Source organism: Bufo bufo, chromosome 5 (genome assembly GCF_905171765.1).
Source record: "Bufo bufo chromosome 5, aBufBuf1.1, whole genome shotgun sequence".
Lineage (NCBI taxonomy): Eukaryota > Metazoa > Chordata > Amphibia > Anura > Bufonidae > Bufo > Bufo bufo.
The window spans coordinates 310,797,022-310,941,200 of record NC_053393.1 but is presented as its reverse complement, the minus strand read 5'-3'; the positions used below and the strand labels follow the sequence as shown (position 1 = coordinate 310,941,200).

Genomic DNA, 144,179 nt, shown 5'->3' with positions numbered 1-144,179 from the left:
ATCTTGTGTAGGATGCCTTTGTGGTGCATGTGGTCCTTGGCCGACATCCTCCATTGTATGCATTTTCTGCTGGGGATTGCCGCTATCAACGGACCACATGGGGAGGAATTGCTCCCCCGGTTATAAACACACTACAGTGTTTGGGGTTTTTAAGCATTTCCTCCCATTTAGGCCACTTTATTTTAGTAATTTTTCTTTATATGTATGGAATGTGCCATTGCGTAATCCTTGTAACATTCTAGTGCCCCTGGTAGCCTGTGTCACATGGCCTGTTATAGGTGGGGCTTGCAGCCCTATCCCTTCTCCCACTGCATGAGTTATTTCACTATGGAGGTATGTGGGAGCTTGGCTGTGAGTTAGATCTTAGCACCATTCAGACAGTGTGCAGATAGGTAGTCTAGTGGTAGGACCCATACCACACTGAGATACCTTGATGGTGGTGCAAAAGGGCTCCGTTGTGTTCCTGGCTGGAATACATTGGCTAAAGTCTTAGTTTTTAACATCAGCCTGAGGGATTAGCCATTATTGTCAGTTACATATCATTGTGGTGCACCTTTTGCAGTGATTTATGCCGTTAGTATGGGCAGCATAAAGTTGGCCACAAGTTCCCTTTAAAGAATTTGTGGTTTTGTTTAGAAAACATGTAAATATTCATGTAAAATAAAAAAAAGAAGGGATACTCACTCTCACCATTCCCCTCCCACTCCTGTTCTAATGTTTACCGTGTCCCAGTTGTTCTCTGTTTTCTGCTTTTGACATGTAGGAAATGTCTGAAGATGCCTGCTCAGCCAATGACTGCACCCAGTGATTGACTGAGCAGGTGCATTTATGTGTTGAGATATAACCAGGAAGTAGAGACCAGCAGAGACCTGATAAATATTGGAAACCAAGGTGGTGGGGAATTGGTGACTATGCTTTTTTAAATGTTTTTATCCCAACTTGACAATTTTCTAGAGAATTTTTCCTAATTAAACAAACCCTTTAAAGGGAACCTGTCACCATGTTTTTACATATTAAACTAAAGGTACAAACCGGATTCCAAAAAAGTTGGGACACTAAACAAATTGTGAATAAAAACTGAATGCAATGATGTGGAGATGGCAAATGTCAATATTTTATTTGTAATAGAACGTAGATGACAGATCAAACGTTTAATCCGAGTAAATGTATCATTTTAAAGGAAAAATACGTTTATTCCAATTTTCACGGTGTCAACAAATCCCAAAAAAGTTGGAACAAGTAGCAATAAGAAAGATAAAAAGTAGCAATAAGAGGCTGGAAAAAGTAAATTTGAGCATAACGAAGAGCTGGAAGACCAATTAACACTAATTAGGTCAATTGGCAACATGATTGGGTATAAAAAGAGCTTCTCAGAGTGGCAGTGTCTCTCAGAAGCCAAGATGGGTAGAGGATCACCAATTCCCACAATGTTGCGCAGAAAGATAGTGGAGCAATATCAGAAAGGTGTTACCCAGCGAAAAATCATCATCAACTGTGCATAACATCATCCGAAGATTCAGAGAATCTGGAACAATCTCTGTGCGTAAGGGTCAAGGCCGTAAAACCATACTGGATGCCCGTGATCTCCGGGCCCTTAAACGACACTGCACCACAAACAGGAATGCTACTGTAAAGGAAATCACAGAATGGGCTCAGGAATACTTCCAGAAACCATTGTCAGTGAACACAATCCACCGTGCCATCCGCCGTTGCCAGCTGAAACTCTACAGTGCAAAGAAGAAGCCATTTCTAAGCAAGATCCACAAGCTCAGGCGTTTTCACTGGGCCAGGGATCATTTAAAATGGAGTGTGGCAAAATGGAAGACTGTTCTGTGGTCAGACGAGTCACGATTCGAAGTTCTTTTTGGAAATCTGGGACGCCATGTCATCCGGACCAAAGAGGACAAGGACAACCCAAGTTGTTATCAACGCTCAGTTCAGAAGCCTGCATCTCTGATGGTATGGGGTTGCATGAGTGCGTGTGGCATGGGCAGCTTGCATGTCTGAAAAGGCACCATCAATGCAGAAAAATATATTCAGGTTCTAGAACAACATATGCTCCCATCCAGACGTCATCTCTTTCAGGGAAGACCCTGCATTTTTCAACAAGATAATGCCAGACCACATTCTGCATCAATCACAACATCATGGCTGCGTAGGAGAAGGATCCGGGTACTGAAATGGCCAGTCTGCAGTCCAGATCTTTCACCTATAGAGAACATTTGGCGCATCATAAAGAGGAAGGTGCAACAAAGAAGGCCCAAGACGATTGAACAGTTATAGGCCTGTATTAGACAAGAATGAGAGAGCATTCCTATTTCTAAACTTGAGAAACTGGTCTCCTCGGTCCCCAGACGTCTGTTGAGTGTTGTAAGAAGAAGGGGAGATGCCACACAGTGGTGAAAATGGCCTTGTGCCAACTTTTTGGGGATTTGTTGACACCATGAAATTCTGATTCAACATATTTTTCCCTTAAAATGGTACATTTTCTCAGTTTAAACTTTTGTTCCGTGATTTATGTTCTATTCTGAATAAAATATTAGAAGTTGGCACCTCCACATCATTGCATTCAATTTTTATTCACGATTTGTATAGTGTCCCAACTTTTTTGGAATCCGGTTTGTACCTTGAATCTTGTCTACCATGAGAGTTTCAAGCGATCCATCCACAACCTTCTCTGGACCCCCATATCCTAATATATCACCCCCTAAAGCTTTCCCGCTGTTATACTAATTAGCATAATTAATTCCTTACTCTCACACCATCAGCGCCTATTTTCCTCCCCCTAGACTTTGATTGACAGCCAATATTCTGCATCTTCGCTCGAAATTGCGTCTGAAATCGCACGCATGCGCAATTGCCCTTGCCCAGCAGATAGAGGGAAATATAGGAAATAAAGGAAAGTCATGCGGACACATTACTGGGTATCAGGACCACGGGTAAATCGCTTTGAGATAGGGCAAACTTACTTATTAGTTGAGGAAGTGGCTCCTTATTCTTATCTGCGGAAGGAATTAGGGACTGAGCATTACGCAGGGCACTACGTAGCTCACGTGGTTGAATTCCAATCCCGGCGTAACCTCGTTTTCAATGTTAAGAATAATGCGCATGCGCGAGATTACATCGATATGGGGTGTTTATAAGGCGGAGCTGAGGAGCTTGACTCCGGGAAGATATGACTCTTCTCGGCTGAGAGACGCAAGCTATGACTCTTTTATGCACATTTGCATAGATGGCGGGAAGTGAAGAATAGATAGTTAAATTGGCAGCAGATTTAATTCTAATTGTGATTTATGACTGGGGAAACACAATAAAGATTTAGAAAGGATAAGTTTAATAGCTAAATTGAAGATGACAGGCTACCTTTAACCTCTTCAGGACACATGACGTACCGGTACGGCATGTTGTCCTGGTACTTAAGGACACATGACGTACCGGTACATCATGTATAGTTCCGATCACTGCCACCCGGCGGGCGGTGATCGGAACCTGGTGCCTGCTCAAATCATTGAGCAGGCACCTTGGCTAGATGCACCGGGGGGTCCTGTGACCCCCCATGTCGGCGATCGCAGAAAACTGCAGGTCAATTCAGACCTGCGGGTTTTCTGCGTTTCCGGGTTATTAAGGGTCTCTGGTGACCCAATAACCCGAAACAGGATGGTGATCGGTGGTGTGATTTTACCCCACCAATCACCATCCTGCGATCCTGAGTGGTGATGGTGACATCACCTCTCAGGATCGCCTCTGATTGGTAGGAGGGCGGGCCGGCGGGAGATTCAAATGATAGCAGCGCTCCTCTCCTCCTCCTTTTGTGTCCGGAGCCCGAGGAGAGAGGAGCGCTGCCTGCACGTGTGGATCACAACTCCATCTGTGCCCCAGCAACCCCATCTTTATCAGCAGGTAATTAGGGAAAGTATAGGGAAAGGTTGGGCTAGGCAGGGAAATTAAAGGGAAAGTTAGTGGTGAAAACAAGTTTTCTTGCACCACCCTAAGTAGGGTGTCTGGGGTCCACAGTACAGCTGTGTGACCCTAGACCCCCCAGGGGTGCTGCTGCATCCCCCTGCCCCCCCCCCAACTTTTTTGGGGCGCAGGCAGTTTTTTTTTTTTTTGTGCGTATGCTGAATGTGGCCGGCACTCTAAGCGTCCGGCCACTGTTAGCGCATCGCACACCCCATCGCTGATTAACTTCCGATGGTTGATCAGCGGCTTTGAATTTTTTTTTAACTTTTTTTTCAAATTTTTTCCCTTTTTTTTAGTTAGTCTTTTTTTTTTTTTAGTCTTAGGGTGAGTTCGTGAACACCCGTGCCTCACACACACGCACACCAAACAAAGATTTACACGCACGCACATACACACGCAGACACACACTCCCCTATGGCCCGCAGGACGTTCTCGTATGGCCCGCAGGACGTTCTCGGCCGAGGAGGCATACGCCCAGCTTGCCTCCGACTCCGAGAGTCCCAGTGAGGACGAGGATGACCCCACTTTCCTGTTGTCATCCGCGTCCTCCTCATCATCTAGCGATGATGATGATCCCCCAGGGCGGCGGAGACGCCGCCAGGCAGAGCAAGGGGACCGCCATGTTAGGGACCCTGTGGACCACACTAGTACAAGCAGCTCTGGGGCTGGTACTAGTTTTCCGGCCCACCAGTTAAATCCACCGGAGCCCCCTGCCGGTGAACTTGTCTGGTGTACCCCAGAGCGATTTGAGCCCGTGATTCCTGATTTTGTAGGCCAACCAGGAATCCAGATTTCCACAGTAGGCTTCACTGAATATGACTTTTTTAGTCATTTTTTCAGTGACCAACTGGTAAATCTAATGGTGGAGCAGACGAACCTGTACGCCCAACAGTTCGTTGCTCAACACCCGGGCTCCTTTTTGGCTAGGCCTGGTGGCTGGACGCCGGTCAGTGCAGCCGAGATGAGAACATTTTGGGGCCTTGTGCTGCATATGGGCCTAGTCAAGAAACCTAGTGTCAGGCATTACTGGAGTGGGGACGTCCTCTACCAGACCCCACTTTACAGTACGGCCATGACACGCTCCCGGTTTAAGGCCATCCGGAAATGCCTGCATTATTCAGATAATGCAGCATGTCGTCCCCCCCGAGGTGATCCTGCCTATGACCATCTGTATAAGATACGGCCGGTCATCGATCACTTTGGGACCAAATTTGTACAGGCCTATGTACCTGGAAGGGAGGTCGCGGTTGATGAGTCTCTCATTGCATTCAAGGAGAGACTCATTTTCCGCCAGTATGTTCCCTCAAAGCGGGCGAGGTATGGCGTGAAGCTGTACAAACTTTGTGAGAGTACCTCAGGGTACACTTACAAGTTTCATGTGTACGAGGGGCGAGATTCCCGTATTCAACCCCCAGAATGTCCCCCCACTCTGGGTGTTAGCGGGAAACTTGCGTGGGACCTTTTGCACCCACTGCTAGATAAGGGTTACCACCTTTACGTGGCTAACTTTTATACTAGTATCCCCTTGTTCCAGTCCCTCACCGCCAGATCCACATCCGCTTGTGGGACCGTGTGGAAAAATCAACGCGGCCTCCCTGCCCACCCCCTCCAGGTACCTATCCCCAGGGGTGAGACCCGTGCCCTTACCACTGGAAACCTGTTGCTGGTCAGATATAAGGACAAGAGGGATGTCCTTGTACTGTCCACAATTCATGGTAACGGCATCACCCCTGTCCCTGTGCGAGGTACCGCGGCAATGGTCCTCTAGCCCGATTGTATCGTCGACTACAATCGGTATATGGGAGGAGTTGATCTCTATGATCAAGTCCTCAAGCCATATAATACCAAGCGCAAAACCCGGGCATGGTACAAAAAAGTGTCGGTCTACTTGGTGCAGGTTGCCATGTACAACTCTTTTGTGCTGTCCTGGAGCGCTGGCAACACAGGGACATTCCTTCAGTTCTATGAGGCAGTCCTCAAGGCCCTGATGTTTTCGGACCGGGAAAGAGCAGGCCGGAGTACCTCGGGAACTGGAGGCGCCCGGATCGTCCCTGGCCAACACTTTCCAGGTGTGGTCTCCCATAATGGAAGGAAGGGACGAACCCAAAAAAGGTGCAGAGTGTGTCACAGGAGGGGGATACAGAAGGACACCACTACTCAATGTGACACGTGCCCCGATGATCCAGGCCTCTGCATTATTGGTTGCTTCAGGGAGTACCACACTTCCATGGAGTACTAAATTTATATCCCAATTTAGCCACTGACATCGGATAAAAAAACTGGTTCTCAGACTTGAGACACCCAAAAAAATTGTAAAAACTAAAATGATTTAACAAAAGTATACAAATTAGATATCGCCGCATCCATAAGAATCTCCTCTATAAAAATACCCCATGACCCAACCCCCAAGATTAACACGGTCCAAAAAAAAAAAAAAAAAGGTGCAAAAAAATAATTTTTTTGTCACCTTACATAACAAAAAGTTTAATAGCAAGCGATCAAAAAGTCATATAGCCCCCAAAATAGTGCCAAAAAACCATCCTCTCATCCCGCAAAAAATGAGCCCCGACATAAGATAATCGGCTAAAAAAAATTTTTGTATCAAAAAGGATAATATAGTCTAAAACCTAAATAATTGTAAAAAAATGTAGACTTATTAGGTATCGCCGCATCCGTAAGAATCTCCCCTATAAAAATACCCCATGACCTAACCCCCCAGATTAACACGGTCCAAAAAAAAAAAAACAGTGCCAAAACAGCTATTATTGGCACTTTTCCATTTCAATCCGTTTTTTCCGGTAACAAAGCAAGGGTTAACAACCAAACAAAACTTAATATTTATTACCCTGATACTGCAGTTTACAGAAACGCCACAGTTGTGGTCGTAAACTACTGTATCACTAAAAGGCAGGGCGCAAAAGGAAAGGATCGACATGGTTTCTGGAAGGCCGATTTTGATGGCCTTTTTTATTGACACCATGTCCCTTTTGAAGCCACCCTAGAGTAAAAACTCCGTAAAAGTGACCTCATCTAAGAAACTACACCCCTCAAGGTATTCAAAACCGATTTTACAAACTATATTAACCCTTTAGGTGTTCCTCAACAGTTAATGGCAAATGGAGATGAAATTTCAGTATTTAAATTTTTGGTAACCTTGCCTCACAAAAATGTAATATCGAGCAACCAAAAATCATATGTACCCTAAAAATAGTCCCAACAAAACCGCCACCTTATCCCGTAGTTTCCTAAATGGGGTCACTTTTAGGGAGTTTCTACTCCAGGGGTGCCTCAGGGGGGTTGAAACAGGACACGGTGTTAATAAACCGGTCCATAAAAGTCAGCCCTCCAAAAACCACACGGCGCTCCTTTCCCTCTACGCCCCGCCGTGTGGCCATACAGTAGTGTACGACCACATATGGGTTTCATCCCCATTTGCCAATAACTCTTGTGCAACACCTAAAGGGTTAACGACGTTTGTAAAATCAGTTTTGAATACCTTGAGGGATGTAGTTTCTTAGATGGGGTCACTTTTAGGAAGTTTCTACTCTAGGGGTGCATCAGGAGGCTTCAAATGGGACATGGTGTATATAATCCAGTCCAGCAAAATCTGCCTTCCAAAAACCATATGGCGCACCTTTCCCTCTACGCCCTACTGTGTGGCCGTACAGTAGTGTACGACCACATATGGGGTGTTTCTGTAAACGGCAGAGTCAGGGCAATAAAGATACAGTCTTGTTTGGCTATTAACCCTTGCTTTGCTAGTGGAAAAAATGGGTTAAAATTGAAAATTTGGCAAAAAAATTAAATTCTCAAATTTCATCCCCATTTGCCAATAACTCTTGTGCAACACCTAAAGGGTTAACAAAGTTTGTAAAATCAGTTTTGAATACCTTGAGGGGTGTAGTTTCTAGAATGGGGTCATATTTGGGTGGTTTCTATTATGTAAGCCTCGTAAAGTGATTTGCTTCTACACTTCTAAGCCTTGTAACATCCCCAAAAAAAATAAAATATCATTCCCAAAATGATCCAAACATGAAGTAGACATATGGGGAATGTAAAGTAAAAACTATTTTTGGAGGTATTACTATGTATTATAGAAGTAGAGAAATTGAAACTTGGAAATTTGCAATTTTTTTACAATTTTGGGTAAATTTGGTATTTTTTTATAAATAAAAAAGATTTTTTTTTAACTTCATTTTACCAGTGTCATGAAGCACAATATGTGATGGAAAAAACTCTCAGAATGGCTTTTAAAGTTATCACCACTTAAAGTGACACTGGTCAGATTTGCAAAAAATGGCCTGGACCTTAAGGTGAAATAAGGCTGTGTCCTAAAAGGGTTAAGGCTATATATAAACTCTATTTCCTGTTATACCTGGCAAATCAATTGTTGGACAGATATTGATGTAAATCCTGCAATCCATAGTATTAAAGGTGGTTCTCATAAGATTAGGGGTTTATAAACTGGTCTGACCAGTCTTCTATATCTCAGATACTCTTTTGTTATTGATCTCTTTTCAAATGGACCTTGGAAAACAATTTTCTTTATGGGTAGTGTCAGCCTTTAATATAATATATGCTACACATTTATAATAATATTTTGTATTACTTGTAAAAATTACTTGGAATACTTATGGTTTTGGATTGTCACTATTTTTTTACCCCTTGAAGCATCGTTTACAGTTCAGTGTTTGGTCAGTGATTTCTATTGGTGATTGTGCGCCAAAAACACAGAACAGGAGCAAAGCTTTCCCTCATACCTTATGTTTGTGGAGGCTCCATTCCTGGTTTTGACTAACAATCACTGATGGAAATCACTGACCAAAACAATGATGTGTGAGCAAGGCCTGATGAAGATGGGAAATTCACATAGTTTTTCTGCTAAAAACACAAAGTTCTATACTGTAGAGATCCATCCAGACACTGGTATTGCTACATCACTACTCTTGGTAGAATTTATGTATGGCTGGTACTATAAAATAAGAATTATGGGGGGCAGTATCATACTGGCATTGAGGCTATTTTCACACAGGTTTTTTCATTTTTTCCTCACTTTTTTTTATCACATTTTTGCCATATTTCTGTTATAGGGCTGCTCCTGATGTTAGCTGAAGGTCAGTGGAAAAGGAAAAACAGGACACACAAGCATTTCATTTTTGTTCATCAGGTGACATTTTTTATCTTTTTGCTTCTTTGCAGCTTTTGGAATTTTTCCAGCACCTAGGGAAAAAAACACCATGAAGAAAACATTAGTGTTAAGACACATTAAGGGTCATTTTTCAACCTCCTACACCACTGTAGGATGAACGGAATTTATGATGAGGGCAGCCCATATGCCTAGATTGAATTCTATTCTAGCCCCCTTTGAGCCGTCAATTATGTCAGTGAAGTGGCATAAATAATAGTAAATGTATTGATCCCCAGTGGCGAGGACAGCATAGAAACGTGACTTGCACCCAAACTTATATACAGTGGCATTCAAAAAGCTGCAAACCAGGTATCTGCGACTTTTTATGCCAGTTTCTGGCATAGGGGTCATAATAAATTATTTTGTGTACAAAAAAATCCTGAATAAAAGCCACAAAACTGGAAGATGGCGATTAAAGGGGTTTTCCAAGACATTATAACTGATGACCTATCCTCAGGGACAGAAAGACGACACCAAAGCCAAGTACATGAGTATACGTGGGCATTGTGGAGAAACACAGGTTCTTCTGCAAAACAGACCAAGAGGGAAAAAAAGCTACATTAAAAATACAAGTGTGAGCAGCTAAGGATAGCACAAAATATTTGGAGGGCTTGGATCTGATATAAATGAACCGCCTTGTTAATCCAGATCTGCTTATTTATAGATATGTACAAAACTCACACTTGTACGGTCCTGGCAAATTTTCAAGAATGGTTTCAGTCAAATCCTGAACCAAATCCGTATCCTGTTAAAAGCTTACAAGGTGCACTAAAAGTGATTAAGGGGCTTATAGAATTAAGGAACAAGGTCCTGGTGCCCATATATAATTACTCACAATTTCCTTCTTATTTATAGCTATATTACTTCGCTATGCTTTATTGCAGGGTTATTCTCATCTCAAAAAGTGATGTATATTGTTACCCCACTGATCCCGAGAAGAAGCAGCAGCACCTTTTTTAGGCTCTGCCTATCCCTTCATTGTTTTTCCAAGCTGCCTGTCAAGGGAACTTCAGCAAGACCCAATTCAAGTGGGCAGGGCTGTAGCCGTCTGCACGGCCAGGAATGCTGCTGCGCCGGTTCACTGACCTCAAAACTTACCTGCTGCTAAGGTCTGCAGTGTCACTAAACAAATGTATCCTGTAGTTCAAAGGCCAATAGAGCTTGTTGAGAGGTGATGTTACTCCTTACTGGCCCAGATTTCAATTGTTTTAACTACAAACGTGTCACGAGGGTGTCAAGAGCCACGCCTAACTCCGTTATACCCGGGGTCAGGAAGTCGCAGCGGGTGGCTGCGCGCTCGATGTACAAAGACAGTGCTGTTTCATAATGGTAGCTTTCTGGGTTTGCCTTACAACCCTTTTGGCTCACTCAGGGATCCGTAGCTTCTCCTCCTCAGCTGTTTCTTGTCCAGCAATCCCAACCTCCTTATATTCCCATCTCCCACTTCTCTGGTTGCCAGATATAGAGCTTCCTGCCTGGACTTCTATACTGACCCACTGGAGCTGTGTAGTTGTGTTCCCTGGTTGTTGTTCCAGAAAATTACCCTCCGGATCCCTGTTGGGCCTTGGTGGTCTGTTGTTGTCGCCCACCTAGGATTATATGTTTGTCTGTATTGTCTGTCCTCTCCTTGGTGTTTTCCTCTTAGTGTCAGTGGTGCGGACTAGTGATCCCACCGCCCCGTTCACTACTCAGGGCTCATCCTAGGGAAAGCCAGGGTTTAGGCACGTGATCGGCGTACGGGTGAGGAACCCGTCTAGGGACGTCAGGGCAGTCAGGTGCCAGTCGCAAGGTGAGTCAGGGGTCACCACCTTTCCCTCTCCCTTGGACAGGGCCTTCCCATTTCCCTCCCTTTGCGTGACGCCGGTCATTACATTATATCTGGCCCTTATTTTGAGTAGGTAAAAAAACAAAAACTTTTTCTTTCTACCTACTTAGAATCCAGTATGGATCCAATTGCTGCTTTGTCAAAGCAATTTCAAGGCCTGTCTTTGGAGGTGGCAGGATTGAAGGCGTCGGTCCTCCAGCAACAGCAGCAATTGCAACAGACCGCAAGCCCAGCGGTTGCTACAGGTAACCAGGTTGTTGCGGAACCCAAGGTTGCTCTTCCTGACAGATTTTCTGGGGGAAGGGACAAATTTGGGACGTTCCGTGAGGCCTGTAAATGATATTTTAAACTGCGCCCTTACTCCTCTGGTAATGAAGAACAGCGGGTGGGGGTTGTTATTTCCCTGCTGCAGGGGGACCCGCAATCCTGGGCGTTCTCTTTACCCACTGATTCCCAGGCTCTCCGGTCAGTGGATGAATTTTTTGGGGCCTTGGGTCTCATATATGATGACCCTGACCGAGTTGCACTGGCTGAATCAAAATTACGGAGACTCCTACAGGGAGAGCGGCCAGTAGAGGAGTATTGCGCAGAGTTCCGTAGGTGGGCTACGGATACCCAGTGGAACGACCCGGCTCTCGGGAGTCAGTTCTGCTCCGGGTTATCCGAAAGGATTAAGGATGCGCTTGTGCTGTATGAGACTCCCTTTTCCCTTGATGCGGTGATGTCCCTTTCTATCAAAATAGATAGACGTCTTAGGGACAGATTGAAAAATCCGGAGCAATTGGTAACCCCTCCCAAGCAGCAGTTAGTCTGTATGGACTTAGACGAGCCTATGCAGCTAGGAGGAACTACTCGTCAGGTCCGTCCTCCTGAGGCTCGCCGTAGGCGTGGGGTTTGTTTTTTCTGTGGGGAGAGGGGTCATTTTATTAATGTCTGTCCTTCCTTCCTCAAAAACAAAAGACCGTCGGAAAACTACTAACCCCAGGCTGTGTGGAGGATGTCAGCCGGGGGGTATACGTTTCCTCCATACGAACATCGCAATTTCTGTTGCCTGCGGTTGTTGTTTTTGACGTTAAGACGGAGACTATTTCTTTTTTTCTAGACAGTGGAGCAGGAGTAAATTTGATAGATGCCCATTTTGCCTACACTATGGGTTTGTCTCTCTGTACGCTACAGAGACCTATTCCCATATTCGCTATTGATTCTGCTCCTCTGTCTCAGAGAAACCTCACTCACATTGTCCATAACTTACACCTTCGGGTAGGGGACCACCATAACGAGTTGCTTTCATGTTATGTTCTGGAGGGGCTTCCCACTCCGGTGGTGTTGGGTCTTCCCTGGTTGGTAGCGCACAATCCAGTGGTGGATTGGCAGGCCAGGGAGATATTGGAGTGGAATGAGCAGTGCAGAGAAAATTGCTTAAATAGCAATTGCTTAGTCGCCTCCATAGCTACCCTACCCACATTTGTGTCGGACTTTGAGGACGTCTTTTCTGAAAAGGGTTGTCAGAAGTTACCACCTCACCGTCCTTATGATTGCCCGGTTAACCTGATTCCCGGTGCAAAATTACCCAAGACCAGGTTATATAATCTTTCGTGTCCAGTGAGACAAGCCATGAAAGATTATATCTCTGAGAGCTTGGCTAAGGGACACATCAGACCCTCTTCTTCACCCGTGGCTGCATGGTTTTTCTTCGTTAAAAAGAAAGATGGGGGCCTGCGTCCTTGCCTAGATTTTCGCGAATTAAACCAGATAACCATCCGAGACCCATACCCTCTTCCTCTCATTCCTGACCTGTTTAATCAGATTGCGGGTGCTAGGTGGTTCTCCAAACTTGATCTTAGGGGGGCCTACTATCTGATTCGTATCAAGGAAGGGGATGAGTGGAAGACAGCTTTTAACACCCCTGAGGGGCATTATGAAAATCTAGTCATGCCTTTCGGTCTGACCAATGCTCCTGCTGTCTTCCAACATTTCGTTAATGACATTTTTAGTCATCTTATCGGCAGGTTTGTGGTGATATACCTAGATGATATTTTAATTTATTCGTCGGATCTGAAAACACATGAGGTGCATGTCAGACAGGTACTGCAGGTCCTACGGACGAATAAATTATATGCTAAAATTGAAAAGTGTGTTTTCGCCGTTCAGGAAATACAGTTCCTAGGGTATTTATTATCCCACTGGAGCTGTGTAGTTGTGTTCCCTGGTTGTTGTTCCAGAACATTACCTTTCGAATCCCTGTTGGGCCTTGGTGGTCTGTTGTTGTCGCCCACCTGGGATTATATGTTTGTCTGTATTGTCTGTCCTCTCCTTGGTGTTTTCCTCTTAGTGTCAGTGGTGCGGACTAGTGATTCCACCGCCCTGTTCACTACTCAGGGCTCATCCTAGGGAAAGCCAGGGTTTAGGCACGTGATCGGCGTACGGGTGAGGAACCCGTCTAGGGACGTCAGGGCAGTCAGGTGCCAGTCGCAAGGTGAGTCAGGGGTCACCACCTTTCCCTCTCCCTTGGACAGGGCCTTCCTATTTCCCTCCCTTTGCGTGACGCCGGTCATTACAAAACGCTAATGACATGAACTGCAATATCTCAATAGAAATCCACGTCACATCCATGACAAATCTCCATCTCTTTTTCCAATGGAAATTTGTAGTTATTTTTTCCATGTGGATTTGAATAGGACCTGTCACAGTTTTTTCTAAAACGAATACAGTGATCCCTCAGGATACAATATTTTCAACATACAATAGTTTTTTCTGACCCATCGTAAGGTGAAACTAGACTCAACATACAATGTCTCAGACTGCGATCCAACCAATCAAAGCCAATTCTCTGGTAAAGTAGTTGTATTAGTTGCTAATTAGCAGCTATTCCTGACTGTTATATGTAAGGACTTGTTTTATCTGTCTTAATTATCTGCTTATTTTTCTTAAATCTTCATTTTCTCTTATCTTTGATGACATTTTGGGGCTTTGGAACCAATTACTCAACTTACAATGGTTTCAACATACAATAGTTGTCCTGGAACCAATTAATATTGTATCTTGAAGGACCACTGTACCTTCATCTGTAGTCCTCCTCCAGCAGATGCCATTGTGCTGTTTTTTTTCTGTAGCGCCGCAATTCCCTCCACTCTGTTCTGGTGGCTAAAATATGAAAGAGTAGCAAAGGTACAAGGAGAAGGAGACTTCAGCTCTCCTCAGCGGTCGTGTTCTTCTTCCTGTCTATAATGCTGTCCAATTGCTGCCGACAGCTTCCCAGAACAGAGCGGGATGCATAGCGGCGCAACAGAGGGGCTAATCTGAAAAATAAATAAGTAAGTAAAATGGTATCTGCTGGAGCTGAACTAGTATAGATGAAAGAATTAGATTTTGAAAAAAAATCCTGTGACAGAATCCTCATGGCAAATACACATCTGATTTTTCCTGATGTCTATTTTTTTTATTGTTTTTATTAACATTCTGAAATTGTATAACATTAACAAATAATAGTCAAGAATATGGTATAGCACAGCATGTGAACAAGTGCAGAACTGAAGCATGATGTAATCAGCATTCAAGATGCAATAACACAGTCAGCAACTGAGAAGCAAGACAATACAGCTCCGTGTAACTCCCTGAAGATTCACGAGACATGCATGATCAGTGCATGATAATATCATTCTGAACACATACTAAGTTTCACTCACCGTCCTGACCCCCATTAGGTCACCCTCAACATCCTGGGTGATGTGTAAAATATCTACGTCCGGAGTGGACAGGATAAGAAAAAGGAGTCTAGGAAGAGATGGGTATCCCAATCATGATGAAGTGAAATAAAATGGTAGAACTATCCATCAGGACTGGTGAACCCATAGAAACAGGACTCTGGGGGCCAGGAATGCATGGCCATTCAGGTAAATATCTAACTCTGTAACCTATGAAATAATTAAACAGTGACCCATCTAGTGCCTCCTTCCTGACTCCTAAGAAAGTGATCTTAGAGGGCTCAGATAACCCTGCCGACCCATCAAGTATCATAGCGCCCATTAGCAGTAGACACAACATTAATGCATGCACCCCCACTTTTGCTAGGCAGAAGAAAAATAGGAACAAAGGATTAAAAATATCAGAACTTGTAGGCGAAAAATCAAGAAACAGAGATTGGAGGATCATTTGGTTAAAGGGGTATTCCCATCACAGACAATGGGGGCATATCGCCTCTATCGTCCCTCTGGGACCTGCACCTACGAGAACGGAGCAGGGAGAGTTGTGGCTGGAAGAGCCCGGGTTTCCCGGGGTCGGGCCACCACCAAGCGCTGCTCCTCACTGCTCCCATACAAGTGAATGGGAGCGCACCGTGCATGCGCGCCCCCCGCTCCCATTCATTTCTATTGGGCCAATGGAAATAGCCGAGCCAGTGCTCGGCTATTTTCGGCGGCCCCATAGAAATAAATGGAGGGAGGCTGTGCATGCGCAGTGCACCCTCCACTACTTTCCCCGCTCCGTTCTCAGTGTAGGTGCGGGTCCCAGAGGTGGGATCCGCACCTATCAGACAATGGGGTCATATCCTGGTGATATGCCCCCATTGTCTGTGATGGCAAAACCCCTTTAAAGAAAAACATGAATGCAGCATAGGTCTCATGCACACAACCGTGTGCTTGCCGTGCCGGTCCTGCGGACTGCAAAATGCGATCCGGAATGCACGGGCACCAATCGTGTGCCCACTGTCTGCAGACGTGGACCCATTCACTTGAATGGAGTCCGTGATCTGCATCCGACGGTCCTCACTGCAAAAAAAGTAGTGCATGCACTACTTTTTTGTGGTGCGGAGGCACGGCCAGAAACTCATAGAAGCTGCTGTGAGCTGCAGATCAGTACCTCCGTTCTGCACCAGACCTTCTGGATTGTGGACCTATTCGGTACGGTGTGCACATGGCTGGTGCCTGTATATTTCAGACCCGCTGTTTGCAGACCGCAATATGGGCACAGACCTGCTACTGTCGTGTGGTTGAGGGCTTAGAGTGTCTCTCTTTGGAGAGCCAGACAATATAATTACCCCACAATATGAAGAAGGACCTAACCTTTCTTTACTTATGATGGGACTCGTCTATCCAATCCATTTTCACAATAAAAAATAGCTTAAAAATAGGTTAAATGAAGGAGTGAATGGTTGTTCCAGAAAAGTAGCTTTCTTTGCCGGAGAAACCATAGGCAATAATGTAAGGTCCTTTTTTTGGTATTTTATGCTGTGTTTTACCTATACAGCCCATAATCTCCCAAACAGAATCCACAGGAGTGTTTAAGTGTCAGATAATAAATTTGTGTAGTTCAATCCAGAATCGTTGTATATACGGGCAATTCCAAGTGCAATGATATAGGTTTTCCTCAGAGATTCTGCATTTAAAACAGGCAGAAATGGGGAAAAATATTCCCATTCTATATCCCCGGATAAGAGTAACACATGCCCTGTAAGTCAATTTCAGAAGCATCTCTACATAACTAGAGGTCGGGAGGAAGTGGAGGGATTTTTCTATGGATCAGGGCATCAAGGAGCACGTTAGGATCATCTAAGTACCTTTTAGTATTGTGGGACATGTCATAATAGGAGTGTGAAGGAATTTATAAGTACGTGTAATAGCAGCTCTGTGGGAACTGGGTTTTACTATAAGAAATTTGATTTGGAAAGTCCATTCCTGGGGTGTTACATGGCACAGTACTTCTCTCACATCTCGCTAGATTAGAGGTAGTGAAGTAAGGGAAAATTAATTCCAGGGAATTTATCTTGTAGCTCTGAGAGCGATAAAGGGTGTTTTTGAGAGAAATTACGCAATCACGCAAGGTGTGATGGAAGTCATACTTTTCGTTCTCCGGTCTCAAAATACCTGGTGTTAGGCTTACATAGAAATTACTGGGCCCCATAGCATGAATATAAATTGGGCCCCCATTCCCCATTTATAGCCCCTCCCACGATCTGTTCCTGGCCAGTATATTCAGCAGCGCACTGATATGTGAGGTAAAAATTACATATACTTTATATATTAACACACTGCATCTATTATACTATAATATTATACATTGCTGGGTATACTATATACCTGTGTCCCCTGCATCTATTGCACTGTATAATAAATGCAGTTTGTCAATGTGTATATACACTACTCACAAAAAGTCATATTTGGTTTTTGGGTGAAATTTATGGAAAATTTAAAAATTCATGCTACAGTGATATTATATAATGGAAGTAGGTCATTTAAGTAGAAGCATGCAATGGTGATTTCCTCATCTCAAAAAACTTATTGAAACAAAGGTCAACAACAGTGGTGGATATACCCCCATAAAAATGTTAATGTCTCAATAACTTGTCATATGGCCTTGAGCATCAATTACAGCTTGATGACGACGTCTCATGCTGTTCACAAGTCGACTTATTGTCTGCTGAGGCATGGCATCCCACTCTTCTTGAAGGGTGACCCTTGGGTCATTGAGTTTCCGGAGTACAGAGTTACGAGCCTCTAGACGGCGACTCAGCTGATCACACAGGTTTTCAATGGGATTCAGGTCTGGAGAAAGTGCAGGCCACTCCATTTCAGGTACCCCAGTCTGTATCAGCCGTTCCCTAATGATGCAACCTCGATGAGCTGGCGCATTGTCGTCCATGAAGATGAAATTAGGCCTGTGTTGTTCATGCAGAGGCACAGTGTAGGGCAGTTCTGTACTGACTAGATACACCTACCCACACTAACACCATCAAAGGCTCGTCTGGTGACAACAGTGGCTGAAGCATAGTGCTCTCCTTGACGTCTCCCACATCGTTGACGGGCATCATTTCTGCTCAGCGTGAATCAACTTCCATCAGTGAATAGCAATAAGGCCCACTGCTCTCTCGTCCAGTGTGGATGCTCCCTGGCCCATAGAAGACGATGACGCCTGTGGTCAGGTACCCTTGCAGGTCATCTAACACGCAGGCCATGCTGATGTAAACAGTTTTGAATGGTCTGACATGACACTTGGGGACCTACCACCTCCCTTAAATGTCTTGGAGTTGTGTGGCATTCATCATCTGGTTCCACAGGGTATTGTTCACAATGAAGCGGTTATCAGTGTGGGATATGGCCAAAGGACGTCCACTTCTGTGCCTTTCTGTGACTCTTCCAGTCTCTCTGTTGCAACCTGCTGATAACTCTCTGTGACACTCTAAGCTCAGTGGCCACTTCCATCTGAAAACATCCTGTTCGAAGCCTCACAATGGCAAGGTACTGTTGATCAATTGTTAGGTGTCGTCTTGGTCTCATGATGTCAAAATTTTAACAGCATGATGAGGAGGGACTGTTTATATACCAATTCAAATTTATTAGGCGATTCATGGATCAAATACCTGTTGTGAATTTTGCTGTTAAGCTCCTTGTTAGAAAACAGCAAGTTTTGCAAAAAGTACTTAAACATTGAACAGTTGGACATGTGCATTCAAAAGTTTACAAAAGGTCACATTAAAGGGGTTCGTCTCACCTCCCTATTTGCAGGCTCCCTTGCGGCTCTCGGTTCCCTGCTTGCTGGGAGCATGCTCAGCCGAATACTAGTTCGGCTCGAGCATGGCTATGCTCGGCATATGGCGGAACTCAGCCGAGTACTGCATGTGCTCGAGTCTCCTCCCCGCACGTTTCCCGGCTGCTAAGCAGCCAATAAACGTGCAGGGAGGTACTGGCACGTGCTGTAATGCCGTAGCCATGTTGGCTACTGGCATTACAGTGATTGGCTAGCCGGAATGTGTCATCTGGTGCTATAAAGCACCCAATGACTCATGTTAAGCTCAGTCTTAGTCAGGGAAAGCTGCGCATAGGAAGGGACAGACAGTGTAGGGAGTGATTTTGGACTATTTTTGTTAGAAAAACTTTCCAGAGACCCAATAGTCCTTTTAAGGGGTATTCCAGCTATCTCTCTTTTAAGGACTATTGTGTGTGACAGCAGCAATATATATTTTTAGGGCATCCTGCGCTAAATAGCGTCTAATAGGCCGCTGCGGACAGATAAATAATCCTCGCCACATCTCCTGTGTAAAGGGTGCGACTGCGCATCCCTAAAATATGAGTGACATCCAGTTAACTTTTTCCGTATACGGTGTCCGCAGCGGACAGTTAACCTCCTCAGGACCGCCGTACGCAGGATTGCATCTTTGCGGCGGCCCTGCTCTTCGCGGCGATCGTTCGCTGGCAGGCTGGAGATGTGTTTTTTTTAACCCCTAACAGGTATATTAGACGCTGTTTTGATAACAGCGTCTAATATACCTGCTACCTGGTCCTCTGGTGGTCCCCTTTGTTTGGATCGACCACCAGAGGACACAGGTAGCTCAGTAAATATGTTGCACCAAGCACCACTACACTACACCCCCCCCCCTGTCACTTATTAACCCCTTATTCACCCTTGATCACCCCTGATCACCCCATATAGACTCCCTGATCACCCCCCTGTCATTGATCAACCCCCTGTAAAGCTCCATTCAGATGTCCGCATGATTTTTACGGATCCACTGATAGATGGATCGGATCCGCAAAACGCATACGGGCGTCTGAATGAAGCCTTACAGGGGCGTGATCTATGACTGTGGTGATCACCCCATATAGACTCCCTGATCACCCCCCTGTCATTGATCAACCCCCTGTAAAGCTCCATTCAGATGTCCGCATGATTTTTACGGATCCACTGATAAATGGATCGGATCCGCAAAACGCATACGGGCGTCTGAATGAAGCCTTACAGGGGCGTGATCAATGACTGTGGTGATCACCCCATATAGACTCCCTGATCACCCCCCTGTCATTGATTACACCCCTGTCATTGATCAACCCCCTGTAAAGCTCCATTCAGATGTCCGCATGATTTTTACGGATCCACTGATAAATGGATCGGATCCGCAAAACGCATACGACGTCTGAATGAAGCCTTACAGGGGCGTGATCAATGACTGTGGTTATCACCCCATATAGACTCCCTGATCACCCCCCTGTCATTGATTACACCCCTGTCATTGATCAACCCCCTGTAAAGCTCCATTCAGATGTCCGCATGATTTTTACGGATCCACTGATAGATGGATCGGATCCGCAAAACACATACAGGCGTCTCCCTGGAGCCTTCCAGGGGGGGTGATCACCCCATATAGACTCCCTGATCATCCCCCTGTCATTGATCACCCCCCCCTGTCATGCTGCATTCAGATGTCCGTATGATTTTTACGGATCCACGGATACATGGATCGGATCCGCAAAACACATACGGACATCTGAATGGAGCCTTACAGGGGGGTGATCAATGACAGGGGGGTGATCACCCCATAAAGACTCTCTGATCACCCCCCTGTCATTGATCACTCCTCTGTAAGGCTCCATTCAGACATTTTTTTGGCCCAAGTTAGCGGAAATTATTTATTTTTTTCTTACAAAGTCTCATATTCCACTAACTTGTGTCAAAAAATAAAATCTCACATGAACTCACCATACCCCTCACGGAATCCAAATGCGTAAAATTTTTTAGACATTTATATTCCAGACTTCTTCTCACGCTTTAGGGCCCCTAGAATGCCAGGGCAGTATAAATACCCCACATGTGACCCCATTTCGGAAAGAAGACACCCGCAGGTATTCCGTGAGAGGCATATTGAGTCCATGAAAGATTGAAATTTTTGTCCCAGGTTAGCGGAAAGGGAGACTGTGAGAAAAAAAAATAAAATATCAATTTCTGCTAACTTGTGCCAAAAAAATAAAAATTTCTATGAACTCGTCATGCCCCTCATTGAATACCTTGGGGTGTCTTCTTTCCAAAATGGGGTCACATGTGGGGTATTTATACTGCCCTGGCATTCTAGGGGTCCTAAAGCGTGAGAAGAAGTCTGGGATCCAAATGTCTAAAAATGCCCTCATAAAATGAATGTGGGCCCCTTTGCGCATCTAGGCTGCAAAAAAGTGTCACACATGTGGTATCGCCGTACTCAGGAGAAGTTGGGGAATGTGTTTTGGGGTGTCATTTTACATATACCCATGCTGGGTGAGATAAATATCTTGGTCAAATGCCAACTTTTTATAAAAAAATGGGAAAAGTTGTCTTTTGCCGAGATATTTCTTTCACCCAGCATGAGTATATGTAAAAAGACACCCCAAAACACATTGCCCAACTTCTCCCGAGTACGGCGATACCACATGTGTGACACTTTTTTGCAGCCTAGGTGGGCAAAGGGGCCCACATTCCAAAGAGCACCTTTAGGATTTCACAGGTCATTTACCTACTTACCACACATTAGGGCCCCTGGAAAATGCCAGGGCAGTATAACTACCCCACAAGTGACCCCATTTTGGAAAGAAGACACCCCAAGGTATTCCGTGAGGGGCATGGTGAGTTCCTAGAATTTTTTATTTTTTGTCACAAGTTAGTGGAAAATGATGATTTTTTTTTTTTCATACAAAGTCTCATATTCCACTAACTTGTGACAAAAAATAAAAACTTCCATGAACTCACTATGCCCATCAGCGAATACCTTGGGGTCTCTTCTTTCCAAAATGGGGTCACTTGTGGGGTAGTTATACTGCCCTGGCATTCTAGGGGCCCAAATGTGTGGTAAGGAGTTTGAAATCAAATTCTGTAAAAAATTACCTGTGAAATCCTAAAGGTGCTCTTTGGAATATGGGCCCCTTTGCCCACCTAGGCTGCAAAAAAATGTCACACATCTGGTATCTCCGTACTCAGGAGAAGGTGGGGAATGTGTTTTGGGGTGTCATTTTACATATACCCATGCTGGGTGAGAGAAATATCTTGGCAAAAGACAACTTTTCCCATTTTTTTATACAAAGTTGGCATTTGACCAAGATATTTATCTCACCCAGCATGGGTATATGTAAAAAGACACCCCAAAACACATTCCTCAACTTCTCCTGAGTACAGAGATACCAGATGTGTGACACTTTTTTGCAGCCTAGGTGGGCAAAGGGGCCCATATTCCAAAGAGCACCTTTCGGATTTCACTGGTCATTTTTTACAGAATTTGATTTCAAACTCCTTACCACACATTTGGGCCCCTAGAATGCCAGGGCAGTATAACTACCCCACAAGTGACCCCATTTTGGAAAGAAGAGACCCCAAGGTATTTCGTGATGGGCATAGTGAGTTTATAGAACTTTTTATTTTTTGTCACAAGTTAGTGGAATATGAGACTTTGTAAGAAAAAAAATAAAAATAAAATAAAAAATCATCATTTTCCGCTAACTTGTGACAAAAAATAAAAAGTTCTATGAACTCACTATGCCCATCAGCGAATACCTTAGGGTGTGTACTTTCCGAAATGGGGTCATTTGTGGGGTGTTTGTACTGTCTGGCTATTGTAGAACCTCAGGAAACATGACAGGTGCTCAGAAAGTCAGAGCTGCTTCAAAAAGCGGAAATTCACATTTTTGTACCATAGTTTGTAAACGCTATAACTTTTACCCAAACCATTATTTTTTTTACCCAAACATTTTTTTTTTTATCAAAGACATGTAGAACAATAAATTTAGAGCAAAATTTCTATATGGATCTTGTTTTTTTTGCAAAATTTTACAACTGAAAGTGAAAAATGTCATTTTTTTGCAAAAAAATCGTTAAATTTCGATTAATAACAAAAAAAGTAAAAATGTCAGCAGCAATGAAATACCACCAAATGAAAGCTCTATTAGTGAGAAGAAAAGGAGGTAAAATTCATTTGGGTGGTAAGTTGCATGACCGAGCAATAAACGGTGAAAGTAGGGTAGGTCAGAAGTGTAAAAAGTGGCCTGGTCTTTCAGGGTGTTTAAGTACTGGGGGCTGAGGTGGTTAAATTAGCTGTGCCACATATCCTGTGTAAAGTGTGCGCTTAAAAAAAAATATCAGTGACATCTAGTGTACTTTTTCCGTAGACTGTGTTCGCTGCGGACAGTTAAATTAGCTGCTCTGCTCCACATATCCTGTGAAGAGTGTGAGCGTAAACAAAATATCAGTGACATCCAGTGTGGTCACGTAACTAGTTAGCACGGAGGAGTCTCGTTCGTTATTGGAATTAACCAGACAAATCGCTCCACCCACTAAGAACGGCCATGCACCACCACCCACAGAATTGAGAAAGAGCTATCAATCTGTCAATCCTTTCCGTGTCTGGGCCGGGTGAGGATTCCCGTGTGGAGTCAAATTAAGCCGCAGGCTCCACTCCTGGTGGTGCCCTTCCGTCAATTAGTTTAAGTTTCAGCTTTGCAACCATACTCCCCCCGGAACCCAAAGACTTCAAATTATCACAAGCTAGCACAAACCATCCCAGTGTGCCACACCTACCCAACGCGCCATATTATAAATTTAGGTACTGATGTCTGATATACACAATGGATATAAATTCTAGCTAGCCTCCTTTCCAGGTGTCCCGTTCATGTACTGTGTGGATTTTTAATAGCTTTTAACACCTTTTTGTGATATATATTAAAGATTACTTTTTAACTGAGATTGTATGATTTATTATGTTTTGGGCATACACATTCTTTGATAGGTGATTTATTTGGATTCATGTGGCCCTTATAGGTTTGGTAGTAGGTTATTGATTCAGCGTAGTGGTATAGTTGCGGCCCATGTAGGAGTAGGAGGGCCTTTTAACATAAGGGATTCACATTTAAAACTGACACAATTTCCATACTTCAGACAGTAAAAACATTTTGTCTTGGATTAGACATCAGGAGGAGGTAATCAGCAAATGCAGCGGCTCCCAGTAAAAGTGGTGTGCTGAAAGTAATGTAATAATTGATGAATAGATAAATTAAACAACAGGGCAGTCCTCTCTCTCCTCTGTTGAGCCAGTATAGGTTAAAGGGGTATTCCAGCTATCTCCATAGCCCCCATAGAAATTACTGGGTGCTCTGTTCATTTCAGGGGGTATGGGTCACCAATTCTCGTGATCAGTTGGGGTCCCAGCGGTAGGACCTTTGTGTGACACAAGGGGAGCAGGTTAGCGGCGCAGCCTACTATTGGCTGCACCCCCCCCATGTTGATGGATGTTGTGATCTGCACACTGGGGTGATGCAGTGACAGCAGTGCATGGATCCGGAAGGACAAAGGCATTGGGGATCAGGTAAGTATTCTCTGTATGAGTGGCCCGGGCATTGTGGGTGAGTTTTTCAGGTTTGGATAACCCCTTTAAGGCTTGCCACATTCCATATTAAGAACTTTACAGAGGGAAGAGTTTTGACATTGGGAAGATTATTGTGTAATTGATCTTACATCAGCATTTATAGAAGAAACCTTTATAGAGATGGATGCCATCACTGCTGACCTCCTGCCCCAGCGAGTTAGGGGGTTATTCGGCCGAAGATTAGGATGTGGAGGCTAGAGCATCAGGCAGGAGACTCCGGAAGAAGAGAACTGCAGGTGTAGTACAAGTATGTCCAAGGGCACATGATATAGAAATGTTGCATGGTGATGTCTATTTTTGGCTGTGTAAACAAGTACTTTGTTATACAGTCTTGTCGCCGGGCACTCATCCTGTCTAAAGGTGTATTAACACGGCCCAAGAATCAGGCAGATTATCGGGAACAACCGTTCCTGCGAACAGTGGTTCCCGACAATCTGGCCATGTAAATGTGCTGCCAATCACCTGATGAACAAGTGAAACGCTCGTTCATCTGGTGATCCTGTCGTTCATGCAGGCACCACTTATGATGGCTTCTGGATTGTGCTGTCTAAACAGCGATCTGCTACTCAGAAGCCATGTTTCTGTATGAGGACGAGGGATCATAGAGATCAGCGAATTTCTGCTTATGAAATTCGTTCACACTTCGTTTGTTGGTAAAAGGTGAATTGCATTATGGTTTCTGTTACCACGGACCATAACGCAATTCTATGACGGAATGCATAACAGAATGCCTGTAGAGGCATTCCATCATAATAGAAGTCTATGGGCTGCTAAACGGATCCGTCCCATTTCCGTTATGCAGGGGAGCCTCCCCTGCATAATGGAACAGATCTGTTTTGCAGCCCATAGACTTCTATTATGATGGAATAAATAATGGAATGCCTCTAAAGGCATTCCGTCATAGAATTGCGTTATGGTCCGTGGTAACGGAATATGTGGTAAACTGTATGTAAAAGTCTTGGAAGGGGTGCATATCTCACCCAGGTTCTTCAACTGGGTGATGTAAGTAAAATCCAGAAAAGCTAAAGTGGTCTAACGGATCCGGAAAAAAGAGCTTTCCGTTTGTATATGGCTTGCCGGATTCTAACGTTAGTGTGAAAGTACCCTTATTTTGTTTGGTTTATGTTTTGTGGTGCTGGAACTTCACCGTACCTAGTGAATTATAACTGGGTTTGCCTGAAAATTGCCGGAGTGTCATAAAATAAAGCATCAATTTGGGCTTTAATCCGGTTGTCTGCGAAGGAATCTGTCACCGACACCCTGCTTCAGAGAGCAATCCCTTACACAACAAATGTGAACGAATTTCAAAATATGAAAATCGCTCATCTCTAATCATAATAGTAACCGCTCATCCTCATACTGTGAAGGAGATTTCTGCATGTAAATGCGCAGTCTCCTTCACTGAACGAGCAGCTGACTGTTGGAAAGGAACGCTTCCTTCTCGACAATCATCCGCTCAGTCGGCCCATGTAAATCCAGCTTAATACTACCTTTAGGACCCCTTCACATGGGCCAATGATCCAGAACAATGTTCATATACCCATGCCACTGTGCTCATTCATCAGGCGATTCCACTTTTTATGTGAAACATCGTTTGTTGGGAGCACATTGCCCTGCGTAGGCAGGTATGTGCGGTCAAGAAATGAAAACTATACAAAAACACAATTAAAATGGGGATTCCAGTAGCTAAAAAGTTACCCACAGTCATCCACTGGCTAAGTGATAATTGATCTGTGGGGATTCGACCACTGGGACCCCCACCACCCAGAGATGGGCAGGCCGTTGGCCTGTAACCCCTATTCCATATGGAGGTTAATTTTCTGTCAGGTTAGTACAGTGGCAGAGAGACAGTATGTGAGAGTACTGACAGCGAAGAACAGGAGGACTGCCTCGCCAGTAATAAAGCCTCATATTCTGGGTCTAATCCGCATTTATTTCTATAGAGCCACAAATAATGTGGATAGCACATGGATGTCATGGGCGTGCTGTCCACATAATAGGCAGTACTATGAGGTAAATGCGGCAGGTATACAGCCGATATCCAGACTCTGAGCTCTGAAAACTACATACAAAGTATTTTATCTAATAGGTCGGCACTGCAGATAAACCTCGTGGCGCTCGCGTCCTAAGATCGGCATCCCATGTAATAGTAGCAATGAAGGGGCGGCACTCACTTCCAGATGTTCTCAATAATTGTGTTTATTGTCACATATATGACTGACGCGTTTCAACACTCGGTGTCTTTGTCAAACTGTTTGACAAAGACACCACGAGTGTTGAAACGCGTCACAGGCATATATGTGACAATAAACACAATTATTGAGAACATCTGGAAGTGAGTGCCGCCCCTTCATTGCTACTACTGAGAACTACATACAGTCATTTGCATATAGCGATTGTGGGCAAGGGGCTTTATGCCCCTCTGCTGAAGTGCCACACTACCATCTTCTGTGAACCTGGCACCCACAAATGCCATTTTATATTGTTCATGAGGCTCCCTATTCACACCAATGCCGTATATATCAAGACCACAGAGCATACAGAGATCAGAATAGCAGTCAGAGCTGTGCCCCCGGGCAGACTGTTCTGCTATGGTCTTCTCCAAGAATGTCGCCATTCAGAGGCAGTACACCGCTGTGCAGTTGCCGCCGGTCAGAGGCAGTGCGGTTGTTGTACGCTGGTCAGAGGCAGTGCGGTCGCTGGGCGCCGCCGGTCAGAGGCAGTGCGGTCGCTGGGCGCCGCCGGTCAGAGGCAGTGCGGTCGCTGGGCGCCGCCGGTCAGAGGCAGTGCGGTCGCTGGGCGCCGCCGGTCAGAGGCAGTGCGGTCGCTGGGGCAGTGCGGTCGCTGGACGCCGCCGGTCAGAGGCAGTGCGGTCGCTGGACGCCACCGGTCAGAGGCAGTGCGGTCGCTGGACGCCGCCGGTCAGAGGCAGTGCGGTCGCTGGACGCCGCCGGTCAGAGGCAGTGCGGTCGTTGTACGCCGCCGGTCAGAGGCAGTGCGGTCGCTGGACGCCGCCGGTCAGAGGCAGTGCGGTCGCTGGACGCCGCCGGTCAGAGGCAGTGCGGTCGCTGGGGCAGTGCGGTCGCTGGACGCCGCCGGTCAGAGGCAGTGCGGTCGCTGGACGCCGTCGGTCAGAGGCAGTGCGGTCGCTGGACGCCGCCGGTCAGAGGCAGTGCGGTCGCTGGACGCCGCCGGTCAGAGGCAGTGCGGTCGCTGGACGCCGCCGGTCAGAGGCAGTGCGGTCGCTGGACGCCGCCGGTCAGAGGCAGTGCGGTCGCTGGACGCCGCCGGTCAGAGGCAGTGCGGTCGCTGGACGCCGCCGGTCAGAGGCAGTGCGGTCGCTGGACGCCGCCGGTCAGAGGCAGTGCGGTCGCTGGACGCCGCCGGTCAGAGGCAGTGCGGTCGCTGGACGCCGCCGGTCAGAGGCAGTGCGGTCGCTGGACGCCGCCGGTCAGAGGCAGTGCGGTCGCTGGACGCCGCCGGTCAGAAGCAGTGCGGTCGCTGTACGCCGCCGGTCAGAGGCAGTGCGGTCGTTGTACGCCGCCGGTCAGAGGCAGTGCTGTTGTTGTACGCCGCCGGTCAGAGGCAGTGCGGTCGCTGTACGCTGCCGGTCAGAGGCAGTGCGGTCGTTGTACGCTGCCGGTCAGAGGCAGTGCGGTTGTTGTACGCTGCCGGTCAGAGGCAGTGCGGTTGTTGTACGCTGCCGGTCAGAGGCAGTGCGGTTGTTGTACGCCGCCGGTCAGAGGCAGTGCGGTTGTTGTACGCCGCCGGTCAGAGGCAGTGCGGCTCTTGCCTGAGGTAAATGTCGCTCTGGTAACTGGAGGCGTTCTCGTGTCTCCCTACCGCCTGTTTCTACTCCCCACAAGAATCACCGCCCTGTCCTCATTCTGTGAGGGTCAGAGCTCCCAGCCAGCCACATGATCTGGAGGAAAGCGGAGGAGGGAGGGTCCACTGTGGTTAGAGAGGAGGGGCGGCCATAGACACGTCAGGAGGGCTCCGAGAAAGTGAAAGGAAGCGGCTACACGGGGATAGGAGCAGTGCACTTCCCCTGGACTGGCGGTGCTAAGTGCCCATAGAGCTCCCCATAACGGCGGGGATGTGTCCCTGGTGTGCAGCCTACACTGTGAGTATCCTGGGGTGGGGGGCACACTTGCCACTGGCAGCCGTCACTGCCACATAATGGGGAGGTGTGGGCTCTAGGACCGACTGCTCCCTGTGCTTATCTACAGCGTACATAGGTAGAGCAAGGTGCACAGGTGTCACCAGCCCTGACACTGGGAAGACTGATGTCTGTGTATGTGGTGCCTATGTGACTCCATACATCCACTCTGTCTGTGTATATACTGTATGTAGTGCCTATGTGACTCCATACATCCACTCTGTCCGTGTATATACTGTATGTAGTGCCTATGTGACTCCATACATCCACTCTGTCTGTGTATATACTGTATGTGGTACCTATGTGACTCCATACATCCACTCTGTCTGTGTATATACTGTATGTAGTGCCTATGTGACTCCATACATCCACTCTGTCTGTGTATATACTGTATGTGGTACCTATGTGACTCCATACATCCACTCTGTGTATATACTGTATGTAGTGCCTATGTGACTCCATACATCCACTCTGTCTGTGTATATACTGTATGTGGTGCCTATGTGACTCCATACATACACTCTGTGTATATACTGTATGTAGTGCCTATGTGACTCCATACATCCACTCTGTCTGTGTATATACTGTATGTGGTGCCTATGTGACTCCATACATCCACTCTAATGTCTGTGTATATACTGTATGTGGTGCCTATGTGACTCCATACATCCACTCTGTCTGTGTATATACTGTATGTAGTGCCTATGTGACTCCATACATCCACTCTGTCTGTGTATATACTGTATGTAGTGCCTATGTGACTCCATACATCCACTCTGTCTGTGTATATACTGTATGTAGTGCCTATGTGACTCCATACATCCACTCTAATGTCTGTGTATATACTGTATGTGGTGCCTATGTGACTCCATACATCCACTCTGATATCTGTGTATGTACTGTATGTGGTGCCTATATCACTCACTGTATGTACCCCAAAAATAGGCAGATTATCCCAAAAAACAATAAGCCCCCACACAGCTCCTTCGAGAAAAGAAAAACTGTGAAAATGCAACATGTAGCCTTTAAACCAGGCATGCTCAACCTGCAGCCCTCCAGCTGTTGTAAAACTACAACTCCCACAATGCCCTGCTGTAGGCTGATGGCTGTAGGCTGTTCAGGCATGCTGGGAGTTGTAGTTTTGCAACAGCTGGAGGGCCGCAGGTTGAGCATGCCTGCTTTAAACCATCAAAATCTGCGCTGTAAAGCCAAAAGTGGTCTGTCCCTTCTGAACCCTGCTGCGTACCCAAACAGCAGTTTACATACACATTTAAGGCATTTCAGTGCCCAATAGAACCCGCCAATTTTTAAAGGGTGTGATGTGTTTTAGATGGCACTAGCTGAGCACAGCATATTGGGCATTTAAATTGAAATTTTCATTTTGCACAGCCCCCTGATCATTAATTTCCGCACAACACCTGTGATGTCAAAATGCTCAGTCCACCCTTAATGAATAACTTGAGGGTGTAGTTTCCAAAAAGGGGTCATTCCCACTGTATAGGTACATCTGCATATGTGATGTAGTAGTCGAAAACCATTCCAGCAAAATCCATGCTCCAAAACTCAAATAGCGCTCCTTCCCTTCTGAGCGCTACGTGGGCACAACATATTGGGCACTGAAATGCCATATATGTGGAAAAATTGCAATATTCACTTTGCACCCTCTGCTGTGAATTAATTTTTGTTAACCCCTGTAGGGTCAAAATGCTTACTTACACCCCTTGGTAAATTGTGAGGGCTGTGGTTTCTGGTTGTGTTTGTTAAATCAACATTTTACTGTTATTATTCTATGAAACACCTATGGGGTCAAGGCACTAATTAAACCATTCAATAAATTCCTTGAGTGGTTTATTTTCCAAAATGAGTCAACTTTTTGGGGATTTTCTCTCTAGGGGTACCTCAGGGTCTCTCCAGATGTGGCATAATGCCAGAACACCATTCCAGCAAAATCTGCCCTCCAAAAGCTATAAGGCGCTCCTTCCTTTCTGAGCCTTGCCTTATGTCCATACAGCACTTTATGAACGCATATGGGGTGTTGCTTTGTTTAGTCAAAAATGGGTAAAAAATAGAGATGAGCGAATCTAAGTTCACGAAGTGGAATTTGATCCGAATTTCAGGAAAAATTTGATTCGCTCAGAATTAGCTCACGCTTCGTGGTAAAGAATCACATTTTTACCTAAAAAGGCTGGTGCATATGTTAGGACATATAGCAAAGAACGCTGGGAACGAGGGATCACCCACAATGCCATGCATGCAGCCAATCAGCAGCCAGCCCTGTAATGTCACAGACCTATAAATAGCCTCAGCCATCTTGGATTCAGCCATTTTCCAATGTACTTAGTGCAGGGAGAGAGGTCAGCAGGCACTAGGGACAGTGGTAGGAAAGACTTGAAAACTTTTATTTTGCTGAATAGAAGTTAAGGGAAAAAGCATTAAAAGTATAGGGAAAGGATAGGGAGGAATCATTACACAGTATTGAATCAGAAGAGGGTTCAATAGGGGAGGTTACAGCCTGGGTAATAGGAACAATCCGATTACACCTTGCTGCACTGACTGGGTATCACGGTCGGCGTGGCTATCACATACGTGACACAGAGGGAGGGAACGAGGAAGGCCCTGCCCAAGTGAGAGGGAAGATGGTGACCCCTGACTCACCTGGCGGCTGGCACCTGGCTGCCCTGACGTCCCTAGACGGGTTCCTCACCCGTACGCCGATCACGTGCCTAAAGCCCTGAGCTGAGCCCTAGGTAGTGAACAGGGCGATGGGAACACTAGTCCGCACCACTAACTCTAAGGGAAAACACCAAGGGGAGGACAGACAACACAGACTCAACATATATTCCCAGGTGGGCGACAACAGGAGACAACAATAAGCCAAACAGGGATCCGGAGGGTAGCACACAGGAACAACAACCAGGATTAACCACTCCAGTGGGTCAGTATAGATGTCCAGGCAGGAAGCTCTATAACTGGCAACTAGAGAAGTGTGAGGGGAGAATATAAGGAGGTAGGGAGTGGCAGACACGAAACAGCTGAGGAGGAGAAGCTACGGATCCCTGAGAGAGACAAAAAGGATAGCAAGGCAAACACAGAAAACAATAACTAAGAAACACCGTGATCTTTAGATATAGAGCGCGCAGCCACCCGCTGCGACTTCCTGACCCCGGGTATAACGGAGTCAGACGTGGCTCTTGATACCCTCGTGACACTGGGGATCCAAATTGCAATTATACTGCTGCTTTCAGGTTTGCAATAGATGATACCTCTAATTCCAGAAAACCATTCTTTTTATTGGGGTGCAAGTGCTATGTGATACAGCCATTAACAGGGTGTATTACTAGGAAATATTTCCATGTCTTTTTAGCTCTTATGCTGTGCAGTTATACACTCACCTAAAGAATTATTAGGAACACCTGTTCTATTTCTCATTAATGCAATTATCTAGTCAACCAATCACATGGCAGTTGCTTCAATGCATTTAGGGGGTGGTCCTGGTCAAGACAATCTCCTGAACTCCAAACTGAATGTCAGAATAGGAAAGAAAGGTGATTTAAGCCATTTTGAGCGTGGCATGGTTGTTGGTGCCAGACGGGCCGGTCTGAGTATTTCACAATCTGCTCAGTTACTGGGATTTTCAGGCACAACCATTTCTAGGGTTTACAAAGAATGGTGTGAAAAGGGAAAAACATCCAGTATGCGGCAGTCCTGTGGGCAAAAATGCCTTGTGGATGCTAGAGGTCAGTGGAGAATGGGCCGACTGATTCAAGCTGATAGAAGAGCAACGTTGACTGAAATAACCACTCGTTACAACCGAGGTTTGCAGCAAAGCATTTATGAAGCCACAACACGCACAACCCACTCCCGACTCAGGGAGTTAGTGACGATAAATAGCAATACAGGACTCTTAAGATGCCATGTTATTGGAATGATTAATAAAAAATTATAGGGAATGTCACTGCGGTATTTTGGATTTGGAAACGTTAGCCAGGAGAGGCCCTGCTGCCGCTTTGTTGACTCTAGATAACTTCTGCCTGATCGCACGTCCCTGTGACGTCCATGATCCATTTGGATATCTTCTGTATAAACTTTCGATGTTCTTTTCTGAGCCTACCATGTTGATCACGGTTAGCGGCGAATCAGGGTTCCACGCCGGAGAGGGAGTGTGAGAAAGGGAGACCTCGTCCAAGGGAGGTCAATGGCTGCAATGGGATGAAGCGGAAATGTGGGACAAGTTATTAAAGCAGAAGGATCGAATGAAAGGGTCAATTAAAGACGAATTTTAGAAATTTAAGTCCCTGTCACCTATGCAGAGCAGGGGTTTTTAATCGCCAGAAATGGGTTAATGTCACCCACCAATGGAACAGATTATTTTTAAAAAAAAATCGGTCCCTGTCACCTATGCAGAGCAGGGGTTTATTGACGGCAAAAATTGTAAAATGTCACCCAAGAATGTAACAGAAAAATTATTGAAATTTATTAACCAGTCTACTAGGTAGAGCAGGGGTCTATCACACCCGAAAATTTAAGACAAATTTGTGAAATGACAAAATAAAATGCGTACAAATTATGAGGTGGAGGTCCATATGGAGTAGGAGTTTGAGGAGGCGGTGAACGTAGCGGTGTAGGTGGACGCAGCGATGGAGGAGGACGAGGTAGCCAACACTGGTTTTTGGTTTTAATTCACAATCCAAAAGAGTGTGAAATATCCAAAATACAAGAATGAGCAATTGCGCTGTAATATAACAATGGCTGGTTAAGGCCGGTATACATGCCTATTCTGCACAAGGTACGGACAAGTTCTGTGGGATCCATGCCTGGTTCATTTTAATGAACATTGACTGTGGACAGGCGGCTGCGCTTGTCTGTGATAACGCCCCCTGCCGTGCTAAACACACGTCCAGATAATACACTGGCTGCAGGGCAGGCCAGCACCTCCTAGGCGTAAAGGGCAAGCTCAGGCCATGTGCCCACTTTGGAGACCCAGAAGTTGAAAGGGGCAGACCCATCATTCAGTACGTGTAGTTGTGTGCACACATACTGCTCCACCATGTTTCTGAAATACTGCCTCCTGCTAAGACGTTCCATATCAGCTGGTGGTGCTGGTTGTTGTGGTGTGCTGACAAAGCTTTTCCACTTTTCGGCCATGCTAACCCTGCCTTCTGAGGTGCTGGCGGTGCCCCAGCTGCGTTGGCGACCTCTTACTCCTCCTCTGCCTTCGCCTTGTGCTTCCACTGTGCCTCTGCTGTCAGGTGGGAATGCCACCAGCAGCGCGTCTACCAGCGTGCGCTTGTAATCGAGCATCTTACGATTACGCTCCAGTGAGGGAATTAAGGACGGTACGTTGTCCTTGTAACGGGAATCCAGCAGCGTGGCCACCCAGTAATCAGCACAAGTTAGAATGTGGGGAACTCGGCGGTCGTTGCGGAGACACTGCAGCATGTAATCGCTCATGTGTGCCAGGCTGCCCAGAGACAACGAAAAGCTATCCTCTGTGGGAGGTGTATCATCTGTGTCCTCTGTATCCCCCCAGCCACGCACCAGTGATGGCCATGAGCTGGTCTAGGTGCCACCCTACTGTGAACATGGTTCCTCCTCCTCCACCTCTTCATCCTCCAGAAATGTGCCCTGGCTGGACAATTGTATACCTGGCGTTTTTGGGTGCAGGAACCCACCCTCGGAGCCAATTGTGAATGACTGGCCGGAAACCCTATGAAATCCCTCTTCCTGTGCCACATCCTCTTCCATCATCGCCAGCAGCGTTTTTTCAAGGAGGCATAGAAGTGGGATAGTAATGCTGAGAACGGCGTTATCGGCACTGGCCATGTTGGTGGAGTACTCAAAACAGCGCAACAAGGAACACAGGTCTCGCATGGAGGCCCAGTAATGGGTGGTGAAGTGGTGCTGTTCCGCAGAGCGACTCACCCGTGTGTACTGCAGCGGAAACTCCACTATCGCCTGCTGGTGCTCGCAGCATGTGCAAGGTGGAGTTCCACCTTGTGGGCATGTCGCATATGAGGCGGTGAGCGGAAGGCCGAAGTTATGCTGCAGCGCTGACAGGCGAGCAGCAGCAGGGTGAGAACGCCGAAAGCGCGCACAGACGGCCCGCACTTTCTGCAGCAGCTCTGACATATCGGGGTAAGTTTTAAGGAATCTCTGCACCACCAAATTCAGCACATGCACCAGGCAAGGGATGTGCGTCAAACCGGCTAGTCCCAGAGCTGCTACGAGATTTCTCCAATTATCGCACACCACCAGGTCGGGCTTGAGGCTCACTGGCACCAACTACTCATCGGTCTGTTGTTCAAGGCCTGTCCACAGCTCCTGCGCGGTGTGGGGTTTGTCCCTGCCTGCTGTCGTTTACCCCTGGCTGTGCTGAAGTTGGTGGTGAAGGTGTTATGCTGACCGGATGAGGAAGCGGAGTAGGAGGAGGATGCAACAGGAGGCAAACTGAAGCGCCCTGCAATCCTCGGTGGTGGAAGGACATGTGCCAAACTGCTATCCGCCTCAGGCCCAGCCGCCACTGCATTTACCCAGTGTGCTGTTAGGGAGATATAACGTCCCTGACAGTGCTTACTGGTCCACGTATCCGTAGTGAGGTCCACCTTGCCACAGATGGCGTTGCGCAATGCACACCTGATTTTGTCCCCCACTTGGTTGTGCATGGAAGGGATGGCACGCCTGGAAAAGTAGTGGCGGCTGGGCACGACTTACTGTGGGACAGCCACCGCCATAAGGCTTTTAAAGCTCTCCGTCTCCACTAGATGGAATGACAGCATTTCAAAGGCCAGTAATTTTGAAATGCTGGCATTCAGGGCCAGGGATAGTGGGTGGGTAGGGGGGTACTTCTTCTTTCGCTCCAGTGTTTGGGAGATGGAGAGCTGAACGCTTCCGTGGGACATTGCGGAGATGCTTGGTGACCCAGGTGGTGGTGTTGCTGGAAGATCCTCTGTTTGCGGGGTGGCAGGTTCCACTGTCACTCCAGAGGTGGAAGAAGAGACCGAGACTGCAGCAGAAGAGGAAGCAGGAGGAGCCAGAGACCTTTCTTGGTTTTTGAGGTGTCTACTCCTCTTTAGCTCGTGCTTTGCACTTAGATGCATGGTCATGCAGGTTGTGCTCAGGTTGAGAACGTTTATGCCTCGCTTCAGGCTCTGATTGCACAGCGTGCAAACCACTCGTGTCTTGTCGGCAGCACATTGTCTGAAGAACTGCCATGCCAGGGAACTCCTTGGAGCTGGCTTTGGTGTGCTCGGTCCCTTGCTGCGGTGGGCAGTAGCAGGCGTACTGTCTAGGGATTGGCCGCTCCGCTTTTGCACCCTGCTCCAACTTCTGCTGTGCAGGTCGCTCTGTGAGACCACCGCCTCTTCCTCCGAACTACACAGGTCACTCGCATGACCTTGATTCCATGTGGGGTCGAGGACCTCATCGTCCTCCACATCATCTTCGACCCAGTCTTCACCCCTTCCGTCGTCTGTCAGTCTGCACACTTTCAAAAGCCCCAGCAGTTGGCACCTGTGTTTCGTCTTCATCCGAGACTTGCTGCAATAGTCCTCCTATGTACTCATCTTGAAACATAAGTGGTTGGGCATCGGTGCACTCAAAGCTAGGTGGATGGCCCTGGGAAACCCTGCTAACAGAGTCATCAAAAAGCAGAAGAGACTGCTGCATGACTTGGGGCTCAGACTGCTTGGCTGATTTGCAAGGGGGGGAGGTGAAAGACTGATGGACATCGGCTGCAGGTGCCAACTCTGATCTTTCAGCAGGAAACTGGGTGGGAGACAATGTGAAGGAACTGGAGGCACTGTCACCAACCCCATCTACTATCGCCTCGCCTGTACTTGTTCTGACCTCACCATTTGTAGAGCTGCATTAGGCCCGACCAAATACCGCTGAAGGCTCTGTCGCCTACTCGCACCTGAGGAAGGTGTTTCACTTGTTCATGTAGCTGGCACAGATCGACCACATCCTCTCCCTGCAACAGGAGCTCCACCAGCAGCACCACGACCGGGGCCACATTCCTTATTTGACGCTCTCCTCATATTTCTCAAATTTAGGATCTTGCCCAAAATGGGTATTTATTTAATACCAGAATAGCACAGCAGTATGTAAAGGGTGTATCTCACAATGACAGATGCAGCAAAGGCTGCAAAATTAAGATTTTTTCCCTAAATGGGTGTTTTTTTAATACCAGAATATGACAGCAGTATATAACGCTTGAATTTCACATGTACAGATGCAGACAAGGCAGCAAATTTGCCCAAAATAGGTGTTTTTTTTAAATTTTTTATACCAGAATAGCACAGCAGTATCTAAAGCGTGTATATCACAATGACAGATGCAGACAAGGCCGCAAATTAAGTATTTTGCCTTAAATGGGTGTTTTTGAAAACCCAGAAAACTATAGCTGTATTTCTAACTTAAATTGCACACTGACTAATGCGACAGAGCCCCAGATGGAGAGTATTGCCAAAAACTGGTGTTTTTTCAAAGCCAGAAAATTATTGAAGTATTTCAAGCTTGTTTTTAACAATCACAGATGCAGCAAAGGCTGCAATATTAAGTATTTTGCCCCATGTTTTTTTTTTTTTTTTTACTAACAGAATATGACAGCAGTATATAACGCTTGAATTTCACACATACAGATGCAGCAAGGGTTTTAAAATTAAGTATTTTGCCCAAAAAGGGTGTTTTTTAACCACCTCCGGACCGCCTAACGCAGGATCGCGTTCCGGAGGTGGCAGCCCTGCGCACAGTCACGCATATACGCGTCATCTCGCGAGACGCGAGACTTCCTGTGAACGTGCGCACACAGGCGCGCGCGCTCACAGGAACGGAAGGTAAGCGAGTTGATCTCCAGCCTGCCAGCGGCGATCGTTCGCTGGCAGGCTGGAGATGTGTTTTTTTTAACCCCTAACAGGTATATTAGACGCTGTTTTGATAACAGCGTCTAATATACCTGCTACCTGGTCCTCTGGTGGTCCCCTTTTTTTGGATCGACCACCAGAGGACACAGGTAGCTCAGTAAAGTAGCACCAAGCACCACTACACTACACTACACCCCCCCCCCCCCCGTCACTTATTAACCCCTTATTAGCCCCTGATCACCCCATATAGACTCCCTGATCACCCCCCTGTCATTGATTACCCCCCTGTCATTGATCACCCCCCTGTAAAGCTCCATTCAGATGTCCGCATGATTTTTACGGATGCACTGATAGATGGATCGGATCCGCAAAACGCATCCGGACGTCTGAATGAAGCCTTACAGGGGCATGATCAATGACTGTGGTGATCACCCCATATAGACTCCCTGATCACCCCCCTGTCATTGATTACCCCCCTGTCATTGATTACCCCCCTGTAAAGCTCCATTCAGACGTCCGCATGATTTTTACGGATGCACTGATAGATGGATCGGATCCGCAAAACGCATCCGGACGTCTGAATGAAGCCTTACAGGGGCGTGATCAATGACTGTGGTGATCACCCCATATAGACTCCCTGATCACCCCCCTGTCATTGATCACCCCCCTGTCATTGATCAACCCCCCTGTCATTGATCAACCCCCCTGTCATTGATCACCCCTCTGTAAGGCTCCATTCAGATATTTTTTTGGCCCAAGTTAGCGGAATTTATTTATTTTTTTCTTACAAAGTCTCATATTCCACTAACTTGTGTCAAAAAATAAAATCTCACATGAACTCACCATACCCCTCACGGAATCCAAATGCGTAAAATTTTTTAGACATTTATATTCCAGACTTCTTCTCACGCTTTAGGGCCCCTAGAATGCCAGGGCAGTATAAATACCCCACATGTGACCCCATTTCGGAAAGAAGACACCCCCAGGTATTCCGTGAGGGGCATATTGAGTCCATGAAAGATTGAAATTTTTGTCCCAAGTTAGCGGAACGGGAGACTTTGTGAGAAAAAAATTAAAAATATCAATTTCCGCTAACTTGTGCCAAAAAAAAAAAATTTCTATGAACTCGCCATGCCCCTCATTGAATACCTTGGGGTGTCTTCTTTCCAAAATGGGGTCACATGTGGGGTATTTATACTGCCCTGGCATTCTAGGGGCCCCAAAGCGTGAGAAGAAGTCTGGTATCCAAATGTCTAAAAATGCCCTCCTAAAAGGAATTTGGGCACCTTTGCGCATCTAGGCTGCAAAAAAGTGTCACACATCTGGTATCGCCGTACTCAGGAGAAGTTGGGGAATGTGTTTTGGGGTGTCATTTTACATATACCCATGCTGGGTGAGAGAAATATCTTGGTCAAATGCCAACTTTGTATAAAAAAATGGGAAAAGTTGTCTTTTGCCAAGATATTTCTCTCACCCAGCATGGGTATATGTAAAATGACACCCCAAAACACATTCCCCAACTTCTCCTGAATACGGCGATACCACATGTGTGACACTTTTTTGCAGCCTAGGTGGGCAAAGGGGCCCATATTCCAAAGAGCACCTTTAGGATTTCACAGGTCATTTACCTACTTACCACACATTAGGGCCCCTGGAAAATGCCAGGGCAGTATAACTACCCCACAAGTGACCCCATTTTAGAAAGAAGACACCCCAAGGTATTCCGTGAGGGGCATGGCGAGTTCCTAGAATTTTTTATTTTTTGTCACAAGTTAGTGGAAAATGCTTATTTTTTTTTTTATTTTTTTTTCATACAAAGTCTCATATTCCACTAACTTGTGACAAAAAATAAAAAGTTCCATGAACTCACTATGCCCATCAGCGAATACCTTGGGGTCTCTTCTTTCCAAAATGGGGTCACTTGTGGGGTAGTTATACTGCCCTGGCATTCTAGGGGCCCAAATGTGTGGTAAGGAGTTTGAAATCAAATTCTGTAAAAAATGACCTGTGAAATCCGAAAGGTGCTCTTTTGAATATGGGCCCCTTTGCCCACCTAGGCTGCAAAAAAGTGTCACACATCTGGTATCTCCGTAATCGGGAGAAGTTGGGGAATGTGTTTTGGGGTGTCATTTTACATATACCCATGCTGGGTGAGAGAAATATCTTGGCAAAAGACAACTTTTCCCATTTTTTTATACAAAGTTGGCATTTGACCAAGATATTTATCTCACCCAGCATGGGTATATGTAAAAAGACACCCCAAAACACATTCCTCAACTTCTCCTGAATACAGAGATACCAGATGTGTGACACTTTTTTGCAGCCTAGGTGGGCAAAGGGGCCCACATTCCAAAGAGCACCTTTCGGATTTCACAGGTCATTTACCTACTTACCACACATTTGGGCCCCTAGAATGCCAGGGCAGTATAACTACCCCACAAGTGACCCCATTTTGGAAAGAAGAGACCCCAAGGTATTCGCTGATGGGCATAGTGAGTTCATGGAAGTTTTTATTTTTTGTCACAAGTTTGTGGAATATGAGACTTTGTATGAAAAAAAAAAAAAAAAAAAAAAATAAGCATTTTCCACTAACTTGTGACAAAAAATAAAAAATTCTAGGAACTCGCCATGCCCCTCACGGAATACCTTGGGGTGTCTTCTTTCCAAAATGGGGTCACTTGTGGGGTAGTTATACTGCCCTGGTATTCTAGGGGCCCAAATGTGTGGTAAGGAGTTTGAAATCAAATTCAGGAAAAAATGAGGAGTGAAATCCGAAAGGTGCTCTTTGGAATATGGGCCCCTTTGCCCACCTAGGCTGCAAAAAAGTGTCACACATCTGGTATCCCCGTACTCAGGAGAAGTTGAGGAATGTGTTTTGGGGTGTCTTTTTACATATACCCATGCTGGGTGAGATAAATATCTTGGTCAAATGACAACTTTGTATAAAAAAATGGGAAAAGTTGTCTTTTGCCAAGATATTTCTCTCACCCAGCATGGGTATATATAAAATGACACCCCAAAACACATTCCCCACCTTCTCCTGAGTACGGAGATACCAGATGTGTGACACTTTTTTGTCAGCCTAGGTGGGCAAAGGGGCCCATATTCCAAAGAGCACCTTTCGGATTTCACAGGTCATTTTTTACAGAATTTGATTTCAAACTCCTTACCACACATTTGGGCCCCTAGAATGCCAGGGCAGTATAACTACCCCACAAGTGACCCCATTTTGGAAAGAAGAGACCCCAAGGTATTCGCTGATGGGCATAGTGAGTTCATAGAACTTTTTATTTTTTGTCACAAGTTAGTGGAATATGAGACTTTGTAAGAAAAAAAAAAAATCATCATTTTCCGCTAACTTTTGACAAAAAATAAAAAGTTCTATGAACTCACTATGCCCATCAGCGAATACCTTAGGGTGTGTACTTTCAGAAATGGGGTCATTTGTGGGGTGTTTGTACTGTCTGGGCATTGTAGAACCTCAGGAAACATGACAGGTGCTCAGAAAGTCAGAGCTGCTTCAAAAAGCGGAAATTCACATTTTTGTACCATAGTTTGTAAACGCTATAACTTTTACCCAAACCATTTTTTTTTTTTACCCAAACATTTTTTTTTTATCAAAGACATGTAGAACTATAAATTTAGAGCAAAATTTCTATATGGATGTCGTTTTTTTTGCAAAATTTTACAACTGAAAGTGAAAAATGTCATTTTTTTGCAAAAAAATCGTTAAATTTCGATTAATAACAAAAAAAGTAAAAATGTCAGCAGCAATGAAATACCACCAAATGAAAGCTCTATTAGTGAGAAGAAAAGGAGGTAAAATTCATTTGGGTGGTAAGTTGCATGACCGAGCAATAAACGGTGAAAGTAGTGTAGGTCAGAAGTGTAAAAAGTGGCCTGGTCTTTCAGGGTGTTTAAGCACTGGGGGCTGAGGTGGTTAAAACCCAGAAAAATAAAACTGTATTTCTAGCTTAAATTGCTCACTGACTAATGTGGCAGAGGCCCAAGATGGAGAGTATTGCATAAAATGGCTGCCGCCGCCCACCTAACTAACAGACGGATAAAAGTTATTTTTCTGTGTCACTGGGCTCAGGGCAGGGTAAAAAGATTGTGCACTGCACCCACACAACTAAATCTATGTAGATCGCTGAGTTCAATTGCAGTTCTGATTAAAGATTCTGTCCTATTCTCTCCCTCACAGAGATTGACGTGCAGCGCTAAGTGACTCCAGCTTATATAGAGGCTGGGTCACATGCTGCACTGGCCAATCACAGCCATGCCATTAGTAGGCATGGCTGTGATGTCTTCTAAGGGCACAGAGTTAAACGCTTGTTGATTGGCTGCTCTGCAGCCTTTCAAAAAGCGCCAATAAATGGTCAAACACCGAACCCAAACTTTTACTGAAATGTTCGAGTCCAAGAATCCTAAAGTTCGGGTTCGCTCAATCCTACTTATCAGCTGTTGTGAGCTAGGCGAAGCTGGCCCCCCCTTCCTCCCTTCAATCGGCACAAACAAAAACTCCAATATGTTTCTTTAATGCTACGTTTGTACTGTTTTGTGCCGCAAAAATTAACATTTGTGCAGCTTTTATTTTAAAGATAATAGCAATTGTTTGTTTTAAGATCATGACATCACCAGCCCCCCTACAACAGCAAAAAGACATGAAACTTGCTGGATGGTTAGTGCTACGTTTGTGCAGTTTAAATCTCCATTCCTTCCGTTGTCAAGTTATTAACCATTTATTAAAAGGTCACCCAGCCCCCACCACAGTCAAAAGACACGAAACCGGGCTGGTTGGTTAGTGCTACGTTTGTGCTGTAAAAATTAACATTTGTGCTGCTTTCATTTGTAAGATAATAGCATCTCATCAAGGCCATTTTTGTAGTTGCTTTAAGTTAAGCGAAGGCTGTGATGAAATGGGGAAAGCCACTAATGTCAGTCATGCAAAATCTTCCTGAAAAAAAGAATCGCTAAAGGATGTGTCAATTTGCTCGCTGAAGAGTCTGTTTTGTTTTAAAACTTTTTATTGTTTTCTCAGCCAATAAAGCAAACATACTGACTGTTTGATACAAGAGATACATATCCGTTCAGATCAAATAAGATACAAATACAAGATGATATAGCGTGTATCAGGAACATCTCTATGACATTGTAAATATTCTTGTAAACAAACATTCCGGACAGAGTCAATCTTTACGGAACATATTCCCCGCTGAAGAGTCTGAAGATGAAACTGACATCCGAAAACAAAAAAAAAAACTTGATGCATGCTCAACAGAATTAAAGCAATGGGTAGTCCACTTGCGTGATGAATGCAAGTTGTTAGCTGCTGACAATGGTGATAGAGACAACTTACATTTTTTACCTGGAATTGTTCCTCATATCACATGGCTTTGTTGTTACCTGCCACTCTGGACTGGAATATTGGTTCCATTCTTCAAAACTTTTAATGTCACAGCAAGTTCTGCTAGTGTTGAAGCGGAGTTTAAGAACTTGAAGCACTCTGTTCTCAAACATGAAACCTTGTCAATGCGAGTTGACAAGTTTCTGATCCATCACTTATCATACATAGAAGGACGTATGAGAATATCAGCTGTAAAAGACAATATTTCCCAGGTGTTACCACAAACAGTCTGTGATGATACTGTCATAGCTGAAACCGGTAGAGAAAATAAGAAGTCCCTTTACCCAGCAGATGACAGGTTGTAGAGAATTGGAGAGGACTTGCTATTCCTCCAAAAAAGACGGAGTACATACCTTTCCTCTTGTACAGAGTGGTTGCATGCAGACACATCAGTCTCAATGAAAAAGGCAAAATTAGGTTTAATAAGGAATGGCAACATCAGAGACCTGCAACCTGTAAAGGTGTGGGGACACACAGTGAGACTCACAAACACATGTGCATTTGATGCATTTTGTCAGTGCCTTTGTAGTGCCTTTTGTGACAGCACATCCTACAGTAATTATGTGACCCAAGTAATAAGCAATGTAGAACGTTTTCAGCTTGTGAAAGCCATGGCAGAAAAAAGGTGTACAAAAAGAAATTCACATGCTGAAAGGTAAAATCCTAAGGGACATATTTGGAGCAGAAGAAATAAAAGCAGGACTCCAGCTGGTTAAGCTGAGTGCATCATATCATCACTAATTTCAAATGTGTTGTCAACAGTGCCCGGTTGTCACGGCGGACGGGGAACTCAGACACACAGATAAACCAACAACCAGGCTCAAGGCGAGAAGCAGGGGAAGGGTCACCTCCTAGCTAAACCCTGACCTCTTTCCCTGCACTGCTCAGCCCACATTCAGACCTTGAAGGTAGGAATGAAGTGTCCTCGTGCCTGGGCTAAAACACCCTAGATACAAAATTACCTGCGCTCCATACAGCGTCCAGACCTTGAGTAAGAGGTTGGTGCTTGAAGTGACAACATGGATGGCGCCGTGTCAGATACAGTCCACAATAGAAGTCACCAGCACTGGATAATATGTGCCAGAAGTAAAGCACTTTTTCTTCAATCGTCACATGCGTCAAACAGCCAACGTTTCGGGGCCACACAGGGTCCCTTCTTCTGGCCAACATAGTGACGGTCACTATGTCGCCCAGAAGAAGGGACCCTTTGTGGCCCTGAAACGTTGACTGTTTGACGCATGTGACGATTGAATAAAAAGTGCTTTACTTCTTGCACATATCATCAAGTGCTGATGACTTCTATTGTGGACTGTATCTGACACGGCGCCATCCATGTTGTCACTTCAAGCACCAACCTCTTACTCAAGGTCTGGACGCTGTATGGAGCGCAGGTAATTTTGTATTATTAGCTGCTTGTAGTTCCCAATTACCATTTGTTAACCGTAGGTAGTAATCTACTTTTTTATGCACTTCCCATGGACACGTGCAGTTGCCTTCTCCCTTGCTGTGAGCTGTCCAATCGCAGCGGAGAGCGTCATAGCCAGGGAGAAAAAAAAACTCAACTTCTCCCTGGCTGTGATTCTCTCTGCTGCAATTGGACAGCTCACAGCCAGGGAGAAGGAGACCCCCACTGAGAAACAGGGCATTCTCCTCCTCCCTGTACCGATGCAAAAATTAGCATACAGGGTGAGAGAATTTAACGGGGGCCACAGCGGGCGAATGGAGCGGTGCCCAGAAAAAATAGTAAGCGCTATTGGATCCCCGCTGTATGCCCTACGTACCCTGATACTTCGTTTATAAAGTCTGGATCCATGAAAGGTCCTCTTTAATTACTTTACACAGTTTAGTGTCTTCTGCAAAAATTGATATTTTACTGTGCAAGCCTTCTACAAGATCATCATTAATAAATACATTGAAGAGAATTGGGCCCAATACTGACCCCTGAGGTACTCCACTAGTGACCCAATCTGAGTGTATACCATTAATTCCACATTCTGTTTTTTTTTTTTTTTTTTTATAACTGAGCCAGTTACTTACCCACATGCAGACCTTTTCTCCCAGTCCGAGCATTCTCATTTTATATACTAACCTTTTATGTGGTATAGTGTCAAATGCTTTGGAGAAGTCCAGATATACGACATCCATTGATTTGTCGCTTTCAAGTCTACAACTTACCTCCTCATAGAAACTGATTAAATTAGTTTCACATGACTGATCCCTTATTAAGCCATATTTGCTCATTTTAATTGAGGTACTCCAAGATAGTATCTCTTAGAAAACCTTCAAACAGTTTACCCGGGACAGATGTTAAACTTACCGGCCTATAGTTTCCGTGCTCTGTTTTTAGACCCTTTTTGAATATTGGCACCACATTTGCTATGTGCCAATCCTGTGGAACCCTCCCTGTCAGTATAGAGTCCTTTAAAGGGTTTCTGTCACCTGAAAAATGGGTAGGAGGGCCGGAGGTAGGAGACTTACGCTGCCTGGCCCTGTCAATCTAGTGTAGCAGGGTGTGGCTAGAGGTGGGAGAACGGAGCCTCTAGGAGCAGGGGCAACGCCCCCCTGCTCCTAGAGGCTAATTAGCATATTATAAAAGTTTGTTTTTCTCAATAACGGTGGCAGGCAGTGAGATGGCACTAATATAGTTATGTTCAGCTGACATTAGCACATCGCTAATGTCAGCCAGCTTAATGCCCATTTTTCAGGTGACAGAAACCCTTTAAATATCAGAAATAAGGGTCTGGCTATGACATTCTCTTAGGATAGGGAGTGTATGCTATCTGGTCCTGGTGATTTATCTATTTTAATCTGTTTAAGACGCCGCTGTACTACTTCCTGGGTCAGACAGGGCACTTTTAATGTGGAATTTACTTTGCATTTCGTCTGAAAGTTTATTTTCCTTAGTGAATACAGTGGAGAAAAAAATATTTAATAGCTTTGCTTTCTCCTCATCGCTCTCTGCAACTCCCCTCTCATTACTATGTAGAGGGCCGACACCCAGTGGCGTAACTAGAGTGTTATGGGCCCCAGTGCAAACTTTGGATCGGGGCCCCCCCCCCCTTTTTACAAAGAAGCGGCAGATTTTCTTACGAAGGGCTCTTTCCCTTGTGGTTAGTCCGCTGCGTGAATGAGGGCCAAGCTCCATTCCGGACAGCAGAGACACGGAGCAGTAACATGATTGATAATGCTCCGTGCCTCTCTGTGACCTTTTTACTACAAAATCACAGTGAGATAAAGTTGTCACTGTGAGTTTGTAGCAAAACGATCATAGAGAGGCACAGAGCATTATCAATTATGTTACTGCTACGTGTCTCTGCTGTCCGGAGCGGGGCTTGGCACTCTTTCACACAGCGGATTAGCCACACGGGATCCGCTTGTGTTAAAGAGCCCTAAGCCCAATGCATGGCTACACTAACCCAGTCCTAATAAAATCTGGTCCTACCTCATCCAGGGTGTCGCTGGCTTCGGCGTGATATCCACTGGATCCAGAACAAGGTCCCTGTGGTGATAGAGAAAAAAATGAATAATCACATAAGGAAGGGATGGTGACTGCCCCTATGAAATCACCAGCAGGGGGCGCTGTGCTGGCCTGGTAGACTGAGCTATGCCAATGTATAGCAGGGTAATTTAGGACATTTCCCCTAAGTGCTACCACACAGTACTAATGCCCACATTGTGGCCCCTCACAGTACTAATGTCCACCTTGTGGCCTTTCACAGTAATTAAGCCCACCTTTGTTCCTGTCACAGTAGTTATGCCCAGATATGTGCCCCCTAACAGTAGATATGCCAAATATGTGCCCCCTAACAGGAGTTATGCCAAATATGTGCCCCCTCACGGTATTTATGCCAGATATGTGCCCCCTTCACAGTAGTTATGCCCAGATATGTGCCCCCTTCACAGTGGATATGCCCAGATATGTGCCCCCTTCACAGTGGATATGCCCAGATATGTGCCCCTCACAGTGGATATAGCAAGATATGTGCCCCTCACAGTAGTTATGGCCAGATATGTTCCCCCTCACAGTAATTATGACCAGATATGTGCCCACTCACAGTAGTTATGCCAGATTATTTGCCCCTCACAGTAATGACCAGATACGTGCCCCCCTACAGTGGTTATGCTAGATTATGTGCCCCTCACATTAGATATGCCCACATATGTACCCCTCACAGTGGTTATGCCAGATTATGTGCCCCCCCTCACAGTAGTTGATATATGTGCCCCCTCATAGTAATGCCTTTATATGTGCCCCCCTCACAGTAGTTATGACAGATTAGGTGCCCCCTCAGTAGAGATGCACACTTTTGTGCCCCCCCTTCCCCTTTGCCCCCAGTCTGCAAAAAAAAAAAAAAACATACTTACCCTCTTCCCTGATGTTTCACTGCCACACTCACATCGCGCTGCTGGCTGTACTGAAGGCAGTTTCCCGGGCCTTCAGAGCTCCTCCCACAGCCAGCAGCGCGATGTGCGGCAAGCAGAGGGAGCGCTAGAGCTCCTGCTTCACTGATGATCTGGAGACAGCCCGGCAGTGACAAGAACTGCCGGGCCGAGTGTATATGAGTGAGTGCGCGCGTCCCCCCTCTTCCTCCTCCCCCTCTCTGCGCAAACCTCCCCCACCTTGCCTCATAATATTAAACGTGTAATGGAGCGCCCTGACGGGGCTGGCATTGTCACTGTACTTCATGCCGGGCCCCGTCACAGCTCTTCATTACATGTTAGTACAGCGGGCCCCCTCCTCCCGCCGGGCCCGGTCGCAGTCGCACCCCCTGCGACCGCGATCGTTACGCCCCTGCCGACACCTTCAGATTTATTGCACATTCACACAACCGTGGTTTGGTTCTGCATCCGAGACGCATTTTTTGCAGCTCCAGTGCGGTCCCATTCACTTCAATGGGGCCGCAAAAGATACGTATAGCACTCCGTATGCTGTCCGCATCCGTTGCTCCGTTCTGTGGCCCCGCAAAAATTCTCAGTCATGTCCTATTCTTTGTTTTGCAGACAAGAATAGTCAATTCTATAAATGGCCGTCTGTTCCGTTCCACAAATTACGGAAGGCACACGGGCAGCATCCGTGTTTTGCGGATCTCTCGGTCTCTAGCTTGGCTGCTTTTATTTGTTTTGTGACATATTCAATTTTTTTCCCTTCTCCATTCTATAGTTTTTAGTGCTTCCTCGCTACCCCCCTGTTTTAGTGATTTAAATGCTTTCTTTTTGTCATTTATTGCTTTCTTTACAGTTCTATTTATCCACATCGGGTCCTGAACCAGTTGGGAAAGGTAATTTGTCTTTGGTTATTGCCAAGAACCTGTTTCCTTTATGAGATGTACAAGTTTCAGTTTCCCAGTCTATATCTGGGTAGTTGAAGTCCCCCATAATAATGACCTCATTATTATCTGCCGCTTCGTCTATCTTGTTTAGTAGCAGATTTTCTGTGGACTCTGGTATATTAGGTGGTTTATAATAAACTCCTATTAGTAATTTATTATTGTTTTTGCCTCCATGTATTTCTACCCACAGTGACTCTACATGTTCATGTCCCTCACTTATTATCACGGTCACTCACAGGCTAGCTGTTAGAAGGTCGGAGAGGCAGTCTGCACATGATGTCATCTGACAGCATCTTTTAATTTCACTTCGTTGTTGATGGTAATGACCACCTCTCTAGTCAGGTGCAGCATAGTGGTCATTACTATTTAAGTCTGGCTACTGCCTTCACTCCTTGCTGTGTATAGCTTCATTTGCAAGTGGTGTGTGTTGTCTGCTCTTTCTTCTACTTTAGAAGTTAAGTGTCTCATTCATTTGTATTTGTTTTGTGTCGTTTCCCCTGCCTTCTGGTATCTGGTCTAAGTCAAGACCCCTTTTCCTTTAGCTTAAGCACCGGGTCGTCTTTGGGCCCTATGACTACCTTAGGGCATTACAGGGTAGTCAGGCTTTAGGTTCCAGTGAATGAACGGTCCTACCACTGAGGTCCGTTCATTGGGTTAGCAGTCAGGGCTAGGGTTAGGATTCATTTTTCAATTTTCCTCTCCCAAGCTTCTAGGCGGCCAGATACCTTCGCATACCCCCCTCTTGTGTTTGGTGTGGTGTTCCCTCCCACACCTCGTCGTGACACTTATATCTTCTTGGACTGTGGGCTTTAGACAGGACTTTACATAAAGGCAGACCCCTCTCCGGTTTTTGCGATCCTTTCTAAACAGACTGTAACCCTGTAAATTAACTGCCCAGTCATAGCTATCACCCAGCCATGTGTCTATTATTCCCACTATGTCATAGTTCTCCCCCAACACAGCTGCCCCTTCCCCATTGAGGTGCAGACCATTACTACGATAGAGCCTGTAGCCGACAGAGAAGTCGGCTCAGTTCTCCAGGAACCCAAACCCCTCCTTCCTACACCAGTTCTTGAACCACTTGTTAACCTCCCTAATCTACTGCTGCCTTTCTTGTGTGGCTCGTGGTACAGGTGCTATTTCGGAAAACACTATCTTTATGGTCCTTGCTCTAAGCTTGTGACCTAAATCCGTAAAATCATTTTTAAGGACCCTCCACTTAAATGGTTGACTCGGTTATCCCAAGTGACATCAGACACCCCCAGCCAAGAGTCGGTGGGTTCGTCAGACACAACCCTTAGTTGGCAGGGCTTTGGATCAGGCCCTGTGCCCTCACCTGTCCTCAACCTGCCTCTGTCCTTTTCTGTTCCCTCAGCCAGAGAAGTATTATATGCTGTGGGCTCAGCTCCACTATACAGCGAGGACGAGCTACTAGAGCACAGTCAGCAGCTACTGCCCAGCCAAGATCTGGAGAAGACATCCGCTGCTTATTCTGGTAGGCAGGCAAGAAGAGGAGTGGAGTGGAAGCTTGTGTTGCGAGCGGTCAGGCTCCTGGCTCAGAGACTTTTGAGGAGGACATCAGTGACGTGCAGACAGTACTTGATGATAATGTAGCCTACCTGCCCGGAAAGTAGTGGTGCGGCGGTAGCAGTCAGTCAGTGCGTAGTGTTGTGGTAAAATCACCTACTCGGCGGTGTGGCATTTTTTTTTGTTAAGCCGCTGGAGGAGGTGAACATGGCCATTTGCCGAATCTGTGCGCAGAAGGTGAAGCGTGGCCAGGGTGCCAATGTTGGCACCACGGCCCTGCATCAACATATGCAGCGACACCATAAAGTGGCCTGGGAGGACCGTGGCCCCAATGTGGTGGTCCAGCCTGTCGCAGCAATCGCTATATCACCCAGTGGCACGCACCCACCTCAGGCAAAGGAGCGGTCTGTCCTTCCCATCGTCTACCGGTCCTGATGCTCCTGCTCCTCGCCCTCCTACTCCTCGTCAGTCATTCCGTCAGCAATCAATCACCGAAGCAATTGCCAAGAGACAACAGTATGCATGCACTCATCCAACGGCGCAGAAGCTGAACATGCTCCTGGCCAAGTTGCTGGTGCAGCAGTTCCTCCCTTTCCAAGTGGTGGACTCTGCACCTTTCAGAGAACTGATGGTTTGTGAGCCGAGGTGGAGAGTCCCAAGCCATCATTTCTTTGCCAAAAAGGCAGTACCAGTCCTGCACAAATATGTAGAACAAAAGGTGGGCCAGTCCTTGAGCCTGTCAGTGTCTGCCAAAGTGCACGGCAGCGCCCACGTGTGGAGCTGTAACGATTTTCTTTACGGCCCACTGGGTAAATGTATGTGGTTCCTGCCCAGCCAAACCAGCAACTTGGCCAGGTGACGCCGCTTCCACCTCCACGTTCTCACGCCGTTGGTCCTGCGACAATGTCCGCCTCTGCCTGCTCATCCTCCACCGTGTCCTCAGCCTCCACTGCTGGGATAATTCGCAGTACTTCTCCAGCATACCACATGTGCAGGGCATGGCGGTGTCATGCTGTTCTACACCTCTTTTGCCTGGGCAAACGGAGTCACACAGGGGAGGAACTGCTCTGTGTCCTTCATCAAGAAATCGAATCCTGGCTTTCTCCATGAGAACTCCAAATCGGAACCATGGTGACCGACAGCGGGAAGAACATGGTGTCGGCGCTGCGTCAAGGAGGGATGAGCCATGCGCCCTGCATGGCACACGTGTTCAATCTGGTTGTTAAGCGGTTCCTGAAGTCTTCCACCCATCTGCAAGATATCCTAAAAATAGCCAGGAAACTTTACATGCACTTCAGCCACTCATACACCACCAAGCACACCCTCCTTGAGCTGCAGCTGCAGAACGGCGTCCCCCAACATAGGCTGATATGCAGCGTTTCCACCCTCCATATGTTGGACAGACTATACGAGCAGAGAAAGGCCATCAACGATTTCTTGATGATCCAAGCGGACAGGAGTACTCCCCTGTGTAGCTTTGATGTCAGCCAGTGGCAGCTCATTTGCCGTTTGCTCAGGCCCTTTGAGGATGCCACGTTATTTGTCAGTCGCCAGTACTACGGGATAAACAACGTCCTTCTACTGCTTCATATGCTGGTAAATCTGGCTGATCAGGGGACTGGAGACCTGGCGCCTACATCTCACGGCCACATAAGCCCTGTGGGGGCTAAACTGGAGGAGGAGGAGGACATTGGAGCACAAGCAATGTGTAGAGAAATGGGTGGTTTTTCTACACAGGTGACAGGAGAGGAGGAGCAGGAGCAGCCGGAGGAGCAAGAGGGAGATGAAGAAGACTAGACAGATGACCCAGGCACACCGTGGCAGTATGCAGTGGAGATGGAGGCAGGGAGTCCCTCCGAGTCACTTGCGCAAATGGCCTGCTGCATGCTCACTTGCTTGGGTAGTGACAGCCTAATTGTCAGCATTCGGTGGAGGGAGGACTTCTTGCTCTCCACCTTGTTGGTCCCTCGCTACCGGTCCAAAATAGGGGCCTTTTTTACACCCGCTGAGAGGGAGGACAAACTGAACTACTATAGAGACATCATATGTAGTCAGTTGGCCGCTGCCTATCTACACTATCATCCATCCTCTCTCAGTTCTGACCAGGGGGTCCTCTGCGCTCTCGTTCCACTGCTATGGCTGCTGTTGGGGGGGGGGGGGGGGGGTTAGGAGCAGTTCCAGCTCCATCAGCAGCAGCTTGAGTCTAGAGTCGATGATGAGCAGCTTTCTTAACCCGCCTAGTACAAACTACTCACCAGCAGCAGTAGCTAGACCTGGAGCAGAACCTGAACCAGCAGGTGGTGGAATTCTTCGACAGCACCCTTCCACCCCACATATTGAAGATCCGCTGGACTACTGGGCAGCCAAACTGGATTTATGGCCGCAACTGGCCGAGTTTGCCCTGGAAAAGCTGTCCTGCCCGGCCAGTAGTGTGGCATCAGAGCTGGTGTTTAGAGCGGTGGGGGCCATACTTACCCCAAGGAGAACTCGCCTGTCCAGCCAAAATGTGGAGAGACTGACCTTTGTCAAGATGAATCAGGCGTGGTCAGCCAGGATTTCCACCCACCAATGCCTGATGCATCAGATTAGATCATCCATGCTGCCTCACCCAAACCTTGATAAAAGAGACCGGTTTCTTCTGGCTACCTGCCTCAGCTACTATTCTGATGCTGCCACCCACCTGATGCCAGACATCTGATGCCAAGTGCTCCTTTTTACACCCACCATTGTCAGTGGATACTGTTATTGCCACCCACTTCCCCACTATGTCATTGGGCCACTCTTTGGTCTCCTCATGCTGCTGCTACCTCAACACTATGTCATTGGGCCACTCTGTGGACTTCTCAAGCTGTTCTCCCACCCTCCCCACTCCATGACTGGGCCACTATTTTGCCTTTTTGGCCTGGTTGACATCATCATTTATTTGACCATTCTTCTTATCTGTCAGAAGGAATAAAAAAATGAGACCCACAACGGATCCTGTCTGTGTAGCAGCTGTAAGGCCTGTATGGTCCCATCTGAATTGGGTTATGATTTGGTAGCCAAAAGCAGGAGTGGGTACAAAACACAGAAGACATGCAAATATTCCATTCACGTTTCATCTCTGTTTTAGATCCACTCCTGTTGTTGTTTTTTTTTTGGGCTTTAGCAATACTGATGGATTACTGACCGAGTGAAGGCGAATGCTCAACAGACAGGATCCGTTTTTTGGGGGGTTATTGTTCTCATGGATCAGAGGAAGGGCAACATAATCCGTGACGTCAACACAAACTTACTGCTGACACCCTCTCCACTCTGTCAGGGGGGCTCTACTTGTATAAGCGTTTAATAGAACAGGTTCTGTAGATATCTATGTGGAATCAGCTGACAAAAGTGTTAAAGGAGTGCGCTCTTTCACGCTACAATAGGATCTTGGGCCTCTGCATGGTTCTTTATACCTGGCGCTAACATCGACCTGTAAGGCTGAGTTCATACTTGAGGCCCTGTAACTGGCCAAATAAGTGAAGTGTGCAGTGATTCTAAGAGTGACACCTGTCATGTGCGTGTCATACTGACCCACAGTATCGTTTCACTACCACAGCAGACTCCCTATGCGTGTTACTGCAAGACACAGAGTTCTACACTACTATACAGGCTCTCTGCAGCCCGGAAATACCTGTTTTTTTTTAACGCAATTCGCCACGTATAAATTCGGATCAAATCTTTTCGGAAAATTCGTCGAACCTGCTGAATCAGATTGTTTAGAAATTCGCTCATCTCTAGTAGCAAATTATGGGATGCATTTTCTTCTACCTATACCTAGTGAAAATTAAATATTTCATGCTTATGCAACATTTTACTGGAAGAAATAAAATTTCTCATTTTCACAGCCAAGTGTTTCTTTGAAACGCCTGTGCTATCAAAGTGCTCCCTACACCCTTCAATTAATTCCTCAAGTGGTCTACTTTCTAAAATGAGGTCGCCTTTTGGGGGTTACATTGTACCCAAAAACAATTCTGGCAAAATCTACCCTCTAAAAACCATATGGTGCTTCTTTGCTTCTGAGCCCTTTGGCGTACCCATACAGCAGTTTATGACCACTTATAGTGTGTTTTTGTAAACTGCAGAATCAGGGAAATAAATATTGAGGTTTGTTTTCCTGTTAACCCTTGCTGTGTTACAGGAAAAATAGATTGAAATGGAAATTCAGCAAAAAAGGATTTTTTTTAAAAGTTTCACCTCGATGTTGCTCTAATTCCTTTTGAACAACTAAATGTTTAACAAAGTTTGTAAAATCAGTTTTGAATACTTTGAGGCGAGTTGTTTCTAAAATTCGGTTATTGGTGGGTGGTTTCTATTATGTAAGCCCACATGAAGTACGATGTGACATGAGAAACAGTCTCAGGATCGGTTGGATGTATAAAAGCATTACAATAATGCCACATGAAGTGACACATGTCAGATTTGGTACTGTAGGTAGGTACCATCAGGAAAGGGTTACTATATTTATGTGCCTGCTTCTTTTATTTTAAGTCAGTATGACTTATGGAAACTACCAAGCTGAGCTTGTTCAGCTATTTCCATAATTCCCATGGACATGAATGTAGAGAGCTTTGGTCATGTACATCCACCCTATATAGTGGAAGGAGATTTAGTGGGTTCATGTTGTCACAAGAGGTGAGGCTCCCTATTATTAGACATTTATGGCAGTGTGCGCCATTTTAATAAAGAAAAATTCTGCATCTTATGACACTATCGATAAATCTCCAGCGTAGATTTTTGCAGACTTTACATCACATAATGTAGGTATGTCTGTTACTGTGTCCAACAACCTTGTGTAAGAAACATCTGCCTTGACACTTTGCTGACGTGTCTGTTAAAGAGGACCTTTCACCGATTCTTACCCTATGAACTAAGTATACATACATGTGGAGCGGCGCCCGGGGATCTCTCTGCACTTACTATTATCCCCGGGCGCCGCTCCGTTCTCCTGCTATGTCCTCCGGTATCTCCGTTCCCTAAGTTATGGTAGGCGGAGTCTGCCCTAGCGCTGGCCAATCGCATTGCAGAGCCCACAGCCTGGGAGAAAATAACCTCCCAGGCTGTGAGCTCTGTGCTGCGATTGGCCAGCGCTAGGGCAGACTCCGCCTACCATAACTTAGTGACTGGAATCTCCGCCTACCATAACTTAGTGAGCGGAGATACCGGAGGGCATAGCGGGAGAATGGAGCGGCGCCCGGGGATAATAGTAAGTGCAGGGAGATCCCCGGGCGCCGCTCTACATATCTGTATAGTTAGTTCATAGGGTAAGAATCGGTGAAAGGTCCTCTTTAACCACCTCCGGACCGCTGTACGCACAGACGCGTCCTGGAGGTGGTTGATTCATTCCTCCTGGACGCGCCGGCGCGTCCTCTCGCGAGACGCGAGATTTCCTGTGAACGCGCGCACACAGGCGCGCGCGCTCACAGGAACGGAAGGTAAGAGAGTTGATCTCCAGCCTGCCAGCGGCGATCGTTCGCTGGCAGGCTGGAGATGTGTTTTTTTTAACCCCTAACAGGTATATTAGACGCTGTTTTGATAACAGCGTCTAATATACCTGCTACCTGGTCCTCTGGTGGTCCCATTTGTTTGGATCGACCACCAGAGGACACAGGTAGCTCAGTAAAGTCCCACCAAGCACCACTACACTACACTACACCCCCCCCCCGTCACTTATTAACCCCTTATTAGCCCCTGATCACCCCTAATCACCCCTGATCACCCCATATAGACTCCCTGATCACCCCCCTGTCATTGATTACCCCCCTGTCATTGATCAACCCCCTGTAAAGCTCCATTCAGATGTCCGCATGATTTTTACGGATCCACTGATAGATGGATCGGATCCGCAAAACGCATCCGGACGTCTGAATGAAGCCTTACAGGGGCATGATCAATGACTGTGGTTATCACCCCATATAGACTCCCTGATCACCCCCCTGTCATTGATCACCCCCCTGTCATTGATTACCCCCCTGTAAAGCTCCATTCAGACGTCCGCATGATTTTTACGGATCCACTGATAGATGGATCGGATCCGCAAAACGCATCCGGACGTCTGAATGAAGCCTTACAGGGGCATGATCAATGACTGTGGTGATCACCCCATATAGACTCCCTGATCACCCCCCTGTAAAGCTCCATTCAGATGTCCGCATGATTTTTACGGATCCACTGATAGATGGATCGGATCCGCAAAACGCATCCGGACGTCTGAATGAAGCCTTACAGGGGCATGATCAATGACTGTGGTTATCACCCCATATAGACTCCCTGATCACCCCCCTGTCATTGATTACCCCCCTGTCATTGATTACCCCCCTGTAAAGCTCCATTCAGACGTCCGCATGATTTTTACGGATCCACTGATAGATGGATCGGATCCGCAAAACGCATCCGGACGTCTGAATGAAGCCTTACAGGGGCATGATCAATGACTGTGGTGATCACCCCATATAGACTCCCTGATCACCCCCCTGTCATTGATTACCCCCCTGTCATTGATCACCCCCCTGTAAAGCTCCATTCAGACGTCCGCATGATTTTTACGGATCCACTGATAGATGGATCGGATCCGCAAAACGCATCCGGACGTCTGAATGAAGCCTTACAGGGGCATGATCAATGACTGTGGTGATCACCCCATATAGACTCCCTGATCACCCCCCTGTCATTGATTACCCCCCTGTCATTGATTACCCCCCTGTCATTGATCACCCCCCTGTAAAGCTCCATTCAGACGTCCGCATGATTTTTACGGATCCACTGATAGATGGATCGGATCCGCAAAACGCATCCGGACGTCTGAATGAAGCCTTACAGGGGCATGATCAATGACTGTGGTTATCACCCCATATAGACTCCCTGATCACCCCCCTGTCAAGCTCCATTCAGACGTCCGCATGATTTTTACGGATCCACTGATAGATGGATCGGATCCGCAAAACGCATCCGGACGTCTGAATGAAGCCTTACAGGGGCATGATCAATGACTGTGGTGATCACCCCATATAGACTCCCTGATCACCCCCCTGTCATTGATTACCCCCCTGTCATTGATCACCCCCCTGTAAAGCTCCATTCAGACGTCCGCATGATTTTTACGGATCCACTGATAGATGGATCGGATCCGCAAAACGCATCCGGACGTCTGAATGAAGCCTTACACGGGCGTGATAAATGACTGTGGTTATCACCCCATATAGACTCCCTGATCACCCCCCTGTCATTGATCACCCCCCCTGTCATTGATCACCCCCCCTGTCATTGATCACCCCCCTGTCATTGATCACCCCCCCTGTCATTGATCAACCCACCTGTCATTGATCACCCCCCCTGTCATTGATCACCCCCCTGTCATTGATCACCCTCTGTAAGGCTCCATTCAGACATTTTTTTGGCCCAAGTTAGCGGAATTATTATTTTTTTTTCTTACAAAGTCTCATATTCCACTAACTTGTGACAAAAAATTAAATCTCAGATGAACTCACCATACCCCTCACGGAATCCAAATGCGTAAAATTTTTTAGACATTTATATTCCAGACTTCTTCTCACGCTTTAGGGCCCCTAGAATGCCAGGGCAGTATAAATACCCCACATGTGACCCCATTTCGGAAAGAAGACACCCCCAGGTATTCCGTGAGGGGCATATTGAGTCCATGAAAGATTGAAATTTTTGTCCCAAGTTAGCGGAACGGGAGACTTTGTGAGAAAAAAATAAAAAATATCAATTTCCGCTAACTTGTGCCAAAAAAAAAAAATTTCGATGAACTCGCCATGCCCCTCATTGAATACCTTGGGGTGTCTTCTTTCCAAAATGGGGTCACATGTGGGGTATTTATACTGCCCTGGCATTCTAGGGGCCCCAAAGCGTGAGAAGAAGTCTGGTATCCAAATGTCTAAAAATGCCCTCCTAAAAGGAATTTGGGCCCCTTTGCGCATCTAGGCTGCAAAAAAGTGTCACACATCTGGTATCGCCGTACTCAGGAGAAGTTGGGGAATGTGTTTTGGGGTGTCATTTTACATATACCCATGCTGGGTGAGATAAATATCTTGGTCAAATGCCAACTTTGTATAAAAAAATGGGAAAAGTTGTCTTTTGCCAAGATATTTCTCTCACCCAGCATGGGTATATGTAAAAAGACACCCCAAAACACATTCCCCAACTTCTCCCGAGTACGGAGATACCAGATGTGTGACACTTTTTTGCAGCCTAGGTGGGCAAAGGGGCCCATATTCCAAAGAGCACCTTTAGGATTTCACTGGTCATTTACCTACTTACCACACATTAGGGCCCCTGGAAAATGCCAGGGCAGTATAACTACCCCACAAGTGACCCCATTTTGGAAAGAAGACACCCCAAGGTATTCCGTGAGGGGCATGGCGAGTTCCTAGAATTTTTTATTTTTTGTCACAAGTTAGTGGAAAATGATGATTTTTTTTATTTTTTTTTTTTTCATACAAAGTCTCATATTCCACTAACTTGTGACAAAAAATAAAAACTTCCATGAACTCACTATGCCCATCAGCGAATACCTTGGGGTCTATTCTTTCCAAAATGGGGTCACTTGTGGGGTAGGTATAATGCCCTGGTATTTTAGGGGCCCAAATGTGTGGTAAGGAGTTTGAAATCAAATTCTGTAAAAAATGACGAGTGAAATCCGAAAGGTGCTCTTTGGAATATGGGCCCCTTTGCCCACCTAGGCTGCAAAAAAGTGTCACACATCTGGTATCTCCGTACTCAGGAGAAGGTGGGGAATGTGTTTTGGGGTGTCATTTTACATATACCCATGCTGGGTGAGATAAATATCTTGGTCAAATGCCAACTTTGTATAAAAAAATGGGAAAAGTTGTCTTTTGCCAAGATATTTCTCTCACCCAGCATGGGTATATGTAAAAAGACACCCCAAAACACATTCCCCAACTTCTCCTGAGTACGGAGATACCACATGTGTGGCACTTTTTTGCAGCCTAGGTGGGCAAAGGGGCCCATATTCCAAAGAGCACCTTTTGGATTTCACTGGTCATTTACCTACTTACCACACATTAGGGCCCCTGGAAAATGCCAGGGCAGTATAACTACCCCACAAGTGACCCCATTTTGGAAAGAAGACACCCCAAGGTATTCCGTGAGGGGCATGGCGAGTTCCTAGAATTTTTTATTTTTTGTCACAAGTTAGTGGAAAATGATGATTTTTTTTATATATTTTTTTTTTTCATACAAAGTCTCATATTCCACTAACTTGTGACAAAAAATAAAAACTTCCATGAACTCACTATGCCCATCAGCGAATACCTTGGGGTCTCTTCTTTCCAAAATGGGGTCACTTGTGGGGTAGTTATACTGCCCTGGCATTCTAGGGGCCCAAATGTGTGGTAAGGAGTTTGAAATCAAATTCTGTAAAAAATGACGAGTGAAATCCGAAAGGTGCTCTTTGGAATATGGGCCCCTTTGCCCACCTAGGCTGCAAAAAAGTGTCACACATCTGGTATCTCCGTATTCAGGAGAAGTTGGGGAATGTGTTTTGGGGTGTCATTTTACATATACCCATGCTGGGTGAGAGAAATATCTTGGCAAAAGACAACTTTTCCCATTTTTTTTATACAAAGTTGGCATTTGACCAAGATATTTATCTCACCCAGCATGGGTATATGTAAAATGACACCCCAAAACACATTCCCCAACTTCTACTGAATACGGAGATACCAGATGTGTGACACTTTTTTGCAGCCTGGGTGGGCAAAGGGGCCCACATTCCAAAGAGCACCTTTCGGATTTCACTGGTCAGTTTTTACAGAATTTGATTTCAAACTCCTTACCACACATTTGGGCCCCTAGAATGCCAGGGCAGTATAACTACCCCACAAGTGACCCCATTTTGGAAAGAAGAGACCCCAAGGTATTTCGTGATGGGCATAGTGAGTTCATGGAAGTTTTTATTTTTTGTCACAAGTTAGTGGAATATGAGACTTTGTAAGAAAAAAAAAAAAAAAAAAAAAATCATCATTTTCCGCTAACTTGTGACAAAAAATAAAAAGTTCTATGAACTCACTATGCCCATCAGCGAATACCTTAGGGTGTGTACTTTCCGAAATGGGGTCATTTGTGGGGTGTTTGTACTGTCTGGGCATTGTAGAACCTCAGGAAACATGACAGGTGCTCAGAAAGTCAGAGCTGCTTCAAAAAGCGGAAATTCACATTTTTGTACCATAGTTTGTAAACGCTATAACTTTTACCCAAACCATTTTTTTTTTACCCAAACATTTTTTTTTTATCAAAGACATGTAGAACAATAAATTTAGAGCAAAATTTATATATGGATGTCATTTTTTTTGCAAAATTTTACAACTGAAAGTGAAAAATGTCATTTTTTTGCAAAAAAAATCGTTAAATTTCGATTAATAACAAAAAAAGTAAAAATGTCAGCAGCAATGAAATACCACCAAATGAAAGCTCTATTAGTGAGAAGAAAAGGAGGTAAAATTCATTTGGGTGGTAAGTTGCATGACCGAGCAATAAATGGTGAAAGTAGTGTAGGTCAGAAGTGTAAAAAGTGGCCTGGTCTTTCAGGGTGTTTAAGCACTGGGGGCTGAGGTGGTTAAGTCATATTCTTTCTTTGTATTTCCTTTATAGTTTATTACATTTAAACATTGTGGCCTGGAGTCGGGTTTCAAGTTAAATATTAGCTTTAGGGCTCTTTCACACCTGCGTTATTGTCTTCCGGCATAGAGTTCCGTCGTCGGGGCTCTATGCCGGAAGAATCCTGATCAGGATTATCCTAATGCATTCTGAATGGAGAGTAATCCGTTCAGGATGCATCAGGATGTCTTCAGTTCCGGTACGGAACGTTTGTTGGCCGGAGAAAATACCGCAGCATGCTGCGCTTTTTGCTCCGGCCAAAAATCCGGAACACTTGCCGCAAGGCCGGATCCGGAATTAATGCCCATTGGAAGGCATTGATCCGGATCCGGCCTTAAGCTAAACGTCGTTTCGGCGCATTGCCGGAGCCGACATTTAGCTTTTTCAGAGTGGTTACCATGGCTGCCGGGACGCTAAAGTCCTGACAGCCATGGTAAGTGTAGCGGGGAGCGGGGGAGCAGTGTACTTACCGTCCGTGCGGCTCCCCGGGCGCTCCAGAGTGACGTCAGGGCGCCCCAAGCGCATGGATCACGTGATCGCATGGATCACGTCATCCATGCGCATGGGGCGCTCTGACGTCATTCTGGAGCGCCCCGGGAGCCGCACGGACTGTAAGTATACCGCTCCCCCGCTCCCCGCTCCTACTATGGCAACCAGGACTTTAATAGCGTCCTGGGTGCCATAGTAACACTGAAAGCATTTGGAAGACGGTTCCGTCTTCAAATGCTTTCAGTACACTTGCGTTTTTCCGGATCCGGAGTGTAATTCCGGCAAGTGGAGTACACGCCGGATCCGGACAACGCAAGTGTGAAAGAGGCCTTAGAATTTTATTGTGTATATTCCCTTGTGCCAAGTATGGAGTTTTTTTTTTTTTTTTACATTGCAGCATTTGCATAATGCAGCACAGGAACGCCTAGGACTGAGACCAGGTGAATGTTGTGTATGTGAACATCATTATTACAAGTACTTATGTTCTCTCTGCTCAAGTCTTAATTGTTTCTTTACTATGTTAGACCCAAGTTATAATGAAGTGAAGCAATTCTCCTATGAAGGGTTAGGCATCACAGTGATCAGTTGACCCAACATTGAACAATGGTTTTGCAAGTAGTTGCTAACATTTTTGGCGTGTTTCAATTCAGATTCATCCAGCCGTAGGTTTCCAGGTTGCCCTAGTCTTTGAATGTGCTCCATTTGAACACAAAATGTGACATTTTACCGGCAGAGGATCTCAGAACCTGAATAAGGTTAAAATTATTCAGCATTAAAATTTTCTGGTATTGAGTTCCGTCATAGGGGCTCAATACCGGAAAAAAAAACGCATCAGTTTTATCCTAATGCATTCTGAATGGAAAGCAATCCGTTCAGTATGCATCAGGATGTCTTCCGTTCCGTCCCTTTTACGGTATTTGGCCGGAGAAAATACTGCAGCATGCTGCAGTATTTTCTCCGGCTAAAATTCCGGAACACTTGCCGGAAAGCCGGATCCGGCATAAATTTCCATTGAAATGTATTAATGCCGGATCTGGTACCAAGTGTTCATGAGATTGCTGCGTTGACGGATCCGTTTTTTCCGTCTGCGCATGCGCATAAAAATGTGGGAAAAGAAATAACGGATCAGTTTTTCCAGATGACACCGGAGAGACGCATCTGGTTTTTCAATGCATTTATCAGACGGATCCGGAAACAAATGATATCCGTTTGCATATGGATTTCCAGATCCGGCAGGCAGTTCCGGCAATAGAACTGCCTGCCGGATTCTTCTAACGCTAGTGTGAAAGTACCCTTAAAAGGATCCTTTCCATTTAATACATCCTGATGGCTCCGCTTTGGCTGGATCCGGTTGTATTAAATCAAAACTGAACAAACCTGATCAGGCATAAGAACAATGGGCAAGTCAACGGGCGCCTGATCCGTTTTTTTTTTGTTTTTTTTTTCATTTTAATACAACCGGATTCGGCTAAAACTGAGCAATTAGGATGTATTAAATGGAACGGATCTCAAAACCCAAATTAATAATGCAGATTTGAAAGTAGCCTTAATTATATACTAATGCCAGAAGACTGACCAGTAAAATGAGTGAATTGGAATTAGTGATGTGTGAGGACTATGACATAGTGGGAATAACTGAGACATGGCTGGATGATTGCTGTGACTGGGCAGTTAACGTACAGGGTTACAGTCTGTTTAGAAAGGATCATAAAAAATGGAAAGGGGAAGTGGATTGCCTTTATGTAAATTCTTGTCTAAAGCCCACACTCCAGTAAGATATAAGTGAGGGAAATAAACATTTGCAGTCACTGTGGGTAGAAATACATGCAGAGTCCTCAGAAAATCTATTAAAGAAAAAAGATCAGGCAGTTAATCGTAATGAGGTTGTGTTTATGGAGGTCTTAAACTGTCTAACATATAGACAGAAACTGAATCCTGTGGATCTACTAATGGAAACAGGTTCTTGTCAATAACTAAAGACAAACTACTTTTACTAACTGGTTCAGGATAAAAATAGAGGGACAGCCATACTCCACTTAGTATTAACCAGTAGAATAATATTATACATTTCCAGTTGTCATTCAAAAGAGTTTTTTTTTTTCTAGGAAAGGCACAAAAATGCTGAACTTCCAAAACACTAAATTTGACTGTGTAGAGAGGATATTAGTCTCACTAACTGGTACAGTATCCTTAAAAATAAAAAATGCACCAACAAAATGGGATATTTTTAAAAGCATCCTAAACTTTCATTGTGAGAGGCCCCTGGCCACCTTCAGATCTAATTTGCATATTGAATAAAAGTGTTTTTTTAAAGAAAATAAGCGATGGACAGCTAAACAGTAAGTAGCATTCCAATATGGGGACTATAATGCTGATAATGGTGTTAGTGTTCTATAATGGTCAGTATAGGTGAAAGACTCCCTTTAAATTACTAAAACAGAAAGGTAGTGAAGAAGCACTAAAAACTATAAGGAAAAAAACATAATAGAATTTTTTTTAAAATAAATTAAAGGCAGACAAGCTGGAGACAGAGAAGCTCATTGCCAAGAGATTAAAACTACCGTATTTTTCGCCTTATAAGACTCACCTGCCCATAAGACGCACCTAGGTTTTTGAGGAGGAAAATAAGAAAAAAAATATTTTTAACCAAAAGGTGTGCTTTTGCTGGGTTTTGAACTAATGGTGGTCTGTGGATGACACTGTTATGGGGTCATCTGTGGATGACATTGTTATGGGGTCATCTGTGGATGACATTGTTATGGGGTCATCTGTGGATGACATTGTTATGGGGTCATCTGTGGATGACATTGTTATGGGGTCATCTGTGGATGACATTGTTATGGGGTCATCTGTGGATGACATTGTTATGGGGTCATCTGTGGATGACATTGTTATGGGGTCATCTGTGGATGACATTGTTATGGGGTCATCTGTGGATGACATTGTTATGGGGTCATCTGTGGATGACACTGTTATGGGGGCATCTGTGGATGACACTGTTATGGGGGCATCTGTGGATGACACTGTTATGGGGGCATCTGTGGATGACACTGTTATGGGGGCATCTGTGGATGACACTGTTATGGGGGCATCTGTGGATGACACTGTTATGGGGGCATCTGTGGATGACACTGTTATGGGGGCATCTGTGGATGACACTGTTATGGGGGCATCTGTGGATGACACTGTTATGGGGGCATCTGTGGATGACACTGTTATGGGGGCATCTGTGGATGACACTGTTATGGGGGCATCTGTGGATGACACTGTTATGGGGGCATCTGTGGATGACACTGTTATGGGGGCATCTGTGGATGACACTGTTATGGGGGCATCTGTGGATGACACTGTTATGGGGGCATCTGTGGATGACACTGTTATGGGGGCATCTGTGGATGACACTGTTATGGGGGCATCTGTGGATGACACTGTTATGGGGGCATCTGTGGATGACACTGTTATGGGGGCATCTGTGGATGACACTGTTATGGGGGCATCTGTGGATGACACTGTTATGGGGGCATCTGTGGATGACACTGTTATGGGGGCATCTGTGGATGACACTGTTATGGGGGCATCTGTGGATGACACTGTTATGGGGGCATCTGTGGATGACACTGTTATGGGGGCATCTGTGGATGACACTGTTATGGGGGCATCTGTGGATGACACTGTTATGGGGGCATCTGTGGATGACACTTATTGGGGGGGGATCTGTGGATGGCACTGTTATGGGGGGGATCTGTGGATGGCACTGTTATGGGGGGGATCTGTGGATGGCACTGTTATGGGGGGGATCTGTGGATGGCACTGTTATGGGGGGACGATCTGTGGATGGCACTGTTATGGGGGGGGCGATCTGTGGATGGCACTGTTATGGGGGGGATCTGTGGATGGCACTGTTATGGGGGGGGATCTGTGGATGGCACTGTTATGGGGGGGATCTGTGGGTGGCACTGTTATGGGGGGGATCTGTGGGTGGCACTGTTATGGGGGGGGATCTGTGGGTGGCACTGTTATGGGGGGGGGGGTCTGTGGGTGGCACTGTTATGGGGCGGGGGTGGCACTGTTATGGGGAGGGGGATCTGTGGATGACCATGCTATGGGGAGGGGGATCTGTGGATGACACTATATAGCATCTTATGCTATATGTGTCATCCACAGATCCCCCCTTCCCCATAACAGTGTCCCCCAATACACCGGGCCCCGCTGCTCACAGCAGGATTCATATCTAAACAGTAATCCTTAACCTCGAGAATGGCATCTTTAACTTTAAAGCAGCGCTATCCTGTTTACTACCTTACAATCAAGCTCCCGTAGCAGGCAGAGCGTCCGGCAGCGTAACGTCACTCACTCACGTCACACGCCTGCTCCGCCTCCTTCATTCATAAAGTAGGAGGAGCAGGCTCGTAACGTTAAGCCGATGCCCGCTCTGCCTGTTACCGGAGCTTGATTGTAAGGTAGTAAACAGGATAGCGCTGCTTTAAAGTTAAAGTTACTCAAGGTTAAGGATTACTGTTTAGATATGTATACTGCTGTGAGTGGCGGGGCCCAGTGCAGTCACTGTACTCTTAAACCGGGCCCCGCCACTCACAGAAGTATACATATCTAAACAGTAATCCTTAACCTTGAGTAACTTTAACTTTAAAGCAGCGCTATCCTGTTTACTACCTTACAATCAAGCTCCGGTAACAGGCAGAGCGGGCATCGGCTTAACGTCTCCGGCCTCCAGCCCCTCCTCCATCCCCGCTGATACATCCCTGCGCTGTGCAGCATCGCAGCCGGTTATGTATCAGTGTTAGCGATGTAAAAATTATAGCATTTGCCCCATAAGATGCACTGCCATTTCCCCCCCACTTTTGGGGGGGGTAGAGTGCGTCTTATGGGGTGAAAAATACAGTAACTTGAAAATGTTCGTCAGTTATATAAACGGTAAAAATTTTAAGCCTGAAAGTGTGAAGAGTGATGTTGTAGAGAGCGATGACTTTATTAAATTTATTACATAATTTTTTTTTTTTTCTCCACTGTATTTACTGAACAAAATAAAATGTCAGACGAAATAGACAAATCACTGGATCCAGATGGCATACAACCCGGTATCCTAAGAGAATTATATAATGTAATAGATAGACCCTTATTTCTGATATTAAAGGGTTTTGACAGGGTTTGCTCCACAGAATTGGCTTTAGCAAATGTAGTGCCAATATTCAAAAAGGGGTTAAAAATAGAGACCAAAAACTATAGGCCAGTCTGTTGTGGGTAAACTGACAGTTTTCTAATAGATGCTATCCTGGAGTATCTCAATGAAAATAAGTGTATTACTCCATATCAGCACAGGTTTATGAGGAATCGGTCATGTCAAACTAATCTAATCAGTTTCTATGAGAAGGTGAATGGATGTCATATACTGTATCTTAACTTTTTCAAAGGATACGATGCGGTACCACATAAAAGGTTAGTATATCAAATGAGAATGATTGGACTGGGAGAAAATGTGTGTATGTGGGTAAGTAACTGGCTCAGTGATAGAAAACAGAGGGTGGTTATTAACGGTACACACTCAGATTGGGTCACTGTGACTAGTGGAGTACCTCAGGGGTCAGTATTGGGCCCTATTCTCTTCAATATATTTATTAATGATCTTGTAGAAGGCTTGCACAGTAAAATATAATTTTTTACAGATGACACTAAACTGTGTAAAGAAATTAACATGGAAGAGGAGAGAATATGGCTGCAGATGGATCTGGATAGATTGGAGGCTTGGGCAGAGAAGTGGCAGATGAAGTTTAACACTGACAAATGTAACGTTATGCACATGGGAAGGAATAATGCAAGTCACCAGTACATACTAAATGGTTAAACACTTGGTAACACTGACATGGAAAAGGACTTACGAATTTTAGTGAACAGCAAACTAAACTGTAACCATTTTCAGGCAGCTGCTGCCAAGGTCAATAAGATAATGGGCTGCATCAAAAGGGGCATAGATGCCCATGATGAGAACATAGTTCTACCACTTTACAAATCACTAGTCAGACCACCCGTACAGTTCTGGCAACTAAAGTAATAACTGGAATCGGTGGACTACAGTACCCATAAAGATTATCAAAATTAGGGTTATTTAAAAGACGACTGAGGGGAGATCTAATAACTATGTTTAAATAGATCAGGGGTCAGTACAGAGATCTCTCCCATCATCTATTTATCCCCAGGACTTTTACCGTGATGAGGGGACATCCTCTGCGTCTGGAGGAAAGCAGGTTTCTACACAAACATGGAAGAGGATTCTTTACTGTAAGAGCAGTGAGACATTGGAACTCTGTACAAGAAGAGGTGCTGATGGTGATTTCACAAAGAGTTCAAGAGGGGCCTGGATGTATTTCTCGAGTGTAATAATATTACAGGTTATAGTTATTAGATTTCTAGAGACGGGTCGTTGATCCAGGGAGTTATTCTGATTGGCTTATACCTGGTGAGGTGTTTTGTTTTGTTTTTCTTGCCTTCCTCTGGATCAAATTTGCAGGATAACAGGCCCACTGTAGAAAGTGAAGGATGACAATGTCTGTAGAGCACAGTGGAATATGTTGGCGCTATATAAATTAGTAAATAAATTAAACATTTTCTAACATGATCTTTCTTCTTTCAGACTTGCAGTGTTAGTTGAACTGGTGCTGAGCCAGATCAGAAGTCTCATGCCATGAGGATCCGCCTAAGGAAATGCTCACTTATTGTGAAGACCTTTATATTGGTTGGACTCTTCATGATCACCTATATGGTGGTAGAACTTTCTGTGTCTTCTTTCTCTTCTTTAGAGAAAGCGGACCACACAAGAAATAGGTGGGAGAGAGATTTGCATACAACTGAGGAGAAAGTAGAGGACTTAAGCCGTCCGCTATACATTAAACCTCCCCCAAATCCAAATGCACCTGGAGAGTGGGGAAAGGCAGCTCATCTGCAGCTTAATTCTGCTGAAAAGAAGATGCAGGAGGAAAGCATTGAAAAGTATGCTATTAATATTTATCTGAGTGACCAGATATCATTGCATCGGCACATCCAGGATAACCGGATGTATGAGTAAGTAATGACATCTACTAATAACATCTACTGTTATGCCTATATTGTCCTTTAGTAACCAGGGTACCGGTACTAGTACTACTATATGTAAGAAATTACCGAAAATAAATCTTCTTGTTTATGGTTGTTTTGTGAAGGTTGCCATTTTGACATGAAATTGATCTCTGCCATAATCTGTGTCCTGGTTTGGCCCTCTATTGACAGGGTGCTTATCGCCCATGTGGAATAATTGACATTCCAACTACACCCAATAATGACAAAAAACATCCAACAGGGCAAATCAACTTTTCTGTTTTGTGGTGATGTGTACAGTATAAGTGCTGGGAGGCGTGTATATCCCACCCAGATACCTCAGCTGGGTCAGATAACTGAAATCCAGAAAGCAGCAGTGGTTTCAGCAAAGTGTAGTTTGCTGAGACAGTTTTGTCTAGATGTTGTTCTGGGCTGGATTTCATGTGGACTGGGAGATAGGTTTGGTAGTGGGATCTGCCAGTCCACACCCTTCCACTACATGTATTGTCTTTTGCCGGAGGGGATCGCAGATGAGGCCTGCTGCTGTAATCAAGGAGGGATAAAATAACCCTCTCTGTATGACTGGGAGGGAGAAAGGCTGAGGAAGCCTGAGAGAGAGGGGAGCTTGAGAGGCTCTGTGTGGTCTCAGCCAGGAGGGCTGAGGGGCCATGAGGCTTTGTAAAGCCGAAGTTTGTGGGGCCCAGTGACGCCTACAGAAAGAGGGTCGCACTGTCAGATTCGGGAAGACTTCTCGACCATCTCCCCCCAAGGGTGCTGGTGTGGTCACAGCCTGCAGGCTGCTGGACCTTATATGGCTGAGGAAGCCGGATCTAATCCCGTGTGTGAACGGCGCTCTATAGGTGAGGTAGAGACAACATGTGTATTAGGTAGAGCCCAGACGAGCAGGTGTTTATTTTCGATGTTTATGTGTGTGATGGGGCTGAAGTGCCAAAATAAAGCACCTTTTGGTCTTGAACCCCATTGTCAGAGGAGAAGTCTGTGATTGCAACCCCTTGTGATAGAGCGATCCCTTACATATCTGCCTTTGAGTGACATCTGTTTACGTTTGTTTATGTGACAAAATCTGTGATGCTCAGCAGAAAATGACATGAAATTGGCCTCCTCAGACATCCGAAATCTTTAGGGTAGAGTTTTTTTGTTGGAGGTTTTGAGGCAGCTTTTCCTGCGGGCTTTTCAGCCAAAGCCAGAAGTAGATTTGAAAGGAATCGAAAATATGAAGGGAGGACTTGTACTCCCTGTTGGATTCTCTTCTGGCTTTGGCTGAAAACTTGAAGGGAAATATGCCTCAAAACCTGCTTGAAAAAAAAAATTCCCTGTGAATCTACTATTAGGGTATGGCCAGCTAAAGTTGAACAAACACCCTGGTTGATGTTCCTGGAGGGATACACCAAATGGAAAAGAACTTAGGAAAACTAGAGGAATGGTCAAAAATCTGGTGACTAAAATTTAATGTTGATAAGTGCAAGATAATGCACCTGGGGCGTAAAAACCCAAGAGCAGAATATAAAATCAGTGATACAGTCCTAACCTCAGTATCTGAGGAAAGGGATTTAGGGGTCATTATTTCAGAAGACTTAAAGGTAGGCAGACAATGTCATAGAGCAGCAGGAAATGCTAGCAGAATGCTTGGGTGTATAGGGAGAGGCATTACCAGTAGAAAGAGGGAGGTGCTCTTGCCGCTCTACAGAGCACTAGTGAGACCTCATTTGGAGTATTGTGCTCAGTACTGGAGACCATATCTCCAGAAGGATATTGATACTTTGGAGAGAGTTCAGAGAAGAGCTACTAAACTAGTACATGGATTGCAGGATAAAACTTACCAGGAAAGATTAAAGGACCTTAACATGTATAGTTTGGAAGAAAGACGAGACAGAGGGGATATGATAGAAACTTTTAAATACATAAAGGGAATCAACAAGGTAAAAGAGGAGAGAATATTTAAAAGAAGAAAAACTGCTACAAGAGGACATAGTTTTAAATTAGAGGGGCAAAGGTTTAAAAGTAATATCAGGAAGTATTACTTTACTGAGAGAGTAGTGGATGCATGGAATAGCCTTCCTGCAGAAGTGGTAGCTGCAAATACAGTGGAGGAGTTTAAGCATGCATGGGATAGGCATAAGGCTATTCTTCATATAAGATAGGGCCAGGGGCTATTCATAGTATTCAGTATATTGGGCAGACTAGATGGGCCAAATGGTTCTTATCTGCCGACGCATTCTATGTTTCTATCTGAAAATTGATAACTCCCACATGGATTATTTTGCTGACCTGTGCACAGAACTTACTAAGGCCTGTTGCACACGACCTTAGGTGTCCTGTTGCCGTATTGCGGACCGCATATGCGGATCCGCAATACACGGGGCACCATTCTGTGTTCATTCTGCATCATGGATGCGGACCCATTGACTTGAATGCATCTGCAAATCCGGACATGCGGAACGGAACCCTACGGAAGCACTACAGAATGCTTCCGTGGGGTTTCGTCTCGTACTTTCGTTCCGCAAAAAGATAGAACATGTCCTATCTTTTTCCTGAACGGGCGGATCGCGGACCCACAACAGTGAATGGGTCCGCGATCCGCTGCGGCTGCCCCACGGTCGGTGTTCATGCATTGCGGCCCGCAGCACGGCCACTGGGCCCACATGTTCGTGTGCAGGAGGCCTAAATATAATGTGCATGGCCACTAATGTTAGCGGGAGCGGATGACTATTTAATGTGCATTCTGACTTTCCCCGACGGTAGAGGTTGGGGAAAGAAGGATTAGGCTACTGGATTATAACTTGCCTGATCCTATTGTTCTCAAGTAAGACAATCCATCTACCAGCGACGTACTCCTGTCTCTCTATTGAATGCATACACATGCCGAGCATATATATATATATATATATATATATATATATATATATATATATATATTCCCCCAGTCGTCTCCATGACAGCACACACTGAGATTGACTTCCTCTGATAGGACAGGAAAAAGCACAGAGAGGTTAAAAACCCCACCCCTTCCCCTCATCGCCAGTGTTTTTTCCTGTCCTGCCAGGGAAGGAAGATCCAGAGAGGAAGTGGGTTACTCTTAAGGCTGTTTTCTGCTAGGAGTTTGCGAGCTTCAGCAGCTATCCATCCAGGAGCCTTTCATTAGGGTCTCAGAGGATAAGTTAATTTTTAAGTTGGACCCCAATTTCCTCCCAAAGGTAGTATCCACCTTTCACAGGTCCCAAGATATTGCCATTCCCTCATTCTGTGCCAATCCCAGGAACGAGCAGGAAGCAAAATTCCATAACTTAGATGTAAGAAGGGCAGTTCTTCGTTATATTTGTGCAGTTTTTTTGGCCCTAATAAAGGTAGGAAAGCAGCTAAGAGCTCCATATCCCAGTAGATAAGGAGTGCTATCACTGAAGCGTATACAGCCTCTGGTAAAGAGCTTCCTCCGTCTCTCAGAGCCCATTCAGTGAGAGCAGTGTCTACCTCCTGAGCCGAAAGGGCCTCTGCCCCCCTAGAGCAGATTTGCAGGGCGGCCACTTGGATGAGGGCCCATACTTTAACCAAACATTATAGACTTGATGTATTTGCCAATGAGGATATGGCCTTTGGACGCAAGGTCCTGGATGCTGTAGTCCCCCCCCCCCCCCCCCCCCCCGAGTTTTCACTTTGTTAGTTCTCAGTGTGTGCTGTGATGGAGACGACTGGGGAAATGAGTATTACACTCACCGGTTTCCTGGAAGTCTCCATTACAGCACATATATTACAGTCCTATTTTGTTTTTAATAAATTTCTTTGCGTTCTACCCTTTATCCTGGTCTCTGTTAAAATACACTGGCGATGAGGGGAAGGGGTGGGGTTAACCTGTCTGACTTCCTCTGATAGGACAGGAAAAAGCACAATCTCAGTGAGTGCTGTCATGGAGACTTCCAGGAAACCGGATTACCGGTGAGTATAATATATATATATATATATATATATATATATATATATATATATATATATATTTTGCTCCCATTTTGCATGAGCAGAACTAAAAGATCTGAAACATTTTCTACATACACAAAAGACCCATCACTCTCAAATATTGTTCACAAATCTGTCTAAGGCCTCATGCACACGACCGTTGTGTGCATCCATGTCCGTTGTTCCGTTTTCAGTGATTTTCTGCGGACCCATTGACTTTCAATGGGTCCGTTGAAAACTCGGAAAATGCACCGTTTTTCGTCCGTGATCCGTGTTTCCTGTCCGTCAAAAAAATAGGACCTGTCCTATTTTTTTTGACGGACAACGGTTCACGGACCCATTCAAGTCAATTGGTTCGTGAAAAAACACGGATGCACACAAGATTGTCATCCGTGTCCGTAGGCTACTTTCACACAGACGGATCCGCTGATCCGTCTGCATAAAAGCTTTTTAGATCTGAGTTTTCACTTCTTGAAAACTCAGATCCGACAGTATATTCTAACACAGAGGCGTTCCCATAGTGATGGACGCTTCAAGTTAGAATATACTAAGAACTGTGTACATGACTGCCCCCTGCAGCCTGGCAGCACCCGATCTCTTACAGGGGGCTGTGATCCGCACAATTAACCCCTCAGGTGCCGCACCTGAGGTGTTAATTGTGCGTATCATAGCCCCCTGTAAGAGATCAGATGCTGCCAGGCAGGTGGGGGCAGACCCCCCTGCCTCCCCTGTATTTAACTTATTGGTGGCCAGTGCGGCCCCCCCTCCCTCCCCTGTATTTAACTCATTGGTGGCCAGTGCGGCCCCCCTCCCTCCCCTGTATTTAATTCATTGGTGGCCAGTGCGGCCTCCCCTCCCCCTCCCCCCCTAATTAAAATGACCCCCCCCCCCCATCATTGGTGGCAGCGGAGAGTTCCGATCGGAGTCCCAGTTTAATCGCTGGGGCTCCGATCGGTTACCATGGAAACCAGGACGCTACTGCAGTCCTGGCTGCCATGGTTACTTAGCAATTTTAGAAGCATTATACTTACCTGCGCTGTCTGTGACCGGCCGGGCGCTCCTCCTACTGGTAAGTGACAGGTCTGTGCTATAGGCAATGCGCCGCACAGACCTGTCACTTATCAGTAGGAGGAGCACCCGGCCGGTCACAGACAGCGCAGGTAAGTATAATGCTTCTAAAATTTCTAAGTAACCATGACAGCTAGGACTGCAGTAACGTCCTGGTTTACATGGTAACCGATCGGTGCCCCAGCGATTAAACTGGGACTCCGATCGGAACTCTCCGCTGCCACCAATGATGGGGGGGAGGGGAGGTCGCACTGGCCACCAATGAGTTAAATACAGGGGAGGAAGAGGGGAGCCTCACTGGCCACCAATGAATTTAAAACTGGCGAGGGAGGGGGGTCTGCCCCCTCCTTCCTGGCAGCACCTGATCTCTTACAGGGGGCTATGATATGCACAATTAACCCCTCAGATGCGGCACCTGAGGGCTTAATTGTGCGGATCAAAGCCCCCTGTAAGAGATCGGGTGCTGCCAGGCAGCAGAGGGCAGTCATGTACACAGTTCTTAGTATATTTTAACTTGAAGCGTCCCCATCACCATGGGAACACCTCTGTGTTAGAATATACTGTCTGATCTGAGTTTTCACGATATAACTCAAATCTGATGGTATATTTTAACATAGAGGCGTTCCCATGGTGATGGGGACGCTTCAAGTTAAAATATACCATCGGATTGGAGAAAACTCAGATCCGATGGTATAATAGGGACTCCTGACTTTACATTGAAAGTCAATGGGGGACGGATCCGTTTGCAATTGCACCATATTGTGTCAACGTCAAACGGATCCGTCCCCATTGACTTGCATTGTAAGTCAGGACGGATCCGTTTGGCTCCGCACGGCCAGGCGGACACCAAAACGACTTTTTCCTTCATGTCCGTGGATCCTCCAAAAATCAAGGAAGACCCACGGAAGAAAAAACAGACACGGATCACGGAACTACGAAACCCGTTTTTGCGGACCGCAAAAAAAAACGGTCGTGTGTATGAGGCCTAAATCTGTGTTAGTGAGCACTTCTCCTTTGCCGAGATAATCCATCCCACCTCACAGGTGTCGCATATCAAGGTGCTGTTTAGACAGCATGAATATTGCACAGGTGTGCCTTAGACTGCCCACAATAAAAGGCCACTCTGAAATTTGTACAGTTATTCCTTACGGGGTGGGGGGGTCAGAAAACCAGTCAGTAACTGGTGTGGCCACAATTTGCCTCACGCAGTGCAACACATCTCCTTCGCATAGAGTTGATTGTGGCCTGTGGAATGTTGGTCCACTCCTCTTCAATAGCTGTGCGAAGTTGCAGAATATTGGCAGGAACTGGAACACGCTGCCGTATAGGCCGATGATCATTATTTAGCCCTTAATTGATTTGACAATAAAAAGGTTGTTTTTGTGGTTTACATCCAATGGTTGTAAGTGAGCCTTAGGGCAGCACTGAGTATATTGTTCTTCCTTTTTACTATTCTGGAATAGTTTTGGCAAGCTGTGCATTGGGTACTTTGCTCAGTAAACTGATAGCCTTGTAGAGAACAACACAAGTATACTAGGAAGACTGGTTATAGATTATCTGTACTACTGTTTTCAATTAATGTGTATATAGGGCAGGTACTGGGGGTCATAAGGATCGGGCAAGTTAAATTTTAACTGCCTAGTCCTTTTTTTTTTTCTTGGAGTGATAGGCCAGAGGAGTTTTTCAAAGGCCTACTTCTTTCTTCTGAGAACACATGCTTGCTCAGCAGAGGTAAGCAGGAATGTGTATGATGAGATTAGGAGTGATAGCCGTTTGTTCAAAAGCTATCTTTTGTAGATGACTGACCTTGGCAGAGCCTGTGCGCTTTACTGCCGGTGTACGTAACTGGCGCATGTGCACGGCATATCAGTATGACTCTGCCCACAGTGGGCAATGTACTGCGCATGCCCGGCCTCGGCGGTGAAGCGAACAGGCACTAGATTATGAATGGAGACGAGAATGATGCCACAAGGATACAGGGCTGGCCGGACGATACAGAGGGGAGGAGTCAGGAGCAAGTAAGGCGGGGAGCACTGGGCACTTGCAGCATACTCTCCGCCCCTGGGCACTTGCGATAAGTAATTTGCATATTTTTAAAACCTCATTTTAGGTACTTTGGAGGCTCTGAAAAACTAAACATGGGTACCATCAGTGTTATGGATCTGCTTCCCACAGAGCTATATCATTAGTTTAAAACATGTTATGTAGGTGACAGACTCCCTTTAAGTATTTGTGGTAAAGGAATTTAATACTAAGTACCGTAAAATATTTATTGCCATCTCTATGTATTGTATCTGTTTGTGGTGGAAACTCTTTGGTCAGACTGTGTGTACTTACTGGCTGACCATAGAGTGTCATGACCAGGCCTGAGGAGACTCCAGTTTCTAGGTAGAGGAGGTGTTTCCTCATAATGCATCTTTCACCTCTCATGCTAATCCACTAGTGTGTGACATCAGGGGGCTTCAGTTCATGCAGATTTACTAATTCTTACCAATATTTAGACAGGGTAAACTTAGGCAGGAAGTGCACCAGATTTATCACGGTAGTTTACACTGTATGTATCTTGTTAGTCAATTGCCTCATTTGTCTAACCTTACACTACCTATAGGTTAGCTTACTTTGTGCTGTAATTTTGGCACACTTTCACTCGCACACATTTTCCACTAAGCCATGCTCTCTTTTCTACCGTGGCAAATAATGTCTATATATACCGCATTTTTCACTTTATAAGACGCACTTTTTCCCCTCCAAAAGTGGGGGTAAAATGACTGTGCGTCTTATAAAGCGAATACAAGTGATCGCTTCCATTATGAAAGCGCTCACTAGTATGCATTAGGTGCCGGGAGCGGGGAGTGAAGCACTGCAAGTGCTTCCGGTACTTACCCTCCCTGGTCTTCCTTCCTGGGGCCGGTGCTGCACTGTCTCGACCCCATACAGCGTCAGGACGTAGTGCGCGCACTATGACCTGACGCTGCACGCAGTCAGGTGACAGTGCAGGACGGGCCAGAGAAGACATAGGAGCGCTACCGGAGATGGAAAGGAGCCACGGCGCAAGAGAGGTAAGAGGAGTTTATTTTATTCTGATCTGAGGTCTGATGGTCTGGCAAGGAACTCTGGGGGGTCTGACATTGAGGGCTGATCTGAGGTATGGTGGGGGTCTGAAATAAAGGGCTGATCAGAGGTCTGATGGGGTCTCACATTGATGGCTGATGGGGTTCTGACATGGAGGACTGATTTGGGGGACTGATCCGATGTCAGGATTTGGGGGTCTGATCCGATGTCCTGATATTTATGGGGGTCTGATCTGAGGATCTAATATAAGGTCTGATGAAAAATGTTTTTTCTTATTTTTTTCCTCCAAAACCTGGGGTGCGTCTTATCATCGGGTGCAGCTTATAAAGCGAAAAATACGGTCATAAATGTTGGTGTGAGGCATGTATGCCAATTTTTCACTGCAAAATGTGGCAGATTTTTTGGTTAACCTAAAGTCTATTATCAAGAGTTTTTGACCAGTTTTGACAATCGTGCATATGGAAAAGAATATGAAAAGAAAAATGTCTCAAAGTCATACTGTTTATGTATGCCATACTGAACTCATATTGACGTCATATAGGAAGGACCCCCCTATATGAGCCAAAATGGAGAGCCGCTCTGAGAGAGCATCTCCCATCCTGTTGCACTAAAGCCGCCTGTTTATTATGGCTGGCTTATTGCCCTTGCAGTATTAATTGTGATATTCCTAGGGACAGGATTAAATGTACAAATAGTTTAAAGTTTGGAGTTTTCCATTACCATCAGACCATACACTTCTGGATCATATTATTCTTTTATGTGGAACTGGTACATTACGTGATGCCTCGGGGAGCAGGAGGTCTTCTGCAGATGCCTAAGCTTTTAACGATTACCTTTCAGTGTGACCGGTTTGCACAAAGACTACATTATCTAAGCGCTCTGTGCTCTCTGCCAGTTTCTCATATGTTCCATTGAAAATGCTATACACATCGACGCCGTGACATAGAAAAACCTTGCCCTGAAGCATTACGCAGAAGGTGGCATCATTCCAGTGCTAAGTGCAAGCGCATGAAGAAATGTCTTATTTATCCCTTACAGTATCGTCTGCCTTTTTGTTTGATTATCTTTTATTTGCTTTAGCTTTTTCTCTCCAAGCTTTCTTTTACCATGTTCCAATTACTAGTAGGATTGTATTTCCTTTTTCTAGGATCAGACATTCTTCTATACTGGGTATTTCAGATTTGGCTGTCATCTATTATCTATGGAAACCATAAATGTATCGATCATACGTTTCATTTGCTTGTGTGAATTCTAAAGATACAGCATTGACTTCCAATATTTTCTACAAGATGTCCATAACAGTTAACACTTTTATCATATGTTTCAGGTGTAGGTCCGAAACTTACAATCACAGGAAACTTCCAACCACGTCTGTTATAATTGCATTTTATAATGAGGCAATGTCAACTTTACTCCGCACAATACACAGCGTCTTAGAAACGTCTCCAGCAGTACTTTTAAGAGAAATCATATTAGTCGATGACTTCAGCGATAAAGGTACTTATAGAATTATATGTTAAAGGGTTTCTGTAACCAGAATTATCTCTATTAAACTGGCTGAAATTAGCGATGTGCTAATAGGAGTAGGGGGGGCGTTGGCCTTTAGGAGCAGGGGGGGTTGCTCCTGCTCCTTGAGGCTCTGTTCTACCACCTCAAGTCACGCTCTGCCATCCTTGATTGACTGGGCAAGCGTTTGTCTTCTCCTGCCGCCATGTGTGCTGGATAAATCTCGCGCCTGCGCAGTCCCAGCACAGGGCCGGCAGGAGGAGACAAACGCTGGAGGCGCGAGAACAGAGCCTCTAGGAGTAGGAGCAACGCCCCCCTCCTGCTCCTAGAGGCTAATTACCATATCATCAAAGTTAAAATTGTGCAGTAATGGGGGCATCCATAAGCATTAGATTAGGAGACTTAGGGTCTGCTTACATTAGCACATCGCTAATGTCAGCCAGTTTAATAGGGATAATTCTGGTGACAAAAACCCTTTAAGCTTGGTTCACAATGTTTTTAATGTGTAACCATTTTATCATCCTTGTAAATAATGTAATTACCATTTTCTACACACACACACGAGTAGAGTTGAGCGGACACCTGGATGTACAAGTTCGGCCGAACTTCACAAAAAAAGTTCGAGTTCGGGACTCGATCTTGACCCCGAACCCCATTGAAGTCAATGAGGACCCGAACTTTTGAGCACTAAAATGGCTCTAAAAAAAGTCATGGAATGGGCTAGAGGGCTGCAAATGGCAGCAAAATGTGGTTAAGAGCATGACAAGTGCTCTGCAAACAAATGTGGATAGGGAAATGACTTAAAATAACATAAAATACGTAAAAATAAAAAATAATAATCTTGATCTTGGAGGACGAGGTCCATATGGAGTAGGAGGTTGAGGAGGTGGTGGATGTGGCGGTGTAGGTGGAAGCAGCGTTGGAGGATGAGGAGGTAGCCTACACTGCTTTTTGGTTTTATTTTATTTCTTTTTTTGTTTAAATTAGGGTACACCCCAAAACATTGGGAAATATAACCTGTGATAACCCCCTCCAGCCGTGCTAAACAAACATTCAGACAATAACACTGGCTGCAGGGCAGGCCAGCACCTCCAAGGCATAAAGGGCAAGGTCAGGCCATATGCCCAATTTGAAGACCCAGAAGTTGAAGGGGGCAGACCCATCAGTCAGTACGTGTAGGAGTGTGCACACATACTGCTCCACCATGTTGCTGAAATGCTGCCTCCTGCTAAGACGTTCCATATCAGCTGGTGGTGCTGGTTGTTGTGGCGTGCTGACAAAGCTTTTCCACATTTCGGCCATGCTAACCCTGCCTTCCGAGGTGCTGATGGTGCCCCAGCTGAGTTGGCGACCTCTTCCTTCTCCTTGTGCTTCCACTGTGCCCCCGCTGTCAGGTGGGAATGCCACGAGCAGCGCGTCTACCAGCATCTACGCTCTAGTGACAGAATTAAGGACTGTACGCTGTCCTTGTAACGGGGATCCAGCAGCGTGGCCACCCAGTAATCAGCACAAGTTAGAATGTGGGCAGCTCGGCGGTCGTTGCGGAGACACTGCAGCATGTAATCGCTCATGTGTGCCAGGCTGCCCAGAGGCAATGACAAGCTGTCCTCTGTGGGAGGTGTATAGTCTGTATCCCCCCAGCCACGCACCAGTGATGGCCATGAGCTGGTTTGGGTGCCACCCTGCTGTGAACACGGTTCCTCCTACTCCATCTCATCCTCCACCTCGTCATCCTCCAGAACTGTGCCCTGGCTGGACAATTGTGTACCTTGGAGCTACTTGTGAATGACTGGCCTGAAACCCTATGAAATGATCCCTCCTCCTCCTCCTGTGCCACATCTTCTTCCATCATCGCCAGAAGCGTTTTTTCAAGGAGGCATAGAAGTGGGATAGTAATGCTGAGAACAGCGTTATCGGCACTGGCCATGTTGGTGGAGTACTCGAAGCAGCGCAACATGGAACACAGGTCTCGCATGGAGGCCCAGTCATTGGTGGTGAAGTGGTGCTGTTCCGCAGAGCGACTCACCCGTGCATGCTGCAGCTGAAACTCCACTATCGCCTGCTGCTGCTCGCACAGTCTGGCCAGCATATGCAAGGTGGAGTTCCACCTTGTGGGCACGTCGCATATGAGGCGTTGAGCGGGAAGGCCGAAGTTATGCTGCAGCGCTGACAGGCGAGCAGCAGCAGGGTGAGAACGCCGAAAGCGCGCACAAGACGGCCTTCACTTTCTGCAGCAGCTCAGACATATCGGGGTAATTTTTAAGGAACCTCTGCACCACCAAATTCAGCACATGCGCCAGGCAAGGGATGTGCGTCAAATCGGCTAGTCCCAGAGCCGCTACGAGATTTCGCCCATTATCGCACACCACCAGGTCGGGCTTGAGGCTCACTGGCACCAACCACTCATTGGTTTGTTGTTCCATTCCCGTCCACAGCTCCTGCGCAGTGTGGGGTTTCTCCCCCAAACAGATAAGTTTTAAAACTGCCTGCTGTCATTTACCCCTGGCTGTGCTGAAGTTGGTTGTGAAGGTGGTACGCTTGGATGAGGAGGCGGTAGAGGATGAGGAAGCGGAGTAGGAGGAGGAAGCAACAGGAGGCAAACTGAAGCGCCCTGCAATCCTCGGTGGTGGAAGAACATGCGCCAAACTGCTATCCTCCTCAGGCCCAGCCACCACTGCATTTACCCTGACCGTGCTTACTGGTCCACATATCCGTAGTTGGGTGGACCGTGCAACAGATGGCGTTGCGCAGTGCACATCAGATTTTTGTCGCCCACTTGGTTGTGCAGGGAAGGGATGGCTTGCCTGGAAAAGTAGTGGCGGCTGGCCACGACGTACTGTGGGACAGCCACTGCCATAAGGCTTTTAAAACGGTCTGTCTCCACCAGACGGAATGACAGCATTTCAAAGGCCAGTAATTGTTAAATGCTGGCATTCAGGGCCAGGGATCGCGGGTGGGTAGGGGGGTACTTCCTCTTCCGCTCCAGTGTTTGGGAAATGGAGAGCTGAAAGCTTCCGTGGGACATTGTGGAGATGCTTGGTGACCCAGGTGGTGGTGTTGCTGGCAGATCCTCTTTTTGCGGGGTGGCAGGTGCCACTGTCACTCCAGAGGTGGATGAAGAGGCTGAGACTGCAGCAGAAGAGGAAGCAGGAGGAGCCAGAGACCTTTCTTTGTTTTTGAGGTGTCTACTCCATTGCAGCTCGTGCTTTGCACTTAGATGCCTGGTCATGCAGGTTGTGCTCAGGTTGAGAACGTTTATGCCTCGCTTCAGGCTCTGATTGCACAGCGTGCAAACCACTCGTGTCTTGTCGTCAGCACATTGTCTGAAGAACTGCCACGCCAGGCTTTGGTGTGCTCGGTCCCTTGCTGCGGTGGGCAGTAGGAGGCATACTGTCTAGGGGACGGCCGCTCCGCTTTTGCACCCTGCTCCCTCTTCTGCTGTTCTGGTGGCTCTGTGCGACCACCACCTCTTCCTCCGAACTACACAGGTGACTCGCGTGACCTTGATTCCATGTGGGATCGAGGACCTCATCGTCCTCCACAGTATCTTCCACCCAGTCTAAACCCCCGCCCTCCTTGTCAGTCTGCACACTGCAGAAAGCCACAGCAGTTGGCACCTGTGTTTCATCATCATTCGAGACGTGCTGCGGTGGTCCTCCCAGGTACTTATCTTGAAACATAAGTGGTTGGGCATCGGTGCACTCAATCTCTTCCACTTCTAGGGCAGGGATAGGTGGATGGCCCTGGGAAACCCTGCTAGCAGAGTCATCAAAAAGCAGAAGAGACTGCTGTATGACTTGGGACTCAGACTGCTTGGCTGATTTGCAAGGGGGTGAGGTGAAAGACTGATGGACATCGGCTGCAGGTGCCAACTCTGATCTTTCAGCAGGAGACTGGGTGGGAGACAATGTGAAGGAACTGGAGGCACTGTCAGCAACCTAATCTACTATCGCCTGTACTTGTTCTGGCCTCACCATTCGTAGAGCCACATTAGGCCCGACCAAATAACGCTGAAGGTTCTGTCGCCTACTCGCACCTGAGGAAGGTGTTTCACTTGTGCGTGTAGCTGGCACAGCTCAACCATGTGCTCTCCCTGCAACAGGAGCTCCACCAGCAGCACCACGACCGGGCCACGTCCCTTATTCAACGCTCTCCTCATTCTCCGCAAATTTAGTTTTTTTTAATAACAGAATATAACAGCAGTATCTAACGTGTGTATTTCACACGTACAGATGCAGCAAAGGCCGCAAAGTTATTTTTTTTAAACCCAGAAAATTATTGCAGTATTTCAAGCTTGTATTTGACTGTCACAAATGCACATATGCTGTTCTGGTGCAATGAACTTGCATAAAATGTCCGCCGCTGCCCACCTAACTAACAGAAGGATAAAACTTCTTTTTCTGTGTCACTGGGCTCAGGGCAGGGTAAAAATATTGTGCACTGCATACACAAAACAAAATCTAGGTAGATCGCTGAGTTAACAAGCACGTCAGATTAAAGATTCTGTTCTATTCTCTCCCTCACAGCAGCAGCATCCTATCCCTACACTAATCAGAGCAGAGTGACGTGCAGCGCTACGTGACTCAAGCTTATATAGAGCCTGGGTCACATGCTGCACTGGCCAATCACAGCCATGCCATTAGTAGGCATGGCTGTGATGGCTTCTAAGGGCACAAGAGTAAAATGTTTGTTGATTGGCTGCTCTGCAGCTTTTCAAAAAGCTCCATTAACTCACCGAACACCAAACTCGAAACCCAAACTTTTACTGAAAAGTTCGGGTCCGGGGTCCAGAAATCCAAAAGTTTACTTTACAGTTCTGGTTCGCTCAACCCTACAAACGACTCACACACATGGATAATGAAGACGCTGCAAGCCAAGTCATTAGTTTTTTTTTATATTTATAAGGCTGTAATCCATAAAAAAATATAAAAAAAAGGCAATTGGAACAGTCCAGCATATTTATGAGGGTTGTCTGTGCCTCTTTGTTTGTTCTGTATGCAGTCACTTCAGTATAAAGTATATAAATATCAATCAAGTTATGAATATAAGATGCGTGATATTTTTTATTATTGAGGGTGGGGGCAGTTAAATGGGTCATCAGTATCTGATCAGTGGGGGTCCGACACCCAGAACCCACGCCAATCAGCTGTTTGAGAAGGCAGTGGCGCTTGCAGTAGCACCACATCCTTCTCTCTGCTTTCCCTATGCCTAGTGATTAAAATGTTTATCACATGAATGGGGCTGAGTGCGACACCAAGCACAGCCACTATACAATGTACAGCGTTGTGCTTGGTAAGCCGCGAGAAGGCCGCGGCGCTACTGCAAGCGCTGGTGCCTTTGCAAATGGCTGATCGGCAGGGGTGTCGGACCTATTCAGAGGGTAGGTCATCAGTATAAAAATCTAAATCAAAAATGATCTATAGAAATGTTTATTGAGATGCATTATAAAGTATGAATCTCACTGTAGACATTTTTTTTCATAGTTTTTCTAAAGTCCCAGCTTGCAGATTACATTAGTTCACTGGAGAGAGTGCGATTAGTCCGGACAACAAAACGTGAAGGACTTGTACGAGCGCGGTTAATTGGTGCAACCTATGCAATTGGAGATGTGCTGACATTCCTGGACTGCCATTGTGAATGCGTCAACGGCTGGCTGGAACCACTGCTTGGGAGGTATGTGTGTCAAAAAGCCTCCTTTAGACAAGCATATTGTACCTATGCTTAACCGACCACATTCTGGACTCTCACAGTTAGGGTTCTATGCAGGATATCCCGATTTTCACCTGGGTTCACTTCACATTCTACATAGAGAAGAAATTGTTTTACATCTGGCATTAGTTGTTCCATTTACTTATGTGATGATAAAAGCTGTAATTACTGTTAAGATTATAAAATCCTCAACCCACAATCCATCAGTGAATGATTGTTAACAGCTAGTTCTGATATTTTCTTGCAGGATTGGAGAAAATGAAACTGCAGTGGTTTGTCCTGTCATTGACACCATTGACTGGAACACCTTTGAATTTTACATGCAGACTGGTGAACCTATGATCGGTGGATTTGACTGGCGTTTGACTTTTCAGTGGCACGCTGTACCAGAACAAGAGCGTCAAAGAAGGAGGTCTCGGATAGATCCTATAAGGTAACCTGCAACACTGCAGTCTTTTGTGGCTAGTCTAATTGTATGCTTTTTGGAGTATATTGTGAGTTTATAACAAATTGTTCCACAACGAATCCTGAACGCCCTATTCTGAACACACATCGCTACCGTGTTGATGTGAAGGGCCATACAAGTAACTGAATCTGTCACTATGATCTTGGACTATTATTTGCACTATTGCATGAGTAGTTCTGCTGTGTTAACATAATGGAGAGGACTCCTATGCATGCGCACGGCAGTCCCAGCAGTGTATTTTAGCGCAGCCTTGAGTGCTGATAACGGCTCATGTATTACTCCAAAAAATAGTCCGAGATCCTGGTGACACATTAGATGATCATCAGCCTAATCTGCTGATTTCAGTGGTCCTGAGTAACAAACTAATGAATATAGGAGGATCCAAACTTTCCCCCCAGCAGCAGGTTTCAGGTGATTGGGCATTTGGGATTTCAGGGTGCTCGCTCCTTTGTTCTTGCACGAGGGCTCCCCTCTTAGTCGAGCCAAACATGTCAGAACTACACTTCTCCTTTTAAAGTGAACTTTTAGGACTGACATTGAAACCATTTTTCTAAGCAATACCCACTAGATTTGATCACCAGGTTATAATGAATATATAGTGCTGAGAGCAGCCCAAACAATTCAATGTACTAAACACACCAAAAATTAGCACCAAACGCATGTATATATAAACATGAAGGAGTCTTTATTTAACATACATTAATTTAACATATATATATATATAAAAAAAAAAGAAACGACGTCGGGAGGAGGCGGCTGAGGGTTCCACGCGCATTCTTGGGTAGTTATTTGCTTATCCTTTCCACACATAGGTCTGTTTATGCCTTACTTAGGATTTTTATGTCTGATGGCTCCTATTGTCTTACTGGCCTGCTTGTGTGTGGCTTCTCTCTGCAATCTATATACCCTTGTGTGTTGACCCCTCAGCCTCCTCTAGGGTTTTTTTTTTCTCACTGAAGGTTTCCCCCTTCCTTGCTGCTGTTTTTACAAAGTATATTTTTTTATATATGTTAAATTAATGTATGGTAAAAAAAGACTCTTTCATGTTTATATATACATTTTTCTAAGCATCTTTGACACTTTTTTCCCCCAACATGCAGCATTTTTAAAGGTGTTATCTTATAATAATGACCTTTCCTCTGGATAGGTCATCAATATCAGATCGGTGGGAGTCCAACACCCAGGACCCCTGCCGATCAACTGTTAGAAGAGGCCAGCGTTCCATGAGCTCCACTGCCTCTTCCTAGGCCATGTGACATCACAGTACACCGGTCACATGGCCTGGTTGCAGCTCAGCCCCATTCAAGTCAATGGAGATGAGCTGCAATACCAAGCACAGCCACTGTACATGTATGGCGCTGTGCTTGGAAAGCTGTGCACACCAGAGGTCATCATTATCAATTCCAGGATAACCTCTTTTTAAACAAATTCCAGAGACCCAAAAAACACCACCTAAGTAACAAAAAATGCCAGTAGCAACAATTTTTTTTTTACATAGTTATTCAGCAACATCTGGAGGTAATGTTTTTACCGACAGCTAAATAATCGTTTCTGGGCAGCAGGTCATGCTGTCTAAACAGTGATTTGCTGCCCAGAAACAGTGCAACTGTACAGGCGCCCATTGACTTACAATGATTTTCATGCTTGATCAGGTTTGTTCAGTTTTGATTTAATACAACCAGATCCGGCCGAAATGGAGCCATCAGGATGTATTAAATGGAATGGATCCTTTTAATTCAGGTTTTAAGTTCCTCTGCCGGATCTCAAAACCTGAATTAAAAATGCAGTTGTGAAAGTAGCCTTTTACAGGGGCACTTCAGAAGGTGGCAATAGTGAGACTGTTCTCTTTCTCTGGGAGATATCCATCCTTTTCCAATGGAGCACTGGCACAAAATCTCCACATAAAGCTGGTCTCCACAAGGCGAGACAGTACTTTCATCACTCCTATTTGCAAAACTGCTTCATTTTAGAAGCACTGGGAAGATCAAAAGGAAAATAGTTGCAGAGGAGGATATAGCCTTCACTTATTGGTGTGTGTGTGTGTGTGTGTATATATATATATATACATACACACATCAGTCATTTTTGGGAACCTCACATATTTTTCCATGACTCATTTTAAGGGAATACATACATTACGTTTTGTTGTCTAGACATTTTTTCACAGTGCATGGTCAATGTTGTCATACTCTAGCTGTCATGTAATCATCACTCCACCCAAACTGTGAATTCTCTGACTCTCTGTGTAGGAGAGTGGAAAATAGCTGCAGATCAAGGCTGTCATGTTCAGTTAGACATGTTGGTTGACATTTTATGCAAATTTGTTAACTAGCTTTAGCATGTCTGTTTTAAAAAGCACACGACAGGTGCATCTGTGAGTGTGAACTCTCCTGTAAAGCAGTCCTAGTGACCCACCCATCCTCTCTTGTCTGGTGCAGTCATGGGATTAACGTCTAATCTAGTTCACAAGGGATAGGACATGTCCATACAATGGATAGCTATATACAGGCAGGTCCATAAATATTGGGACATCGACACAATTCTAACATTTTTGGCTCTATACACCACCACAATGGATTTGAAATGAATCTAACAAGACTTGCTTCAACTGCAGACTGTCAGCTTTAATTTGAGGGTATTTACATCCAAATCAGGTGAACGGTGTATGAATTACAACAGTTTTCATATGTGCCTCCCACTTGTTAGGGGACCAAAAGTAATGGGACAGTATAATAATCATAAATCAAACTTTCACTTTTTAATACTTTGTTGCAAATCCTTTGCAGTCAATTACAGCCTGATGTCTGGAACGCATAGACCTCACCAGACGCTGGGTTTCATCCCTGGTGATGCTCTGCCAGGCCTCTACTGCAACTGTCTTCAGTTCCTGCTTGTTCTTGGGGCATTTTCCCTTCAGTTTTGTCTTCAGCAAGTGAAATGCATGCTCAATCGGATTCAGGTCAGGTGATTGACTTGGCCATTGCATAACATTCCACTTCTTTCCCTTAAAAAACTCTTTGGTTGCTTTTGCAGTATGCTTTGGGTCATTGTCCATCTGCACTGTGAAGCGCCGTCCAATGAGTTCTGAAGCATTTGGCTGAATATGAGCAGATAATATTGCCTGAAACATTTCAGAATTCATCCTGCTGCTTTTGTCAGCAGTCACATCATCAATAAATACAAGAGAACCAGTTCCATTGGCAGCCATACATGCCCACGCCATGACACTACCACCACCATGCTTCACTGATGAGGTGGTATGCTTAGGATCATGAGCAGTTCCTTTCCTTCTCCATACTCTTCTCTTCCCATCAATCAGGTACAAGTTGATCTTGGTCTCATCTGTCCATAGGATGTTGTTCCAGAACTGTGAAGGCTTTTTTAGATGTCGTTTGGCAAACTCTCTAATCTGGCCTTCCTGTTTTTGAGGCTCACCAATGGTTTACATCTTGTGGTGAACTCCGGATCTGTACTCATTCTGGCAGATAAGTGGAGAATCGGCCAGATGCAAACCGCTGCATGCTGCGGTTTGTGCCCAGCCGATCCCCTGCTTGTGTCTGCCAAAACGGCCATGCCAGAGTTTCACATCGGAAGTGTGAAAATAGCCTTCTAGCTTGATTTTAAAAATGGCTTTCTTTTTGCCAGTCTTCCACAAATGCCTGATTCGTGGAGTACAAGACTAATAGTTGTCCTGTGGACAGATTCTCCCGCCTGAGCTACCTCAAATGGAGTGGCCTGCACTTTCTCCAGACCTGAATCCCATTGAAAACCTATGGGATCAGCTCACTCGCTGTATAGAGGCTTATAACTCTGTACCCCAGAACCTCAATGACCTGAGAGCCACCTTCACAAAGAGTGGGATTCCATGCCTCAGAAGACATTAAGTCGACTTGTGAACAGCATGAGACGTCATACATTTTTTTTGTGGGGGTATATCCACCGTTGTTGTTGACATTGGTTCCAATAAATTGTTTGATATAAGGAAATCACCATTGCATGATTCTGCTTAAATGCCCTACTTTTATGATATAATATCACTGTAGTGTGAACTTTTTACGTTTTCCATAAATTTCATCCAAAAGCCAAATATCCCAACTTTTTTTGAGTAGTGTAGAAATGGTACTTTTTTAGTAGCTGATTGGAAAAGCGCTTGACAAGTGACATGTTAATGTTTAACCCCTTAAGGACTTAGGGCGTACCGGTACGCCCTGTTTCCTGAGTCCTTAAGGACCCAGGGCGTACCGGTACGTCCTGTGTAGTTTTGATCACTGCCGCACGGCCGGCAGTGATCGGAACAGGGTGCCTGTTGAAATCATTCAGCAGGCACCCTGTGACAATGCCTAGGGGGGTCCTGTGACCCCCCCGCATTGCCGATCGCTAAGGATCAGAAACCTCAAAGTGCCTGTACTTTTGAAAGTTACCCCCCCCCCCTGCAGCCCTCTGTGTTTTTGTGCCTGCGGGCGCGGTGGGGGGGGGGGGGGGATTGCGGGCGGTGCGAGAGGCATGCGGTAGTGTGGGGGGCGGGTGCGCGATCTTCCGCCCGACTCCCGTTTATTTTCAGGATGGCCGAGCGGTTGAATCAGAGGGTCAGCTCATTGCTGACCCTTTCGATTCAAACGGCAGACATCTGTGCAGATGTCCGCCGTTTTAACCCCTTCCATGCCGCGGTCCGTAGGGACCGCTGTATGGAAGAGGTGAAGAGGGAGGGAGCTCCCTCCCTCTCCCATCGGGGGGCTGCTGTGCCTTTGCAGCCCCCGGACAGGATGGGGTGACAGAGGGAGGGAGCCCTCCCCTTCCCCGTCTGCTCAGTTGTGGCAGACGGTGAAAGTTCCCATGGCAACAGGACGCCTTCTCAGGCATCCTGCTGTCCATAGTGCTGAACAGATCTGTGCTAAAGGTATAGATCTGTTCAAAGTGTAAGTAAAATACAGTGCAGTACACTATATAGTGTACTGTACTGTATTATACAGACATCAGACCCACTGGTTCTTCAAGAACCAAGTGGGTCTGGGTAAAAAAAAATAATTTAAAAGTGAAAAAAAAAAGTAAAAAATAAAAAAAAAACATTTATCCCTGATTAAAAATTTTAAAAAATAAAATTCCCTACACATGTTATATATCACCGTGTCCGTAACGACCCGATCTATAAAACGGTCATGTTACATTTCCTGCACGGTTAACGCCATAAAAAATAAAAACTATGATGAAATTGAAATTTTGCTCACCTTACTTCCAAAAAAGGTGATAAAAGTGATCAAAAAAGTCGTATGTACGCCAAAATAGTACCATTCAAACCGTCGTCTCATCCCGCAAAAAATGAGACCCTACCTAAGATAATCGCCCAAAAACTGAAAAAACTATGGCTCTCAGAATATGGAGACACTAAAACCATGATTTTTTTAGCTTCAAAAATGAAATCATTGTGTAAAACTTACATAAATAAAAATGTATACATATTAGGTATCGCCGCATCCGTGACAACCTGGTCTATAAAAATATCACATGATCTAACCTGTCAGATGAATGTTGTAAATAAAAAATAAAAACGGTGCCAAAACAGCTATTTCTTGTTATCTTGCCTCACAAAAAGTGTAATATAGAGCAACCAAAAATCATATATACCCTAAACTAGTACCAACAATACTGCCACCCTATCCCGTAGTTTCTAAAATCTGGCCACTTTTTTTGAGTTTCTACTCTAGGGGTGCATCAGGGGGGCTTCAAATGGGACATGGTGTCAAAAAAAAACAGTCCAGCAAAATAGGCCTTCCAAAAACCGTATGGCATTCCTTTCCTTCTGCGCCCTGCCGTGTTCTGGTAAAGCTGTTTACGACCACATATGGGGTGTTTCTGTAAACTACAGAATCAGGGCCATAAATATTGAGTTTGGTTTGGCTGTTAACCCTTACTTTGTTACTGGGAAAAATGGATTAAAATGGAAAATTTGCCCAAAAATTGAAATTCTGAAATTTCATCTCCATTTGCCAATAACTCTTGTGGAACACCTAAAGGGTTAACGATGTTTGTAAAATCTGTTTTAAATACCTTGAGGGGTGTAGTTTCTTAGATTGGGTCACTTTTATGGAGTTTCTACTCTAGGGTTGCATCAGGGGGGCTTCAAATGGGACATGGTGTAAAAAAAAACAGTCCAGCAAAATCTGCCTTCCAAAAACCGTATGGCATTCCTTTCCTTCTGCGCCCTGCCGTGTGCCCGTACAGTAGTTTATGACCACATATGGGGTGTTTCTGTAAACTACAGAATCAGGGCCATAAATATTGAGTTTGGTTTGGCTGTTAACCCTTGATTTGTAACTGGAAAAAAATTATTAAAATGGAAAATCTGCCAAAAAAGTTACATTTTTAAATTGTATCTCTATTTTCCATTAATTCTTGTGGAACACCTAAAGGGTTAACAACGTTTGTAAAATCAGTTTTGAATACCTTGAGGGGTGTAGTTTCTAGAATGGGGTCATTTTTGGGTGGTTTCTATTATGTAAGCCTCGCAAAGTGACTTCAGACCTGAACTGGTCCCTAAAAATTGGGTTTTTGAAAATTTCAGAAAAATTTCCAGATTTGCTTCTAAACTTCTAAGCCTTGTAACATCCCCAAAAAATAAAATATCATTCCCAAAATGATCCAAACATGAAGTAGACATTTGGGGAATGTAAAGTAATAACTATTTTTGGAGGTATTACTATGTATTATAGAAGTAGAGAAATGTAAACTTGGAAATTTGCAATCTTTTACTTATTTTTGGTAAATTTGGTATTTTTTTATAAATAAAAATAAAAAATTTTGACCCAATTTTAGCAGTGTCATGAAGTACAATATGTGACGAAAAAACTATCTCAGAATGGCCTGGATAAGTCAAAGCGTTTTAAAGTTATCAGTACTTAAAGTGATACTGGTCAGATTTGCAAAAAATTGCCAAGTCCTTAAGGTGAAATAGGGCTGAGTCCTTAAGGGGTTAAGAAGAAGATTTGATTGTGGATTCCATAGAAGTCAATGGGGCAGCAGAGAAACCTCAACCAAAAAGCCACCAAATTACACATCTGCCACCAAAACAACCTGGTTACTAATTCTGCTATGGATTTTTCCAGTGTGAACATACCCTCAACCTCTACAAACTCTTTACAAAATTATAAATCTGCCACCAAAAAGACTTGTTTTCAGCTTCTGATTCTGCTACAGGTGTGCTACAGATTTTTCTGCCATAGATTTTAGCTGTATCAACATACCCTGAGGCCTCTTGCACACAACCGTATGCCATCCGAGACATACGGTCTGTGAGCGGCATTGATCGTGCGCACGGGAACGTACAGCATCATAGATTACAATGATGTTGTGCACGTCAGGCCGCCCGCAGGGCTATTGTCCTGCACTTATATATGATCTTATGATCTATTGTAATCTATGATGCTGTGTGCTCCCATGCGCACGATTAATGCTGCTCTGGGACATATGGTCCGCTCGCAGACCATATGTCTCGGAGGGCATACGTTCGTGTGCAACAGGCCTAAGGCTCGGTTCACCTGTGAATGAAGATACAGCAGAAACATCTGCATTATTTTTTTTTTGCCTGTGTTTCTGCAGCAAAAACCACATGCATTACATGTGGTTGTGCTGTGAAAAAGCCAGCAGATTTCACCCTCTCCATTGCAAAAGGTTAGATCGGTAGGGTAAATTGAGATACTTCAGTTTCAAAGATTAGTTTACGTTGTGTGGTTTATTTTTTTAATTTTTTAAAAATTTTTTTACACAGCATGTACATGGAAATTCAGATATTCTCATTCACTTTGCTGGTACTATACATGGCTAATCAGTGACCTCTGAATCCATTGTAAGGGTGCTACTAGGCTGCCAGTACTCAGGTTTTGATCAGGTTTTTAGATACGGGTTTAACCCCTTGATGACATTGTAATGGCCATATGGTGAATGTTGTCTTTTTAAAATGGCGCCCACTCCAGAGCAGAACAAGTGTCATAGCCACCAGGTGCCTGCTGTGTATCACAGCAGACACCGGGGAGATAATGCTGATCGCAGATGTTTAACCTCTCAGATGCCATTGTGGAATGTAACCATGGCATCTTTGTGCTGAAAACATGGGACCACTGCACTCCCAGGCCTGGAACAGCTACCCCTAGTGGTGATCGGGGAGACGTTCGTTCCTTGTGGCAGGCTTGGTCCCTCTGAAGGATCCAAGGCTGCCACAGCTATGTTCCTATGGAGACCCTGCCCATGCCGGGGCTCAATAGGAACATAGCAAATTTCCCATAGACTTCAATGCTAATACATTGGAGTCTATGACAGAAGAGATCTAATGATCACATGTTCAAGTTCCCTAGGGGAACGTTTAATTAAAGAGTGAAAAAAAAAGCTGAAAAAAAGTTTTAAAAGTATAAAAAAAATATAAAAATTAAAATTGCACCCCAAAATTAAAATAAACATTGAAAAATAAACATCATAGCCATCACTGCATCCCAAAGTGATTTAACCCCTTAGTGACCACCCATACGCCTTTTTACGGCGGTCACTAAGGGACCTTAGGCTGGCCCAGTCTAAGCGCTGCACGGGTCCCCGGCATGAGTGCCGATCTGGGCTGTTTAACACTTTATATGCGGCGGGTACCATTGCCCGCGGCATGTAAAGTGCCGACAGAGGTAGCGGACTCCCTCCATCTCCCATCGGCACCCCGCAAATGCGATTGCGGGGTGCCGATGTGTGTGAAGGCTGCCTGGGGTCTGATGTAGGCCCCAGACCAGCCATGAGTAATTTCCAGCAGGCTGCGCCTCTAATGTCACAATAGCATTGGGATAGTGCATTGCATTTTAAAAGCAATCAAAAAGCTGTCTGTTATAGTCCCCTTGTGGGACTATTAAGTAGTAAAAAAAAAATCTAATTTATTCAATAAAAAAAATCGGATAAAAAAAATTACGCTTTTTTTTTTGCATTGAAAATGCGCTTTTCAATGAAAAAAAATGCAAAGAAAAAATCTCCCCCATATGTTTGGCATTGCCGTGTCTAATGACCCGGACTACATAAATATCATGTAAATTATTTCCTACGGTAAACACTGTAAAAAAAAAAATGACAATTGCTAATTTATTCTTAGTTGTCGCTAAAAAAAATAAAGGGTTTATTGCAAAAAAATAGTAAAACGTAAAAAAACAATATGTATCACTGTAATCGTACTGACCCAGAGAATAAAGATATTATGTTATTTATACCGAAAAATGAATGCCGTAAAATTTGTAACGTAAAAACGCTGTGGCATTATTGCTGTTTTTCTCATCTCCCTCCCAGAAAGAGTTAATAAAACTTGTCCCACAAAAAACAAGCCCTCATAAAGCTATATAGATGGAAAAATAAAAATGTATTGCTCTTGGAACGAGTCGATGAAAAAAAGAAAAATGCTTGGTCAGTAAGGCCCAAAACAGGCTGGTCACTAAGGGGTAAAGAGGACCTGTCACCACTCCTGACATGTCTCTGTTTTAATAGCTACATGCATTCCCCATGTAATAATTCTGGAGCCTTGAAAGTTTGAAAGCAGTACAGCATATACAGACTGTATTCATTATGAGACCAAAATGTGAGATTTTTGTTGGTGGATCCCACTACAGTATCTCATGTCTGTCAGGTCATAGGATCTGTGCACCATCTTTTATCAAGGGAAACTGTGATAAGACTAGGGTTGCGCCGGGTATTGAATTGTTGATTCCCAATTAATACTTTCTCGCCCATATTCATTGGGGGACACAGGAACCGTGGGTATAGCTAGGTCCTCTAGGAGGCGTTGACACTAGTAAAAGCGGTTAGCTCCTCCCCTGGCAGCTATACCCCCTCCAGCCTGGAGAGAGAGCTTCAGTTTTTTCTAGTGTCAATAGGAGGCAAGACCTCCCTGCTCTTCAGGGATCTACTGAAAATTTTTTATTTTAGTTAATTTTTCCCCCTTTTTCAGATGGGAAAACAGTGGACGCCTCGCCTCCCTGTTCTCCCGGGGTCGAGTTGTGCCAGTGCCGGTCACCCGCACTGCTGCCTCCCCCACAGAAGACAAGGTGGACCAGGGCAGCCTCGCTCCCCTGCATCCCGCCAGCACAGGGGTCACCCATTTAAGCCCCTTTTTCCAGCGTCCTGCCACTACGGTGCCAGTAGCTGAAGGGGTGACCCTGCTGGAACAGAGGAAGGGTGAAGATGGCGGCAGGACAGAAGATGAGGTGAGTACAAGGACTAGGTAAGTATTAACCTCTTCCCCCTCCCTCCCTCTTGGCATAGATCTTTCCTGGGGCCAATGGAGCTAACAATACAGCTCAGGATTTTCTGAGGGGGACACAGCAAGGCACAAGGCTGCCTGCTTCTTATCTTGGAAAAGGGAGCACATCACCCCTAAATCTGTCCCTCTCACTCCCCCTCTGGGCCGACGGTACGGCTCATAGGGGGTTAATAGACGCTGGGGAGAATCACTTCAAACTACAGCGTGGGAGAGAGGCTCCCTCCCCCCGCTATCCGGCTCATATTCTGCCCCTGTTGGGAGCGGGTGCCATGCGCGCCGCTCCGAAGGCGTTGATGGCGGACTAAATATCGGGGACGCCTCGCGCCGTGGAGCTCTCTCTGGCTGCGGGGGTGAATATCCGAGGAGTGTGGATCCAGCGGCAGTGTCTGTTCCTCCCGGAGCACCCCCGGTCGGCGGGGGCGATGCGCTCACTCCCCGCTCCAGCCTCCTTTTTTTTTCCCCCGGCCGTCCGGCAATGTCCCCGGTTGGCCGCGTGTGTAAATTTAGGCCCACGTTTTGCAAAGACTAGGCCAAATCTCATCCCGGCTGGTGCGGGGGGTTTGGGGCGCGGCGGACTGGCGCGAATTCTCCCGCCTAGCTGCTCCCCTCCCCCAGAAGCCAGCTGAGCACCGCCCCTGTCTTAGGCACTTTTTAACCCTTCCTGGCCAGCCTTTTCTTAGGCCGGCGCTGGGTCATCTAAGGGTTGGATATAAGTGCGGTCTCTTACTATAGAAGTAACCCTTCATACTTCTCCATAGAAATATAAAAAAATTAAATAAAAAAAAGGGAGCATTTAATACGGGCCCCGGCCCCCCTCAGCACATATAATGACCGTGCGGTACAGACTGGGCCCGTACCCTGTTCCGGTCAGGAGGACCTCTCATAGTCCCAATCCGCCCTACTCGGCCGCTTGGTTGATACTTCTGCGTGCACCTGCGCAATACAGGGAACCCTGCAGGATTCCCAATTCGTTCTCCGGGGCCGTTGGCTCACAATCCTCCACCTGCACAATCGAGGAGGATCTCTGACGTTCCTGGATTGTTTGGTCTATATTCTCCCCCTGCGCAATTCAATAGAGGACCTTTGACTTTCCCAATCCACCCTTCTGGGTCGTTTGGTTGAAAGTTCTCCACCAGCGCAACTTCAATAGAGGATCTCTGACATTCCCAATCCACCGTCCCGGGTCGTTTGGTTGATAATTCTCCGCCTGCAAAATTCAATAGGGGACCTCTGACATTCCCAATCCACCCTTCTGGGTCGTTTGGTCGATATGAAGGATTCCCAATCCACCCTTCTGGGTCGTTTGGTTGCTAATTCTCCACCTGTGCAATTCAATAAGGACCTCTGACATTACAATCCGCCCTCCCGGGTCGTTTAGTTGATAATTCTCCAACTGCGCTATCCAGCGGAGGACCTCTGGAACTTCCCAATCCTCCCTCCGGGGTTGTTTGGTTGATAATGCACCGCCTGCGCAATCCGATGGACGGACCTCCTAGAAGTTCCCACTCCACCCCCTGGGTAGTTTGGTTGATAGTCCCCACCTGCGCAGTCCGCAACTGCCAGGGCCGAGATTCTAAAGGGTAGTCCTACGCGCCAGCGGACCACAGCAGGAAATCTTCTCCTCGAATATCTCCGCACCCCCACCCTTCCTCCCTGGGTCACGCTCAGACACACCCTCCCTCCCCGGAGAGGGTCAGTCTAAGGGGGAGGGAAATCACTGATTCAGACCCTGACATGAATCCGAAGCACTCTTCCTTGATTGCGTCTACGGTGGCCAGCAGTACTTGTCGTAGGCATTGCCCCCTTCCATGGGCGGAGTAATTGCACTACTTTGGGATACAGTACTTGCCTTATACATTGTCCCCTGCCATAGGTGGACTCAGTACCGGGACACTGGTTTCAGGGCCGGGCGTACACTTTCCCCCTTCTGTAGGTGGTGAAATTGCATCTCCACTGGGTTCAGTACCTGCTGTATGCTTTAGCCCTTCCTTAGGTGGCGCGCTGACATATCTAGTTCCATTGTGTGCTTTAGGCGTTACCCCCTTACTTATGTGCAATAATTGCACTCCCACGGGGTACAGGGCTCGCCATATGCACTAGTTTCCGCCGTGGGCATTAACCCCCCCCTTCATAGGTGGAGTATTTTCCCTAACACTGGCTTAAGTGCTTGCCGTATGCGTTCCACCTTCCATAGGTAGAGTAATTGCACTGCCATTGCATACGGTCCCGACTGTTGCGCTATCCCTTTCCAAGGGCGGAGTGTTGCACTTCACCGTGCTTCCTGTTACATTAACCCCTTCCGCAAGTGATCCACTAGCGGGGAATATCTAAACGTCTCGGATGTTGCAATTCAACTACGCCACGGCTCTAGGTGCCTTTGTTTTTCACAAAGGGGCGTGGCAGCAGTCGGTACTTTTACTCTAGTAGTATACTGGTGCCGCCAGTGGATACGATGTCTATTCCTTCCTTCTTTTGGCGTGGGTTTTGGACATGTTCATCCTCTGCGTTCAGGGGGTTGCCAAGCATCACTTATGTGTCCCAGAGACCCCCCATCTCCATGGGCCTCCAGCATTCCTGTCGGTCATGATATTGTATGCATCAATGCGTAGTGCTTGCACCAGTGCACATATTTGGTGAGTACGTTCCAGCGAGTCCAGTGTTTCACAGACTCTGTATTCTCTATCCACCACTCCTCCTTCTCTGGGAAGTGGTTATGCTGGCACTCTCCACAGATGCAGCTTTTTTCTAATGCTTGAGTTCGTAGTCGCCGCAGTGGGACTTCCCCCTCAGTTAGGGGCCTTACCCTGGTGCTAGCTTGGCGGTTGCTCCTGTTCAGCGCCCTCCCGGGTAGGGTTTTTAAGTTTGCTCTACTTGACACGGGCGGTATGGTACGTGGCTTCTACGGATAGTCTCGGGCCTCCCCCCTCGGTTTTGCGCTCACGGGCAAGCGCTGGCTACTACTGTGCGAGTGGTATTTGTGTTACCACTACATACTTGGGTTCTTCTTCAGCTCACTCTTCAGGTGGTGGACTCTTCTAGCATTGCATTGGTGGCCTCTGAGGGTGGCCCCCTCCTCTGTCGGGGTATGGGGCTAGCAATACAGTGTGACTCCCCTTGCCTGGTTTTCATCCTCAGGCAGAGTTTTTTTTTTTTTTTTTTTGCACAGCCTCCTAATCCTTGGCTACTTCTGTATAGTGCCGGTCTCAGACGGGGAATGGACTTGGACCTATTCTTCTCCTGTCTTTTTCCTCCTCTGGCTCATGGTTCATAGCCACCCCGCAGGTAGTTCCCATGTTACTACCTTCTCTCCTCTGCATTTGCACGGGGTATTCGTTTGGTGGCCTTCCATTTCCAGACTCGCTCTGGTCCAACTTGTGGGCTGTGGCGTCCTCTTTATCCATCCTTCTACAGGGACTTCTTCCATTGGTCCGGGTGTGCTAATGGTATCTACACGAAAGCTTCCCACTTTTCTCTCCTGAGTAAGAGTTCCGGAAGCATGCGGCGTGGACGCCCTGATATCTCCTTGGCGGAAGTTTTCCCTCCTTACGTGTTTTTTGTTCACCTGGCCCTCCTACCCAGGTTCTTCGGAAGATCAAGAGGGAGGGCATTCCGACGAATCCTAGTCGCTCCGGATTGGCCGTCGCGCGTGGCATGCTGGCCTCGGCCTCCTTCTAGGAGACGTCCCTTGGTCACTGCCACTCAGAGATGACCTTCTTTCACAGGGTCCGGTCTTACATCAGCATTAGGGTCTTTGGTGGATGGCGTGGCTGTTTTAATCCGCCATTCTGACGTGGAGAGGGTTTTCGGCGGACGTCATCCGCACTATGTTTCCGGCCAGGAAGCCTGCATCGCCCAGGCTCTATTAGGACCTGGAGGTCCTTCCTGGGCTTCTGTGAAGCCGGGACATCCCCTCACTCCGTCTTTTCTCTCCCCACGGTCCTATCCTTTCTACAATCAGGGTTGGACCTGGTTTAGCCCTTAGTCCTTGATGGGTCCGGTGTTGGTGCTTCTATCCTGGGGCAGCTTCCAGTGTACTCTGATCTCCCTGGTGCCATGGAGGCTTCCTTTAGAGAGTGGCACATACGGTTCCTCCGTACCGTCCTTTACCGCTTTGGGATCCGAATATCAGCGTTCCAGTCTTCTCCCTTTGAGCCCTTGCGGGAGATCTCACTCTGGCTCCGGTCCTAGAAGGTAGTCTTTTCTTGTGGCTATCACATCCATCAGACGGGAGTCCGGGTTGGGGGTGCTCTCTTGCAGTAGCCCTTCCTGGTTCTTCACAAGGATAAGGTGGTTCTCCGGCTCATCCTTCTTCTCCCGAAGGCGGTCTCTGACTTCCATGTCAATGGGGACATTGTTCTTCCTTCACTGTTCCTCCCCTTCACACCCTACGGAAGGGAGTTACATTATTGGACATTGTCAGAGCTCAGATCATTATTTGGCAGCCTCCAGTCTCTTCCGGCGTACGGAACCCCTTTTTGTCTTCCAAAGAGTCCTCGCTAGCAATTGGCAGCCTCCAAGGTGGCGATTGCATGTTGGATTCGGTCTGCAAGTGCTAAAACATACCGTGTCCGGAGCAGGGTTCCGCCCTTGGGTGTCACGGCTCACTCCACAGAGCGGTGGGCGCTTCTTGGGCTCGGGGGCATTGCGCTTCGGCTTTTTAGTTGGGTAAGGTGGCTACTGGTCCTCCTTACATACGTTCAAAAAAAATTACCAGGTGCATACTTATGCATCGGCGGTCCCGGCATTGGGCCACGTGGTCTTGCAGGCGACAGTTCTTGGCCACGTGGTCTTGCTTCCGTGGGTCTGTGGTTTTTCCCTCCCTGTGGACCCATAAATATGGGTGAGAAAAGGAGATTTTTGTATAACTTACCAGTAAAATCTCTTTCTCGCTCTTCATTGGGGGACACAGCACCCACCCAGTATTGTTGTTCGACCACAGTTGTGGCTATTGCTGGTTTGAACCCCGTTGGGTCTTTTGGCATGGTTGGTGTTCCATGTTTTTTTTCTTTGGTTGGCTTGCTTCTCCTGCTGCTTGTACACAAACTGAAGCTCTCTCTCCAGGCTGGAGGGGGTATAGCTGCCAGGGGAGGAGCTAACAGCTTTTAATAGTGTCAACGCCTCCTAGAGGACATAGCTATACCCACGGTTTCTGTGTCCCCAATGAAGAGCGAGAAAGAGATTTTACTGGTAAGTTATACAAAAATCTCCTTTTTGTACCCGGATTGATACAATACCGGGAATTGCTGTTTTCCAATACTGGGCTGCGCTACTGCACAGCCTAGTATCGCTACTGCGTTCGTTGCGGATCCGTCTTGTATCTGCACAGATGGATCTGTACCGATAATGCAAACGCTTGTATCCGTTCAGAACGGATCCGTTTGCAAGTATAAGTCAAAACGGGTCCATCCTGACTTACATTGAAAGTCAATGGGGGACGGATCCGTTTTCAATTGCACCATATTGTGTCCGTGAAAACTGATCCGTCTCCATTGACTTACATTGTAAGTTGGGATGGATCCGTTTGGCTCTGCATCGTCAGGTGGACACCAAAAGGCTGCAAGCAGCGTTTTGGTGTCCGCCTCCAGGGCGGAATGAAGGCGGAACGGAGCCAAACATTGGCATTGGTGGCGCAGTGGTGACAGGGTCCCCTCCCCTCCTCAATATATCCATTGGTGGCAGTGGCAGCGGCAGCTTCCAATCAGAGCTCCAGCAGGGAATTCGTAGGGCTCTGATCGGTTACCATGGCAGCCAGGATGCTACTAAAGCCATCCATGGCTGCCATGGTAAGCTTCCTTCTGCTGTGTGCACAAAGCACAGGGCAGCAGTGACAGTGTAAAATGTTGGTATTATGACAAGCCTAGATCAGACAGGTTAGATTTCTACAATTCTGCTTGTTTTTTTCTTTGAGACTCATCAGATTTCTTGTGGCTAATTATCCCTTGTACTTGCTGAGTGTTATGTATCCAGTGATGGAGGATGCAGATTAGGAGCTTGTTCCTGTGATGTCTAAAGACTGACCACCAGGTATTGAAGGGGTTTTCTGGGATTTTGATACTGATGACCTATTCTCAGAATAGGTCGTCGGCATCTGATCGGTAGGGGTCTGACACCTGGGACCCCTGCTGATCAGCTGTTTGAGAAGGCAGCAGTGCTCCTGTGAGCCCCTCAGTCTTCTCCATGCTTACCAAGCACAGCGCCGTACATTGATATCGCGCTAAGTCCCATTGAAGTGAATGGCAAATAATGGCCAATGGGATAGAGAAAGGCGCTCATAGAGTGAGTAAGTTCAGCAAATCAAATTTCTACTGAAAGAAATGGTTTGCTCACCTATTGCAGTTGCATCAATTGGACGCAACTGCAATGAAGGTCAAGTATGGATGAGTAACGGTTGGTGCAGCCTAGATTCGTCCGATCGCCTTGGGCAGGGGCCACCCTGCCACTCGGGTAACAGTATGAAGAAAAAAACGCTAAACTTTACGTAGAGCGTATGGACCACAGAGGGCGCACAAAACAACCGGTCATGGGCAATGTTTCGGTTTCAGCAGTATTCCATTTATTCGAAAGACAGCGCGTTTCGGGGTGCTAGACTCCCCTTTATCAAGTTTGTTTTGTTTTGTCCATAGCCTTTAATATGGCGAGATTCAGTTCCTCCAGCTCTGCAAGGACACTTTCATATTCTCCCAAGTGCTGTGAGAAATAATCTCATATGGATCCAGAGATCTCTCCATTCATTGTTCTGTTAGATTTATATCAAGCTGACAGCTCAGGTGGAGTGTCTGAGAAAAGACACTCCACCTGAGCTGTCAGCTTGATATAAATCTAACAGAACAATGAATGGAGAGATCTCTGGATCCATATGAGATTATTTCTGACCGGTTGTTTTGTGCGCTGCACGTAAAGTTTAGCGTTTTTTTCTTCATTGAAGTGAATGGGGCAGGGGCTGACTTCTATCCATAAGTCCATTCTGCCAAAAATAGAACATGTCCTATTCTCGGACCACAGACTCACAGATTTTAATAGGTCAGCAAAAAATATGATGCAACACGGATGTCATCCATATTTTGCGAAAGTCGAAATACAAAAGGTTGCGTGAATACCCCCTAACCAAGATAAAAAAAACATGCTGACAATGTGACTGAATACCTGTGGAGTGTTGGAGCAAATCCTGGGGAGTACCCATAGCAAATGCACACAAGTATAATGACAACTTGCAAACTGAACATAGTTTCTCTGATATCTTGTGGCGGGTTCACACGTCATGATAGTCGGGCAGATTATTGAGGACGGACGTTCCTGTGAACTCTCGTTCCCAACAATCTGCCCTAAAGATGCAGCCGATCACCCGATGAACAAGTGAAACACTCGCTCATCGGGTGAAGCTGTTCGTGCAGGAATTATCGTTTCTGGACTTTCGGCTCTGCTGCCCAGAAACAATGCAGCTGTATGAGGACCAGCGATCGCTATAGTGATTGCTCGTTCTCATACTGAAGGAACGCTTCCTTCCCAATAACTGGCTGCTCCTCGGCACATGTAAATCCACCATCTAGCTGAGATGCCTGTGACAGTAACTATATATGTTCCCTATAGAATAAAAAAAGGCAATGGTGGAGCGTTGTTTCTTGGAACTCTGTCATTCTAGACATTTATGAATATACACCATCAACTAGGTGTTACCGTTCCCCTTTTGACAGGGTGTGTCCTTACACAATTATCTCTAATTTGACATTGTGAGAGTGTGTAGAGAGCGGCACAATTCAGAGCTATCATGACAGATGTTCCTGGATTGTTATAGGACAGGTAATACAATTAAATATCAAAGCAGACCGGTCCTCTAATAATTCTCTCATTTTGTGAAATATACAGGCGATGAATGCTGACCTGTCATTGACTAGATATTAATCCTTTTTAAAGGCAGTCTATTACCACATACCTTGATATCCAACCAAATGAATTTCTAGGTGTGCCCAGGTCCTCTGAATAAAATGTTTTTTTTTCCCATCCAGATTGTTGCCTTCATTTGCAGAGAAATTCATTTTTTTTTCATATGCAAATGTTCAGCTTGGTGCAACAAGGGTTTCACCGTTGCACTGTAATCCACACTACTTACTCTTGGCTGCCCCAGCAGTGATGTAGTCTTGTCCAGACCCATGTTACTGCACATGTGCCATCGCTTTGGTGTTCTGCGCATGGGCAGTACAGCCCTGCTGCTTGCTGCGATTCCCGAACCGATGGTGCATGCATGGTAACTGATTCCCTTTAACCTGCTGATTTACTTTACATTTTCATGGTGACAGGTTCCCTTTAAAGGAGAGTGATTGAGCATGTGTGCCAACTCCTTTGAAAATGTGCCCTCTGGATTGGGGTTCTGGAACTGGCATAACCAAAATGCTTATAGTGGACGAAAACATGTCTGTTTTAGTAACTACTTGCATTCCCCATGTAATAATAATTCTAGAGCATCTTTCTTATGACTCAATGTTGTGCCGTTCCACTATTATTCCCATTATTGCTATAAGTTTATGAATGCTTTGCCAGCAGTCTGCAATTAAGGTCCAACTGGGTGTTCCTAATTGAGGGTGTGTCCCTGTACAGACTGATACTATCCAATTAGTGCTGCCAGTTTGAGTGTGCAGGGACACACCCTCATCTGGTAACACCCAAATGGATCACTATTGCAGGCTAATAATAATAAAGGGAGGAATGGCTCATATGGGGTTATTTATCAAACTGGTGTAAAGGTGAACTGGCTTAGTTGCCCATAGCAACCAATCAGATTCCACCTTTTATTTTCCAAACTAGCAGTCAAAAATGAAATGTAGAATCTGATTGCTATGGGCAACTAAGCCAGTTCTACTTTACACCAGTTTGATAAATGACCCCAATAGAGTTATAGAAAAGGTGATCCAGAATTATTATGGGGGGGTGGGAGATGGGGAGAATGCAAGTATTTACTAAAACAGACGTAAGTAAAGGTGACGGGTAGGGATGAGCGAATCGACTTTGGATGAAACATCCGGAGTCGATTCGCATAAAACTTTGTTCTAATACTGTAGGGAGCAGGAGCTCCGTACATTCTAATACTGTATTGGCTCTGATGAGTCGAAGTTATTGCGCAATAACTTTATAAATTAACTTGTACCTTGGAACCGAACCCGAGTTCGGGAAATGTTTTTTTACAGTAGAAATTAACTTATGAAGTTATTGCGCAGTGTCTCGTGAGACTTCACGAAGCAGTAACTTCGGCTCACCAGAGCCAATACATTCTAATACTGTATGGAGCTCCTGCTCCGTTCAGCATTAGAATTAAGTTTTATGCGAATTGAAGTCAATTCGCTCATCCCTAGTGACAGGTCCGCTTTAACTTAACGGTTTCAGAAATGGATACTGTAATTTAAAGTATATTAGATGAGTAGCTGTTCTACAGGTAACACATGCTGGGCACCATAGAATAACACTACCAACAGGTAACATTAAAACTGTTGCACAACTACAGGCATGATACCAATGATAAATTCAGGCCTGGTAGTCTATTTCTGGAGGCAAATATTAATTAGACAAAAAAACTGTGACATAAATATTCTGCACTCACAATATAATTAAGCGAATACCACATCTATCACTCATCAAATAAATAAAACCAGGCAATGGAGAGCTCTGTAGTGCTTGGATACCAGCGAGTAGCAAATCTGTCAATGAGCAGCTCAGATATCTTTGGTTAGCGCTAGTGTCAAATTGGCATCTTAACATGTCAAACTGGAACAACATCTTCTGCAGGCAGCTTCTGAATCTTGCTGAAGATTCACCTGCTACTACAACTTAGCAGGTATATGTAATATTCAAATATATACAGAGTACTTAGATACACATGATATGCTTTCCAAAAGTGCACAGATATGACAGTGTATTAAAGTACTTAAAGGGGTTATCTCATCTGATACAATGGGGGCATATTGCTAGGATATGCCCCTATTATCTGATAGGTGCGGGTCCCACCATTGGGGCCTGCACCTATCCCCTAAACGGAGCCCTGAAAGTGGTGGAGTGCGCACTGTGCATGCGCAGCCACCCTCCATTCATTTTTATAGGGCCACCAAAAATAGCAGAGCACTGGCTTGGCTAGCTCCGTCAGGCCCATAGTGAATAGGAGCGGTGGCCGGTCATACGTGTGTCGTGCTCGTGTGTGGGAGGAAAACACCACACCGAGCATAGAAGGGAAAGGGGATACCGGAATAAGGCCTGGAAACTAGGGAAGGAAGATGAACACCTCCTAGAGGAAATCCTAACTCCAGTCCTGACAGACTACCAGTATGAACAGGCCCCAAAGGGGTAGGCAAGTCCATACACCGGATATTTAGAATCCAATCTCACCCTATAGGATCCTGGAACTAATGTCAGGACTGAGTCTATATGTTCCTCCAAAGGTAAGGACGAACAGGAGTCTCCCTCAGGCCTAATGACAAACAACAGGGAACGGAAACACTTATCTTCAATGAAGCTTTGGTAGAACCAGGAACTCAGCCGAGAACAAAACACAAGCTAACCACAAGTTCAACAGAAGCTATAAACCGCATAGCATAGTGGGATAAACAACAATAAATTGAGAAGGTAGAATGACCACAATAGCAACACCTGGGAATAGAAGGTATGGCAAGCACCAGGAACAACACAGATGTAATTTGATCCAAAAAGTAAAACATGTCAGATCAAACCACGTGTTGCCAGTCTCACAGATGTCCTGCCACCTGTCGCAGGAACGTCTGTGACAGTGTGGTGCTCTCCCATTTACTTCTATGGGGAGAGCGCTTGGTGGTGGCCGGACCAGGGTCCTTCAGCCATCACTTTGCCTGCTCCGTTTAGACCGCTGGGACCCGCACCTATGAGACAATGGGGGCATATCCTAGCGATATGCCCTTATTGTCTCAGATGAGAATACCCCTTTAACTGTTTTGCCGAAGCTGGCAGAAGTGGAAGAGGGGGGGATGCTTTAGCTGCTGATATCTGCTGAATGATAGCAGCTAGAAGCATGGAACTTATCTTGTTTGAAAGCTGGCATTCCAAAATGACAGAATTAGCCTAAGCTCAATAGGAGATATCACTGTTAGAAATCAAGTCGGGAATAATTGGGAGTAAAAGCAGGTTTTACTTTCAGCTGTATTCATTGCATCCCAGTTTTATATCAGTGATATCTTCCCTTGTACTGAAAATAATGCTGTCATTCTGGTATTGTTTGAAAGCTTGGAATGCCAGCTTTCAAACAATACAAAGCTACCAAACCAGACTAGAGGAGGAGGGGGAGCGATTGCAGAGCTGACAGGCTGCAGGAGGAAAGGAAAAATAGTAAAAAATATACAGAAACGTGGCATTATCAGCATACTGACCCACATAATAAAGTTACGGTATGTTATTTTTGCCATAAATTCCACCAAATAATGTAAAAATTGCTTTTTTTTTATCTTTCCCCCTAAAAATAAAATAAGTTATTTAATACACTAATATATATATAATATCCCAAATGGTTCCTATAAAAAAAAAAACTAATCCCGCAAAATAAAAATAAAAAAACAAAGGGAGAAAAAATTATTGGTTCTTAAGGCTAAAATTATGTCACTGAGGGGTTAAAAATTGAGTCGTGTCCCCTGAGCGCAAACAAGATTTACTGCAGACACACGTTAAAAATCTGCAATAAAAAAGTGAATTTTTTTGGAAGGTTTTTCCAATGTTAAAGGAGCTATCCAATACTATAAACTGCACCCCCATATGCCAGGGCCCCTCACAGGTAGTATACTTACCCCGATCCCTGTGCTGCTCCTGGTCCCTGCACCATCACTGCTGCTTCTCCCCGTGTGCCGATGAAAACATCTGGGGTTGGGGAGGGGGAGCAGCGGCCAACGGCAGGCGGGGACAGGGACAGGCCTCACTAGTGCCACCCGCGATGCTAGGGGGGCTTGTTACCTTCCCCGCCTGCCATTGGCTGCTCCCCCACACGACACTGGATGTTTTCATCCGCGAACGGGGAGAAGCAGCAGTGGTGGTGCGGGGACCAGGAGCGGCGCAGGGAGCCGGGTAAGTATATTTCCTGTGAGGGGCCCAGCATATGGGATGGGGGGGGGGGGGGGCAGTTTATAGTATTGGATAACTCCTTTAACCTGTTGGGGACACATGATGTACCGGTACGTCATGATGCCCTGGTACTTAAAGGGAACCTGTCACCTCTACTATGCTACCCTCAGTGAGCGTTTCTAAATGTTCATTGTGTTACCCTAAACATATAAATTACACTTTTAATTTCATTTGCAGACGAATTCAATAAGTATTATGCATTTTTGTACCTCCCACCTTTTATGCAAATTAACATAAGAGTCATATCTTACTTGTGTGACCATAGAAGAGTCATATTTTCAAACTCTGACTCATCTCAGGTTAATTTGCATATGTATCAAATCAGTTTTTTAACACAATAAAAAAGCACACAGAGCTATAGGGACTGGGTATTGCGGATGTGCTAGCGGCCATCTAGCAACCCATGTCCTCAGCTCTATACCCAAAATCCAGGTGACAGGTTCCCTTTAAGGACACATGACGTACCGATACGTCAAGTGTATTTCCGATCACCGCCACGCGGTGATCGGTGCAGAGTGCCTGCTGAAATCATTCAGCAGGCACTCTGTCACAATGCCCAGGGGGGTCCTGTAAACCCCCCTGTATAAGCGATCGCGGCAAACCTCAGGTCAATTCAGACCTGCGGTTTGCTGCGTTTCCGGGTTATTCGGTTCTCTTGTGACCCGATAACCCGGAATAGGATGGTGATCGGTGGTGTGATAATACACCACCAATCCTCATCCTGCGATCCTGAGAGGTGATGGTGACATCACCTCTCAGGATCGCTTCCGAGCGGCTGCAGGACGGGCGGGAGGTTTAACTTACTGCAGCTCTGCTCTCCTCCTTCATTCTGTGTACGGGAGCGAGGAGAGAGAGCAGCCTGCGTCGGATCTGTGCCCAGCAACCCACTTCTGACCGTCCACAGTGCCATCTGGCACTAAAAGGTACTTTAGGGACAGGTTAGGGAAAGGCAAGGATATTCAGGGAAAGTTTAGGGGGAAAAAAAAAGTTTCACTGTTGCATCACCCTGATCGGGTGTCTGGGGTCCAGACACCCTAGACCCCCCAGGGGTGCTGCAGCTTGCCCCCCTGCCCTCCCCCACACATACATTTTTTTGGGTGCAAGCGTTTTGTTTTTGTTTTTAGCGTACGCTGACTGTGGCCGGCACTCTTAGCGTCCGGCCACTGTTAGCACATCGCCCACCCCACCGCTGATCAGCTTCGGACAGCTGATCAGCGAGGTTTGAATCTTTTTTTTTTTTTTTCTGTTAGGTTTAGGGCAAAGTCACCCGTGCCCCCACACACACGCACACTAAATAAGGTTTTCCACGCACACACACACTCCCCTATGGCTGCCGGATGTTCTCGGCCGTGGAGGCATACGCCCAGCTTGCCTCGGACTCCGAGAGCTCCAGTGAGGACGAGGATGACCCCACTTTTCTCTTGTCGTCCGCGTCCTCCTCCTCCTCATCTAGCAATGATGATGAGCCGCCAAGGGGACCTCCATGCCAGGGACCCTGTGGCCCACAATAGTACGAGCAGCTCTGGGGCTTGTACTAGTTTTCCGGCCCACCAGATAAGTCCACCTGAGCCCCCTACCGGTGAACTTGCATGGTGTACCCCAGAGGATTTTGAGCCTGTGATTCCTGATTTTGTTGGCCAACCAGGAATCCAGATTCCCACAGTGGGCTTCACTGAATATGACTATTTGTCTTTTTTTCAGTGACCACTTTGTGAATCTGATGGTGGAGCAAACAAACTTGTATGCCCAACAGTTCATTGCTGAACACCCGAGCTCCTTTTTGGCTAGGGCCGGTTGCTGGACTCCGGTCAGTGCAGCCGAGATGAGGACTTTTTGGGGCCTCGTGCTGCACATGTGCCTAGTCAAAAAAAACAGTGTCAGGCTGTACTGGAGTGGGGACGTCCTCTACCAGACCCCACTTTACAGTACGGCCATGACACGCTCCCGTTTTAAGGCCATTCGGAAATGCCTGCATTATGCAGCAAAATCAGGCCGGTCATCGATCACTTTGGGGCCAAATTTTTGGAGGCCTATGTACCTGGAAGGGAGGTCGCGGTTGATGAGTCTCTCATGCTTTCAAGGGGAGACTCATTTTCCGCCAGTATGTTCCCTCTAAGCGGGCGAGGTATGGTGTGAAGCTGTACAAACATTGTGAGAGTATCTCAGGGTAAACTTACAAGTTTCGTGTGTACGAGGGGCGAGATTCCTGTATTGAACCCCCAGAATGTCCCCCCACTCTGGGTGTTAGCGGGAAACTTGTGTGGGACCTTAAGCACCCACTGCTAGGTAAGAGTTACCACCTGTACGTGGATAACTTTTATACTAGTATCCCCTTGTTCCAGTCCCTCACCGCCAGATCCATGTCTGCTTGTGGGACCATGCAAAAAAATAAACGCGGCCTCCCTGCCCACCCCCTCCAGGTACCTATCCCCAGGGGTGAGACCCATGCCCTTACCAGTGGAAACCTGTTTCTGGTCAGATATAAAAACAAGAGGGATGTCCTTGTACTGTCCACAATTCACGGTAATGGCATCACCCCCTATCCCTGTGCGAGGTACCGCGGCAACAGTCCTCAAGCCCGATTGTATCGTCGACTACAATCAGTATATGGGAGGAGTTGATCTCTCTGATCAAGTCCTCAAGCCATATAATGCAATGCGCAAAATCCGGGCGTAGTACAAAAAAGTTGCGGTCTACTTGGTACAGGTTGCCTTGTGCAACTCTTTTGTGCTGTCCCGGAGCGCTGGCAACACAGGGACATTCTTTCAGTTCTATGAGGCAGTACTCAAGGACCTGATCTTTTCTGACCAGGAAAGAGCAGGCCAGAGTACCTCGGGAACTGGAGGCGCCTGGATCGTCCCTGGACAACACTTTCCAGGTGTGGTCCCCCATACTGGAAAGAAGGGACGGACCCAAAAAAGGTGCAGAGTGTGTCACAGGAGGGGGATACGGAAGAACACCACCACTCAGTGTGACACATGCCCCGATCATCCGGGCCCTTGCATTATTGGTTGCTTCAGGGAGTACCACACTTCCATGGAGTACTAAATTTATAATCCCCTTCCCCAATTTTAATTCCATTTAGCCACTGACAATTGAAAAAAAAAATATGGTTCTCAGACTTGAGACACCAAAAAAAAAGTTTTGTAAAACTAAAATAAATAAAAAAGTAGACATATTAGGTATAGCCGCGTCCATAAGAATCTGCTCTATAAAAATACCCCATGACCTAACCCCTCAGATGAACACGGTCAATTTTTTTTTATAAAAATGGTGCCAAAACAGCAATTTTTGGGCAAATTTTCCATTTTAATCCATTTTTTCCAGTACCAAAGCAAGGGTTAACAGCCAAACAAAACTAACTTTATATTTATTACCCTGATTGTGCAGTTTACAGAAACACCCCATATGTGGTTGAAAACTGCTGTATGACCAAACGGCAGGGCGCAGAAGGAAAGGAACGCCATATGGTTTCTGGAAGGCAGATTGTGATGTCCTTTTTTTTTGGCACCATGTCCCTGATGCACCCCTAGAGTAGAAACTCCATAAAACTGACCCCATCTAAGAAACTACACCCCTCAAGGTATTCAAAACTGATTTCACAAACTTTATTAACCCTTTAGGTGTTCCTCAACAGTTTATGGCAAATTGAGATGACATTTCAGAATTTCTATTTTTGGTAACCTTGCCTCACAAAAATGTAATATAGACCAACCAAAAATCATATGTACCCTAAAAATAGTCCCAACAAAACTGCCACCTTATCGCGTAGTTTCCAAAATGGGGTCACTTTTATGGAGTTTCTACTCTAGGGGTGCACCAGGGGGGCTTCAAATGGGACATGGTGTAAATAAACCAGTCCAGCAAAATCTGCCTTCCAAAAACCACACAGCGTTCCTTTCCCTCTACGCCCAACCGTGTGCTCGTACAGTAGTTTACGACCACATATGGGGTGTTTCTAAAAACTACAGAATCAGGGCAATAAATATTGTGTTTTGTTTGGCTGTTAACCCTTGCTTTGTTACTGGAAAAAATGGATTAAAATTGAAAATTTGCCCAAAAATTTAAATTCTTAACCACCCCAGGACCGCCGTACGCAGGATTGCGTCTTTGCGGCGGTCCTGTTGTTCTGGGTGGACGCGCCGGTGCGTCCTCTCGCGAGACGCGAGATTTCCTGTGAACGCGCGCACACAGGCGCGCGCGTTCACAGGATCGGAAGGTAAGCGAGTGGATCTCCAGCCTGCCAGCGGCGATCGTTCGCTGGCAGGCTGGAGATGTGATTTTTTTAACCCCTAACAGGTATTTTAGACGCTGTTTTGATAACAGCGTCTAATATACCTGCTACCTGGTCCTCTGGTGGTCCCCTTTGTTTGGATCGACCACCAGAGGACACAGGTAGCTCAGTAATATGTTGCACCAAGCACCACTACACTACACCCCCCCCCCCTGTCACTTATTAACCCCTTATTCACCCTTGATCACCCCTGATCACCCCATATAGACTCCCTGATCACCCCCCTGTCATTGATTACCCCCCTGTCATTGATCACCCCCCTGTAAAGCTCCATTCAGATGTCCGCATGATTTTTACGGATCCACTGATAGACTGATCGGATCCGTAAAAATCATACGGACGTCTGAATGCAGCCTTACAGGGGAGTGATCAATGACTGTGGTGATCACCCCATATAGACTCCCTGATCACCCCCCTGTCATTGATCACCCCCCTGTAAAGCTCCATTCAGATGTCCGCATGATTTTTACGGATCCACTGATAGACTGATCGGATCCGTAAAAATCATACGGACGTCTGAATGCAGCCTTACAGGGGAGTGATCAATGACTGTGGTGATCACCCCATATAGACTCCCTGATCACCCCCCTGTCATTGATTACACCCCTGTCATTGATCACCCCTCTGTAAAGCTCCATTCAGATGTCCGCATGATTTTTACGGATCCACTGATAGACTGATCGGATCCGTAAAAATCATACGGACGTCTGAATGGAGCCTTACAGGGGAGTGATCAATGACTGTGGTGATCACCCCATATAGACTCCCTGATCAGCCCCCTGTCATTGATTACCCCCCTGTCATTGATTACCCCCCTGTAAAGCTCCATTCAGATGTCCGCATGATTTTTACGGATGCACTGATAGATGGATCCGATCCGCAAAACGCATACGGACGTCTGAATGAAGCCTTACAGGGGCATGATCAATGACTGTGGTGATCACCCCCGTCATTGATTACCCCCCTGTAAAGCTCCATTCAGATGTCCGCATGATTTTTACGGATGCACTGATAGATGGATCGGATCCGCAAAACGCATCCGGACGTCTGAATGAAGCCTTACAGGGGCATGATCAATGACTGTGGTGATCACCCCATATAGACTCCCTGATCACCCCCCTGTCATTGATTACCCCCCTGTCATTGATCACCCCCCTGTAAAGCTCCATTCAGATGTCCGCATGATTTTTACGGATCCACTGATAGACTGATCGGATCCGTAAAAATCATACGGACGTCTGAATGCAGCCTTACAGGGGAGTGATCAATGACTGTGGTGATCACCCCATATAGACTCCCTGATCACCCCCCTGTCATTGATCACCCCCCTGTAAAGCTCCATTCAGATGTCCGCATGATTTTTACGGATCCACTGATAGACTGATCGGATCCGTAAAAATCATACGGACGTCTGAATGCAGCCTTACAGGGGAGTGATCAATGACTGTGGTGATCACCCCATATAGACTCCCTGATCACCCCCCTGTCATTGATTACACCCCTGTCATTGATCACCCCTCTGTAAAGCTCCATTCAGATGTCCGCATGATTTTTACGGATCCACTGATAGACTGATCGGATCCGTAAAAATCATACGGACGTCTGAATGGAGCCTTACAGGGGAGTGATCAATGACTGTGGTGATCACCCCATATAGACTCCCTGATCAGCCCCCTGTCATTGATTACCCCCCTGTCATTGATTACCCCCCTGTAAAGCTCCATTCAGATGTCCGCATGATTTTTACGGATGCACTGATAGATGGATCCGATCCGCAAAACGCATACGGACGTCTGAATGAAGCCTTACAGGGGCATGATCAATGACTGTGGTGATCACCCCCGTCATTGATTACCCCCCTGTAAAGCTCCATTCAGATGTCCGCATGATTTTTACGGATGCACTGATAGATGGATCGGATCCGCAAAACGCATCCGGACGTCTGAATGAAGCCTTACAGGGGCATGATCAATGACTGTGGTGATCACCCCATATAGACTCCCTGATCACCCCCCTGTCATTGATTACACCCCTGTCATTGATCAACCCCCTGTAAAGCTCCATTCAGATGTCCGCATGATTTTTACGGATGCACTGATAGATGGATCAGATCCGCAAAACGCATCCGGACGTCTGAATGAAGCCTTACAGGGGCGTGATCAATGACTGTGGTTATCACCCCATATAGACTCCCTGATCACCCCCCTGTCATTGATTACACCCCTGTCATTGATCAACCCCCTGTAAAGCTCCATTCAGATGTCCGCATGATTTTTACGGATGCACTGATAGATGGATCGGATCCGCAAAACGCATCCGGACGTCTGAATGAAGCCTTACAGGGGCATGATCAATGACTGTGGTGATCACCCCATATAGACTCCCTGATCACCCCCCTGTCATTGATTACACCCCTGTCATTGATCAACCCCCTGTAAAGCTCCATTCAGATGTCCGCATGATTTTTACGGATGCACTGATAGATGGATCAGATCCGCAAAACGCATCCGGACGTCTGAATGAAGCCTTACAGGGGCGTGATCAATGACTGTGGTTATCACCCCATATAGACTCCCTGATCACCCCCCTGTCATTGATTACACCCCTGTCATTGATCAACCCCCTGTAAAGCTCCATTCAGATGTCCGCATGATTTTTACGGATGCACTGATAGATGGATCCGATCCGCAAAACGCATCCGGACGTCTGAATGAAGCCTTACAGGGGCATGATCAATGACTGTGGTGATCACCCCATATAGACTCCCTGATCACCCCCCTGTCATTGATCACCCCCCCTGTCATTGATCACCCCCCCTGTCATTGATCACCCCCCCTGTCATTGATCACCCTCTGTAAGGCTCCATTCAGACATTTTTTTGGCCCAAGTTAGCGGAATTATTTTTTTTTTTTCTTACAAAGTCTCATATTCCACTAACTTGTGTCAAAAAATGAAATCTCACATGAACTCACCATACCCCTCACGGAATCCAAATGCGTAAAATTTTTTAGACATTTATATTCCAGACTTCTTCTCACGCTTTAGGGCCCCTAGAATGCCAGGGCAGTATAAATACCCCACATGTGACCCCATTTCGGAAAGAAGACACCCCCAGGTATTCCGTGAGGGGCATATTGAGTCCATGAAAGATTGAAATTTTTGTCCTAAGTTAGCGGAACGGGAGACTTTGTGAGAAAAAAATTAAAAATATCAATTTCCGCTAACTTGTGCCAAAAAAAAAAAAATTCTATGAACTCGCCATGCCTCTCATTGAATACCTTGGGGTGTCTTCTTTCCAAAATGGGGTCACATGTGGGGTATTTATACTGCCCTGGCATTCTAGGGGCCCCAAAGCGTGAGAAGAAGTCTGGTATCCAAATGTCTAAAAATGCCCTCCTAAAAGGAATTTGGGCACCTTTGCGCATCTAGGCTGCAAAAAAGTGTCACACATCTGGTATCTCCGTATTCAGGAGAAGTTGGGGAATGTGTTTTGGGGTGTCATTTTACATATACCCATGCTGGGTGAGAGAAATATCTTGGTCAAATGCCAACTTTGTATAAAAAAATGGGAAAAGTTGTCTTTTGCCAAGATATTTCTCTCACCCAGCATGGGTATATGTAAAATGACACCCCAAAACACATTCCCCAACTTCTCCTGAATACGGCGATACCACATGTGTGACACTTTTTTGCAGCCTAGGTGGGCAAAGGGGCCCATATTCCAAAGAGCACCTTTAGGATTTCACAGGTCATTTACCTACTTACCACACATTAGGGCCCCTGGAAAATGCCAGGGCAGTATAACTACCCCACAAGTGACCCCATTTTGGAAAGAAGACACCCCAAGGTATTCCGTGAGGGGCATGGCGAGTTCCTAGAACTTTTTATTTTTTGTCACAAGTTAGTGGAAAATGATGATTTTTTTTTTTTTTTTTTTTTTTTCATACAAAGTCTCATATTCCACTAACTTGTGACAAAAAATAAAAACTTCCATGAACTCACTATGCCCATCAGCGAATACCTTGGGGTCTCTTCTTTCCAAAATGGGGTCACTTGTGGGGTAGTTATACTGCCCTGGCATTCTAGGGGCCCAAATGTGTGGTAAGGAGTTTGAAATCAAATTCTGTAAAAAATGACCTGTGAAATCCGAAAGGTGCTCTTTGGAATATGGGCCCCTTTGCCCACCTAGGCTGCAAAAAAGTGTCACACATCTGGTATCTCCGTACTCAGGAGAAGGTGGGGAATGTGTTTTGGGGTGTCATTTTACATATACCCCTGCTGGGTGAGAGAAATATCTTGGCAAAAGACAACTTTTCCCATTTTTTTATACAAAGTTGGCATTTGACCAAGATATTTATCTCACCCAGCATGGGTATATGTAAAATGACACCCCAAAACACATTCCCCAACTTCTCCTGAGTACGGAGATACCAGATGTGTGACACTTTTTTGCAGCCTAGGTGGGCAAAGGGGCCCATATTCCAAAGAGCACCTTTCGGATTTCACATGTCATTTTTTACAGAATTTGATTTCAAACTCCTTACCACATATTTGGGCCCCTAGAATGCCAGGGCAGTATAACTACCCCACAAGTGACCCCATTTTGGAAAGAAGAGACCCCAAGGTATTCGCTGATGGGCATAGTGAGTTCATGGAAGTTTTTATTTTTTGTCACAAGTTAGTGAAATATGAGACTTTGTATGAAAAAAAAAATTAAAAAAAAATCATCATTTCCCACTAACTTGTGACAAAAAATAAAAAATTCTAGGAACTTGCCATGCCCCTCACGGAATACCTTGGGGTGTCTTCTTTCCAAAATGGGGTCACTTGTGGGGTAGTTATACTGCCCTGGCATTCTAGGGGCCCAAATGTGTGGTAAGGAGTTTAAAATTAAATTCTGTAAAAAATGACCTGTGAAATCCGAAAGGTGCTCTTTGGAATATGGGCCCCTTTGCCCACCTAGGCTGCAAAAAAGTGTCACACATCTGGTATTGCCGTACTCAGGAGAAGGTGGGGAATGTGTTTTGGGGTGTCATTTTACATATACCCATGCTGGGTGAGAGAAATATCTTGGCAAAAGACAACTTTTCCCATTTTTTTATACAAAGTTGGCATTTGACCAAGATATTTATCTCACCCAGCATGGGTATATGTAAAAAGACACCCCAAAACACATTCCCCACCTTCTCCTGAGTACGGAGATACCAGATGTGTGACACTTTTTTGCAGCCTAGGTGGTCAAAGGGGCCCATATTCCAAAGAGCACCTTTCGGATTTCACAGGTCATTTTTTACAGAATTTGATTTCAAACTCCTTACCACACATTTGGGCCCCTAGAATGCCAGGGCAGTATAACTACCCCACAAGTGACCCCATTTTGGAAAGAAGAGACCCCAAGGTATTTCGTGATGGGCATAGTGAGTTCATAGAAGTTTTTATTTTTTGTCACAAGTTAGTGGAATATGAGACTTTGTAAGAAAAAAAAAAAAAAAAAAAGAATCATCATTTTCCACTAACTTGTGACAAAAAATAAAAAGTTCTATGAACTCACTATGCCCATCAGCGAATACCTTAGGGTGTGTACTTTCCGAAATGGGGTCATTTGTGGGGTGTTTGTACTGTCTGGGCATTGTAGAACCTCAGGAAACATGACAGGTGCTCAGAAAGTCAGAGCTGCTTCAAAAAGCGGAAATTCACATTTTTGTACCATAGTTTGTAAACGCTATAACTTTTACCCAAACCATTTTTTTTTTTTTACCCAAACATTTTTTTTTTATCAAAGACATGTAGAACAATAAATTTAGAGCAAAATTTATATATGGATGTCGTTTTTTTTGCAAAATTTTACAACTGAAAGTGAAAAATGTCATTTTTTTGCAAAAAAATCGTTAAATTTCGATTAATAACAAAAAAAGTAAAAATGTCAGCAGCAATGAAATACCACCAAATGAAAGCTCTATTAGTGAGAAGAAAAGGAGGTAAAATTCATTTGGGTGGTAAGTTGCATGACCGAGCAATAAACGGTGAAAGTAGTGTAGGTCAGAAGTGTAAAAAGTGGCCTGGTCTTTCAGGGTGTTTAAGCACTGGGGGCTGAGGTGGTTAACAAGGTTGTGGAACATCTAAAGGGTTAACAAGGTTTGTAAAATCGGTTTTGAATACCTTGAGGGGTGTAGTTTCTTAGATTGGGTCACTTTTATGGAGTTTCCACTCTAGGGGTGCATCAGGGGGGCTTCAAATGAGACATGGTGTAAATAAACCAGTTCCGCAAAATTGTGTTTTGTTTGGCTGTTAACCCTTGCTTTGTTACTGGAAAAAATTGATTTAAAATGGAAAATTTCCCTAAAAAAATCAAAATTCTGAAATTTTATCTCAATTTGCCATGAACTCTTGTGGAACACCTAAAGGGTTAACGACGTTTGTAAAATCAGTTTTGAATACCTTGAGGGGTGTAGTTTCTAGAATTTTTGGGTGGTTTCTATTATGTAAGCCTCACAAAGTGACTTCAGACCTGAACTGGTCCTTAAAAAGTGGGTTTTAGAAAATTTCTAAAAAATTTCAAGATTTGCTTCTAAACTTCTAAGCCTTGTAACATCCCCAAAAAAAATAATTACATTCCCCATATGTCTATTTCCTGTTTGGATCATTTTGGGAATGCCAAGTAATAACTATTTTTTGAGGTATTACTATGTATTATAGAAGTAGAGAAATTAAAACTTGAAAATTTTCAATTTTTTCAAAATTTTGGGTAAATTTAATATTAAAAAATATTAAAATTTTTTTACTCCTTTTTACAAGTGTCAAGAAGTACAATATGTGACGAAAAAACAGTCTCAGAATGGCCTGGATAAGTCAAAGCGTTTTAAAGTTATTCACACATAAAGTGACACTGGTCAGATTTTCAAAAAATGGTGACATATGAAAGGTGAAATATGGCCGTGTCCTTAAGGGGTTAATGTGACTGTTAGGAGGTTAAAGTCGATGGCGTATACAGAAACAGCTGAACACTCACACAGGGGTCAGATACCCAACAAAAGTACTTTTCGAACATATAGTGGATCCGCCATAAAAATCTATCAATGAAGAATTTTTGATGCACAAACTGAATATTCCAGATGAGGCCGTGCCAAAGCTTTATAAAGTAATATTATTGCATTCCTGCCCATGAGTCTCATTTAATGCATGACAATATCCTGGTGGCCTTAGAAGCAGCTGATTGACATTGTATGCTGTTATTTAATCTACCATCTACAAGGAAACCCAAATCCTTCTCTATAAGTGACTCTCCTAGTGTTACATCCCCTACATAGGGATGCTCAACCTGCGGCCCTCCAGCTGTTGTAAAACTACAACTCCCACCATGCCCTTCTGTAGGCTGATAGCTGTAGGCTGTCCGGGAATGATGGGAGTTGTAGTTTTGCAACAGCTGGAGGGCTGCAGTTTGAGCATGCCTGCCCTAGCACATATGAAGCACAGAGATTTTTACTACTGAGATGCATAACTTTACATTTGTCCACATTGAACCTCATTTGCCAAGTTGATGCCCAATCACTCAGAGTGTTCAAATCGGCTTGTATTTTATGGACATCTTCCATAGACTAGTCAGTACTACACAGCTTAGTGTCATCTGCAAAAATAGAAACAGTGCTATTAATCCCCTCCTCTATATCAGGGGTCAGCGACCTTTGGAACTCCAGCTGTGGGGAGCAGAAGGGAATGGAGCATGCTGGGAGTTGCAGTTCCACAACTAAGTGCTGGAGGATATTGACCCCCTGCTTTAGATCATTAAGAAATAAGTTTTATAATGGTGGACCCAGCAGTAAACCTTGGGGTTACACCACTCCTAACCAGGGACCATTCTGAATAGGAATCATTGACCGCAACTCTCTGGAAGTGGACCTTCAGGCAGTTTTCAATCCAATCACAAGCTATACTTTATAGGTCTATAGACCTTGTTTTACCTATTAAACATCTATGAGGGACAGTGACAAATGCTTTTTCAAAGTCCAAGAACTCTATGGGGGTCATTTATCAAACTGGTGTAAAGTAGAACTGGCTAAGTTGCCCATAGCAACCAATCTGATTCCACCTTTTATTTTTTAAAGGAGCTGTGAAAAATGAAAGGTGAAATCTGGTTGCTATGGTCAACTAAGCCATTTCTACTTTACACCAGTTTGATAAATCCCCCCCCTATATCCACAGCTGCCCCTCTGTCCAGTCCTCTACTCCCCTCTTCATAAAAACAAGTCTGGTTAGTCTGACAACTTCTGTCCTTGGTAAACCCATGCTGGTTGTCACTTACGATATTATTTATGGTCATGTACTCCTGTATATAATGCCATAAGAGTCCATCAAACATTTTTCTCACAATGAAAGTTAAGCTAACTGGTTTACAGTTTCCTCGGAAAGACCTAGAGCAGTTTTTGAAAATGGGCACCACATTGAGCTTGCGCCAGTGGCATGGCTCTGTACCATTCACTAGAGACTCTCTAAAAATAGCTCAACTGAGTTCTTTAAACCCATTCCTGCAAATGTTCATAACTGTACTTCCAAAATATGAGCAGGCGCCATTGCTGCTGGGAGCCTGCTGTTTTACACTGTTTTATACTAAACTGGCTGCATGTAGATATGGTGAATGAATCTTCACAGGCAGGGCGCCATAGGTACGTACTGCTGTGGTAGCCTTGAGCCTAAGAATCGAGGCTTCCAAAGTGAATTAACGGTTCCCTTGATCTCGCCACAGGAGAGCCATTCATGCCTTGGGAACACAGCAATCCTGGGGTTTTACTGCTCAGATACATGATCAAAATTGACCATGGCAGGGGTTAAATGTCAGCGATCTGCGTGATCGCCAATTAGACACCTGGAGGCAATTTCTAATTGGCGATCACGCAGATCGCTGACATTTAACCCCTGCCATGGTCAATTTTGATCATGTATCTGAGCAGTAAAACCCCAGGATTGCTGTGTTCCCAAGGCATGAATGGCTCTCCTGTGGCGAGATCAAGGGAACCGTTAATTCACTTTGGAAGCCTCGATTCTTAGGCTCAAGGCTACCACAGCAGTACGTACCTATGGCGCCCTGCCTGTGAAGATTCATTCACCATATCTACATGCAGCCAGTTTAGTATATTACATGTTGTAGTAACACCCCTGGCACATCTACATCAGTTCTTTTCTTTTGTGTATACAGAGCTATGCCTTTTCTTGATCCCCAGTGATCATCTCCCTATTAGCATTGTTGAGGGGGCCTACTGTACCTGCTCTGACATTGGTTTTTAGCATTTATATATAGGATTTAAAGATGCTTTGGGCTTTTTTTTTTGCTCTTTGGCCACATGCCATTCATTTTGTATTTTATTTTTTACAGCCATTTGTAAATTTAATTTTGTGTAGAGTACATTTATAGACTCATTGAACTAAATGGTAAGTTTCAATGAGAGACTCAGCAATTTGAAAAACATTAATTGGAGGAGAACTGTTGCCCATTTGCTTTAGCAATTAGTGGAGCTCATGGGCTTTAGATCCCCCATGTATGGCATTTCTAGCATGTCAGTCAGAAGATGTGAAAATAAATTTCACAACCTCCACTGCCTGTTTTTTTCTTTTTTTTCTTAACTTGAAGAAATACAACAAGGTGCTCAAATAACATGGATTATAAACCTATGCAGGATTGACGACAAAGCCATGTACAATTCAGATTTCAAGACCAGGACACCATTGAACTGGTGAAGTGGTTCAGTTATTAGAAGCTCTGCCTGTTTAGTTAAACTGTAACTAAACCTAAACTTTGGATGTGGCGTAGACAGCAGACGCTGACTGCAGATAGAATGGGTTTAGCATTACTGTACGGTATAACATTGTTCTGCTTTTAGTGGGAATGTTTGAGGACTGACAGTATAGTTTTACATTTATGATTGGAGTATGTTATTTATATTCCTTCTCTGGATGTTTACTTACTTTTATGTTTTCAGGTCTCCAACTATGGCCGGTGGACTGTTTGCTGTAAGCAAGAAATACTTTGAATACCTTGGAACTTACGACATGGGCATGGAAGTCTGGGGTGGTGAAAACTTGGAGCTTTCATTCAGAGTATGTATCAGTGTATACCTATTAGGTTTAGGAACATTTTATATGTAGTCCTCATATTCTCTTCTGTTGGCCTGTGCAAACACTGAATACCAACAGATAAGTGGAACGGACTTGTGGAACGTAGTATCCTTTCCTGTTTGATAACCTTTCTCATTTAGCACAGGCAGCTAAGAAAATGAGTTGTGATACATTTTAAGACATACTACGATCTGAAGACTACATAGAAGGAGTATCAAATTTCCGATCAGGTTTATCTCTATAAGTTCGCTACAAAGGCTTGTTTAACACAGTAGTCTGCATTATGTTAACAGGTTGGTCCAGTAAAACAGGATACGGCAGGTGTTTTCTAAGTGGTTTGCATCAAAATGTGACAATGCAGACTGAGCAATTATTGTCTCACAGTGGTAACTGCCTTCATTGTTTTTCACCCCACCCGTTAGGGATTCACCCCACCCTTTAGTGATCATTAGGGATGAAGGCCATTTTTTATCCTGCTTTATACTGTGAGCACAAGTCCGTTTAAGGCTGGGTTCACATCACGTTTTCCCCTCACATTTAGCATGTACATCGGGAACCTCCAGACATACACATTAAACATTTCCATAGGGCTCCATTAGTCAGACAGAGGTCAAAAGAGTATCTTTTTGACCCCTTCCAGCTGCTATACTTCAGTATAATGCAAAAAAGCAGGATGGAATAGTGTAGTAGACCTCACTATCCCATCCTGCAGGGTCCTGTATAAGAAATCTGTTTAATGGTGGCCATAATGGCTTATGGGTGAAGGATACCTCTGTATGGCATCCCTCACCAGCCTCCAATTAACTGATGCCTCAGAGAGCTTCTGTGACAGTTTAAACCCTTCTACCATAAGCAGTACAGCTGGAGGCTCTGCAATAGGTTAAATTGTGCAAAATAATTTAGTGGGAAGGGAAAGTAGTGAGGGACTGTGTGGGGACGTTTCCCATTGTATGCCTATAAAGTGGTATACGTTTGAGCCATATGCATTTTAAGTCCTCCAGACGTACACTTCTGATGTAAGACTCAAAACGTGATGTGAACCCAGCCTGATTGAAAGAGTACAGTTCTTTTCATTAGATTTTTTTAATTAGTTGATACATATGTCAGGACACTTTTATAGATTAGATTGTACATTCATTGTATGTATTGGAAGGCACTCCTTGTGCATATAGTATACATATCCACAGGGTCCTATACAGCCAGTGGATGGCGAGAGTGTGCATTTAGCATTCCTTGGGTAGGTGTACTGGAAGGGTACAACCACACGGGCTGATTGTTGCGCAATCGCTAAAATGTAATACCCTTCACAGCGTATCTGCCTTTTGTAAACATACCCTAAGGGTTAAATTTGAAGAAGCCGTGTTTTTTTTAATCTATGTCACTATGTACAGAAGAGTTGCATGCTGCATTTTTTTTATATACATGAGGCCACTGACAAAGCAAATATATACATTTTTAAACGGTGTCAATGTATGCCATTGTATACAGGAAATGGTAAGAAGCCAGCACTCTGGTCCTAGAGAGGCTACGTAGGGACGCATTTCAGTCCATCCCAGCCTTCCTCAGTTGCTATATATATATATAGTTAAGGAAGGCTGGAATGGGCTAAATCATGTCCTAATGTATGCTGTAAACTGAAATAAAGATGATTAACAGCAAAGACAGGGTGTGCCGGGGATTCTGTTTGAGTATGTCACTGTATGGCCTTATTTATATTAATTTCACATATTCTTTAACATTTACAGGTTTGGCAGTGTGGTGGGACTCTTGAGATCCACCCTTGTTCTCATGTTGGGCATGTTTTTCCCAAGAAGGCCCCTTATGCTAGACCAAATTTCCTGCAGAATACTGCTCGTGCTGCTGAAGTGTGGATGGATGATTATAAGGAACATTTCTACAACAGAAACCCACCGGCTAGAAAGGTATAGAGGACATCACATATATAAAACAAATATTAAGTTTATGTTAAAATGTGAGCATTTGAAAGTATTATAAACCTGTGCCATGTAATGGTAGGGTGGCTCAGTGGTCAAATACCCTAGTGATTGATTAAATATTACTACACTTTATGTAAAAACACAGGAATTTAAAACGCCCATCATAAGGATTGTCATATACTACAGGAAACATTTAGCCAGAAGTACACAGAATCAATAAAGGGATTATCCCACAGATTTAAAACTTTTTGAAAGTTTTTTACTCATTTATCTGGAGACTTTCTTTACTTTCTCTGGGTGGGCAACAGCACATTAAGCACATGCATCTCTAAAGATGCATTAGCTCTTGTTAACTCCTTCCTCCCCTGCATAGAAAATAGTCCTGCACATATAGCCCCAAAGATGCATATGGTATGTAATGCCCCACAATTTCCATCTCTACTGTCTAGTAAGTAGTATGTGAATGAGTGAGTTGTATGGCCTGCTTCACTGTGAAATCACTTCTCCAGCTCTGAGGGGAGGGAAAGAAACAGGTAAGCTACTCAGCATGTTAGAATGCAGGAGAAGTTAGACCAGAAGAATAAACAGCAGGAAAATGTACATAAGAAAACAAAGAATATTTTTATTGGATGTACATTGAGATAATACTTCATTGAAATGCCCTATTCATTGCATATGATAAAATAAAAATGCTAAAAGGAAGCTCTAAAGCCCTGCTACCATGAGAAAGTTGGTAGTGGGCTGCCACCTTATTAAAGAGGACCTGTCGCCACTCCTGACATGCTTGTTTTAATAGCTTCACGTATTCGCCTTGTAATAACACTTATAGAGCATCTATTCTTATGGCTCTATATTGTGCCTTTCCTGTGTTATTTCTACTAGAAGTTATGAATGAATTGCTAGTAGTCTGCAGTAAGGGTACAGAGGGGTGTTAACAACCCCCCTGCATGTTACAGGAGGCAGAATGGCTTAGCATTCGCTTTTATAACCCAATAAGCAGAAGAGGAATTACAGTCACAGTGAAAGATAACAGGATGGAGGTTGGTTTACTGGACTGGAACAGGTGAAATGGAAGAAACAGCTAGATTTAGATGGCAAGGAGAGCAACCAGAAGAAAGAATGTCTGGGAAGAGCTGTAGCATGAGAAGATAGATCTGTCAGCAAAGAGAACCAAGCCAGGGGAGGGGGAAGCCAATCTTGGCTGACACCCACAAGAATAACTTCACAGAATGTTGTTAGATGCCCCCACAGCACTGAAACTGCATGTAAACAAAGGGGCCAGAGCAGTTCTAGGTATGTGTAGAAACAAAATGTTTTTATGTAACTCGGGCAACCTCTTAAATGCTGTAGGTGCCAAAAAGCTCAGTCATATCATACTATTCTGTTATCATGCAAGCATATCTGATCCTGACCCATAAAGAAACTCCTATTCATAGTGTATTAATAAATAGTAAAAAATAATAATGATGGCATGCTAGATGAAATGAATTTACAGGATCTTTTAATTACAGTTTAATATTTTATACTAGGAAAAATATGGAGATATTTCTGATCGGAAAATAATTAGAGAACGACTACAGTGCAAGAATTTTGATTGGTACTTGAGAAATGTTTTTCCAGATCTACATGTCCCAGAAGATCGTCCTGGTTGGCATGGAGCGGCAAGTATACTGATTATGATGCTCTGATATATGCCATTCATAGAATTTATGTCGGCAATTATATTTTTATGTTGTTGTTTTTATAACTTTTTTTTAAAAAAGCAACTTTTGTTTGTACAAAAAGATAGTCAAGAAAGATATGGCACTCATATATCAGGAAGACTGCTCAAACATTTGATTTTATTATAATCAAATATTCTGCAGGTCACAAATTACTAAACATCATGCATCTAAAATCAACATACAAGATACGTAAATTGTAGTAGAAATACACAATAAAACCATTAAAACGTCACTAAAATGACGATTATTATGTTAAAAGCTGAGGAATAGGGTATTCGTTGAACCTATGTGCCTAGCAGCAAATGTAATCAGGTCATCAAATAAAGGTGATCATTCAGGCTGGGTGTCGATCAGACCATCACCATATATTCAATAACCACAAAAATTCAATAACCGCAATTCACAATATACTCTGGTTAACAGATAGAATAGTCATTCAAACCAGAATCTCAATTGGATGGTCACCAAATATTCGGCATTAGTAGTCGCCATTAAACATGTTGGAATGCATTTGTATAATTTTCCCAGATAGCAGGACGTGGTTTCAATTCGATTATTGGCTGTGAGTTACAAGTGTTGTATCGATCCAACACTATATATTTGGTCAGCGCACAAAGTCAATATTCCGTTATAGAAACACTATCAATTTCACAGATTAACTTGAATAATTCGGGATTCCAGCTCTCTGGTGGCGTCCCACCTCTTTATGAGCTGTACTATTCCCTTACCTCCAAAGCGCAAAAAAGGCTTTCCTCTGGTCTCTGCTGTTTCAGCGTCCCTTGTGCTTAAGTCCTGGGTTGCTCCAATTAGGGTGGAGTGGAACAGTGTAGCTCCAGGGATTTCTTTAGCAGGCACGGGGCAATCTGTTCTCAGCCAGCAGATAAGAGAGAGGTGCAAGTCCTGGTGGTCTGTAGCGTACGCAGAAATGGTGGTATTAGAGGGTCCAAATTTCTCCCATTTTGTTTGTATTGATTGAGAAAATGACAGAAAACAGATGTATGTGTAAGATATTGTGGCAATATACTGGGAATGTGACCAGTAGTGGAGCATATGTATTCGTTACACTTATTTATATAATAACTATGACTATTTGAGCTCTAATCATTGAAAAAGACACCAAGTCCAAAATATAATCCTACAGTTTTGTTCTAGAAGACAAAACCCCTCATAAAGCGAGATGCCAGATGCCTCTTATGAGAAAAATCCTTACTAGATCAGTTACCTATACCAAAAAATGTAGTACTAATTAGGGATCAACCAATTATCGGAAGTACCGATATTATCGGCCGATATTCAGGATTTTGTACATTATCGGCATCTAACCTTGCCGATATACCGATAATGTGTATAAAGCGAATACTAGTAAGCGTTTCCATTATGGAAGTGCGCACTAGTATGCATCGGTTGCCGGGAGCGTAGAAGAAGCACAGCAAGCGCTTCCGATACTCAATCTCCCTGGTGTTCTTTGATGGGGCCCGCGCTGCACTGTTCTGACCCCGTACATTTGGCACTAGTATATTATAAATGTAAAATATAAATTGACTACCAACTAAGGGCTTTATTAATTTATAATTTATAATATACTAGTGCCAAATGCAAATTTCCACCACCTCAGTGACTACCAACTGATATAATATATATTATGAGATATAAAATATCGGTATAAATTATCGGCTATCGGCCTTAAAGTTCACAGATTATCGGTATCGGCACAAAAAAATCAATATCGGTCGATCCCTAGTACTAATAACTTGTTTTACTATCTTTCAAGGAAGGGATCTAGGACCACTTGAACTTCTCTCTGCTCTTAGGGGCAGAGAGACACAGCAGAATTTTGTTTTTAATGGGAGACAGAGCTTCAGTTTGCGGCCTGGCAGGTAAAAGCCAGGACTGCGCCAAGAAGGAACGTGTGGAGCTAAGGAGCAAATGCACTTGCGAGCGGGCATAATTTTTAAAGACCGGACTTCCGCCATACATGTTAAAGGGTTTCTACCACCACATTTTGACCTAATTAGCTGTCAGACACTAGCGATCTGCTAGTGTCTGCTGTACCTAACCATGCTATTGTAATTCGTTTCTCTGCAGCGCTTACCCTAAAAAACGTAGTTTTATTGGTATGCAAATGAGCCTCTAGGTGCTATGGGGGCGTCTTTTCAGCACCTAGAGGCTCCGTCCACTCACCATTTCTGCCGCCCAGCTTGCTCCAGCCCGCCCCTCTCCTCTAGATTGACAGCCTACTCGCGCCTGCGCCATGTGCTTCTGTATTTGGCGCAGGCGCAGTGACTGTCTCCCTGCACCGGCATCTTCACTGCGCCTGCGCCGATTACGGCGCAGGGAGCAGTCCAACAGTCACTGCGCCTGCGCCGAATACAGAAGCACATGGCGCAGGCGCGAGTAGGCTGTCAATCTAGAGGAGAGGGGCGGGCTGGAGCGCGCTGGGCGGCAGAAATGGTGAGTGGACGGATCCTCTAGGTGCTGAAAAGACGCCCCCATAGCACCTAGAGGCTCATTTGCATACCAATAAAACTACGTTTTTTAGGGTAACCGCTGCAGAGAAAGGAATTACAATAGCATGGTTAGGTACAGCAGACACTAGCAGATCGCTAGTGTCTGACAGCTAATTAGGTCAAAATGTGGTGGTAGAAACCCTTTAAGGTGGCTTTGCGTTCCATAAAACCACTTTTTAGTTTTGAAACCTTATTTCCTCTAGATGTACAGCATTGCGCCTTTGTAAGGGTCGGTGTATAAAAAGATTGTTACAAAGGCCTTTGTACTGTCCCTTCATATAAACTCAATGACAAAAATTCACCCAGCCACAAATGTCAAATTTCTGTAAAATTCTGCATGCAGTTATGTCAGGCAGATTCTTATTACAGATGTAAAGACACTGACCTTGCCTCAAGAGGGTATAAAATGTTTCTCCCTCTGCCTTATAAAAAAGTTCTCATAACTTACTTTTGATTAGTGTACCTCTTTTGAGAGATTGTTGGCTACTAGACATTTCCCATTTGACAGACTTTGAAAGGGGGTGCATCAGTGAATAGAGTGAAGCAGGGTGGTCATTTTGACGGATTGCCCACTATCTCAGCCTTCTGACCTTGCTGTTAGGAGGTGTTGGGAGCAGTGGTTACATGAGAACACGCACACACTGTGAACAGGTTCTGGATGGCCCAGGCAGACCACCACCAGAGGGGATCATTTAATCCGTAGACAGTTATGAACAGCTCCCACAGTTTTTTTTTATCCACCATCTAGACACAATTGGCGTCTTCATTACACACCCCTATCTCTTCCCATACCATTTCCAGGCATTTGGCAAAGGACATTTGGTGTCAAGGTGCCATCATATGCCCTGATGTTGACAGCCAGCCACTTTCACCTTCATTTGCAGTGGTGTCGTGAATGGGAAACCTGGACTGCTGAGGACTTGACTTTAGTGAAGAATCCAGTTCTGTATGGGATCCCACGATGGTCGGGTTCAAATAGAGAGGCCTGGTGGTCAGAGCTTCAATCCTACCTTTGCTGTGAAGTGACACACTGCTCCACACACAGCAAGGGTTTCTCAGGAATGTCTCCGCCTAACTGCAACACTTCTTTGTCCTGCCCAGTCTCCAGATTCATCTCCAATGAAAGCTGGGATGCCAACTAGAGCAGTCTAGAAGTGTGCAGGATCTACAGGCCCATCTACAACATCGGTGGGCAAATATGCCCCAGAATGCCATGCAGAACCTGTATGCCTCTATGGACAACCGTATCTCATCTTGACTCCAGGCTGGAGGTGGCCCAACAGGGTTCTAGAGCCTCCTTTCAATTGTACATTTTCCCCCAATAAACTTTCGCTCTAATATTGTAATCACATATATCATCATTACATTCACACATTTTCATTTGATTCCAGCAACTCCTTGGTGCGTTTGTTTTTGTAAAAGAATGTACATTGTAATTAGATCTCTCATAAGCTGTTAGCAGCATTTCAGCTTGTGGGAAGAATTCAAAATCATTCGATTGGTGCCCAGCAGAAACAAAGGTAAGGTTAAAACTATAATTTATGGAGTCATGTTAAAATACAGACATACACCCTAAAAAGCTTATTTTTAGGGTGTGCATCTGTATTTTAATATGATTTAGGATATTCCAGTTTTACCCTTGCTTTGGCTTGTGCTGGACATCAATCACAAGATTTTAAATTCTCCACAAAACGTTGCACATTTTATGCCAGTATAGCCAGTGATTTTAATAGAGGCAAAACTACTGTATTACTGTACTCGGCATGTGCGCTTGATGCATTTTTTAATACATCCTATGATTTTATTTGTCTGACTGGCACTGGTTGTGAAAGTTACATTCATTTTGCTATGTAAAGGGGTTTCTTGAAATTAAAAAACTTTTGCTGAGAGCAGGAAAGTTGATAAATTGTTCAGTCCCATGCCATCCCAGCACTGCTACCCACGTTCACTTGTTATTGTAAAGTGTAATAACATAATATAAAATTTTATTGAATTATATTTAATATATTTTTCAGGTCCGCAGCTTGGGCATAACATCTGAGTGCTTAGATTATAATGCACCAGATCACAACCCTACTGGAGCTCATCTCTCACTATTTGGGTGTCATGGACAAGGTGGCAATCAGGTAGATTTGCATTAGGTATCGCACTGTAATGTTTGTTTTCTAACCTGCAAACATTTGTAGACTGGTGTATTGTCATCTTTATGCTAATAGAAATGTATAGTGAAGCCTTTCACGTGTGTATGTGTGTTTAACTCGCATATGAAGCGTTATGCAGCCTTACATGAAAGAACTCTATTTACCCATCTAATTCAAGTACTTGGATTTCTTTTGCAATTTACTCTTTTGCAGAATAGGCTAGATTTATCAAAGCAATTGCAACAGTTTTCAAATGTATTTGCATTGAAAAGAATGGCACCACTTTTTCGGAGGACTATAAAATGATCTCATTTGTTAGAAAAAGGCTTTGAAGTTGCAGATGTATAGACTTACAAAGATTTTTGTATTTAGGGGGTGCTATTTCGTGATGTGCATAGGAATGTATTTCATTGTAAATGATTGACATAAATACATTGTAGAGGGGTTGCTTGTAATCTGCGGATGTTGGTTGGATAGTCGTACTTCACAGCCTCAGAAATATTACCCCCTCAATATTTAAATGACTATTAGATATCATTTTCTTTTATATAGTGCAGCAGTCTTCATAACTATTTGTACACTTTGTTTCAGTTTTTTGAATACACAACAAAACGTGAGATTCGTTTTAATTCCGTCACTGAACTGTGTGCAGAAGTCCCAGAACACCAGACATACATAGGGATGAGACATTGCCCTAAAGATGGTAGTCCAGTCCCTCAAAACATTATTTGGGAGTTTCGACTTGTAAGTACTGAAATAAATAATTTTGTATACATACTATTTATCTGTTGTGTTACTGTTAATGTGAGTAGCTGTTGGGTTTTAAGCCAGTTCTTGTTAAAGGGGTTGTCTCACTTCAGCAAGTGGCATTTGCAGAGAAAGTTAATACAAGATACTTTCTAATGTATTATTATCCATATTGCTTCCTTTGCTGGCTTGATTTATTTTTCCATTGTGTTGTACATTTTTTATTTCTATGGTTATGACCACCCTGCAATCTTGCAGCAGTGGCCGTGCTTGCACACAAATGGAAAAGGGGCCAGCCACTCGGGTGGCTGGGACCATGGGAGTAAGCATAGACCGGAGATTTTTCCTACAGCGTGCAAACACGACCACCCCTGCTGGATTGCAGGGTGGTCGTAACTAGGGATCGACCGATATAGATTTTTTTAGGGCCGATAACGATAATTTGTGAACTTTCAGGCCAATAGCTGATAATTTATACCGATATTCTGTGAAATTTCTTTTTTTTTTTTTTTTTTTTTTTTTTTTTAAATCCTACACAAATCTGCTGAAAATGAATATTTTTATTGTTAATGTGTATTATTATTTTTTTTTGTAAATCTTTCTTTTTTATTTATACTTAATATTTTGGTGTTAGGCCGAATAATCTAAGTTAGATTATTCGGCCTATTCTAATGCCCATAGGAAAGAGTATATTGCTGTTAAAAAGAGATTGAGGGAGGCAGGTCTAAAGTATAGCCTACTTTTCCCGGCAAAACTAAGGGTAGAATATAAAGGTAGGACTGTCTTTTTTTCAGACTCTGGAGGAGGTTAGCGAGTAGGCGGATGGGGAGGGCCTTTGAGGTTGGGGGAGGCGGAGGGGAAAGGAGTCATTATGCTAAGATATGGAGTTGCTATCTAGGGTGGGGGGGTATTTATGGGAGGAGGGAGAGGGGGACGTGTTTTTTTTTTTTTTGCTCCTCCACCTCTGCTAGATGGTTAGGATCCTTTCATTGAATGTGAGAGGTTTACGTGAGAGAGTAAAGAGATATGCTATCCTTGAGTGGATGAAGAGGTTCTTGCCAGCCATCATCTGCCTCCAAGAGACACATTTGGATGAGGAATCTTTAAGGTGGTTGGAAGAGATGGATAGTGGAAGGGTACCACTCAGTATACACTACCTATTCTAGAGGGGTCTCAATTTTGATACACAATAAGATTATATTTGAGTGTTTGGCATATGAGGATGATGACTATGGTAGGTACCTCTTTCTATATTGTAATATAGAAGGGGTTAAAATGGTTATTGCAAATATATATATTCCACCACCATATAAGCCAGATGTCTTGTATCAATTGTATAGATTTATGCTGAATAGACAGGAATCTAAAATGATTGCGATAGGAGACTACAACGCGGTGATGGATCCACTCAGGGATAGAATGCCTAGCAGAGGGGGAGGAGCACCAAAAGTAGATTTTTTTAAACTAGCCCAAGAATTCAATTGGGTTGATGTTTGGCGTTTCCAGAACCCGGATGAAACCATGTATTCCTGCTATTCCAAAACACATCAAACCCGGTCAAGAATAGATATGGTCCTGGGAAATAAAAACTTAATGTCCCAAAATAGGATTAAGATAAAGTACTTGCCCATGGCTTTATCAGACCACAGTGCAGTGGTAATGGAATTAGATCTGATTAAAAAGAATGTTTTGCCACCATTTAAGTTCAACTTCCACTGGTTAACGATGATCCCAGATAAAGAGAGTATAATGGAAGAACTAAAAAAAAATTTCTGGAGAATAATGATTCTGCTAGTAGGCTAATTGTTTGGGATACTGCTAAGGCGTACTTGAGAGGATTGCTCTTTAAAAAGGTGAATTATTGGAAAAAAAAGCACTAGAGAAATAGGTAATGCACTGGGAAAAAAAAGTACAAAAAGCAAGAATAACATGTATTCACACCCTACGGATTATAATAGGAAAATATGGGAGGAAGAACTGGAAAAGTTAAAGGCATATCAAATGGATAGAAGTAGGAAATAATTACTTTTTCAAGGGATCCGCTTAGCCTCAGAGGGAGAAAAGGTTGGTAAAATTTTGGCAAGTATAGTAAGAAATCAAAGAGGGAAATCCTGGATAGGGGCGATTAAAGATAAAACGGGTGAAATAATTAGTACACCGGAAGGAATTAAAGAAGTGTTTCTGGAATATTTCCAGGAACTATATAAATCTAGGGTACAATACTCAAAACAAGATCTGGACCTATACCTAGACCAGATATCTCTTAGAGAGTTATCTCAGGCCCAAAAAGAATATTTAGAAAAATAAATATCGATGGTGGAAATAAATGAGGTTTTGGGGAAGGTAAAATCTGATAAAGCACCAGGATGTGATGGGCTCCCTTTTGAAATATATAAAACTTTCTCTCAGGTGTTAGTACCAGAATTAAAAACAACACTGAATGAGGCCAAAAAAATAGGTGATCTACCAGACTCCATGAAAGAGGCAATTATTACACTAATCCCAAAAAAGGGTAAAGAACAACTAGACCCTGGATCATATAGGCCAATATCTCTTCTAAACACGGACGTTAAAATTTTGGCAAAGTTCCTGGCCGATAGGCTATCGAAGGTGATTAGGGGTGTAATAAATGAAGACCAGACAGGCTTCATACCCGGTAGAACGATATATTCAAATATAAGAAGGTTGTTCCTAAATATCGAAGCTAATAGATTAGAAGTGGGGGAGAAAGCGGTACTTTCACTGGACGCCCAAAAGGCATTTGACTGTATTGAATGGGAGTACTTGTGGGCAGTATTAAAAAGGGTTGGTATAGGGGAGGGATTTATAAGATGGATCCAGCTAATATATTATAATCCTAGGGCTAGAGTGATGGTGGACGGGAGCTTGTCCCTGCCCCTTGCCCTTTATCGGGGCACTAGGCAGGGATGCCCTCTCTCCCCACTACTATTCGCTATTGCGATTGAGCCCCTGGCATGTATAATAAGAAACGATAGGGAGATTAATGGCTTTCAATATGAGGGAGGAGAAGAAAAATTGTTAATGTATGCGGACAATATTTTATTATTTATGCACAATACCGGGGATCAGTTTAATAGAGTTATAGATATAATAGATACGTTTTTTTTTTTTTCTGGATTAAATATTAAATGGGGGAAATCACATATGTTGATGTTAGGTGATGTACAACCACAGGGAGATTTAAGGGTGCATGTGCTTGAAAAACACGAGAATTTCAAATATCTAGGTATACAAATCTCTGGAAATATAGCAGAATATGAAAAATTAAATGTACTCCCCTTACTAAAAGAATTTAGGACTAAAATACACATTTGGCGAAGATTATCAATGTCAATACAGGGTCGGGTAAATCTAATAAAAATGATTTTTCTCCCCAAAATACTCTACGTCCTCCAAAATGCCCCATTGAGGCTACCGCAGAATATTTTTAAGTTACTTGATAGCTTAATGGGGGATTTTCTTTTGAAAGGTGCTATCCCTAGGATAAAGAAAGAAGTGCTTCAGATCCCAGTGAGAGAGGGTGGATTAGCTGTTCCGAATTGTTTTTTTTATTATTTAATAACACAATATGGTCATATAAAAGGTAGTTTAAATGGTTTAGTGGGTAGGCAGGTAATAAATAGATTGGGGTGGAAAGAGAAATGGAACTACTTAGAGGTGTTGGAATCCGGTACACTGGGGAAAAAGAATACAGGAAATAGAATACTAAATTCACTGGAATACATATGGGTGGAGATTAAAAAAATACTAGAGATTAAAGGGTTTTTGCACTATACACCTATCTGGAAAAACATAAATCTCAAGGAATTGCAAACGATTAAGATCTATATAGACTGGGGGAAAAAAGGGATGAAATACCTTGGCCAGATATTCGAACAGGGTAAACTGAAAGATTTTAATACAATGGTTAGAGAGTTTGGGATTCCCAAAAAAGATATGTATAAATATTTTCAGCTTAGGAATGCGTTGCGGACAGTTGTGCAGGATGACAAATATAGAATGGAAAAATCAGATATATTGCACAAATTTACTAATGAGGGCTAAAGAGGAGGAATAACCGCAAAAAGATATAGGATATTGATGGAGGGAAAAAAGAAACGGATTACAATACTCGCCAGAAAAAAATGGGAAAATGAACTTCAATCTTTTACGGAAGAGAAATGGAAAGATGCTCTTAGAAGTTATTCTGGGGTCTCTAATAGGGGTTCACATAAGATTTCACAGTTTTTTTGTAGTTCATAGGCTGCATCGATCCCCATGGATATTGAAAAAAATGGGTGTGAGAGCCTCGGACAAATGCTTAAAATGTGGGGGAGAGAATGCTGATTTAATACATTGTTTTTGGAGATGCCCAAGATTGTTCAGATATTGGACAGAAATAGCAGAGACTGTATATTTAATTTTGAAGGTCCAAATATCTGAAGATCCTGTGACTTGTATATTAGGGGCAACTGAACACCTGAACTTAAATAGAGATACACGAACGGTTCTGTGCAAAGTGCTATTTCAAGCTAGACTCCTTATACTTAAGAAATGGGTAGGGGTAGACCCTCCGACAGCGGGACAGTGGAGAAAAGCAGTTGATAACCTGATTAAAGAAGAACGGGTGATGGAGGGCCATAGTAAAAAAGCAAAAAGTATTGATGAAGTATGGAAAAACTGGTTACTTTAGGGCTGGATAGTTAAAAAACTTATTATTATTATTATTATTATTATTAATATATATATATATATATATATATATATATATATATATATATATAATTTTTTTTTTTTTTTTTTTTTTTTTTTTAAGTAGTCCCGCCTATCCCCCCTCCATAAGGGTGGTGGCTGGGTAAATGGGGATTAAAAATAATTCTTTATGCATAGAAAAATCTGTCGGTTTTGACAAATTGAATATGTAACTATTTCCTGCTGATACTGAAATATACTATTGCTGAGTTGATATGTTTAGAATGTATATGTTTTTATGAAATGGAAATAAAAAAAGAAAAAAATAATAATATTTTGGTGTTTTTTTTTTTTTACTAACTTTTAGCCCCCTTAGGGACTAGAACCCTTGTCCTATTCACCCTGATAGATCTCTATCAGGGTGAATAGGACCTCACACTGTCCCTGCTGTTCTGTGCTTTGTGCACACAGCAGCATGGAGCTTACCATGGCACCCAGGGCTTCAGTAGCGTCCTGGCTGCCATGGTAACTGATCGGAGCCCAAGGCTTACACTGCTGGGGCTCCGATCGGAGGAGGAGGGGAGAGGGGACCCTGTGGCCACTGCCACCAATGATTAAAACTGGGGGGGCTTGAGTGGGCGGGCGCACTGCGCCACCAATGTTTTTAATGTGGGGGTGGGGGGCGCACTGCGCCACCAATGATTAATACTGGGTGGGCTTGGGGGGCGCACTGCGCCACCAATGAACATAAATCTCTCATTTATTCATATACAGGAGGCGGGAGCTGGCTGCAAAATCACATAGCCGGCTCCCGACCTCTATGAGCGGTAGCTGAGATCCACGGCACCTGAGGGGTTAACTACCGCGGATCGCAGCTACCGCTCATAGAGGTCGGGAGTCGGCTATGTGCAGCCAGCTCCCGCCTCCTGTTCAATTTGAATGAATGAGTAAGTTAATATCATTGGTGGCGCAGTGGCCACAGCTCCTGCCCTCCTCTTGTCCTCTCTCCTCTCATTGGCGGCAGCAGCAGCACAGGGGGAGGGAGACACTGCTTCCTTCTCCCCTGTGCTGCTGAGGGAACACGGAGAGCGCTGAGAGCAGCACGATCCTTGTTCCCAATGCGTTATCGGAATATCGGCAAAATAGATGCCGATACCGATAACTGTCAAAATCCTGAATATCGGCCGATAATATCGGTAAAACAGATAATCCCTAGTCATAACCATAGAAACAAGCAGTTCAGAAAATAAATAGATAGAGTCTCTGTTCAGAAATACTAGTCCCCTCAAGCGCTGCAGATCTGAAGACAATGTGGGAAAAGTCTATAACTTGAAGAAAATATGTAAAAAAAGATTGCGCTGCAAGAGAGGAATCTTCTTTGTGTATAAAAGTTCACTTATAAAATCTTCAACTAGTGGGATCACTTGCCAACCTTATAATCCAACGTGTGTATGGAAACCTGTAGGTAATGGAAAAAACGCACTATGGTGTAGCAGGTTCCAAGTATCAGACGCACCATGTGAATAGGTTATACTCACAAGATTCCTGATTTGTCAAAGCGTGTAGAAATATTATTCGTATCACAGTAGAACTCTGCTGGAAAAGTAGAACTCTGCTGGAAAAAGAGAACTATAGTGTAGTATGTCACAGCACTTGATCTGCCTGCAAACAGATTATACTCACAGAGCTTCACTTGTCAGGTGCGTGTATTAGATCTTGTAGAATTTTTCATAGATAGCTCAAAAACCTGGATAGCAGCCAACATCGATGTTAAAAGCTCTCAAGGATGAAGTCGCAAGAGAAGTAGGTGCGCACCAAAGGTCAGGTAAAAACTATTTAATACTAGCAGAAAGTACAACTATAAAACATATAAAATATCAGCGCAATCTTTTTTTACATATAGAAACAAGCAGTGTATAATCTGGTGTAAAATACATTAAGCCAGCAAAGAAGGCAATATGGACGGTAACAATACATTATTAAGTGCCTTGTATTAACTTTCTCTACATGATGCATGCTATTTGCTGAAGTGAGACAACCCCTTTAAATAGCATTACATTTTATTGTTTTATCCATGTTTTAAAGTTGTCTTTAATAGCTTTTTTTATGGGACGAGTGCAAAATTTCAGTAAACTGTGTCTGAGTAATAATCTTTTTGAAGCAGTATCATTATTTTTCTAAACAGAGCGCTTAAACCTAAAACTTCAAAACTGCACTACTGTAAGCCCCTGCTGGTTTGGAAGTCAGCAGCTGATATGCTTTTTACTTTTTGCTGTGCTGCAGTTTGGAAGATGGGGCAGAAATTCCACTTTTTGGTGGATTATTACTATGTGGTAATAATAAGTTAACAGTCTGAATAAAGTGATACCAAATAAGTACTGTATTTTTTTACGTTTTAACAGACTTCCCCTAAATCCTGACCTAGACTTCTCACCCAGTACTCTCTGCTCTGCACTGGTGGGGGGCAATCGCCCCGAAATAGCTCTCTGCAGATGAGGTGCTGGCTTATTTATTCTCCACGTCATGTCTCAAGGCCTATTTAACATTGACTTTTAGGATAGCTATCTTGCATCCATATTTTAGGAGCCATAACTTTTATCTTACACCGGCATAGCTATATGATTTCTTGTTTTTTGTTTTTCAGAAAGGGTTGACTATTGAAATATATAATTTATTGATTAATTCTTAGAATTGGGAGGGCAATACAAAAAATTTTCCATTGTTGAGGATGGCTTATGTGAGGATAGTTAACCCCTTTAATGCCGAGAGAAAAGTTATAGGGAGTGCATAGTAGTTTTACATTTATGTAACACTACATATTTGTGCCTGAATAATAAACTTATACACAACTACTCTTCTGTTTCTGTACAGGATGGAACAATATATCATCCTAATTCAGATAAATGTCTTAGTTCGTATCGCACATCAGAAGGTCGTGGAGATGTGCAGATGCAACTTTGTAATGCCTTGGATAAAAATCAACTTTGGAAGTTCGAAAGGTAGAAGAAAATGTCTGAAAACCACAAATATGCACAAGGGGCTGAATCCAACTTTCTTAAGTTTACAAAAAAAAAAACTCCAAGCAAGGAAGATGTGTTTCACAGAGGCAGGTTAACTTGAATGAACTGTTGGACTGCGTCTGATCAGAAAGCCTTGCCAGCATTTAACATTACTCTCCATATTCAAAAGTGCCTTTGTACACAACGGTACAGATTTCTACATGGCTGTTCACATGTTTATTTATTAGTATGTGATTTGTGTGTAATGTTCAATTTTAGAAAATATTTCAGGATATTAGAAGGAGGAGATCTGCGCTCAGTTTTCTTCAGTCACACATGTTCATATCATATGAAACGGTATTCTATAACATGCAGTTATACAGCCAATGCCAGACACTTGAGCAATGCAATTAAAGGGAATGTGTGACCAGCAACCTCACTATCCAGCTGTTAGCATACACACATAGCTGTGGTTCACCTGATTAAAACTGTTTTTCTTCTGTTGATCTGAGGCTCCATTCCTGAGTTATGATACTTTTTCTTAATATGCAAATTAGGCCATTGGTGCAATAAGGGTATCACCGTTCCTCTTGTTGCACCCAAGCTCCGCTCCTTTCTGTGGCCAGCCCCTCCCTCGCTGCTTTGATTGACATATCAGAGCTTTGGTAAAACAAGAGCAATGGTGACGCCCTCATTGTACCAAAGGGCTAATTTGCGTATTAAGAAAAAGTTACAACAGAACTTCAGAACGGGCCTTGGATCATCAAATGAAATACAGAGTAGTAATTAGGTGAACCACATCTATGTGTCACTGCGAACAGTTGGATAGGGAAGGTCGCTGGTCACAGATTCCCTTTAAGATGTATTTTGGTCATTTGAATTCCTTACAGAAAAATTATTGGTTTATTGTATGTTTTTACGTTGCTTATGTGGAAGAACAAAAACAGTAGAGTAATTGTATGAGTCAGAAGATGTGCATGGGCCTGCAAGTATTTTTAAATAACAGAACCAAGGTCAAAGTGGCCTGTCGGAGAACAAGAGAATCCCACCGGTGGGCTCAGGTTCTGACACCATAACGAAGACGAGCCCTAAAAGGACCATGTGTTCAAGCAGACATCAGCGTGTCCTAAAGATCACTTACTGCTAGAATTACACTTGTGCTATTTGCACCTTTTTACGGTATGTTTGGGTGGTAGGCTCTTGTAGCCCAGGTGGACATTGGATAGAATATATTACCATATTCTTGACAGGAGGTGTCCTACTATCTATAGATATTTCCTTTAATTCCTAGTGTACATCCAGGAGTGCATTATTTCTAGTACTATACGTCAGTACTATGGATGTACTGAGGGAATGGCATAATGAAATCATGTAACATCATTTTCTAGATAAATATATTGAGCTTAAGGAGGCCACACACACCAGATAACTGTCGGCTGCACATTTGTTCATTCGATAGCTTGCTCTCCAGATATCCCCCCCCCATGCTCATACATGAGCATGAATGTGTTGTGAACTTGAGAGGAGAGAAAGCCGCTGCACGATGACTTATGATAAATTCAAACTCCAGTTTTTCAACACAGAGAAACCCACAGCATGCGTTCTTGTCTGTTTTCCGTAACTGACCTGGGTTTTCCTGCCCTTTGGTCTAAGGCTATGTCCACATTGGATGGGTCCGCTGCGGGTCAGCAAAAGGTTGTGGAATTCATAGTGTAAATACTATGGCTTTGCCGCTGATTTCACTCTCTGAATTGGTGAAAAGCACAGTGAAATTACGTAAGCTAAAATGACATGCCGCTGATTTAAAACCCACACTGCAGGCAAAGGAATCTGCTGCAGATATTTTATACAGCATGTGGATGAGATTTCTTTTAAAGCCTCACTTTATTTTCCACAAATTATTCAGCATTTCTGTCCTATGGTGTGGACTTACACTTTAAAGAGGGAAGGTGTCCCATTGAAGAGCAAAAAATAAGGGATATCTTTCCATTGCTATTGTTGAAGGGGGGTTGCAATTAAAAACAGAGAAATAAAATGATGTATATCGATGTGACCATCCCTTTCAGCCACAGCTTGCCATAGACTCATACATCTATGATTTTCCTCATTTTTTTTCCTCCTTTGATTGAAATTTTACTGTGCGTAATGTTGATTTGAGAAAAGAGGTTTGTAATCGGTACGATTTATATGGCTATTCCCATCCCACCTCTGTGATCCGCACTGATCTCTAGAACAAGGTCCCATCTATCCTTGACACAGTGGTTAGGACTTCGGAAACACAGTTTGGATAACTCCCTTTCACATCTTTTGCTGTAGTAGCTGAAAGGGGTTGGTGGTGGGGTGGGGTAGGCATTCTAAAGATAGTCAGGTTCCATTTACATACTGTATATTTAAAATTACCAGCTTTCTATGCAACCAGGTATGGGTGAATGCAGATTTATATTAGGCACAGGTTTCTGGAAAATCTGATGCTAAAGGATTTAGCGGGAGATTTATTAAAACTGGTGTAAAGGAAAACTGGCTTAGTTTCCCATAGCAACTAATCAGATTCCACCTTTCATTTTTCAGAGCTCTTTTGGAAAAAGAAAAGTGAAATCTGTTGCTGTTGGCAACTAAGCCAGTTTTTATTTACAGCACTTTTGATAAATCTCCCCTTAGTTTTTAATTCATCTTAGTGTGAATAATGTTAGAGCTCTAAATTCTCCAGCTTTTACTTGCATTTCATTGATCCCTACTGAAACAGGTGTCTTTCACTCAACTAAGGGATAGATCAAAAGTAAAATGGTTTTCTTTTTTTTGAGGCTTGAATGCAAGCTGATGAAATGTTTACCAGAGGTCTATATAAACCCTATGTATTTTTAAGCTGCGTTCAGTTCCAAACAATACTGCATACTAAAAGCTGGCTAATATGAGCCCTAAGAATTTAAAAATATAGAATGATTTTGGGGTTTTAAACTACTGAATATTAATGGTATAATTGTATGAATGAAATGATTAATTTAAATTTCATATAAAAAATGAAAACTATTTGCTGGAAAATGAAAAAAATAAAACAAAAAACTTTTTCCAACAAGCTGAGATGTGGTCTTATTCTTTAAGCAAACTTGAAAATGTTACTCATGTATTTGGAACAAAGAGATAAAATAGATTTGCATTTCTTGAAGGAAATACATTATTGCTTGAAAAGAGCTGAAAGTGTGTGTGTGTGTGTGTGTGTGTGTGTGTGTGAGAGCGAAGAGGGAATGTGCTGTATATGTGAGACAGTATGGTAGTTAGACATCATCCATGGCAGTTAAAATTTGAACCCCTGAACATTCCATTCATTTCTATAATAAACCAGAAATCTGATTGACTCCAAATATACATAGCACACCTCTCAGTGCGGAGAGCTTTGAAACACAGTTTGAATGGAGTCTGTACGTTAAAGGTCTGCTTTTTACTACTGATGTTAAGTACAACTCTGTTCCCATTTAAAATCATCAACATTTATTATGATAATCTATAAAATTACTTGCCAAATCAAATAAAAAGCACCATCTTCAACACTCAAATTTACTTTATAGACCAAAAAATACTGGAATACCAATATTGCACCTTATCCCTAAAACCTCAGATTTGGAAGTGTGTAAACAGGACCACTAGGGGAAAAAAAAAGCTGTGCTTCTGTACTAATGAGCCCTAGTATCGTAACGCATGGGCAATGTAAAAAAAAAAAATAACAACAGAGTTTAAGGAGATATGGGCAATGATAAATCATATCGCTATATGTAACTACATACTATTTAGTGAGTGAAGATGGCACACCCCTCCAACTCGCATTTCGCGTGATGCTTCCTCAAGAGGAAAGACTTATGGGGAATGCTGGGATGCATTTTAACCCCTTAAGGACCCTGCCATTTTTCACCTTAAGGACCAGGCCATTTTTTGCAAATCTGACATGTCACTTTATGTGTTGATAAATTTAGAACGCTTTTACTTATCCAAGCCATTCTAAGATTAAATCGTCACATATTGTACTTCATGACAGTGGTAAAATGGAGTCAAAATATTTAAAATGTAAAAAAAAAAAAATATTTTAATGCCAAATTTACCAAAAATTGGGAAAAATTCAATAATTCTCAAAATTTTAATTTATCTGCTTTTAAAACCTCCTAAAATAGTTTATTTAGGATCATTTTGTAAATGACATTTTCTTTTTTTGGGACGTTAGAAGGCTTAGAAGTTTAGAAGCAAATCTTGAAATTTTTCAGAAAATTTCCAAAACCCACTTTTTAAGGACTAGTTCAGGCCTGAAGTCACTTTGTGAGGCTCACATAATAGAAACCACCCCTCAAGGTATTTAAAACTGGTTTTACAAACTTTCGTAACTCTTTAGGTTTTCCACAAGAATTAAAGGAAAATTAGATGAAGTTTCTGAATTTCACTTTTTGGGTGGATTTTCAATTTTAATCTATTTTTTCCAGTAACAAAGCAAGGGTTAACAGCCAAACAAAAGTCAATATTTATTGCCCTGATTCTGTAGTTTACAGAAACACCCCAGATGTGGTCGTAAACTGCTGTACGGGCACATGGCATTGCGCAGAAGGAAAGGAACACCATATGGTTTTTGGAAAGCAGATTTCACTTGAATAATTTTAAGCTGCCATGTCACATTTAAAGACCCCCTGATACACCCCTAGAGTAGAAACTCCAAAAAAGTGACCCCATCTTGGAAACTATGGGATAAGGTGGCAGTTTTGTTGGTACTACAGTCCTGATCAAAAGTTTAAGACCACTTGAAAAATGGCAAAAAATCATATTTAGCATGGCTGGATCTTAACAAGGTTCCAAGTAGAGCTTCAACATGCAACAAGAAGAAATGGGTGTGAGACAAAACATTTTTTGAGCATTCAATTTAATGAAAACAACGAATAAACTGAAACAGGCTGTTTTTCAGCTGATCAAAAGTTTAGGACCGCACCTCCAAAAAAAAACTAAACCACCCCAAAACAGAAATCCAACTTCCAAACATGAACTCAGTAATGAGTAGCTCCGCTGTTATTGTTTATCACTTCAAAAATTCGTTTCGACATGCTTGATGCAAGCGTTTCCATGAGGTGAGTGGGAACATTGCTCCAAGTGGTGAAGACGGCGGCACGAAGGCCATCTACTGTCTGGAACTGTTGTCCATTTTGTGAACTTTCCTTGCCATCCATCCCTAAAGGTTCTCAATTGGATTTAGATCAGGGGAACACGCAGGATGGGCCAAAAGAGTGATGTTATTCTCCTGGAAGAAGTCCTTTGTCCTGCGGGCATTGTGTACTGTAGCATTGTCCTGTTGAAAAACCCAGTCGTTACCACACAGACGAGGGCCCTCAGTCATGAGAAATGCTCTCTGCAACATCTGGACATAGCCAGCTGCCGTTTGACGCCCCTGCCCTTTCTGAAGCTCCATTGTTCCACTGAAGGAAAAAGCACCCCAGACCATCATGGCGCCCCCTCCACTGTGGCGCGTAGAAAACATCTCAGGTGGGATCTGCTTGTCATGCCAGTAATGTTGGAAACCATCAGGACCATCAAGTTTAAATTTTTTTCTCATCAGAGAATAAAACTTTCTTCCACCTTTTGAATGTCCCATGTTTGGTGCTCTCTTGCAAAGTCCAAACGAGCAGTTCTGTGGCGTTCAAGGAGACGAGGTCTTTGAAGATGTTTTTTCTTTTTGAAGCCCTTCAGTCTCAGATGTCGTCTGATGGTTATGGGGCTGCAGTCAGCACCAGTAAGGGCCTTAATTTGGGTCGAGGATCGTCCAGTGTCTTGACGGACAGCCAATTGGATCCTCCGGCTCAGTGCTGATGAAATTTTTTGGGGTCTTCCACTTGACTTTTTTGTTCCATAACCCTCAGGATCATTTAAGAAATTCCAAATGACTGTTTTACTGCGTCCCACCTCAGCAGCGATGGCGTGCTGTGAGAGACCCTGCTTATGCAGTTCAACAACCCGACCACGTTCAAAAAGGGAGAGTTTTTTTGCCTTTGCCATCACAATGAGTAACTACCTGACAGAAAATGACAATGAATCCACATCTTTGCACAGATTTGGCCTTTTAAAGGCATGTGGTGCTAAACTTTTGATCAGCTGAAAAACAGCCTGTTTCAGTTTATTTGTTGTTTTCATTAAATTGAATTCTCAAAAAATGTTTTGTCTCACTCTCATTTCTTCTTGTTGCATGTTGAAGCTCTACTTGGAACCTTGTTAAGATCCAGCCATGCTAAATATGATTTTTTGCCATTTTTTCAAGTGGTCTTAAACTTTTGATCAGGACTATATTTTAGGGTACATATGATTTTTGGTTGCTCTAGATTACACTTTTGGTTGATATAAACAGTGGACTACAGGCCCCAAAAATGATGCATTCAGCGTACATAAAAGAACAAGTAAGTATGTGACTGGAGGTCTATTAGACGGTCAATGGATATCAATTTTACTGAAGGCCAGTACAAATATAGGTCAAATACATATGTTTAAAAGAACTAAAAATATAAAATTAGATTAAAAACATGGCTAATGAAATTCCCCCTCTTGAAAAAGAAAAACCCTAATGATAATAGTTGAAACACGTGGTCGTCACAGATGTTGAATTCCTCTGAGGCCCAAAACATTAGGCATTCAACAGACAGAAAAGGCCTTTTAGGCCCCATTCACACGTCCGTAGCGTGTTTTGCGGATCCGCAAAACATGGACACCGTCAATGTGCGTTCTGCATTTTGCGGACCGCACATCGCCGGCACTGATAGAATATGCCTATTCTTGTCCGCAATTGCGGACAAGAATAGGACATGTTCTATTTTTTTCGGGAACGGAATTGCGGACCCGGAAGTGCGGGTCCGCAATTCCATATCCGGGCAGCACATTGTGCGGCCCCATAGAAATGAATGGGTCTGCAATTCCATTACGCAAAATGCGGACCGAAATTGCCGACGTGTTAATGGGGCCTGATGCCGCTGTATTTACCTAAGAAAGGGACCATGATTTGTTCTGGGTCGTGGCGGATATTTGTGGGCTGTCATGAGGAAATTCAATTAAACATGGTAGTCACATGTGTTGAATTCCTCCAAGATCCATGCCTCATTCATTTTTAGAAATGTGAGGTAGTCCACACTGTCGTGAGCGCTGCGCTGAACGTCCCTTCGGAACAGGACACTGGACGAGGGGCAAGCCAAGAGTTCCATGGCAA

The 144,179-nt window shown here is 44.6% G+C and overlaps 1 protein-coding gene across 1 annotated transcript; it reads left to right on the top strand.

The window, feature by feature from the left end:
* Positions 1 to 28,095: 28,095 nt before the first annotated feature.
* LOC121002677 (polypeptide N-acetylgalactosaminyltransferase 4-like) lies at positions 28,096 to 137,089 on the top strand. The gene is made up of 11 exons (XM_040434107.1): positions 28,096 to 28,243; positions 67,199 to 67,626; positions 77,075 to 77,244; positions 82,737 to 82,926; positions 83,210 to 83,395; positions 120,084 to 120,201; positions 121,965 to 122,141; positions 123,686 to 123,817; positions 128,403 to 128,513; positions 129,120 to 129,272; positions 136,839 to 137,089. The coding sequence occupies exons 2-11, from the start codon at positions 67,250 to 67,252 to the stop codon at positions 136,968 to 136,970; spliced, it is 1,746 nt and encodes a 581-aa protein (XP_040290041.1). The 5' UTR covers positions 28,096 to 28,243; positions 67,199 to 67,249; the 3' UTR covers positions 136,971 to 137,089.
* Positions 137,090 to 144,179: the final 7,090 nt, after the last annotated feature.

Bases quoted from the DNA above. Each gene is read 5' to 3' on its own strand.
- LOC121002677 (XM_040434107.1), top strand. From the start codon at position 67,250: ATGAGGATCCGCCTAAGGAAATGCTCACTTATTGTGAAGACCTTTATA. The intron at 120,202-121,964 runs GTATGTATCAGT...TAACATTTACAG, and splicing joins ACTTGGAGCTTTCATTCAGA to GTTTGGCAGTGTGGTGGGAC. The intron at 129,273-136,838 runs GTAAGTACTGAA...GTTTCTGTACAG, and splicing joins TTATTTGGGAGTTTCGACTT to GATGGAACAATATATCATCC.